The 136,600-nt window shown below is 43.5% G+C and overlaps 6 protein-coding genes across 15 annotated transcripts; 4 read left to right on the top strand and 2 right to left on the bottom strand.

Moving 5' to 3' along the window:
- The first annotated feature begins 10,166 nt into the window (after positions 1-10,166).
- Positions 10,167-18,135, top strand: STOM (stomatin). Of its 2 annotated transcripts, none has more exons than XM_082067551.1 (7): positions 10,167-10,326; positions 12,207-12,310; positions 13,047-13,119; positions 13,985-14,067; positions 15,327-15,530; positions 16,000-16,134; positions 16,800-18,135. In XM_082067551.1, exons 1-7 carry the CDS (start codon positions 10,278-10,280, stop codon positions 16,992-16,994), a joined length of 843 nt encoding a protein of 280 aa, XP_081923677.1. In that variant the 5' UTR covers positions 10,167-10,277; the 3' UTR covers positions 16,995-18,135. The 2 variants fall into 2 exon arrangements, with proteins under 2 accessions (XP_081923677.1, XP_081923676.1); XM_082067550.1 differs by lacking the exon at positions 10,167-10,326 and adding an exon at positions 10,653-10,813.
- A 405-nt stretch (positions 18,136-18,540) lies between these two features.
- On the bottom strand, positions 18,541-41,581 carry GSN (gelsolin). Of its 3 annotated transcripts, none has more exons than XM_082067549.1 (17): positions 41,448-41,581; positions 29,618-29,819; positions 28,545-28,699; positions 27,248-27,409; positions 26,868-27,017; positions 26,527-26,616; positions 25,474-25,606; positions 25,255-25,343; positions 24,236-24,451; positions 23,822-23,955; positions 22,934-23,024; positions 22,304-22,474; positions 21,208-21,382; positions 20,800-20,924; positions 20,205-20,282; positions 19,458-19,518; positions 18,541-19,027 (listed from the first exon to the last, which is right to left on the bottom strand). In XM_082067549.1, the coding sequence occupies exons 2-17, from the start codon at positions 29,808-29,810 to the stop codon at positions 18,858-18,860; spliced, it is 2,193 nt and encodes a 730-aa protein (XP_081923675.1). In that variant the 5' UTR covers positions 29,811-29,819; positions 41,448-41,581; the 3' UTR covers positions 18,541-18,857. The 3 variants fall into 3 exon arrangements, with proteins under 3 accessions (XP_081923675.1, XP_081923674.1, XP_081923673.1); XM_082067548.1 differs by lacking the exon at positions 41,448-41,581 and adding an exon at positions 40,856-40,914; XM_082067547.1 differs by lacking the exon at positions 41,448-41,581 and adding an exon at positions 31,036-31,259.
- A 6,341-nt stretch (positions 41,582-47,922) lies between these two features.
- On the top strand, positions 47,923-62,098 carry RAB14 (RAB14, member RAS oncogene family). Its single transcript, XM_082067552.1, has 8 exons — positions 47,923-48,177; positions 56,000-56,058; positions 57,404-57,457; positions 58,614-58,791; positions 59,639-59,705; positions 60,563-60,650; positions 60,963-60,993; positions 61,711-62,098. The coding sequence occupies exons 2-8, from the start codon at positions 56,007-56,009 to the stop codon at positions 61,886-61,888; spliced, it is 648 nt and encodes a 215-aa protein (XP_081923678.1). The 5' UTR covers positions 47,923-48,177; positions 56,000-56,006; the 3' UTR covers positions 61,889-62,098.
- Positions 62,099-64,012: 1,914 nt separating this feature from the next.
- On the bottom strand, positions 64,013-92,454 carry CNTRL (centriolin). 2 transcript variants are annotated; one of them, XM_082067933.1, is made up of 45 exons: positions 91,212-92,454; positions 89,567-89,822; positions 89,002-89,135; positions 88,534-88,664; positions 87,456-87,597; positions 86,840-87,026; positions 86,549-86,742; positions 85,643-85,699; positions 84,676-84,795; positions 84,070-84,295; positions 83,507-83,616; positions 82,954-83,148; positions 80,497-80,650; positions 80,070-80,290; positions 79,248-79,424; positions 78,785-78,919; positions 78,162-78,307; positions 77,663-77,843; positions 77,203-77,382; positions 76,707-76,886; positions 76,171-76,287; positions 75,626-75,770; positions 74,988-75,127; positions 74,326-74,512; positions 73,784-74,082; positions 73,235-73,443; positions 72,872-73,064; positions 72,371-72,501; positions 72,111-72,251; positions 71,870-71,996; positions 71,393-71,557; positions 70,977-71,136; positions 70,668-70,783; positions 69,959-70,176; positions 69,401-69,558; positions 69,089-69,162; positions 68,347-68,535; positions 67,607-67,832; positions 67,122-67,327; positions 66,691-66,831; positions 65,798-66,070; positions 65,627-65,692; positions 65,249-65,452; positions 64,911-65,018; positions 64,013-64,532 (listed from the first exon to the last, which is right to left on the bottom strand). In XM_082067933.1, the coding sequence occupies exons 2-44, from the start codon at positions 89,787-89,789 to the stop codon at positions 64,920-64,922; spliced, it is 7,077 nt and encodes a 2,358-aa protein (XP_081924059.1). In that variant the 5' UTR covers positions 89,790-89,822; positions 91,212-92,454; the 3' UTR covers positions 64,013-64,532; positions 64,911-64,919. The 2 variants fall into 2 exon arrangements, with proteins under 2 accessions (XP_081924059.1, XP_081924060.1); XM_082067934.1 differs by lacking the exon at positions 85,643-85,699 and having other exon boundaries at positions 91,212-92,453.
- C5 (complement C5) lies at positions 91,222-116,067 on the top strand (the record flags this gene model as incomplete). Its single annotated transcript, XM_082067645.1, has 41 exons — positions 91,222-91,298; positions 94,546-94,738; positions 95,031-95,193; positions 95,305-95,375; positions 95,979-96,070; positions 96,469-96,551; positions 96,948-97,038; positions 97,362-97,467; positions 98,009-98,135; positions 98,429-98,544; positions 98,744-98,944; positions 99,537-99,740; positions 100,206-100,415; positions 100,573-100,722; positions 102,017-102,146; positions 102,249-102,314; positions 102,871-103,071; positions 103,257-103,347; positions 103,735-103,811; positions 104,964-105,103; positions 105,704-105,922; positions 106,464-106,524; positions 106,875-106,964; positions 107,228-107,440; positions 107,585-107,660; positions 108,332-108,491; positions 108,749-108,844; positions 109,142-109,313; positions 109,861-110,066; positions 110,684-110,836; positions 111,204-111,266; positions 111,509-111,590; positions 112,246-112,297; positions 112,613-112,715; positions 112,882-112,956; positions 113,053-113,158; positions 114,094-114,180; positions 114,468-114,557; positions 115,087-115,170; positions 115,272-115,410; positions 115,693-116,067. 41 exons carry the CDS (start codon positions 91,222-91,224, stop codon positions 115,820-115,822), a joined length of 5,046 nt encoding a protein of 1,681 aa, XP_081923771.1. The 3' UTR covers positions 115,823-116,067.
- Positions 116,068-120,520: 4,453 nt separating this feature from the next.
- TRAF1 (TNF receptor associated factor 1) lies at positions 120,521-134,856 on the top strand. Of its 6 annotated transcripts, none has more exons than XM_082068055.1 (11): positions 120,521-120,723; positions 122,087-122,295; positions 123,968-124,052; positions 125,878-125,976; positions 127,193-127,354; positions 129,305-129,376; positions 129,506-129,571; positions 130,118-130,555; positions 131,056-131,233; positions 131,812-131,960; positions 133,108-134,856. In XM_082068055.1, the coding sequence occupies exons 2-11, from the start codon at positions 122,087-122,089 to the stop codon at positions 133,324-133,326; spliced, it is 1,677 nt and encodes a 558-aa protein (XP_081924181.1). In that variant the 5' UTR covers positions 120,521-120,723; the 3' UTR covers positions 133,327-134,856. The 6 variants fall into 6 exon arrangements, 3 of the variants coding, with proteins under 3 accessions (XP_081924181.1, XP_081924183.1, XP_081924182.1); XM_082068057.1 differs by lacking the exon at positions 120,521-120,723 and adding an exon at positions 120,798-121,102; XR_014185610.1 differs by lacking the exon at positions 120,521-120,723 and having other exon boundaries at positions 121,159-122,295; positions 133,108-133,671; positions 133,768-134,856.
- The last annotated feature ends 1,744 nt before the right edge of the window (positions 134,857-136,600 follow it).

Here is a 136,600-nt window from a genome sequence, read left to right as displayed (position 1 = left end):
CGTGCCCTTCTGTTTCCCACCTTCCCAAGCACGCTGAGTCCTGGAAGCACCCACAAGTGGGGACGGGTTGCAGTTAAAGGGTGAGAAGCCGCCCAGTGCTGCTTGCTCACAGCTGAGCCTTTCAGGATCAATCAGCATCATTTACTCAGCTTGTCAGTTCAAGGCCACAAACCCATCTGAAATTCCTCCTTGTGTTTCCCTCTGACTAAGCTGAGCCTCTGGACTAATTCCCTCTAGTCAGCAGATGAAAACCACACCTGAGCAGCAGATGGTGCATCTGCCTCCAGTGTAAGAGTTCAGAAGTGACCCATGTCAAGTGAGGCTTCTTAGCACTTGCAGACCAACGCTCTCACCAACAGACCTCTCCTCTCACACCGCATTTCCTATGAGAACAACTACAGAGCCACACGCAACAAGGTTTATCCAGACTCTTCATTTCTAGTTAAAATGTCAAGGAAAAGAATTTCATGAGGACGGTCAGAAGAACCAGCTTTTCAGAGCTCTTCGCTGTAACCAGGTTCAGTTCCACACAGTGGAACAAGGCTCTGGAGCCAATACACAAATTCCAGTCTCCACCTGGGCCTCTCCAATGACTTTGCTGAGGCACGTTAGTGCTTATCGCAGTGATTTGGCCACCTTTGTTAAAAGACTGGCATGAGGTTCATATTTATTTCAGGATTTTCTGAACAGGTACCTTATGAAAAAAAATCTCAGTCACTTCTAACTTGGATTGAATCCTTACAAATAAAAAGGCTTCTATCCTACTGCTTTTCTGCAGAGACACAAAACTCCTCAAAGGAACCATTTTATGCAACCGGTGATGGGATTAATTTGTCTTTGCAAGAGAAAGCGGCACTAAGCTGGGCTCAGTGGGAGAGGAACAGCAGAGCAGTGGCAGCGGGAGATCAGCAGGGAAGGAGTTAACGCAGAGGAGGATGAGGATGTCAACACTCCTTTCACCACCACAGACAAAGCGTGTGCTGAGCTGATTGATGCCTGGCGTGCAGGTACCTGCCAGCCACACAACCCAAGCTTACAGCCGACCTGGGGCTGAACAGCACCCGCTCACGTCCCAAAGGCACAGCGGGAACACTCAGCATCTTTAACACACAACTTACCACCACAGCTGACACCGGAGCCCCTGCACGCGTGCCAGGGAGACAACAGCTGTTCCTCAAAGCCCCCATGGTCAAGGTGCAGCAATTATACGAACACATGACTCCCTCAGCATCTGATCTGGGGTAACGGATGTTAATGCATTAAGCCCTTTTAACCAGGGTTATCTGAAGAAACCAGTTTCGGCACCAATGCTGGGTGGCACATTTTAATACTACCTTTTGTTTCCGTATAGAAGAGGCTTAAACTCCCTCTTGTGGGTAATTTGAAAAAATCCATTTTGTAACAGAAAGACCTCAGCAGAATTTGCAAGAAATCAACGTGTCTCTTTTCCCTTAGCATGTCCCCTGGCCCTTCCAAAGCAGGTTGTGCTGTCTCCGTTCTTGGAGGTTTTCAATTCCAGACAATTCGACTTCACAGCTGCCCCTGCTTTGAAGAGCAGGTTGGACAAGAAACCTCTTGAGGTGCTTTCTCAACCATGTATTATAGCCTATATTCTTATGGTCACACACAAAGGTGCAAGCATACTCCAAAGAGAACATAACAATTGCTACAGAAGAAGAAAAAGAAGTATGGAGGCATATTAGGAACTTCATACTAGTCTTTGTTTCATTAGTGCCAAATGCAGTTGACATCGTCATCTGTTGTTTGAGATTTTAGGCAAATTACTATAGGAAACATGGAAATGTACTCACTGTTCCAATTCCCAAAACAGATGAAGAGAAGCTAAGAACGAAACAGAAGTACAAATAAATACACAGGCTGGGGCTGAAACACACTGGCAGCAGCGTCTGAAGTATTAACTCAAGAGCTTCTTCTTGTATCTGTACCCCAAAGTAACCACAAACTGTAAGCTCCGGCATATGTTTTGCTAAATTACAATTTTGATTCACCCACAGCCTAATTCTTAAAATACCAGCATAGCTGCGAGCATCAATATTTACTTTCTAGAGATAAATAAAACAACACAGCTACATAATGTTTTACATCCACAAGCCTCAAAGCAGTTCAGCAAGTGCGAGGAGCACTAGAGATCCGCAGGGGTTACAACCGTGTGCTCAAAGTTACGAGTTCAGACTAGTGCGCTGGATCTTGGGCTTTGTTTTGAGCTCAAACCATCTAGAGAAAGTTCAGCCCAGCTGCTTTGGGTGCTACACAATGAAGGTTTTATGAGATGGCAGAGGTGGATACAGAAGATGGGCAAAACAGAATTTACCACTCACATTCAAAGCCTGTATATAAGAATAAACGCAAGAAATAAAACCAGCATTTGAGTCATTTCTTACAGTGAAGCTTTATAGCACCATAAACAAGATATCAAGGCCATGGCAGTCAAAATGCTATCCCAGTATAGCTATTCCCCTTTGCTGCACACATTTTTAACCAGAGTCAATGCTTGTCCTTGAATTGATGTTTTTAACAACCTGGCAGTCAGTTCAGCCGTGGGCAAAGGGCACTGTAAGCACACACTTAGAAATCCTGCAACGTGAACAAATAAAAGACGACGACATCCAAATCCCTCCAGATCATATCCCATTCATAAATTAAATACGGATCTCATCCTCTAAAGTTATTTAATATAATGTGGGATGATAATTATGTTGTTTCCTCTGGGCAGATGTAGGTTTTGCAGCTCCCTCACCTCGCTCTACCCCGCAGAGTTTCTACATTATGCTTCAACCTTCTGGTCAACTGCGTCCCCACTGTCAAACCTCCCATGGCACTTCAGTCGCCTAATTCAGCTCCAAGGAACGTGCACCTTCGTGGCACCTACATTCCTTCTTATAGGAAAGGACCTTATAGCCAACTTCTGATATCACCTGTTTGATTGCACATATGTGATACATCATCAGCAAAGCAAAAAATATCAGCCGCAAAATCTGAACTGGAAGATGTGTATCGAACACTGATATTGTGCATGTTAGGGGGAAAGAAACTCCTAAGGTAGTTTAAAGCACGTCCTCGTGTGCACGTTGCTTGGAGAGGCACAATGGCTCAAAGTCCATGTGGAATGTAGCTCATTTTAATGTTTTTCTGCAAACACAGTAGAAACAAACATTAAGCCTAATATCCCCACTAGCAGTGAGGTTCATTAGGTACAAGTTGCACCATTTCACTAAGAAAAATAATGCATTTCTCTGTGATATATGAAAGCAAATATCAGCTGGCTGCTCAGGTCTCTCTCCAGTTGTGTTGTAGCTCAAAAACTTGCAAACGGACATTTAAAACACATTTCAAAACTATTTGTGTCTGAGTATACATCTTGTTTACAAGAACAACCTGAAGCTGAGTAATAAAACTTGGAGAAACGTATTTTGTAGCGGAAACACTGGCACAACTTTAATTACTTCAACGTAACCAGCATCTCTGTGGACAGACTGTTCAGCCACTTCCAGTGTATTTTAAGCCTACATGAAAAACTCAAAGAAAAAAACCCATACAGCAAGAAATAGAAGCATAACCCCCTTCCAAACACCAGATGAGCTCAGCTGGAAAGCTTGAGACCCACTAAGAGACACTCGGAGCAGCGTCCACTCCTTAGATACAAGGCATCAAAACAGAACCACAATAGGTGGAATATCAGTAAGGGCCAAACAATTAGCAAATTAAAGTACTTTTGGTAGGAGTATGCAGTTTTCTGTGCACAGCCCAAATTAAGCTGGTCATGCACCATACTGTTAATGACATCACCATTCTGGTAGGTATATACAGATTAAAGTAAAAATACAACGGGATGTAACAACACATTGTCATCCAGAGAACTCAGCAGTATTTTGCAAATTTAATGCAACATCATGAAATAATTTCATCCACCACCAGGGCACATTGCGGCAGCTGCTTAGCAAATAGTAACAACACCTATGGTAAAATCACTACATGCGAGGGACACGAGGCACAAACTAGAATGGATTCAGAGGGCTCTGCTGCCCCTATTAGCCATATTCATTTAATATATCTCACTCACAAGATGTCAGGGATAGTTTTATGCTTCTGTTGTGATCCTTTTTAACTGTGGCTCTATACTGACCACCACTAAACACTTGTGGGTATTGAAATAACAGCAATAACCACAGCCTGTGGTGTTCCCTCGAGACTCCTTCTCAAACCCAGCCCTGCCCACTGTGTGGAAACCAATGGGAGTTAAATGCGAGGGAAGCGACCATAGACAGAAAACCTGCCACTTCTCAGGAACATCCGCAGTGCGGATTATACACCAAGTAATTGCTCCTAATTCATCTAGTTCAACTGAAAAAGAAAAATAAATGAGATACTAAAACAGCATTGAAGTCAGATTATTGTTTTATGTATATACCAAACTTCTCTCATGTTGTAAATGAAAAAAAGGATCTTGTTACGTCAAGTAAAATAATTAACAGTAATAATCTTTACAAAAGGCTTCCTGTTAAACAAGTTTCAAACTATGGCAAAAACCAAGCCAGATTGTACATAATGAATTCTAAGGCTGTGAACTGACCTATGTTGAGTAGGAAAGTGAAATCAAAGCGAATAAACGGCAGAAATAGCACAATGGCTTACGGGATCACGGATTTAATATCTGAGCAGCAGGTTTCCCTTAGGATACGATGAATAAATCACACAGTCTCGGCCTCACCATCATCGCCCTGCAGTCCGCACCATGGTATTTGTACAAAGGACGGTACAGAGCGTGCCCAGAGTCCGGGGCTGGAATAACAGCAGGGCAGAGATTTACCAGCCAAGGCGACTGGACAGAGCGGGGGAAGCAGAAACGTGGTGAGTCAGGACGGGAAATCGCAGGAGACGCGCACAGGACGTGCCCACGGCGTACGGCAAACCCAGAGCAAGAGGCCACGCTCTCTTATTCAGACCAGGCACAAGTAATTATTTCAACAACAGCAGCTGAACGGAAACACATACAAATGCGTTGACTGTTGAGCTGCAGCTTTTTACCAGTGATCAGTCCTAGAAATCACATCATTAAAGGCAATGATTAAGACAGAAATGTCATTTGACTTTCAGACAGCAGTTTTCATCCTGAAGCACTTCATTAGTTATCTTTCCAAAGATCACTTTGCAATACTGATTTAGCTGTATTTATCCTCTGTCTACCCAAACCAGCAAAAAAGAGGCAGATTTACTCTTTTTAGAATCTCATCAGATAAAACCTTAAACTAGTTTCCATAGAAACACATCGCGGGTCTCTCAGTCTCTCTATCAAAGCTGTTCATAAACTTTCAGCTTTACTTAATGCTAGATTTTCAAAAACACCAATTAACTCTTTCATTATTTAGTGACTTAGTGCTCTTCCAGTCTTTTGTGCTGATGTTAAATAAAGTACAGCCAGGTACAGCACGTGTGAATATGGAAAACAAGGAAAATAATTACCACCACATGCACTGTTTTGCAGCCTATTAACGCATCCAATACCACTCTACTGCCCCGACCCCAGCTCAGAGTCAATTTTGCCCTGAATAACAACTGCAGTAATACAAACATTTGTCCATATTTCCACAGAGTTTCATTTAGTTCTTTTATGAATCCAATATAGTTGAATCACTGCTGGAAATAGAATAGAAATACAATAGAAAATGTCCTCAGAGGCTTTGTTACTTTTGTCATCAGATGTAGATTATACTGTTTGTCCTGAAATGCTTTCATTGTCTTATACAGTTATTCTATTTTAAAACACAGAACTACTAAACACACAAATAGAGTGAAATGTGCTGCACTTTGCTATCTATTTTTTTCAGTAATATAATGTGTTATTCTACAACTAACTCTTTCAAGCGTGCCAGTGCCTGGAAATGCAGTTCTGCTCTTAAATTCCAGGGATGCAGTAGTTACGGGTGCTAAAACCTCCAGGCCATCTAAACGTGAGACAAACTCATCATTTGGGTGACATACTGCAGGAGGATTTCTCCCGAGAACGGGTTTCTTGAACAGTACAGTGACATTCCATTGCTGCTTTAAGGCACCTTAATGACTTTGACTTGTTCTAGTAAGTCAGCTTTTTTTTTGTATTACCTAAGGCATTTTCTGTTTTGTTAAACACAGATTTTCTCTTTTGCCAAACCCAGAGAAGCAAAGAAATCATTATATTGAAAAATCAAAACGAGCACTGCCTGGCCAGGTGTATTCTGGGTAAGAGCAGAAACGACAAGTAAAACCCTTGCGCACATGAGCAGCATATGAAATGGCAGAGGGAATGGGAAAACGGTTTCGCAAGAAACTGATCTGAGCGCACGGGGAAATTTGCAACTGTTAATCCCTTTATCTTTTTTTCTGATGGTTCCTTCTGGTCCCTGCGTCCCTGTCCCCACAGCGTCCCCCCAAAGGTGAGGAGCAGCAGATGGTCCCAACCCGGCCCAGCGCCACGCGGGGGATCTCGTGCTGCTCGCGGGTCACGAGAACTCAGCCTCCACCCCTCCAAACCGCTACATACACTTCAGAAAAAGCGAATTATTTCCCATTATTCTCTGTAAGGAAATATCATCAGCAAAAGATAGTTTAGATTGACTTTGATTTGTATTTGCGGACCCACATATCCCTTAACAGTATGTATAGGAGGATTTACAGGAGTTAGTTTTGTAGAGTGGAAACAACATAAATATAACGAACCTCCCAAGCAGAAAGATACTTTAAATAATGTATCTTGTAATGTGAGAGAAATTATTCTATTTACAGAAACCCGGTTTTAAAACATTCCTATTTTGGGATTATTGATTCCAACATACACATATTCTATTTCCACTGAAAACAAACAACCCCATGATACAAAAATAGGCAACTAAATGAAAGGCAGATTTTTGCAATGCGGGAAATGTTTGTTGCACGAGCATTCTGGTTTTGATTACTTCTCCATGTTGTAGGATATACTGATTCAAAGCAGTGTTTGAATCACTATGGATTATAACTTATTTCAAGAAAGGGTTTAAAGCAAAGGCTGAGGTGACAAAATGCAATATATGGAACACCTGGTTCAAACGAGCCTGTCATTGGGAGCAGCTGTGGTTAATCTCATGCTGACATCTAACGGCAGCTTTGAATACTGCTTGTGGGGTTTTTTTAACTTAAAAAGCCCCTACACACATTGATAAATAACATTTAGTAAATAAATCTAGTAATGGTAGACTATTTCCCTTTTGAGAGATAACAGAAAGCTGCAAACAAGGGAACAAGGCTGATACAGTCACACGAATGCCCTTTCCCATTCACTGCCTACCAGACACATCGGAACCCAAGGAAAGATTAAATAAACACAGGCTTTATTTACTACAGGGAAATACTGAGGAGTTACTGTTGACAACAGATTCCATATTTGAAATCAAACTGACTTATGTGAATAATAAAGGCAAAACCCAATGAAGTTTTTCTTTTCATAAGGCCTAGACATTATTCCATCTTCAAGTCCATTGTTTTGTAGCCACACTAAAATAAAACTCTTTAATTCCTTCATTTATTGAACAAAAGATGAGAAGACACTCAGACACAATTATTTAGTTAAAGTTACATTCTCCATTTTCCTCTTTCTATACTTAGCCTTTTAGTGCTTCAGGAGCCTCCACAGGCTGCGGAACATCTGATGGAACTAACTCAGATCCCTCGAGGCATCCGGTGTGTGGTAAACGACTTCTGAGTTACTACGACCACCTGTTGCTAATCCTAATGCTTTTCTTCAGTATTTATGGAAAAACTAAAATTGTATTAAATAACACCACTCAGTTGACAGGAAAGGAGAGGGAACATCATTTTCTAGCACTGACCCGTGCAGAGAACAGGAGAGGGCAGCAATAACCTACGGCAGCTTCACTGCAAACACCCAGAGACAGTCATTTAAATGGAATTAGGGCCTATCTAAGATTAAACAGAAGGCTTTCTCTTCTTTGAGCAGAATGCCAGCATGAATTTGTACCTAAGGACACAACGTTTTGCCGAGGTGTTGCAGCTTTGGATGAAGTAAGGCTGCCTTCTTCACGAAGGAGGAAGGTCTTGGTTGCATGCTTTTACTTTAATGACAGATCGAATGAATAGGCGCTTCCTCCTCTTTGCTGAAATAAAGTAAACTCATGCAGTACGTTTTTTTAACGCTCCATTCAGATTAATCTTAAAAGCACTTATTTTATTATTGGCACCAGCTTAGATTTTTCTAGTGCCAAATTTGCTACGGATGACAAGGTTTCATCAGAGCTTATCTACTCTATGGTTTCACAGAACCTGTGCCTCGCATTTCCAGCACATCCTTCCTCCCTTCCTAATCACGTTGAGACACTCTAAGCCGCCCGTTTGCCAGAAGACCCTAAGGCCAGCAAAAAAGAAAGATAAAACTGCAGACACTCAACTTCCTTATAATATTATGAGCTTCAATACTATATATTCTACTGTGTTCTGATCAAAATTGCACCGTGTGCTCTGACCAGTCAGCCGTCTGCATCACGGCAACCCCTGCTTCAACAAGATTAAAGCAGCATTACATGAGCAATTGGCTGTATAACATATGATCATCTCCATCCTTTGACCTCTTCCGTTAAGGGACGGGACTGCACACACATCTCTGTTCTGATCACGGTAACTAGGTTGTTTAGATTACTTTTGCAAGAGGTGAACTCACACAGAACTGTAGACAACACAACAAAATTATAGAGGTATTACTAATATCAGAACAGCAGGTGTCAGCACTCAGAAATGCATTAACAGCAACTGTCCACAAGCACGTAAGTAAAAATAAAGTATAGAAAGGAATGTTAAAAGGTTATAAACTCTCAAGCATCTTGAGACAGATTTATTCTTCATTCCCATGTACTTCTAATCCGATCTGAGATCAGCAGAGTGTGGTAGTGGGAGCTCATGCCAGCAACAGACAGCCTGTTTATTACGTGTCTCCCTCTCACAGGGAGGGAGCGTTGGTGGTTCACTGATTCTGTTCACACCCCTTGAAGGAACAGGACGGTTCAGCATTCGGTGCTCCCCGCACACACATTCCTCTCCATCACCACGCTGCCCAACCAAAATCCTTGCTCCGCGGGTACACAACGGAAAGCAAAATCCAGGCTACCTCCATGGAGGAGTCTAACCACAAAATTATCATACCAACACACATAATAAACCTCTATGTATTCTAGCAGTCTAATACCGCTTTTCATTCATAGGCTGCAATGTGTTTTACAAATAAGTGAGCAATTACACACTGTAGTACAGCAAAGCGATACGATAAATATCAGTTTGCATGTGCCACTCCCTGCCCATCAATTACCCACATCCCATAGGTGAGCAAAAGCTAAAGAACAGCCATGAACCACCTATAGCCCTCCTAACGCAGCCTGACACGAACTCAACCTTGGAACGTCTTTCAAGTGCGACATTTGTGACCCCTGGTGTGTTACGACCGAGTGTAACGATGTGTTTCTACACACACCTGTTTCTGTGCCATGAACCTTGTAGAGAAGCAGCAGAGCTCACAACGTTGGCGTCTTCAAAAAGGGATGAAAGCTCCAAACTCTTCACTGATGTCCTGCAACAGGTCAGCAAGGAAAGCAGCAATGAAACTCGGAGTGAAGTTTTGAAAAGCAATTTTTTCTTTAGCTTTATTGTAATTCCCTGCCCGTTTTGGACACATACTTCAGCATGATCACAGCATTAAATACGGCGTGTAACAGCACGCAATAACCACTCACATGGTTAATAGGCAAGTCTTATCAGTTTGAATACTACTTCTTATTTTTTTATTTCAGACCACACTTCACAAATTACCGACTAACAACTCTCCTCTGCGTGTGAAACCCCACGAGGCCAGGGCGCGTCTCCAACTCTCTCCGGTGCCCACTCACCTCAGCGCCCCGCTCCGCGCCGCCGCCGTCCTCCCGCTCCGGGCACCGCTCGGGCGGCCCCGCGCTGCTGCCTCCCGGGGCCGTCCGGCAGCTGCCGCCCGCCCCGTGGCCCCGCAGCCCCCTCGCCGAGGAGCGGGCGCGGCCGCCATGGCCGCCCCGTCCCGTCCCGTCCCGTCCCGTCCCGCTCCGGCCCCTCAGGTGCGAGACGCTGCGCGTGGAGAGCGCGGCGCGCGCAACCCCCGCGGCCCCGCCCTGTGCTCGCGGGGCGGGGCGGGGCGGGGCGCGGTAACGGGCGCGCGGGGTAACGGGCGCTCAGCGGCGGCTCCTGAGGGGAACGGCGGCAGAGACGCGGCGGCCATGGCGGATCACGAGGCGGGGGGCGCGACCAAGGCCCGGCGGGGGCAAGGTAACCGGGGAGGGGGCCGCCCTGGGGAGAGGGGCCACCCCGGGGGGCTCCCCGCGTGCTCCGAGTCCGGGGCGCTTTCCCGTCCCTCTCCCGCTTTCGGTTTTAACGACGACTTTGTTCAGTCGCTGAGGGGAGTTTGCGGACCCTTCGGTTCTCCGCTCGCGGTCCCCCCGCTGCCCGCGGTCCCGCCGGGGTGCCCGTTGGACGCTCCGCTCGCTGGCAGCAGCGCAGGGCGGCGCGGGGAGTTGGCCCCGGTTGCGTAACTTGGGGTTTTCTTCTTCTGGTGCGTTTCGTTTTCCTGTACGGTAACTCGGGTCACCGAGGGGAAAGCGAAAGGGACAATGATGAGCAGAGTCCACAGGAGGGGTCCCCGAGGTGCTGCGCCAGTAAATGAGAACGAGAAGAACTGCGGGACTGGTGTTTACACCGTTAGCGCTTTTCGTTTGTGCAGAGCGTTCCATAGGTGTGACTGGAGGAAGGAATGGAAGTCAGTTATGTTTCCTCAAGTTGGACAATGAAGCTATAGTTACTTTTTACTTCTTGGTATTGTTATTTTAGTGGGTTTTGGCCTTTCGGTTGGTAGGTGTGAGTGTAACCCGGGTCAGGAGGTTTTAGAGGTGATGCACTAAAATACCACAACCCTTTCCATCCCAGGAGCTGCAGTGTTCTCCTGTTACCCACGTTGTTCAGAAACGTACTACAGACAATCATTCTTCATTTTACATTTGCTGTTTGCAACTGGAGAAGGAAATGTATTTATAAGATGGCTTTATATACAAATGGGTTGGCTCGGTAATCTGAGTTGTTGTATAAATAACTGCAGATCCATTCGGGCCCCACGGTGAATGGCACATGCTGGTTCCTGTATCCTTGACAGGATCTGTGTTTCATTCTGTAAATATGTTGTTATTAATACCCAGCAGCGGTCACTCTGATGCTCCCCTTGGTGGGGCCCGGCAAGTGACACTCGATGTGTTACTGGGGTTGTTTCTTCTGTAGTTACCGTGTGATGTGTTGTTTCGGAGGCCAGTTATATTTGTCATAATAAAATATCTACAGAGTAAATGGCATTAGATGTAATTTAAATTATAGATGTAATAATTGTGGCTGTTTCCCATGTGAAATGCTTTCAGAAGCATCCGAAAAGGCATTTAGTTTAAATGGAAAGTAGTATTCCTTGTTATTCCTGATTGCTAATGAGCGAACAGTTCAGCCCCAGCAGTGGAGTAACACCCCTCACTCATTCTCAGCCCATCCTGGGTCTGACGGAGCAGCACGAAAGGCAGCTCTGTGTCTGGTGCCTCCTGCCCTGTGCTCAGCTCATCTCCCGGGTACGTGCTGGTGAAATCTGGCGGTTGTTGCGCGGCTGGGGACGGTCCCTTCCTCGCCCGGTCCCTGGAGCCTGGCACGTTTGGCAGGAGTTTGTTTGGTTGTGTAGCCCTGGCAGCAGCAGAGGAGCCGCGCTGAAGCGTGTCCCACACCGGCCCAGCCTCTGGCGCTAAGTGCTTATTATAAATTGTTAATACTGTTTGATGATCCAAGTGATAATGTCTTGCTAAAGTAACAGTGACTGTTCTAGTCAGCCTTAAAGGGATGCGAGGCAGATTCAATTAATTTTTTTTTAATATTCTTTCTCCTCATGGTTTATTTGTTAAAGAGGCGCATAATCCATCACAACCTGAGCAATCCGGGAAGGACAGCCTGTTGATGAGCTTATCCAAGTCCCATGAGTGAGATGTTCAGATAATTGCAATAAGAAAGCTCATTCCATACACTGTGCGCTTACTCAGCCTTGAAATTTTGCATTATTTGAGTTGTGACTTGGACCTTCACATTCAACAGGTTTCAAAAACCTGAGGACTTGTGCTCTTTTCTTGCAGATGGCGCTGATACTGGCCTTGGTGTGTGTGGGTGGATCCTGGTGATCACTTCACTTTTTTTCACTGTTCTTACATTTCCCATATCAATCTGGATGTGCATAAAGGTAAAACTGTTTACTGCTAAGCTGGATGAAAACTTGAAGCAATACGGATGCTTCCTAGTGGCTATTATTGCTCTCTATTTACTTGTTTTAAAAACAAATTAATCTAATTCTGTTCTTTCTTGAACTAGAGCAGACCCAACATTTCAGTGCATTAGTCTTCAAACTAAGAAAAATAGGTACTGTTACAGTATATAAACTAGTTTGGAAGATCAGGATAATTGCATGGATACGTAATTACTCCTGAAGGACTGTTTTGTTTTAAGGAGATCTCTCCCTAGATATGTTTGTGTATAAATATGAAGTATGTAAATATAAAGATAGAAGTATGTGCGTATCTGTGGCTGTATGTGGCAGATTCTTAGAGAGTGTGTCATCTGATCTCTTTGAGCTCGATATTTCGGTTTCCAGACCGGAGGAAAGATCTCCTGCTTCGTTTTGGCCAATATCCCACATCAGAATCGGAGCTGGTGGAACCTCAGGGTCACATACACTTAGTGTTGTGGTTGCCAGGATATTCCCAGTGGCCGCTCACTCTGCGCAGCTGACGTGCTGCTGCTTCCCCTGGTGATAGATGGTGCCACAGCCTGCAGAATATTTATCGTGGAATAGTGTCCTGATTGTTCCTTTTGCTGTTCGCTTTTTGATAATAAAGTTGAGGCGAAAATTCTCAAAAGCAGCCAGGATAGAAACGTGTGTTACAGTAGTTTGGAATTGATCATGCGGCTCTTTATTACAGATTATAAAGGAATATGAGCGAGCCATCATATTCAGACTTGGACGCATCTTAAAAGGGGGAGCAAAGGGACCAGGTATGTCCTGGGGAGCATTTTGGTATCTGTTCTACTTAAGTCATTGGCAAAATCATGGCTGTCTAGAGACGTTGCGTTAGACTGACAAGTGGGTTTCTCAAGAATTTTGTAACTTCCTGTAAGAGGACGTTACTTTATACGGAGGGGACAGTGAGGACATTCTCTGCGAGTCTTACCCAGGTCTGCTAAGTTAACGCACAGTCTGCAGGTGGGATCAAAAGCACAGAATGTGAAGGGAGGAGCAATGGCATCAAATGTGCCATCTTGAAAAAAAAGTCAGTGTGTCAGTTAAAACCTGGATGGTTTGAAAGCCTGGATGTTCTTCAAAAGAAATAGAAGCAACTAAATGATTTGATAGTTTTGAAAGTTTCCTGTGTACATATGAAGTTCTGATGAGAACTGAAAGAATCAGATGTTGCTCCAGCTGCTCAAAGGGACAGGAGGGGGCGATCGCTTCTCCTTTCATTTTCATCCAGGTTTTGCAAAACTTCCCCATTGCTGTAAAGCTGAAGAATCCCAGTGATCCAGCAGAACAGGAGGTTGATAGATTCTGTTTTCCACAGTTAGGGCCCACATGGAACTGTGGAACCAGTTTCCAAAAGTAACTTTTTGCAGTTCTGGGTATTTTTCCCAAATGTTAAAGTTTTCTGAACAAGTTAGACCTGAATAAACTGAAGTTTCTCGGCATACTCTTTTGAAAATCTTATCCTGGGTTGAAAGCCACTAAGGCACATGCTGCTGAGCCTGTTACAAAGAGGGCTGTGCAGACCTCCAACAGTGGCTGGATTTAACCTTACTTCAAAAGCAAGTTTCCTCTATTTTAATGACCCATTTTCACATCTTCTTGAATGGACTTTTTGCACAGGTTTGTTTTTTGTCCTGCCCTGCACAGACAGCTTCATCAAGGTTGATATGAGGACCATCTCTTTTGATATTCCTCCCCAAGAGGTGAGTTTACACTTGCCTTGGTACCTGCTGAAGTGTTTGCAGAATTGTTGCACTTTCTTTTTTTGCCTTTTCTTTTTCCTTTTCCCCTCTCAGTATCGGGTAGCGTGTAGTTTGAATGTAGGTCTCTTGTGCAGGTTCTGTGTACTGTAAGGAATGCATATATCCTTCAGTGATACCATTCAACAAGAGAAGATCCCTGAAAGAAAACCAAGTATGGTGCCCTCTAAGGAATAAATGAGAGAACTCAATACTGCCCGAGGGCCCGGGAGGGGTTTGGAATGCAGACTGCTGGGCTTCATGCAACTCTTTGGAAAACTGTTCCTGTGAAATCTGCAAGATTTCCCGAAGCAGCAGCGATCTTTCCTGTGCCAATTTGTATAGATGTATAAACTAGCGAAAATAATGGCATGAAATTATGATATTAAGGTAGCTGAACGAAAGAAAAAAAACCAACTAGCCCTCTGAAAGAAGTTAGTGAAGAATCACATGTTGATTTTTAACTGTATCCCTCGCGTATCTGGTGTATTTGGCGAGACAAAGGTGCGTGTTGCAGCCTGCCCGCTGCGTCTGTTTCCTGTCAGATTTGCTCGGTGGTTTATTGCTCATTGTTAGTTGTAGATTTAGACAAATGGCCACTGTCCTGCTGCACTGCAAAGGGTAATTGCTAGAAACCTCATCACTGGCGGGCAGAACACGCTGTAGCCGCTGGTGTGCCATTAGTGAAGCCATCGGTTGGACAGTTCTTCTTTAGGCTTGATTAAATTATGCTTGAGGATTTAGCTCGGCTTGGTTTCGGTAGGTAAAAGCAAAACTCCCTTTTTATTTATACAACATGGTTTCTGCGCGTGTGACTCATTCTTTGTTTATCTTGTGCTGTTATGAAAAACCTGCTAAAATAGGTAGTTTGGGGAGGACAGGGCAGGTAAATCTTGAAGGTGAAGTAACTCAGTGTCCCTCTCTTGTCAAATAACGTAACAGTAATTGTCTAACGTGGAACTAGGACACCTCATGATCACATGGCATATTTCAATCTCTTCTTAACTTTAAAACATAATTAATATTAATGCTTCTTCCCGGTGTACCCTCTTCTAAACCTTCACAAATATGTCTGCCTTTGCAAGTGCATCTTTTGGTGCATCTACAAGGTATTAAAGTTTCCCTGGAAAAAATAGGAGTTTGTCTAGTAAAACAAATATGTAATTATCGTTATATTCAATAAATACGTAGTTAATTTTTGTGTTTTCCCCATTTCTTTTTAGATCCTGACCAAGGACTCTGTGACGATTAACGTGGACGGAGTGGTTTATTACCGAGTTCAGAACGCCACCCTTGCTGTAGCAAATATCACCAACGCTGACTCAGCCACCCGGCTCCTAGCACAGACAACTCTGAGGAATGTTCTGGGGACCAAAAACCTTTCTCAGATTCTCTCTGATCGTGAAGAAATCGCACACAGCATGCAGGTATGAGCAACTGGAGCGATCCAGCAGAACATGGCTTTAGGCAGCAATCCAGGGATAACTTCCAGGTGTGGATTTATTTTACCTTCCCAAGTTGTGATTTGGAGCTTTAGGCAAAACCCTATCGAGAGCTATTTGGATGGCATCGTGTATGATAAAAATGAGGGACTAAAGCAATGAGGGACCAGTGGGGCTGGCAAGTGGGAATGAGGGATATGGGACAGAAGGGCTCCTCTGGAGCAGAGTGGCAATACAGAATTCCTATATTCATCAAGATTCTGGGTGGTTTTTTGGTTGTTGTTAGTTTACAACAGATATGCTTTTATATTAATCTAATAATAACATAAATACTGAAGTCCTTAGAATCCAGGAACTGTAAGATAATTCATTTGGGTTATTGGTAATTTTTCAAATTTAGACATTCGTTTGCAGCCAGGTAGGTGACTTAACTTAATTGTCCTGCCATATATAGGCCACGCTTGATGAGGCAACAGATGATTGGGGCATTAAGGTGGAACGTGTGGAGATCAAGGATGTGAAATTGCCTGTCCAGCTGCAGAGAGCGATGGCTGCAGAAGCAGAAGCTGCCCGGGAGGCGAGAGCCAAGGTAATAACATCAGCATGTGGCTTTGGATGTATCTTTCTTCTTTTACTTCACAAATAATTGAATGTGGTGATGTAGAGGATGAAGATTCTCAGCCGGTTGTGTAGTAGCAGAGAGGAGCGCAGGGCAGGGTTTGGGTGGATTTGTGTCTGGGTGCTTGCTCTATTTCATCTTGGATCACGCGGATGAGATTTCCTTCAAAAATGTAGAATCTCTATTTTTTTACCACACTCCAAAACTTAATCATAAACAGAACAATTTTGAGATTATTAGCTGGAGCTTGCAGTGAATTAGAAGCCAAACTTACTTCCAGCTTCTTCCTGCCTAGTCCAAATTCTAGGCAAGTCCGTTGTTTTCTGTTTGTTACCTCATATGAGAAATAAAACAGGTGTCATGTTAAGTTTTGTCACCCTTAAGCTGACGAGTGGTCAGTTCGGTCATATCTTATTCCCCTCTGAGGTTGGAGAAGGTGATGGTAAATATTGGAGTAAAAACGCTCAGGGGCAGTTAGAGCTGTTCTGTCCAGTACAGGGCAGGTGCGCGTTCCCCCTTAGCGCTCGGTGACAAGCGGTGTCTTTGGTATATGACTTAACGCTGAAGTCATCCTACAGATTCCTAGTTTATTACTGTGCCAGAACGAATTGAATTTCATTCATTTGCTTCCCCAGGTAATTGCAGCCGAGGGTGAAATGAATGCGTCCAGGGCCCTGAAGGAGGCATCCATGGTTATTACGGAGTCCCCTGCTGCTCTGCAGCTCCGTTACCTGCAGACCTTGACCACCATTGCTTCGGAGAAGAACTCCACCATCGTCTTCCCGTTGCCCATAAACATGCTGCAGGGCCTCGTGGATGCAAAGCGCTAGCGAGAGTGGGAGGAGTGGGCTGGGGTTTTTGCTACAGTGAATGCTTGCAGCACTGAATTCCCTGTGTGTTCTAGCTTATGGCCTTGTAATCAAAGTGGATTTAACGAGGAACCTCTTTTGTTACACTGAGTGTGCTACAAAGCTTATATGTAATGTTTGTGAATATGGACACTTTAAATATTGGAAATTGAAAACCTCTCAAAATGAGTACAGGGAGATTGTGGTCTTAAATAAGCAGGTATCCATGCTGGCCTGGACGGGACGCTCCCATTTTCAAATAGTGTATAAAAACATTTGTGGTGAAGATGAGATGATCCAACATCTGGAAAGAGAAGTGTTCCTTTTAACAGCTGGGTCTGTAGCCCTGCAAGGGAACCGAGCAGCCCCAACTGAGCTCTCTTGGGGCGCAGCTGCAGGTGATGCAGTCGGCAGATTGCTGTCATGGGGACTGCATCTCTGGTGTACGCAAGGAAAATAACAGATGTTGATACGGGAGCGAGAGTACTGTACTGGGTACCGCTGATAATCAGGCTTATAGTCTCTAAAATAGTCCCCCGTTCATGAGAAACAGTTGTTAGTGGAACTTCCATCTCTGTTCTGCCACACAGAAATCTCATAGTTGTGGACACAATGTGCTTGCAGTCAGCGATGGGCTGTTCTGTTGTTAATGATGTGTCTGTGTGGATTTATGCTTCTTTAAAGCACTGAAAAGTTGCTGGGTCTGCCTTTATCCGTCTCTAAAACCATTTGAAAAAGCCAAAGTACTGACTCCTGCATTTTATCCAGGTCTAAAACCTGTTCCTCTAGGAAGTAAGGCCCCTGTAATTAGTGGAGAGTGATGTTTAACAGAAGATGCTGTATTGTTTATGTATCAGCTCTAAAAAATTAGTGATCTACCTGTTGGTGCTGCCGTTTTATCACTAGCGAGCATAAAGTTCTTGTATCACCTTTCTGCTACGATCAGTTCTGTATCGAGGCGTATTACTTTGTCTCTCCCTGTGCCTCACGCGCCGTCTGTGCCCCTGGGGAACAGACACCCCAGCGCCGCTGGGGCTGCAGCCGCTCAGCGCCGCCACTCGGTGCCGCCTCTCTGCTCTGGACGTGTGGGTTTTGCCTCTGCGCCATAAAAGCCGTATAACCATCTGCCTCTGGTTGTCAGTGCTTCTGTTAACGTAAGCTGAGCTGGACTTTTTGCTGGGAGGGGGGTAGAAATATGGTTAACAGAGATGTAGTAATTCACATTACTTGAAGTGGGAAACAGTAACCGCACAGCTTGAGGCTGAGCCTTGGGGAAGGTGTTGCTGCTGTAGATGGGCACCCGGGGAGTTCTTGTTGACACCAGGAGCACTTTTTGCTCTCATCCTGAATAAAAACGTGCTGTTTACTCAGGAGTGACTTTCCAATAGAGTAGAATCCTGTTAATTTATCAGGGTATAAAATGCTCATAATTCTGCTGAGGAGAACACAAGACAATCCCAAAACCCCCAAATTAATGTCTGTAACCGTTTAGTAAGAAGTGCACATGCAAAAGATGGCCCAAAGACAGTTTAGTTTTCTAAGGTGTATTTGTTTCAAGCAAGTTCAAATGTGGGATCTACAGGTTCGGTTTAACGTTTTCTTCTTCATAACAAACCCATTGTTTCTGTTCTTCACATGTTCCATACAAGCTTTATTGTATTAAATATAATCAAAGCAAGGAGTAGGGTCAATGACTGGTCATGATTGTTTTCGGTAATTATTGCACAGCTAATTGGCTATTAACATCATTGCCTTGTTAACACGCGTCCTACAGGAGGAAGTAGCTCTTGAAGGCATTGAAGGCACTAAACTTGCTCCATTTGAGAACAAGAAAAACCTTGTTACTTAGACATCTACATCTGCCATTGCTCTCTGTAGAGGATCCACAGCCCAGTAGTCATCGTCCCAGCCCAGGAACCAGCCGGAGAAGGTTGGCGGCTCAAAGCCCTGCTTAACCACCGTGACCGGAGTCCTCTTATCGCGGCTGGCCGGATCCGTTTCAATGTACCGTTTAGCTGAAAATGCACAAGGAGACAGAAATCTCATGTGGTGCAAGAGCTGAAACAGCTCATTGTAGCTCAATGGATGCTCGAGATACAACTCAATTTAAACAGAAAACCACAAAATTTCACTCTGGTTTTGTCTACACCTGTTAGAAGACTGGCATGTGTTTGTAGAAACACAGTGGCAGCTTCAGCCATTTACCCACACCAGGGTAATTTTTCAGTGTCGGGGGTTGAGCACCGTGTGTCTGAACACGGCACCTCTTTATGCTGATCTTGGGGATGCTCCTTTTCTTGAGAGAGGTGACCTCTCTGACTCATCCCAACAGTGAATTTTATGCAGTGATTAAGGTTTGGTTCTCGGTATATTAAATAGCCTGCCTTATGATCAGATGGGGGAAAATAAGAAATGGTTAGTTCAGAGAGGAAAATGTGACATTACCCGATTTCAAAGCCTCAGTCTTTTCTTCTTCTTGGGCATCTTTCCCAATCCATACAAAGACCTAAAGATAAGAGAAGCGATATGAATTATGTCATAGAATTTCAGCAACAATCAATCTCTTTATGGAAGAAGATAAGTCTCAGTGAACAGAGCATGACACGGGACAACATATTCATGTTGGGATGCCTGCATTGCTGGCCTGTGTGACTAGAGCTATTGGTAGATAACAAGAGGCTTTTTAACTGCGTTTTATCTACATAAATGATAGATCCCTGAGCAAGTTATACACTAGCTTAACATCAGGAAAAAGCAGATCTTTGAACATTTTTGCATAAAACATACAAAATTAATCTCTTCAGTTGCCTTTTGGTTGATTTATGTGCAATCTGATACTGAAAAACAATATAAAATGTGTCGGTATCTTAAACTGCTGAATCCTAACAACGGTTCACAGGCCTCTCCAACCGGGATGAGGATGCTGCCCTTGAGAAGTTTACAGATTGGGGGAGCACGCGCAATCCAAAACCACCTGTTTTCTTCAGTCCTTAAACTAAGCAGAGCAGTAGGACACCAACTCTGTTGTAAAGTTCTGGGTTAAGTTCTCTTCTGTGTCACTAGTGAGGTGGTTTGTGCTCAGGCCTGAAGATAAATGGACTTTACACAAAACAACTTGTAATTTGGGTCTCAGTCCAGGGCCAATTAGTGTATATTCTTTGCTCCTCGCATCACTAAGTAAATGTGACATACCTGGTCCCATGTGTCAAGGAGCATAACATCATCTGTAGCGAGGTCGTCCTGAGTCAGATCTCCGGGAACTTCTTCAATCTGGAAAACATAAGGTTCAGATGAGCACATAGTTCAAACACCGTTTTACCTTTACAGGAGAAAGCCAGTTCGCACAGGCTCTAGTTTCACCTCTTGTCAGTGAGATACATGAAGAAAGACTTTGGCGTGGTACATGACTGTGCAACTTGGGCTACGTCACAAAAGTGTTGTTAGACCACAGGACACAAAAATCAGTCTCTGTCTCTGTAGAGAAACCATCTTTCACTCATGCCCAGGACTTGTAACGCTGCCTCTTGTTACTTGAAAGATTCATGAGGTAAAATTTGAGGAGTCCAAATGCGAGTTGTTAACCAGGGGAGGACCAGTTTGACACACAGTGCAAGAGAAACAGCTGCTGTCTCTGCAGAAAAACTCTGCTGATGCTTCTGGAGGCAATGCCGTGAAGGAAAGCAAAGTGTAACGGCCTCTTGGTTGGCTCAGAGCAGACTGGGACTGAGTTTCTCCCAGCTTTGCCAGATGGATGTTGAATTAATTGACTGTCTCCTTAGATACTCACCATGAAGCGGCCGCTCTTGTTGGAACATGCAAAAAGACGAGGGGGGTGAGCATCCATCTTCTTGTCCTTCAGCCGGGGAGAGGTACGGTAAGGAGCTTTTCCACCCAAAGCTGCCCAGAAATTAGCTGGAAAACAAAGGAAAAGATACCGATGCTTCAATTATTCACGGAAACCACAGTGGCAGCATGGTTGGGGTAGGACTCGAAGCACTCTTCTATGGCACAAAGTCCTAAAGGCCTACAGACATGAGTGAGCTGTTAAACATAAGGAAGATACTTTGGAGAAGCCCCTCTGTGCCAATGTCCACGTTTCCTTGTTCTGGGAGACAAAAGAAAATATCCGCGAAATAATTACTGCAAACGTGCAGCTACACAGAAACGATCATGGTCTCCACTGTGCCCCCCTCACCTGGCTCTCTGCCCTCAGCAACCTGCACGGGGCGAACTCCCAGTATCTTCAGCAGCTCTTGTGCTCCTGATTTCTCGGCATCGCTGGCTCCTTGGCCGACCCAAAGGTAAGCAGCGGAGGGAGTTTTCAGGACAAAGGCATCATTGGAGTTCAGCTGACTGGCAGCAGGATCCAGCTGAAAAGGAACAACACTGCCAGTGTCAGATTAACTGTTCTGTACACAGAGGCCATTATTTCAAAATAAAAATCAGTACCTATTGTTGAATAAACTGTAAAAAAGATACTCCACACAAGCATCTCAGGCTACAAAATATGTTATATATTCGCTTGTATCTGAGTCATGAGTTAGACCGAATCATGTGAGAAGAATAAATAGTTTCTGTGCATAATCTACAGATAATCTGACCTATGGCACGAAAGCTCCGAGCTGTCGTTGTGCCCGTCTGTATGGTTGTGACAGGAGATCTAAGGACTTCCTGCGGGAGTCATTGCAGAGCAGTATCCCTGCAGCTGAGGCTGATCAATCATTAACGGCATTTCCTCTGTGTCAACAAGGACGTGCCATCTTGAAGCTAAAGCCTTAGGAAGTTGCTGCAGATATTGAACAGTGCTCTTGCCTCCCCTGTAGGATTCAGTCTCCCTTTTGTTGTTGCACAGGGTCTTTTTTGTGCGCATTTTCTTTCAAAGGAGTGGGGCTCTTAACCTATGTCCTGGCACAAGTTCTATTTGCATACAGGGCATTCAGCACTTTCTGTCTTCAGCATTGTTGTCACACGGGCTCAGAACAAGTCACAACGGCCAGATCCTAAAGGTTTTCAACAGTTGGAAAAGCATCATAGTATACAGGATGCAACATCTAGTGGGGACTTCAGAGAAAATGGCTTTAATGTATTCAAGGTGATATTTATAAACTAATTAGAAAATAATGATTATCACTACTTATCCATGCGAAAAGAGGAATCACGTAATAGCTTGTGAGGTTTGCAAGGTGTGTTCCAGTTTACATCAGAAAGCTCATTTTGGCCCTTGTTCTGTTCCACCGGATCATGTTCCCATCGGTCTGTGCATCCCCCACAGCAGCTGAGTCTCCACGTACCTCCATGGCTCTGGTAGCTCCCGAGGTGCTGGATCTGACCTGGAACAGCCGCGTTTCTGCGGGTGCTGTCTGCCCTCCTTCCCTAGACGTTCCACCCTTGTAAACAATCAAGGGCTTTCCACCAAACATACTCATCAGATGAGGCGGCTCTTTTCCTTGCACCACTCGTTTCTAGAGAAAAAGAAACTTGCTGTCAGTTTTAGGCTCCTGCACAAGATATACCAGAAACAGCCTTTACAACCATCTTTCCAGATGGAATATTCATAGAGCACCCAACTGGTCACAGGAGCTCAGCTATTCCATCCCGCACAAAACCAGACCTGTGCTCTCACAATGTCCATTTTGTTTTACCTGGTGAGGGATCCCCTGGCACAGAGGTAACAAGTAACAGCCATAAAAAACCTCCTGTCTCATACAAGTCACTTGTAAAACTTTCCTGTGTAACAGCTGGAGTGTAGGTCAGGCACATGAGCCTCCATAACGCCTGCACTGTGTTGGAGGCTGCTGCTACGTGACTGGGTTTCTCCATTGCCAGCTGGTATCACATAACGTATGTATTTTATATATATATATAATTTACTCGCACAGTGCTGGTTTGTGCTGGTTGGGTGGCTGTGTTTGGGTTTTTACCTGCACAGGGCTGCCTCCCAGCTCCTCATCCAGCTGGACTGTGAGGAATGCAGAGGTTGCAATTTCATCCTGAGTCGAATCGGCTCCTTGCCTGAAAGACAAGGCAAAACTTGAGTTTTATTTTCAGCCCTTTCCCTAAAACCCACACACACACCTTACAGAGGTCAGAAAGAGGTAAGAAAAACCTCTGTTACCAAACCCCTGCAGCTTTTCATTCAACATGAAGCAGAAATTCATTATCCTGTGTTGTAACACAGTGATTACAGAGGGAGATAAGAAGAGTTTCTAGATAATAGGCACAGATTCTTTACTATCTTCATGCCTATCTCCCATTATCTTTCTAGCCGCTAGTTTAAAAACACGCCTGTGGTACTGTTCTCAGGAGCTACGCATGCAGCCCCCACGCAGGCTGCATCCTTTCTGCTTTCAGCTGGACGGCTTGTCCGTGCCCTCCGCTCGCTGACCCACAGGAACACGGGCGCTGTGAGACTGTCTGCTGGAAAACCCCGCAAGGGCACCGCCGGGCAACTGTAACAGTGAGACGCCACCAACCGAGGTGGCAGAGTGTCAAAAGTTAGTTACAGCCACCTCAAAAGATGGAGGAACTCTGTAAAAAGAACTAGAGCTTCATCCAAAGAAGGGAATGAGTACTAGTAGGGGAAAAAAAATACAAGCACAATAATTCCTCCCACTTTTCCACTTCAAATAAAACATTCCAGACCTCTGGTATTGTTTTGTTTGCAAGGGAAGGTCAGCCAGGGTGAAATGTTATCCCCCAAGGATCCTCTGTCAGTAGGAACCAGCAGTGATCCATTTTTGGAGAAGTGCACTCCCAGCCCCACGTAGCCCCACAGCATTTCCCAACCGGCATCAGGAAAAGGTTCTTACCAAGTGTAAATAATCTGTCCCTGTTTTCCAGCATGCTGGTAATTGTACAAGATAATATAGCTGTCCCCTCCATAGAACTGGCCATATGTTGAAGGATCCACTGGCACTTTCTCTGAGCCTTCTATTCTCCAAATCTAGAAAATGAGAGGAGCAGAAACATTCTGAGTTCAACGCGACAGCAGAATCAGCACTTTCCCCACAGAGCTCCTGCTCCATGTTCTTTCCCAGTTCAGCCTCCGGAGCTCGCGGTCCCGCAGCCCCACCTGCTGGGAACGCGCTGAGAGCTCAGCACTAACAAAACTGCAGCGCTGATGGCTCTCAGGCCTCTGTTTGTCTGGCTGCTCTTGCAGGAATGCCATCAAGCAGCAAAGAGAATTCTGGAAACCTTCCCAAAGGGACTCTGACACCGCTCACCTGTTTCCTGCCAGAGCCATCATCCTCCATGCCGTGCTGGGCAGCCATGGCCTTGGAGCTGTGCAGGGTGGCGGCATCGAAAGGCACCTTCTCGATCTTGGCAACGTGACCAGAAACGTAAGCCTGGCCCAGTCCTTCTGTCTGGTCCCTGTCCCGCCAGTTCTTGAAGAATTGCTTAAACAAAGGTGTCTCACCACTCTCCGGGAGAACTTGGACCTGAAACAAATGAGCCAGCTCAACAGGAGCAGCCGCGTCCCCATCCCTCGCGGCTCCAGCTCGGGCTGCTCCTTGCTCCAGGAGAGCCCTGGCTGCATCCGGACAGAACTGCCTGGTACGACTGAGATCACAGCTGCGCAGCGCTCGGTGCCGGGATGCGGTCGGTACTGAGAGCAACGGCAGGTCTCACCGACACCACAATCAGAGACACAGCGATCAGTAGCACCTCCAGGTATTACCACACCAGGCAGATCTTTTCCAGGAGAAAAGACACAGGACAAACTATCTGTTTGCTGCTTGTGACTACTAGTTTGAAGTGCTCTGCTTCTTTCAAGTCAGTGTTATACAATCTTTAAGCCTCTGTGTAACTATACCTAGAAAGTCCACACTACCCAACCAACAATACTGGTCTCAACATGCTGTGGGATGCAGAGTAAGTCTCAGGTGAGTTCTGAGAAAAGCTGAAGGGAAGCTAAGCCTTTAGAATCATCTCCCTAGGAACAAGAAGGGCAGGTTTATCTACACCTCTCTTTTTCACTCTTTGGAGAAGGTCATGGAAAAGGTAAAACTGTATCTGAGAGAAAGAAATATTAAATGTTAGTTGTCTTGGGGCAAATGCTACTGTAAGGAGAGTGTTAGTCCAGGAGCAACACTGTAGAAGAGCAGATCACCCAGAGCAGGAGCTACTTGACTGCTAGTGACAATCCACACGAGCTGTGCTCTGGGATTTTAGTGGCCTGTGTGGCTGAAAGGAACCCTGGATGCATCTGGGGATTGGCCATAAATGGGCTGCACATCCTTACCTGGGTATGTTTCGGATAACCCATCTTATCAATAAACTCAGAAGCTGTTTTCAGTGCTGCCTTCTTCTCTTCAGAGTTGGCACTCTTGCCTTTAATGAAAATAGACAGAAAAGAGGTCAGCTTTTAAAAAGTTCTGCACACCCAGGGAAGGAACTGTCTCAGCTACTTCAACCTTTGGAACAGGAGAAGGGCCCAGCCCCTCCTGCATCTCTGCGGTACCTTTCCAAACAAAGATCTTTCCGTCCGTGCCATGGTCCAGGATGAAGCAGTCATCTGTACCCAGGGCTGCCTGGGAGAAGGGGTTCTCATCTGCCACCAGTGACACTGCCATGTTCCCGGCCCCGTTGGAGACCTGTGATAACAGTGTGGAGATTAGATAAGGCATCATCTGTCCCCCTCCAGCTTCATGGCGACAGTCCAAAACTCAGGGAGTGGAAGGGAAATAAATTTGAATGCATTGGCTACTTCAGGCACTATTGTTTTTCAAACAGGATACCTTTGACACAGCAACAGTATGACAAAAACATAACACTCCTAAGATTTCAAGTGCATGTAGCAAACCAGATACTGCTGGGACCACAGAAAGATTGATCCAGAATGGTAAATATCCTTGGTGCACAAGCAGCCAAGAAATATCTTCTAAAGCAAACCAGCTACATTCAAGAACTGGAGGGAACAGTCTTGGTAACTGTGAACAGGCCTCCCTGTGGTTTAATAGTCTTGAGTTCCTGTACTTACTAATGGATAAAGATACACACTACAAACCATCTTGGCAGTTATTCACCACATCATCACCAGAGACTGCTGTAGAGAAGATTCCTCCCCAAAAGTCTTGGACATTCTTCTACACTTACACTAGCTGATGGCAAATGGTACTTTCATTGCTTCATCATGCTCACTGGATGTAGAAAGGGGTAGATCCTGGTTCTCAGGCTCACTATTTCTAGTTCTTTCCTGTCATCTTCCTAACACAACGCCTGACGACACAAAGGAAATTCCCTTTTATCTCCATTCGTTTCACTCTCTGCCTTTCCCTCAAAAATTTCTGGAAAGTCTCACTGCACTCAAAAGTGGTGATAAAGACAACAGAAAGTTTGTGGGTATGCAGTGTAAGCAACCAAGGTTCATAAATAAAACTTCATGAAAAGCTAAGAGCAGAGCGAGACAGAGCAGGGCTCAGCTCCTCTCTGCTATTCCAGCTCCAGCTGGTTGTGCAAACATCACTCCATTCTCCATGAGGTTATTCGTCAGTGTCCATCTGCTTCTTGTTACCTTATAGAGCTTAGCCAGTCTTCTGTTAGTGGTGTCAGTTTTGGTGTCATCGGAACCTCCTGGTGGCAAACTGGGCTTTGGTCCCAGGACCTGTGAGAGAGAGAAAAAACATGACCAGCTAATCCAAGAAGATCTCTGTTCTCCAGATGCTCCAACCACAAGAACAATTAGAAGAAACTTCTAGATCAACAACAGTGAAAATATACTCTGACGCCCCAGCGATGCAGAAGACCAAGTCTGCATTAAATTGAGTATTTATACCACTAAAACTCCATAGCTAATGACACACACAATACTGAGCCTTCCCACTCCAGCACAGACCAAAGGACAAAGAGAATAACCTGAAGCATTTCCTCCCGCTCTGCTCCTTCCTCCGAGACGTAGACCCTGGCGCGACCATTCCGCTCATTGTCCCGAATGCCCTTGGCCAGCACAGTGGCCTTCAGCCGTTCTTGGCGGTTGCTGTCGGAGCCACACCACTGATAGATGTTCTGCAGGAAAAGAGAACGAGCGCGCAGCAGTCAGAGCGGGACAACCCCCCCTCTAGACGAGCTGGCAGTGCGGCTGGGACTGGAAGACATTAGGCTGGCTAAACAGTGTTTCAGAATGCTCAACACCTGATATAGCTTCAACAGAATGGGGAAAAAACTCCTTATGTGAAATAATAAGACATTTCCAGCCCCTGAAAGTCTGCTAAACCTGTCTTTTACACGGTACTTACGCTGCCCAGGTCAAGGATGAAACAGTCCCCTGTGTTGAAGCTCTCCCAGGTCACAGGGACCTCCGTCGCTCGCACTGTTCTCCTGCCTTTGACCTGCAGAAGCCTCTGCACGGTCACTTCATTGGGAACCACGTGTTTGAAGCCAGAAGCCACACCACCAGCCTGAGGGAAAACAAGGGAACAACAATTCACGCTCGTGCTGCTGCTTCAGAAAAAATGAAAACCCTCCTGATTTGCTGTTGGTGAGTTTTTGTGCCTCACGGGAGCGGGGGTCAGCAGCAGCTTGCAGAGAGCGCTGGTTTGCCCAGGCTGGGCATTTGTATAGCATAAATCTATTGATACATCCCAGCTGGCCATTCCCACAGTGTCTAAGGGACACTGATATAATATAGTTGGAGATCTCAAAATTTGAATACGATCACCGTAAGTTGAGGTATTAATAGGATTTAATAGAACTAGTGGGGTGAAGAGCATATTTCCATATGTATTATATGTACTGCCTATTGGAAATTATCCCAACCTCAGGATTCACCTTCTCTGCAGATAATGAGATATTTGGAATCACTTATCAATGTAGAGAACAAGAACATGTCAGTTATCCTCAAAAGAAGCATAACCAAATTCAAATGAATGAAAATAACAACAAATGAGTGGGAAATAAGCAAAACAGAAAGACAAGGAAAGTCTCAAACATGAGGAAATGGAAACACTTTGCAAGCATTTGACCTGATATCTCTTTTCTTGTGCCACTGGATTCCTAACAAACATAACTGTTCTTGAGTTTATGTTTTTAGTTCTATACCACTTTGCTGCAATGGCACAGAAGAATAACTCCCACTACTATTCATCTACTTTACTGAAACGTTACATATGCTGAAGAGGTGGGCTAAGCACCGAAAAGGAGATCGGGAAGGTCAAACTCTGTTATATAAGTGCAGAGAAATTAAATCTACTGGGTAGGTGTTTTCCATTAGCTCAGATTGATGTTTCTTCAATTCATTCCAGACATCTTGGGACTGTTCTTTCCTCTGCTTCTCAAAGAAAAACAAAATCTCGATTCCTAAAATTTCCTGGGGCTTTGCTTGTGTATCACTAATTCAGCCAAAGCTCTCCCACTGGGATCTGCTGTTCTCTGCCCTGTCAGTTCCAACTCATTGAAAACATCTGGCTGAGGATGGTTTTTAAGCAACTGGAAAAAGGGCAATTCCCATTCTCCTGAGAACTGGGCAGTGGGCAGGACGCCATTGAGTGCAAACTTGATTCAGCCTGGTAGTATGAAGACCTAGTCATCACCTACCTTGTACTTGATGCCGGATTTGAAGTACCCCAGGAAAGTTGAGGACTCGTGGCCTTGCACCTCGCGATGCTGAACAGCCTTCCCGTGAAGGTAATCATCCATCTGGACGGTGAATATGGCAGCGGCCCCGCGCTCATCTTGAGAGCTTTCATCTCCTAAGAAATGAAAAGGCAACAACTTGGAGGGAATGCAGGGTTTCTGCCTCTAAACTGAACTGCACAAAAACACCGGGGAGAAAGCAGATTGCTGGGAAGTTTAGTTTTCAGGAAGGTCGGCAGAATAGCCACTTCCAAGCTTCGCTGCTAATGACTCCAAACAGCAGTACAAACTGTGTGTTTTTCTGGCAGGCTCACAACACCACCGTAACGGCTGCAGCCCCACTGCTCCAGAGCTGTCTCCTTGATGCCATCACTCACTTTGCTTTTGCCATTTCCCCCTGTGCTGGAAGGAAACTTGCTAAGCAGCAAACACACAGCCAGGGAATCTGCACGGACACATTATCAAGCCTTCTGAAGGCCGTAGATACCAGTGGGGCACCAGTTCCACACCAGTTTGCCCCTCTGGAGCAGTTTGGTGTGGAAAACCCACTGATAGATGGCAGATATGACAAGCCATCATGGAAGTATTTAACTATGTTTTAACTGTGATACTGTCAGAGAGCCTCGGTTTTGCAAGACATGGAGAAAGCCTTGCCACGTTACTCTGTGACATTTACTGCAGCAGGCCAGATCTGAACTTCAGGGGAAAATCCCACTGATTGAGTCAGGATAACAATCGACCTCTGTCCTTTCAAACAGAAAGAATTTCAGCTGCCCCTTTCATCTGAGATCTTGTCTTCTCCGTGAGCTCCTGAAGAACGGGGACTTATTCTGCCACCTCGATCAGAAAGCGGTATTTCTAGGTACAGAGGTAGCTGTACTCACTGTTGCAGAAACCGTTTCAAATATTTAAGGTAACACTATATGCACCCAAAACTGCAGTCCCGCTGTACTGCCTGTCCTGCTGATTCCTGCTGGGGGAGGCCCAGGGCTGCTCTGGGCTCCCAGTTCAGTGGGCGCTCCCAGCACACTCACCCAGCCAGAAGTGCAGGTCGTACTGGAGGTTCCCGCTCCGCTGCTTGATGGTGTTCAGCACCAGATAGGAATCTCCCGTGAAGAAGTCTCCATAGAGGTTTTTTGGCACTGGTACCAAATCAAATTTCTCAATCCTCCAGATCTGGAGTCCAGGTTCCTTCCCAGCCTTGGCAAACTCGGCGTGTTCCACCATGCTGACCGGCTGGGGGAGAGACAGAGGCTGGGGGTCAATACACACAGTATAAGGAAGCACACCATTGCATATACTGCATCTGATCTCTTAACTAGTGTTCCAGGCAACAAGTGGCAAGTTTCCTTTCTTCTGTTGCACTGAATTCTGAAGGAAAAGCAAAAAGTGGGGGAGGAACGCCTCTCAGTTATCACTGCTAATTTTCACTTCCAATCGACTCTGCTTCTTGGCTTATTCCTGATTCACTCTTTCTTAGACTCTCTTTTCTCTGTTACTCATTGACCTCTCCTGATTTTACTCTACATATTTTCTTTGCGAATTTATAGCTTTTCAATATGGCACATAAGTGAAAGACTAATCCACTTGTTGACTATCCTTTTCTATAAATGCTTCACAACATTCAAGACCGTAGGAAATAAACCTCCTTTTAACTACACATGTTGCACATCTTGCACAAACGTTACTTACAGTTTTCCTAAAACCTGTGTTATCTTATCCAGCTCTTTCTGAAAATGTTGTGAATAGCATCAAAGTGTTAGAAAATTAACAGGCTTCTTATATCTCTTCTATTCTGACGTTACTTCTGTGTAACTGTTCCCTTATAGGAATTACAGTGATACACACAAAATCCTGTCCCAAGGACATTGCAATTTGGGTTTAATACGTGTATTGTCATACTAATGCAATGTATTAACAATATGCAATCCATTCTTTCTAAAAAAACATAATGAACACTTTTCTGTAACAATAGTACAAAATCATTCACTTGGATAATACTGAAATAAAACATTTCTGTCACATTGGCAAAGGAAGTTTGTCCATATATTACAGCATGCCTTTGAGTGCTATCAGATAACAGCGAAGGAAAAATTAAAATGTTACATTAGAAGCATCCAGTATTTTGACAAAGAAGACAGTTCACAGTAGATGATGGACGGAAGTACAATGCACTCAGCTTTCAAGGCAGAAATACAGAATGTTACAAACTAGAAAGCAAAATAGCAGGTTAGCTACCAAAGTGATTCCTAAACTGAAATCAGATCTCAAACAAAGACGGCAAGCAAGGAATTTTAACATTATTATTCCAGTCAGCCTGACTTAGTTTCTCCCAAACTCCCACTACAAAATTGCACAAACTCCTTAGAAAGAGTTAAAAGAGAGTGTGACTCTTATAAGTAATTGAAAAACTGAGGTTTTTCAGTGCTTAATTGTGATGTTAATCACTTACCACAGCTGAAAGCACAACAGCTGCTGTGACAACATATCCGAGCCCTGCAGCAGACATGGAGCTGACACCGTCCAGCCGCAGAGCCATTGTGCAAAAAAGGGCGAGAAAAATACAACCGAGGGCCTGTTTGCCCATTTCTACCAGCAAACGGCTTCTCCTTCCCCCGCGGAAGCTGCAGGGAGTCCCGGCTGCTCCGGCTCCTCTGCTGCCGGTGAAGATGAACCGCCCGGGCCAACCTTTTATCAGGGACAAACACCCACCCCCTCCGATATACAGGGGCGGAACAGGCTTGTGCAAACAGAGCTCTTGGAAGTCTGAAAGATTCCTTCAGCCTTTGACAGACCCTTAATCCCAGCAGGCAATAAATCAGGACAATATGCTATCCATTACAGCCCACGGCGGAACCGCGTTCCAACCAGCCAAGTATCTACTCACAAGGCCAATAAGAAAGGAAGAAATTAAGAAAGATCAGCAGCAGAGGCAACATCTTGTCAGCTGAAAACTGCAAATAAATGGGGAGTTGATGAGACGCAGAGGACCAGCAAGGCTGTTTCCCTCATCAGAACACGGCTGCTCTGTTGTCCAAGCTGATGCATTTTGTTTGGAAATGTCACCTCGGGAAACTCTGATTTAGTTAACGTGGCTTTGAAAATTTCCCTGGAAATTGTGAAGCTGAAATAGATAATAAAAACAATGTCTGAGCCTCGCTGGTGTTTCTGATCTCTGTGGAGGAAGTTCAGAGTGTCAGAGGCCTGAGACTCAGTGAAACAAATGTTGGAGCGGACGCCGAGGAAGGCGGCTGGGAAAGGTCTGTGCAGCTGCACCGTACCCAGCCAGGGCTGGGTTGCATAACGTTAGAAAAAGATGCATCCCTCCAAATGGAAAAATACTGGGGACTTTTTATTAATAAATACCTGTTTAGTGCCACGCTTTGCCCAGCTTCCCAGTCTGAGAGCGAAAAGACCTGTGATAATCTTTGTTAGCATCCTGCTTTAGAGTATATTCTAATCTGCAGATATGCGCTCATAAGCATATACGATGTTTTGCAAAAACAATTGAGTTGGTCTTGTAATTAACTTGGCATTTTATAAGTTTTACCCTCAGTCCAAACTTGCATTGCCAATTAGTCGCAAAATGTAAACACAGGCAAAAGAGGGAAAGAGCTCCAATGAATCAATTGTGTATTATAGTGTTCTTTGGTAAAAATTAATCAGAAGCATGTCAGAAGGGAATAAGTGTAACATTCTCCAACAGCTGGTATGGTTTATCACTGCTGTCAGCAAATGTTGCGTTGCTAAATCAAACCACAGCAGTGTGTGCTCTGGATGTTTGATTTGCCAGATGAGATTCCCGGGATCCTGCCGAAAAGGATGTCCTGCTGGAAACATGGGAAAACAGCACATTTCAAGCTGATGTTAATAAAACTGTCCAGTTAGTCAGAAAGGGTGCGAGGCAGAGCCAACATCTTATGCAAAGGAAAGTTATTTAAGGAAAACAAGGAAAGGGCTTGGAATACAGGATTTCGGTGCAGATGGATCCTCTAATCGACACTTGGCTGCGCAGTGATAAAAACAAGAACTTAGAAAAGAAGTCCAACGGCTTGAGCAAACAGTGGAAGACAACAACTTCTTATGGTATCCAGATGTGCAGTTAACACGATCACTACAGGCCTAGCAGAGAACGCCATACGATGGGGCCTGGCCTGTAGAAACAATGCCAGGGCGATGCTCCTGTTTACGCCCCTGTCCCGCTGCGCATCGTCTCCGGGCTCCCAGCACCTCTGCTCCGGGACTCAGCACTCCTGCTATCCAACCCAAAACACTTTTCTTATTCCTACCCTGCAACTCGTAATAAACAGTTCTCTTCGCCTCTCTCCCTAAGTACTTCCATTTGTGCTCGTTATGTGAGAGACCCAGAGGTCTGATTGCTAAATTAACAATATCCTGATTTAAAAGAGACACTGTTTGTAGGGGTGAGGAGGCTTATTTTCCTTTTTCTCACAATGCATCAGAGAGGTAACTCCATCGCCCTCACATTTTAAAAACCACTGTTCACTAGTTTACTCTCCTTGCAGCTTTTATTCACTAAGTGCCTACTTACAAGAGCAAAATGAGCGTAACTTTTATTTTTTTGAGGTACAGTGAATTTGTGGCAGTTCACTCATGTATAGACCCCCAAACACGGCCAGGCCGGACCTGCCCGGGGCCCAGCAGCAGGTGGCTGCTCTCACCGGCAGCTCCAGCCTCCAGCTCAGGGTTCAGTCCATTTGTCTGAACTTGCTGCATAAACAAAGCCCACACAGGAGGCTCTGCAGCCAACATAATATTACACCACACAGTATCTAAAACACCTGCTGCTTACTTCTGGAACAATTTCTGCATTGCTAGATGGCAAGGGCTGTGGGTTTTTTTCATGGATAATACTTACAGAGCATCAAAACAGCTTGCAAATTGACTGAAATTCAAAAATATGGATAGAACAGTAAATCTTAGCGGAGTCAGTATGCACACAACATTCACGCTGCAAAAATGCTTCTTGTGCAGCAATCCTTATCATACCTTGGAGGCAAACAGTTGCATTTCCACCCAGCTGATTCTCTCTTTCCTTCTATTTATTTGCCGAAAATTGCCTGGAGAATATGGACTGCACCAAATAAATAATAATACAGTTCATCAGGGAAATTAGGACTCTGTTGTCTGACATCATTCCAGACCTTCTATATCAAGCAGCAGCAGAAGTCAATCACCATCGCACTTCTGCTGCAACAACAGGAAAACCGTAGGACACCGTGTTTTGCAAGCGGCAAAGCTGCGATTCCTACCAGAATGATCGATCCCAACGAAATCAACAGGTTGTACTTGCACCAGTAAAGCAAGAGCTGCCTCCTCCAGAGCAGTGTGAAATAACGCTGCTGAAGAGATCAAACATACCACAAAGCAAGTTATTTCCTTGTTTCAAATTTCGCTATTTCTATACTTCTAAGAGAACCTGCACTTTCTGACTACCCACACAGCCTTTTCTTTTTCTTCTGATTCTTCGCAGACTCATAACAACTCGATGAATTTACAAAGATTGTGAGTGAACTCTTCAGAATCGTCCAAGTTCCGACAATAAAAAGCTCAAGATACGATGGTGCATAAAGAGAAGACGACAGTTCAGCCCAAGATTAACAGCTGATGACAGTGAACAGAAATAGTATTCCTTATAGCCTTTTGCCAAAACAGTATATGTTATGAGTAACTCTTCAATAAACCACTGAAAATAAATCTAGTAGGACTTGAGTTTGTTGCCAAGGTGATAGGCATTGAAAAATACTTAAAATAATAGATTAGATAGATCAGTTTCCAGTCTCCAGACAGCCCTAAATTCACATACACATAAAACTAAAAACAAGCTCTTTCCTTCCAGCCCTCGAAGCAGCCAGTAAACAAAGCTGACTTGGGACCAGAGCAGATTGCCATGGAAGAGCCGCCTCCTCCTGCCCCAGCCATGGCGACTCCATCACCCAGTTCAGTTCTCTCCGAGGAGCAGCACAGTTAATGGCATCACCAGCAGCTGCATCTTAACAGACACAGGCAGCCGCAAATCCGAAACTGTCAAACTGGCATCGGCCCTTCAATTAAAATACGCATCCGATTCCAGACGAACTCAGATCAACAGTCCTGGACACAAAGTACAACATTATCTGTACAACTGGCAAGCAGGTTTTTGCATTCATAAGTTAAAATTCCTACTAAACCACTTTAGCAAATTGGAACACCCAGATGAGTATTGTTCACTTTTTCCAGCTGTTTGTTTGCATTATGAGTCATGTCAGCTCTATTTTGGTCTCTCCACCTTTTGAATATGATCCACTTAGTAAACACAGAGGGTTCAGCCCAAAGCACCAGGGCTGAAAACTTCAACACAAAAGCTTGAGCTTCATCTCAGCTGCAGTGATGCAAATGGGGAAGATTATTACTTACATGGGAGAATATTTTGGAGGATATCCAGATCTCCCATCTGAAACACACCCAGAGAAAATCAGCTGATACAATCAAGTGTTTAAAGGCCCTACCTTAGCAGCATACGTGCGAGCTGAATCATACACCTAAATACACACAGCATAGATAAGTATGGATCAGCAGAAACCACCGACTGCTGTCATTGAGTCATGAGCAAAATGAAGCCTGAATTATACTCAAACACAAATCATTGTTCAGTGCTGAAAACATCTTAAAGGGGTGCTTATGTAACCTGTAAGACATAACCCAGTACATTAAAACCCGACTGCGTCCCCATATTCTGTCCCATAGGGAGATGTGGTGGTGACAGCCAGAACGCAGGATGGAGGCAGTGAGGACATGCCTGTGGTCAGCCGGGGAAATGACACAGATGTTCTTCCTCCTGTCACCAGGTGCTGTCTGTGTGCAGGGGAAATGATCTGCAACTTTGTACAAACCCTTTTTCCCCCGAGAACTAGCCAATACATTCCTCTGTAGTACAGGAGCCTGTTCAATCCATTATCCATAATCCAAAGAAGAACAGAGTAATATATTATTCCTGGAGAAGAAGGGCTGGAAAGCAGAAGAGATGGTCTAAACCGAGTCCAAAAAGAAAGCATGAAACATGGCCTTGCACCGCAAGTGCAGCATCAGACAGGCACCCAGGCGAACGGACCTACAATGAGCCATTGCTACATGTACAACAAGGGTAAGTATGTGCAAATATTAGGGTTGAGTATACAAGATTTGTGAGTAAAAAGCACACAGATGAAATTTTGTCTTCTGCCACGCTGGGCCGAGTCCCACACAAGCCCGTTGCTGGGCTGGCTGTGCTGCAGCACGAGCTGGGGAGGCTGCGCTCTGAGCTCCTCCCACACCAGCTCCATAAAGAATTCATCCCTCCCGCTCAAAAACCTCCACAACTCAGAATTAACAGAAATTAGTTCACTTAATATACATTCAAAACTGAAGTGCTTCTTCTAGACCAGAGCCAATGATCAGAACGCAGGACACCCCTGAGGGTTCCAGCCCCTCTAGGTTTTTTGGTTCTTGGACTTACCTGCTGCCAGGCAAATCAGACAGAGCTACCGCTGCGATCTCCTGTCCTGCCCAGCACACACCAGTGCAGGCAGCGTCTGCACGGCTCCACTGCCCTCCTGCTCAGGAATACTGGGAGGAGACAGGACGCAAACACCCACTTCTGGTTAGATCAATGTGGAGACATGCCGAGTTATTAGAGTTCCCCTTTCCGTTTTGCTATCAGCTCTCCTACCGCACACAGGTGTGGCCTCTGCATTAGGCTCTGGCTTGAGTAGGCAGAACTTCTCACCAAGGCTATTTCTGGGCTCGGCAGCAGGAGTGTCTGGCGCTGGGCACAGCCACGAGAGGGCAATGCTATAAACAGACCTGCCAAAATACTCCCTGCTTCCTCACAGTGCTCGCGGCTCTCCCTCTGGTGATTAACAGAGTGGTTTTATTGTATTTTTAGCAGGATTCAGGCTTCAGTGTTGAGGAACCACAAGCATTCTGAAAGCAGGCAGCCTGGAAGAAGGGAAAGTCCTCATGGTGACAGCTCTCATCGCAGCAGCCCCATCCATCCTGAAAGGTCCCGGGATGATTCATTTCCTCCAGTGTTTTAAAGACGCTGTTTTGAATTGTAGCTGTATTTTTACTGTGTGTGGAAACATTCAGTAAATAACATATGTTTAAGTTTTGCTTTTGGATGGCATCCCACGGACTGACTAGCTCCTAACACAGACAAACAGTTGTTTCTCCCTCTCCCAACGGTGCTGGGACATCAGCTGAGATCAGCTCCAGCTCTTCAGGTTCGCAGTGGGAGGTAAATGAGGGACAAAAGGGGAGAAGAGGAAGGGAAAGACCAAAACCTCAACCTGTAGTCGGAAAAGAATGCTTTGAAATGGGTAAAAGGAAAAAAATAATCTTCAGAGTCCATACCATCTAACTCTTCTACCCAGTCACCATCACATCCCAAATTTTGATCTAAAAAACCTGATAACCCGGTTTGTGTATCCTAACTGAGGATGCAGTTACTCACCAAGTCCCAGTCCACCTCAAAGTGTGGAAAAACAAATAGCCAAACTAAAATAAAGGTGATTCTCCAGAGGGAAGTGTGAATGGGCAGAAACCCCCAGAATATGAACCAAATGAGCCATTGGAGTGTCAGCGGCACCACCGCACTCCTCAGCGACCAGCACGGCTACTCCAGGCTGGCATTTTCAGGTTGCCAAGCACTGCAAAGCACCCCAGGAAAAAGCTGTAGAGCTCTATTTAACTCCACTAATGTCAGAGCTCTATTTAACCTTGCAAATGCATCATCAGTGGATAATCAGAGATAAATACCTGGCAATCCTGCTGAGAGTCTAAAGCTTACTCTTAAATGCTGCTGCTTCCTCCCCTAAACTTTCTGGCCAGGTTTTCCTTCACCGAGCAGGTGTGAAGTACTGAAAATTCCCATCTTAGGAACACTGTCTGATCTGATTTCACCTGTGCTGGGATTTACCAGTGACATTACCAAGCAGCTCTTTTCCAGTGCCCTGGATACACACCTGGATCAGCAAATTACATACCCCGAGCAACTTTGTGCCATGGTGGATGTAGCAGGACCTGTGCTTATGCAAGAGAAGCACTTGCTGCTACGCTCAGGCAAGCAGCAGCGAAGCTGTATCTGGAGGGTATGAACACATCACCAAAAAAAAGCATCACCTAGCAGGGTGCCAAACAGCTAATGAGAGCCTGATGAATCTGCTCTGGCAATCAATGTAATTTTGCTATCAGGGAGCTGGAGACTGTAGGATGTAGTGTAAATATTGGACATTTGCCAACATCCGTGACTTCTTGGGAAGCCGAGATGAGGAAGAAGCATATCCCCTGAAACCCAGGCCTGGTGCGTATGAAGCGTGCCCAGACACTCCTACAGTCGGTTCAGTTACTTTCATTCTCCTTCCTTAAAAAGAAAAAAATCTGAATTTAACCTTCAGTTCAGGAAATCCCTATTCATGACAGTTCTTGACTGCTGAAAGTCACAAGGATAGACCTAAGAAAAACTGCCCACGCATTATTGCATTCTCTTCCTTTATCTAAACATCGGCAGTGAGCTGCGGTCAGACACCGATGTACCAGTGTGACAGGTTCCCTGCTCCTGCGCCCCGAGCGCTCTCCCACTGTGTTGCTTTTCATACTATCATTGTTTTGTGGAGCTTCCTGCAGAAAAATACTTCACAAACCACCAAACCCCGGCTCTAGGCGCAATAGCTGTGCACTATCCCCACCTAGGGAGCTTGTGTCCAATACGGGAAAAGCAGTCCCAGCATGGCTTGTAGCTGAGAACTCCAGCAAGTTTATTGCTTTTATGGGAAAATAATTAATCATCCAGTACATTTCTTTCCAATTCCCTTAGTCTTCTTAGTGTCTGAAGTGATTAATTAATGATTAAGAGACTGAAAAGACAAGGACTCGAACTAATGCTGTGAGAAGCAGAACAAATCATGACAGAGGTACACAAAGCAATAAGCTGCACCAAAAAAAAAAGAAGAAAAATTGAGATTTTCTTCTTAATGTAAAACCGCAGTGACCTTTGAAAGCCACTGAACAAGACATCTTTTGAGTCTTGAGTCTAAAAGGATTCAAAAGGGATTACAAGTGGACATATAAAATAACAATATATACAATTTTCTCTCCAGTTTAAATTTTTAGAAGGGATATCATATACCTGGTTTGGAGAATCAGACAACCACTAATCAACAGAAATAACACATAACTTGTTACTGGCAAACTGCAATATCAGAATTTTCATGAAAAGCATTTGAGAGCAACCAGGCAGAGCCGTATTCAGAACTCAGTTATTCACATGGCAATTTCTAAATGCTATGAAAGCAAACAAAAAAACAAGAGCAGCTGCTTCTTCCTATCCACTAGTTAGTTATTGTGCCCAAGCTACTTTGTATCTGTGTTTAACCATGTTCTGCTTTACTGCAACCAACCTGCAACTTGAGCACTTCAAAAAACAAAACCAAAAACCCCTTTATTTTGGTCACAGGATTCCCAAGCAAAAAACTGGGAAGTGTCTGGTTTGTGAAGCTGCACATTCCTGTCCAGCATCCTCTTTCCCACACATGCTACTCGGTAGCAACCCTAATGTCTGCGACTGGAGTTAAAATGGAAAGCTTGTATTTGTAAAGCAAGTTGAAAGCTTATATAAATCCCGAGTAGTAAAATACGTCACAGTGCTATTTTAAGAATGGTTTAGTTCCCACCAGGATGCTGTAAAACACCCAAACTACAACAAAATGTTATTTTATCTAAACTTGGGATTGGGGAAAACATCGGCTCAGTATAAGGCACTGAAAACAGCTGCTGCTCCTTGTCCTGCAGAAAGGCTCTTACCTGTTCCACAGAAGCAGCATCTGGTGACACTGCTGACCACACCACAAACACAGCAAGGGGCTGAAGCACTCACAAAAGTATATATATATATATATATAAGTATCTACAAAAACAGCCCTGTAAGGGAACATGCCAGGCAGGCAGTGTTTCAGCCGGAGCTGGCAGCAATCCCCCTCGGTAACTTTATCAGAACCATGAAACTGGATTGTGGAACGCTATCGCACATCCCTGCTTTGGTGGTGAAAGGAACAAATTCACAAACAAGTTGGATTTGTGCCTGTAAAATCAAAGCTGGAGCTAGCAGTAGCATTTTTGCTTTGTCACCGTTTAGATATTCAGAAGCAGCCAAAGACTGATGGCTGGTTCCATTTCCCCAGTGTTTTCCCCCCAGCGCTGGAATTTCATCCAGCTGGAGAAAGCCAGAAGACATTCTCCTCTGTACAACGCAGGTACTCAGCTCTCACTAAAACCAACTGTCATCTAAACACTCAGATAACCACTGAAAAATCCCTCCCTGTATGGAAACACTCAACTTTTAAGAAGTTCACCATCCACCTATGTCACCCATGAGGTATAACTGCAATTCTTGCCCTGTCCTCATGCTGAATTCTAGTGAAATCGCCAGAGATGGACTTCTCACCACTCCAGAAAGCCAGTCCTGCAACAGGGTTCATCAATGGCACAGATAAGCTGATGCTGACACCCACGGCTGGTGCATAAGTGCAGAGGACAGCATTCTCGTTATCTGCTCCAGACGTGAACAGCCGAGTCCCCTCCAGAGCCTGAAACCGCAGCAGAGCCTAAAACCACAGCAGAGCCTAAAACCACAGCAGAGCCTAAAACTGCATCTCGCAGGTTGGGATGGGCAGACAGGGAGGCGGCGATGCCAGCAGCAGCCACCCTGATGAACAGATATTGAACGGGGCTGCCTGCTGCTTCCCTCTGCTAGTGCTATGGGTTAATCTCAGATCTCTCACCTCTCTGTAGCCCGGGCTACAGAATAAACTATCTCATGAACAAGATGAGAGAAACCAGCTGAAACAGCAAAGGTTGTGTGACACCTGTGGGTCCCTTCTGACTCAGGACATTCAATGATTCTATTTCACTTCGTTTGCCCAAAGGGATGTTACACGGTATCCTGTAAAATAGCCGGAGAAACCTGAAGGATGAGAGGAACCCCCACCCCACTTGACTCGGGAGCGGGACACGCCAGCCCAGCCATGCCGTACCCCAGCAGAGGGAGTTTCTTTGCTGATAAACTTGCATCATGCAGAAAGCTGGTAGTGGAAAATGGAAATTGTAATGATCAGTAAGAAAAATAAGAGACTTAAGGGGAAATAATGCTAGTATCATCCTTGTTAGCAAAGTCGGATTTTTTACATCCCAAAGCAAAAAACATTCAAAGCAGTTTTATTCAAAGAGGATCTACTTACTAATGAGGCCTCCTTGAAACAAGTCATCCCCATAACTTTTTTTTTTTTAAACACTCTTCCTAGGAAACATTTTAAATACGTTTTAAGTGTCTACATTTTTTGAATTTCTATTCAAATAGAGCTTTCAAACATTCTTCCCCCAGGCAAAGAACAAAACAAACAAAACTCCCATTGTTCCCATCCAGTCAGAGACTTTGCACTGTTTCACTATTTCGCCCTAATTCGGGAGGGAATGGGGGCTGCCCAGGCGCCGCTCCCCCGGGTGACCCCCGGCCCAGCCCAGCCGCTCTCCGGGGTCTCGGCCCGTCCTTCCCGGGGTCTGTCACTGTCTGTCACTGTCAGCCAGCCGAGCGCGGTGACTGTCACACGGGGACACCGCGCAGCCCGAGGCGTTGGTGCCGCGGGGAACGCCCCGCGCCGGGCCCCGCCGCCCTCCGCCGAGGGGCTGACAGCCCCGGGGCCACGGCCGCCCCCGCCGGACCCCCCGCCCCGCATCTCGCGGCTTTTCCCGCAGCCCGGGCAGCCGGAGGGGTGGCGGGGACGGGACTCCCCCTCCCGGCCCCCCAGCCCGGCGCGGGACGCGCAGCCCTACCTGTGCTGGCGCTCGCAGGACAGAAGCAGCTGCCGGGAGCGGGGCCGGGCAGGGCTGGGCAGGGCAGGGCCGGGCGGGACCGGGCGGGACCGGGCAGCCCCGGGGGCGGCTCCCGCCGCCACAGCCCCGCCGCCCGCCGCCACAGCCCCGCCGCCCGCCGCCACAGCCCCGCCGCCCGCCGCCACAGCCCCGCCGCCCGCCGCCAGGGGGCGCGGCTGCCGGTAGCGGCCGGCGGGGCCCGGGCCGGGGCCGGGGCCGGGGCCTGTGGCGGAGAAGCCCGAGGCGGTGCCGGTCCCGCCCGTGACGTCCCCAGCGCCCAGGCCCGAGAGCCACCATCTTGTTACACGCGCGTTGTCTCAGCCCGGCCCGAGCTGTGCCCACTGCGGGCTCCAGCCCCAGCGGTTGTTCCTTCGCTCCCGTTCTCGCCCACAGCAGACAGGCGGTGAGGGGGTGACATGGCCCGTCCCGGGGCCCGGCCGAGGGAACGGGCACCGGCAAAGGTGGGGAAGCTCGGTGCCCCCAGCCCGCTGCTCATCCTCCTCACGCTGGCCGCGCAGGCCTCCCCTGCTCTCCCCAGGGAACATGGCGCGTCGAGCCCACCGAACAGTGTCCCTCCGTTTCGGTGCCGCGCGAGGCTCCGCGGCGGTGGCCGTACGGGAGGCGGCGGTGCCGGAGACTTGATTCTCCACCCAAAAGTGGGCGATGGAACAGGAGATGAGGGCACAGTAAGCACTGCGAGGCCGTGGCTCCCACACAGCCGTGTCTGTGGCGTTTGGGTTGTAAGCGCACGGGGTCGATGCCTCTTCGCAGGGCGACACAGTTTGTCTCTGAACTGGGCCCACAGCTTCTCCCCAACTCATCCTTCTCCACGTTTCTTTCATACCTTTAACATACCTTAACTTGTGTAAAGATATGCTGAGGTTCATTCTGCTCTCCGGTTGTTAGTAGTTTTTCCTGGCTTTATCCCCATCTCATGAAATATATTCAAGTCAAGACATGGACTTTATGGCTCGTGTACTTGGTATAGATCACACAAAGCAGATTCATTCCTCCCATGGTTCTGCTGAAGATCTAGAAAGGAATGTGATCCTTAGAATCAATTTACTGCTAATCATTTTTTGTGAAACATTGTATACGGTAACACATCTGAGAGCTAGTAATATATTTTCAACGTTACTCAGAAATTTCTACCTTCCTGCATTTTTATGTAGATACTACAAGTGAGTTGTGGTAAATCTGAGACAGGCAAGCAGGCCACAGACGGCTGTTGTTTTTCATTCTCTCTCTACATCATGTAATCAGAGAACTGTTGTGTTCTTGAGAGACGCACTGTACCGAGACAGTGCCGCCCCGGCCTGGCTCTCTACAAAAACATTTCTATGCCGCCAACAATGCCTTCAGTGGCTGCTGGAATTGCCTGGAAATGTAACAATGACATGGTTAATGATAGAAGCCAATGGTCAATATTTCTCCTCTGTCATCCATGTAACTGGAGAAGATTGCTGTTAGCCTTTTGTTTTATGTGAACATTATTTTACAGAATATTTTAGAAGGGCTAGAAACTATCTGCTGCTTTTATTCTGCCATCTGGTAGAACTGTGCATAGCCAGGGCACTAGTAAGACTTTCATTAAACCAGGAACACACATTACAAAGAGGTATTAACACTGTTACAAAATGGATTCTGTTTTCATAAATTATTGACTTGATGTTCTGCATCATGTTCGTATCGAGCAAAGGTAAACACATTATAATGCATAATATGAATTGCACTCATAATCACTACACAGCAAAACAGAAAAAATATTTAACTGTCAGACAAATATGTTTAATATAAATCATTATTCTTGTTCTATTAATGAACATTATTCATGTTCTTTTCTTGTTTTGTTCCAGATGATTGACTCACACATTCTTTCACCACTTTTAAGATTTGGTCTATGGTGTGTTGTCATATCAACCAGAAAAAACACACAACTTGCATGTCTTTGAAAGGCTGATGCGGGTATTTTGCAGAGAGTTCTATTGCTGGAACAATTTCTTTTTGGTGCTAAGATATAAGCTACTCGCTACATGACACATACAAGCTTGAACGCAGTGTAGGGGATTAAGCTAAAGAAGTGAATCGGACAGCAGAGTTCAAGTGTGATCTCCAGAATAAGTCCAATAAAGCCAATGCAGCTCAGCTGTATCTTTGGTCAGGGTAACAGGAGTCCTGCTGAGCGCTGACCCTGCCAACCGGAGCCGTCCCTGTATGTCATTGAAGGCTGTGCTCAGAGTGATTGCTGAGAGGCAGGCAGGGGTGTTCAATTTGTTCTGCCATCCCCTGCCTTCAGGGAAACGGAACATAGCAGAGAGAGCCCAGCTGATCTGCGCCTACTGACACCACAATTACTGTCGGCCCAAACTTTCTTATATTATTAATAAGTTGAACCTGAAGATTTGAGATTGTATAAGTGCCAGTGAAAACATGATCTTGGGCTACCTATTTTACAACAGATGAAGAAACTTAAGAAAAAGATAAAGAAGGAACTAAAAAACCAATTGGCCACAAAGCCATTTCTACAGATACCACAAAACTGAAATGGTAAGACACGAAAGGAGAACCTGGCAACTTAAAATACAAAAGACCAATTAGTCACTTCAGACCAATCCAGTGTTACGTGATCATTTATCACAGAAGTCTGTTTCAAAATAGTTCCTGAAATGTCCCATGCTTCTTCTTTCTGTGTTTGCCTACATAAACTTGAACAAAGAAAAAAGAAGTTGGGTTTCAGAGGAAGAAGACAGACAAACCAAGACTGTACAGACATACCTTACTTTAAGTTCCATTTGACTGACTCTGTGATGTGACAGTTTAAATGGTGACAGTCTGGTCATGGTTGCTGTTGGGTAACGGATTTTCCTGAGTGTTGCTAATTGCTGCTTTGCAGTGGATCAGTTCTACTATCACCAGGTTTCTGCTGCGCTGTACGAAGTCCCATTTCCTGTAGGATAAGCAAACTTGTGTTAGCAATAGCAATATTGGGAACCCGCATTACAACTTCACAGCAGCTGTTGTGACTGCAAATAAGGAACTGGTGACTAATTGTTTGCCATTTGCTTTTACTCCCGGTTGCGGAGCATGTGTGCTATGTGCAGCGTTGCCTCAGCTTTCCCTGCGCACAGGAGGTGGAAGGGCGGCTTCCTCAGTGATTGCAAATGTGGGGTTTGATGTTGTTTTCTGCATTTCTGTGGTGCCGTCACCTCTTCATATTTTCAGATGCTGATGTGTGTGTGAAAATTTCTGGGTTGCAACGGAAAGACAAATGCCAGCTGGTTTACTGGAGCCTTGCTGTCTGTCCGCGCGTGCGCAGGAATTGCACGTCTGTGGATCCATGAAGTAACTGAGAAAATTAACCACTTCACAGGGGCATGACAAGATCTTTATAATGAAGTTTCTCAAGCTTCTTGTGTGAATAGTGCTATAGATGTTTCTGATTTTTTTTTCATTTTTTTGGGTGAAAATCTGTTTTAATAAGGAAACTAAAGATGAACTGAGATACAGTGATTTCTGTAAAGCAACGGCTCCCCCAAAGTGGGAGCGTAGCCGTGGTTTGAACAGGGACTCAGGACTCAGAAAACCCGGCTCCTATTTCTGTATTTTTGTGTATTTGTGTCTTAGGGCCGGGCCCACAATCACATTCATCTTCAGTCCTTGTATTTGTAGCATGGGGATTCAAATGCTTCCCTTCATAGGAATGTTGTGAGGGTTAATTTAATCATTATTTTAAAAATATTTTACAAGGATGCGTTCTAAAACAAGGAAGCAGATATTATAGATTATTGTATGTAATTTATTTGAAAAGAACAGAATCCTCAAACCTTCTATCAACTGTATTACCTCTGAGTCTTTACTTTTCCTGAGGTTTGTGGTAAAAAAGAGATCCCAGAGCAATTCTCATGTGACCAGAAAAGTTGGATGCTGTTCTCTCTTCAGAGACTTCAGAAAGAGACACGTAGAAAAGGCTTTTCAAGAGCAGGCTGCATTGACCCAGCAGAAATCCACAAAGAAGGGTGGGACAAGGGGCAGGATTCCATCTCTAGCAGTTTGGTATTGTTACCAATTTAGTGGGTTTTAATTACTGTTGTTAGGTTCTGTCCAGATGTTCAGAATGAATAGGTTGAAGTCAGCGTTTTCTCAATAACTGTTGTTGAAAAACTGCTGCAGGCTTTCAAGCGTTTGCAAGAATAAAAGAATCAAAGAAGAAATATAGATGCCATTACTCCGGCTTCTGGCTTGCTCACATCTTTTGTGCACTTTATAGGAATGTTTGATAAAAGCATACAAAATTATTCAAAACCAGAACCTTTAAAGCAAATCCATATTGACTTTTACCTCATCTGACAGATGAAGACAGTTTTATGTAAAATATGTTTGAGTAGATCACAGAAATATGAGTTTCAGATTAACTCAAGTTGGCTGCTGACACCATTTGCAGGCTGCAAAGGCCTTTCCAGGGCATCGTAGAACGGTGATGATCACTTGGCATTGGTTCCGTCCTGTAAAAACAGGGAAGCTAAACCCGCTTGACTAACTTAACCAGGCCTGAACCACAAAGAGAAAAGCACCCCTGGATTTTTGTGTGATATTTTCACAATTTTGAATATTAACGCCTGTTAAGCAAATGTTACAGTGTCTGTGTTAATAATAGTTGGGGAAATACCAAGTGCTTGAAGGAAATGTGTATTTTAAAGACAGTAAACTAGACTGTAACTGGGTCAAAATAGTCAGATCATTTTCCGTTTAAAGACTCCCTCTTGTGGAAATCATTCTTACTGATTCGGTTTGACCTATTTTTCTAGTAAAAGTCATTCCATATAAGGCATCGCAAACCTTTAAACCGGTTCTGTTGTGCGGCATTAGCTGTTTAGAAGTTAGGACCCTGACAATAACAGACAGTAGTTGTACAACTGTAGTAGATTGCTAGATTTTATCTTTCTACTGGGTCCTTGTTTTTTTTGTTATTCAGAGATTTATTTAGTTATTATGTAGATGTATAAAAGGTTTTTCATCTGTTCTTTTCACCCTGTGTCAGAGGCTTCTGCCTGGGTGATGTGGAGCATCCAGTGCCTCCCTGGTAGGGGTTGAGTAATGATCAGGGGGTGGGTGATTAATGGGAAGCAATCACTGCAGAAAGCAGAGGATTCCCGGGCCATTGCTACGCTGAGAAAATGGAATTAGTAATGTCATGCTAATGGAGATGGAAAATGCCCTTTCTGGAAAGAGGTTTCCACAGGAATGTTAATATTAGCAGCATGCTGCCATATGGGAAGGAGTGCTTTGAGTCTTGGACACTGACACACGACAGAATTTGATGCTTTCTATAATGTGTGGGACCAAAATGAAACCCTTGTTGGCCTCTAGCACTCTGTTAGGAGAGGAAATCACATTATTTAGGCTCAATGTCTAATATGTATTTGGGCAGGAAGAACCATTAGCTCTTTTCAGTCACACTTAAGCCCTAATCAGCTCTCAGTTCTAAAATAAGTAGAATCCCTGCACTTGCTTTAATTGAAGCTCTTTGCTTTTGCGGCACTAAAGCTGACGAAGCATCTTGTTCCTTCTCCAGAGCATAAATCATCCGCTGGAGAGACGCCGTGCGGCTGCCCTCTGGCAGCTCTGCTGGGCATTGCTCTTCACATGGAGACGGAAATACCTTTAACAGGTCTGTAGGCCCTACAGCTTTCAAAACAAAAACCTCAAACCAAAGCAAAAAACTATCTCAAGGGAGTTTTGGTTAAATACAATGTAAAGCTGAAAATCTGAATATTAATCTGGAATACCAGGGGTTTAGATTTTGAATGTCCGGACTTATTAACTGTTTCTGTAATTTCTGTGTTTGCGTGAGGGAAGTTTGGATGTTGAGCTGAGGATCCGGTGAGTTTGTTGGGAAGGAAACGCGGGGAATCCGTGAGGGAGCCGCGTCTGTAGGGGTTCTGAGGCAAACATGGGGGTAATCCTTCTAGACAGCGTGTCAAATACCTTGGAGTCTTTGTATTTGCACTTAGTAATACTTTGTATTTACACATTAGTGTTCTCGGTTCTAGAGATTAACTAAAAGTAGAAATTGGAAGATAATTGTACCGATTCGGAGGCAGCTACAGCGGTGACTAACGAGGCGGGAACGCGGAAGGCCAAGGGGCGGGAGGATTTGCTGGCGAGCTGCAGTTTCCAGGCAGGATCACTCACTTTTCCACCACGGAGAGCTGGCAATCCGGCACTCCCCTCAGCGCTACGGCGATCGCTGCCGGTGTCCCCGCCCCGGGCCGCCCTGACGCGCCCGCACCCGCCGAGGAGGCGCCGCCTGAGGGGGACGCGCCCGCCCCGCTGCTTTCCCGCCCCGCCCGCGCGGCCCCGCCCCGCACGCCGGCGTGGAGGGCGGGGCGGCGCCGGCGCGTGGCGTCCGCCATTGGTTCCGGCGCAGCCTCTCGCGCCCACCTTTGTGCAGCCGCGGCGCCCGTCGAGAGTGGGCGGGGAAACCCCGTGCGAGGGGCGCCGCCATCTTGGCTGAGGGGGGTGATGGGGGCGCAGTGGAGCCAGCGGAGCCGAGCCTGAGGGAGCAGCGGGGACAGGCGGACACCGGCCCGGCCGTCGCCCAGCCCGAAGCAGAGCGCTGCAGTGCCCGCAGGGGGGACCGGGCTGCCGCCGACAGAGCCACGCTGCACAGCCACCCGCTCCCCGAGCCCAGGTACGGCGGAGCCGGGGAGGGGCGGCCCCCGCTCGGCCGGGCCTGCAGCACCAGGCCCCGCTGCCCGGCTGCGGCGGGATCGCCTCGCCGGCGGGCACGGACACGGGCCCGTCCGCCCCTTGGGCCCGGGGGGCGACACTTCCTCCTGCTGCCGCCCGGAGCCGGGCCTGGTTGGGGCCGCGCTGCCGGCGGTGGGTGGTGCGGGCTGGGCCCGGCCTCGGCCCGGCCTCCGCGGCTCCGGCGGCCGCAGGAAGGGGCCGGGGCCGCTGGCGCGGCAGGGCCGGGGGGGCGAGGCTGCCGGGCAGGAGCGGGGCCGCTGCTGCGCTGGTTGTCGCCACCGCCTCCCGTTCCGCCCCTGCACCACACACCCGTGTGGAACTCGCCACCATCCAGTGCTTGTGCTCATGTCATATATATATGTGTATATATATCCCCTATTAATTGTTGCAGTTGCACGTAGGGTGTTTCCTGTATGCGTGTGTTACGCTGTGTATGTGTTCCATGTGCAGTGTTGTCTGTGCTGTGGATTCTGAAGTTGACCTGTGCTGTCATGAACTTGGACTGAAAAACAGCTCTTAGGAGGATGGAGGGGAACGGCACTTCCTAGTCGGGAAAGCAACAAAAATATTATAGACTTGTTCTTTGTTTTGTCAGTGCTTATTCAGGCTAGACAGAAGAATGAAGTCCTGCTCTTTCACCTAGTTGTCTGTTGCCTGTTTGCAGTAAACTCTTAAGGTTTCTCTGACATCTGTGGATAGCTGTGTCTTGAGTTAAAGCTGTACTGAATTATCCTTGCTGTAAAGCCAGGAAAAGGTGTCTGTGTGCATTGGGGTCTCTCTGGCAGATGGTTCAGTTGCTCTGGAGGTTACTTGATGTGGACTTCGCTTTCTCGGCCTCTGAAACAGAGTGGATCTGTGTTGAATGATATATATTCACAGAGGTAAAAGTGCCCCATTGTGAGCAAGATCTACTCAGGTTGTCTATATCCTAAATAATTTCAAACCCCAAGTCAGAAGTGTAACTTTTCCAGCAGCCAGATGTTATTGTGTGGAATGCCCTGGGTTTGGGATTCGTACCTGTCGTGGTTTGGATGGGGAGCCACTGGTGCTTGGACACTGCTCGGGAATGGGAAGAAAATATCAGCCCTGGGGGACTTAATAACTAATAATCACAGTTTAATATGGATTAAAAAGGAAATTACTAGCTTTCTTGTAGGGGTTTGAAAATGTCATAAATCTGAGTGGAAAGAAGCAGCTCCTATTTTCTTTTTCCATTTTACGAATATATGTATATTAATAAAAAGCTCTTGTGAAGGACAGCAGTTTGAAAACAAACCTGTTATACTGGAGATACCTAGATTTAAAATGTAAATTGATCTTTTAAAATTACTTGCTTACTCCTGTGCATCTGCTGGAACCTGCTTATGATTGTTTCTCATTTTGCTCCATCTTTTTGCAACAGAGGAGGTAGACCTTACTTCATTTTGTTCTGAAGTGTGTTTGTGACTCTTTGTTTTCCAAGGTGATGACTCCAGACAGTAACATGTTGTTCTGGTTTGATAGGCTGACAAAAAAACTCTTCTGGTTTCTGTATATACTTCCCCTAAACTAATCTGGTGTCTCTGGAGCTTGGTTTTCCTGCAATGAACACAGATGTGCCACAGGTTAAACTCTTCTGTAGGAAGAGGACAATAGGATAAATGAGGGTACGCCAATAGATGAAGAACTATGGCTGAGAGAAAGGCCGCTGGAGCTGTGAGTGCTGAGGGCAGGTATGGGTGTTTGGCGCAGGGTGGGGTCGGTGAGAGACGAGGGGTGTGCCTGGAAATGCAGGAAGTTTAGGAAACAAAATGGAGGAACTTGATGGAGCAGGATGTGAAACCATCGAAGGGATAACGCGTGCAACATGTGTGCGACTGGGTGAAGATAATATGATCCAGGCTTGATTTAAAAATAGATGAAGTCAAAGTTCTCATCTAGGAAGAGAAGTGAAGGCCTGTGAAGTCTTTTGAAATACTAGATCTCAGGCTGAGTGAAGGTGTTTTACATGGTTAAAGTGTACAGCAAATGCATTTTTTCAAGAACAGCTTGAAACAGGGCTCTGCACAGCTGAGCCTTGTTAGTCTGAGCCCAGTGGCATGCAGGCCTTGTGTGCCTTCAGAGGATGAATAAGTGGACAAGGAAATGCCAAGTGAGCTTCAGCAGCGGATCATAAGGAGCTTGCTGGGTTGCTGTCTGATCAGAGATCAGTTCTGCCAAATTTACTATCGTGTGCTAATCAGATGCTTTAATGAAATCCAAGTGGGGAAGGCTGGAGGGGGAGTGGGGAACTGGGCAGCAACAGGTCATGTTGTCAGGTGTGAAGGAGAGAGTGCTGGGCTGGTAACCGACTGCTCAGGAGACACCTCAGGATGGGGCTCAACAAAAGACTGTTCACAAACAAACCAAACAACCCAGGGAGGCCGTGGGACCACAATCTTACAGAGGGTGAGATGTTTATGTATTTAGTGTACTTGGTGTGTGGAAGTTGTAGAACTACAATGAAATTTAATTGTAATAGACATCATAGCTTGGTATGGATAACAGACTTGAGGGAAATTACCACTTGGGTATATTAATTGATAACAAAATTGTTATCACCTTCTGGTATGGTGTGGTTTTTACAGAAGGCCACAACTGAAGCAATTGCAGGCGGTATTTCTAGCAGCCTTCTAAAGTAAGGTACCAGTTAGACTGTGGTGTTTTGTGTGCTTGACAAAAGTCTTCATTGGGGAATAGTGCAATTACAGATAGAAACAATTCTACCTCTCTCCAGTTCTTCCCCTCCTTATTTATCTCTTCTCAGTGTTCACTGTTGATTAATATCTAAGTAAATATGCAGGGAAGAGAAGGAAGATGATGCCTTGGGAAAGAGGGTAACTACCTATTCATTTTGTGTCGAGATTTAGAAGCTGTTCTAAATAATAGTAGTTATTGCTTGTGTACAGTTCCCCTTGTACACAACTAATATTTTCTTCCAAATGAAAAAACTAACAGCTCTTAGAAAGATGTTTCAGTTAATGCAAGGAATGAGATGATACTACCTTTTATAAAAGGGAGCTGGACTTCAACTGTGAGACCCTTGCCTGTTGCATAGCCTTGAGGAATGGCCCAAAGAACACTTGGATGGCAGATGAGGTTCCAAGTGCCTCTTGCTCCAGTCTAACTAAACTGTGGTCTGCTGGCTGCAGAGTGGTATGTTTTTGAGGAGAACCTGTGCTAATTAGGCAGTCCTGAGTTTGGAGCTGGTAGCTATCTGCAGAGGTGGGTTTGCCACTTGGTGGTATTAACCACTGCAGGGTCTAATAAAACCTGTGCAGGCAAGTTCTAGTCTCTTCTACCAGCATACCTGCTTATGCTGAGCATGAGGCTGGGAAATTACTCAATGCAAATGATATCCAGTGAGGAGTTAAAATTTATGATGTCCTTGAGTTGAGCTAGAAGGAACTGCATGGGTCTCGCGAAAGCTTGTAGGGATATGACATTTACAGTTGTTGTTCTGATAAAGAATGTTACGGCAGTGTGCCTGGAACAACCTTATCTTGGTTTGTACAGATGTGTGCTGATACTCAAAGCTCCAGTGGGATGTCAGAATCCCTGTGTAGTGCTTGGTGATGAGAGGAGGAAATGTAGGTGCCACTAGGATCCCATTAGGGTTATCTCTAACTCTTAATAAAAAAAGGCCTCTAAAGGAGAAGTTGCTACATGGAATATGGATTGTGGGGACACTGTTCACTGTAACAGTTCTAGTCCTAAGTGTAGTACAGAAATTGATTGTCCAGGCTTTGAAACTAGTAGAAATCTGCATATAGTGAAGTATGATCCTCTGCTTAGTTGCCATCCTGAAATAATGCTCTGAACTCTGGGGCTGTGTTACCTCTGACAGGGCAGCCCAGACTTGTTCCAAGTTGGCAGACTTTCCCGGAAGAAGGATGGCAGGTCGACCAAGTTCCAGACTAAGCTGCTTTTACTTTATTTAACAGTAAATTCATGGTTGGTTAACTTGGATGTCCTACTGTCTAATGGCAGCAGTGGCTGGAGGTAAGTTGCATGTACCTGCGTGCAACTTTCTCAGTGCTGCAGTTCTGGCCTCCCTGTTCTCCCAAGAGCAAAGTCCCACCCCCCAATACTGGGATTATGAAGATTAATGTGTCAGGAGCAGAGCGCTGTGAAGTGGAGGTAGAACTCCAGATTCTACAGATGGCTGATGTTGTCAACGTATATTAACCCCTTGCGCTAACATGTAGCTCATAGTTTTGCATTTGCTGAATCTTGTGTGCTATTCCTGTCTAGACTTCCTTCTTTCAGCTGAAGTAAATGCTGAGATGTAAGTTTTCTAAGGCTGAAATCTCAATATGGCTTCTGTGTTGAGTTTGCATTTATTTTTCCCCTTCAGCACAGAGCACTTCTGGAATATCGGTTTTATTCCAAGATCCCAGTACAGTTTGGATCCCTGCTTATCCTTATCTGAATGTTTAAAGGTTTGTTATTTCCGTGGTAATTTTTTTATTTAAGAAGTCATCTGTTCTCCAGAAAATATTCCTGACCTTTCGTAATAATTTGGAGTATTTCAGAATCTTTTCTGTAACATGACCCTTGGAATAAATGTAATACCAAAGTGCAGCTTTATTTTTTTCAGTGTTTAAACTTAATATCTGTGTTTCTGCAAGCTTTCAGTGTATATGTCTGTCAGACACAGTAACTTCTTCAGCAACTCTCTGGAACTTGAGAAAAGGTCTAGACTCATCGTATGGGGCAGTTTCTCCATTGGTGTTGCTGTTAATAATCTGTTTCTTCAGGCTGTGTCCTGTGGAGTGTCTCGTGACTGCTTTAAGGGCCTAATGTCACTGTAAGTTTTAACAGTGAGATGTGGCTTGAAGTTAGTCCTCCCTTCCCACCCATTTCTTAACAGACGATGTTGTCAGGCTCAGATATCTGGTTTTCTAACTCTCACTTTGAAGCGGGAGCTGGTTTTGATGCACATGTTCCAAAGCAGTGACAGTTTCTTTTCTATCAAAACAGCATAGTTAGACTTCTCTAGTTAAAGAGTATAATGAAAAGTGACATATCTTAGCAAGCAAAAGGTCTGTCGAATAAACAGATGTATATTTAGCAGTAAAGACTCTAGAGACTCACTTCAAATTCAGTTTGTGATATAGCCTGTACAGAGTTCCTACTTTGTCTTTTTTTAAAGTAGGCTTCCTCCACCTTCCAGTGATGCCGGTTACAAGTCTGGATAGCAGGACATGTTCCCCTCACTTGTTAGACGCAGCAGTGTTGTAAAGTCATGTGCTCAGAAATGTGAGACTTCTGTGAGTGTGAGTACTAATTAATAGCATTCCTTAGGCAGCTGGTGGTGTGAAGGGAGAGGGCTCCCCTGGCTTTCTGCAGGACAACTTTCAGAGCTGCGGGAGTGCTTCCCTATCTCGGAGCTTACAACGATGAATTTTTTTAAAAACAGTCTAAGTTACTAGATCCTGCCATCCCCAGAATGCACCTTAGATCTTTCAAAGTAGATGCATATTAGTGCTGTTGGTGTCTTCACCTTTACTGTGGCTGTAGCACCCACCTGTTTTCTGTGGAAAATAGTACAGTTCATGCTATTCTCCTGAAGTATTTGTGTATGAATTGACCTTTCCAAGCTTTTGTTTTTTACACTTAAGTACCTCATACTCCTCCAGTTTAACCTTGTCAGCTATCAAACTGTGTTGAGTGGTGAACACAGTCCTCCAGCTGGGAAAGCAAGTGGCAAGTGTCCTCTAAGAAGAAGTGGATTGGATCAGAAGATGCTCAGTTTGAATGTTACTGCTATTGGGATGCACTGGAAAAGAGGAACAACATAATGCATGGAAATGTGTTCAGAAAATTGCAAGTATTGGATGTTTCCACAGTGACACATTAATTTCGAACTCTGTATGGAGCAGTTACTTGTCTTTGTTTGCTGGCGTTGAATGAAAATAATCCGTGCACGTATTGAAGCTGATACTACAGCTCTGGAATCTTCCACTTCCAGGAAATAAGGCAGTAAAGTTGCTGGCTTGTGTGGTAAGGGGCAGCACATTTCCAGTTGTGGATATGAATTCTTACAGCGGTAAGCGGTCTGTCCACTGGGCCGTTATTTGCCAGAGACTGACGAGCCACAGGTGGTGTGTGACGGCTGCAAGAGATTTCCCTCTGCTACGGTGGAAGAGTTTCCTCTCAGATTTTATTGATTGAAATTATCGTTCTTGGAACCTGTGCAGCACTTAGTGTGGAATTCTGTCTTGCCAACACATCCAAGAATTACTGTCCGAAAGTTTTTGTTTACTATCTTGGATTAAACTTTGTTTAATAGAACAGTGTGTGTGTGTGTATATATAGGACTTAGCGTAGATGTTTTGCATACTGCTTGGGACAGAAGGACTTGAGTGTGCACATCACAAGCCACGCGTGAAGGAGAGGCGAGGTGCACAGCAGCGACTGGCACATGGTAAACCCTCCATCACTGCCTGCTGGAGTCGTTCCCTCCAAGGTCTAGATAAGAGTGTTTGCTTTAAACCTCTGCCGTGTAAAGCGGAGGCTGTTGGCTCTACACTGTGAATGGGATTTGTTGTGTCACCTTGTTCTTATGACTACAGTTCACTCTTAAGGACTAATTGTGGTTAAGGAAACAACACTTGCTTTTGAAAAAGTTACAGACTTGTCAGCTTTCTTGCATTTTTATCTGTACAGTACTGGTTTAGTTCGTCATGTGGATGACACATGACTGGATGAAAATCTTCCTAGGCTAAAGTGGTGTTCTTCGTGAGAAGTCCCATGTTTTTCTAATGGCTGGCTGGCTGCCATGTAGGAGCAGGAAAGGAAATGGTGAATTCCTAGGACAAATTTTCCATTTGCTTATCTGATGACATTATATCTAATGTAACGGAAGACTTGGGACAAAAGCAGGCTTTTTCCATCCTTGATGTTAACTGGCAATATCTGGCCAGCATAGATGTGTAATCCTTGTTAACTGATGTATTATATTAGTTAGCTAGTACTCCTTGCAGGCTTACACAGCTGAAGCCGGTTCCAATTCCTACATCTAGGAAAGCTTAAGAAAACTCTGCAACATTGGAAGTACCTACCCCAATCTGATTTTGACCATGACTTCAAAAAGAGAAATGGTGAAGCCTTGCTGTAATGCTGCTATGCTGACAAAGCCACCGGGATGTTAACTAACTTCCTGAACATCTGATTTGTGGCTTGTACCACTTTCCTGATGTGGACATGTAGCAGTCCAGACCCCCGTTGATGCTACTACAGCATTTTTTTAGGTAATTCTTAGCAGTTTGATGCAAGCTGCACTGTTTCCTTTGTTGCTGTTGCAAGTCTCAGAAGTGTGAGGTTCCAATCTGCTGGTTTTGTTAAACCTCTTCAGATTTTTATTTTCAGTTATGTATCAGCTGTTTGGTTTGTGAATGCTGGTCCACTCTGTGACTCTGTAAAAGCTACTGGAAGTTTTAACAGCTTTAAGTCTTTTTGGATGAGATTGAATGAGTATCAATACTACACAGAACGTGTTTCTACTAAGAAGCCTTACTGATGGGTTCAGAGCAAATGATGTGAGAGTTTTGTTCAATGTCTCTGGCACAAATTCAGTGACTGTGGGGGAGCACAGAGAAATCTCCACTGTGAACGAAAGGGTAGCTGGGGGACGAGGAAGGGGAAACGGGGTTTGTTTGCTTGTAGGAATTAAATTGGATTAATTGGGTTGAGTTTGGTGACGAAGCAGCAGTTCTGATATGTTCTGTTTTTTGTTTTAGTGCCACAATGGCAACCGCACCTTACAACTATTCCTACATCTTTAAGTACATCATTATTGGTAAGTACCATGGGGCACGTACCTGTTTGTGGCAATGTGTGTGTGCATGACAGCCCCTCCAAGCCAGGGGCTGCCCTGGGTGCTGCTTGCTCCATACTGGGGATTCTCTGGGGAGTTCTGTGTCCAGCCTCAGTCCCTCGCACAGCTCCACACTTGCTCTAAATCTTTAGCAGCTGACAATATAAAGGCAAATGCCTTTTGTGCCGACAGAATTGGAGCCGTGTGATCTGTGGCGAGTGAACTGGGAGTGAGGACGAGTACCAGTGCCTGGGCTGAGTTCACTTTATTGATGAGTTACTGTTGAAAATGACTGTTCTTGTTCAACAATACTGAAGTATGTGTGTCATCTTTCCTGGTACAACCACAATATTTAGCCCTCTGCATAGCACTAGGAAAAAAAGGGCGTTCTAAAAACATCTATGTGGTCCCTTTCTCCCTAAATCGAGTTCATATTAGAGAAATTGCAAAATCCATTGGAAATGGGAAAACCGTTAATGGAATCGCCACAACTGGGATGTTGCGTTAATTCAGTTTTGCTATATAGCGCTTTGACAGCCTCTGCGTCATTAGTCTCAAAGGTTTTAGAATCTATGTTGAAGACACAAGTACTATAATAATTGGAATCCATTGCTTTAGACGTGCTTATAAACCTCTGTCAGGCTATAATTTTGTGTTTAGATGTTGCTTTTAGCTGCAGCTTCCTTGGCTGTTTAGAGTCAGGGACTTGATTGCATTTATTACTCCTGGAAGAACTGGTCTTGCTGTTAGTTGTTTAATTCTTAATGATCTTGTGTAGGTGTAAGTGATCTGCAATCTTATTGTAATGGTTTGTAAGTCAGGCTGCTGTGACAGTCTTGGCTTGTGGAAAAGCTGGTTCCTAAAAGATCTTGCTATTTCTCACTGTTGGCATTGTGTAAGTGGATCAGTGGAAGTGAAGCAATTTCTTAGCGTGTTCTGGTTGGTTGTCAGTGGGTTTGATGTCCTTACCCCTTATTGCAAGTAAAACAGGACCAGGGCAAACACTCTAAAGGTGTATTTTACATTTCACTTTCTTACAGGTCTGCTTCTCATAACCTTGTGAAATACAGTTGTAAAATCAGTAACACAGATTAACTTCTCTTTTGAGTTTTCCGCTCCACCCTTGCTTGCAACCCTGTGCCTGTTACCAAAACTATAGTACAAAAGTTGCTAAATTTAAAGGCTGTAGTCAGGTATAGAATATTGCCCATTAGACCTGAGAAAGGAGTGACTGCCTGTCTCTGTACCACTTACTGTGTGGGATGAAGAAAATGTGCTTGTTGCAGCCATGATGTGGTGTCAGCCTTAACTGTTCTTTCTGTAACAGGGGACATGGGTGTAGGAAAGTCCTGTTTGCTTCATCAGTTTACAGAAAAGAAGTGTGAGTATTTCAATTACAATATTTATTCTAACTGGTACGCTTCATCTCTCTTTCCTGCCTTTTTGCTTCTGTCACGCATGAGCTTGATGTGGTGTCTCCATCTGTGTGGGTTTGAATTGTGCTTGGTCACATTTTTGTTTGGACTCCTGCAGATGTAGAAACAAAACGTTGATGTAGCAATGGCAAAACTGCCGCTTCAGTCCTACCTGTGATGAGTGGGGAGACCGTCTGTTTTCACAGCTTTTCTAGGGCGTTTCGATGTGTGACAAAGTGAAATTTCTTGTCTGAAAGTTGCATGGTTTCAGTATTGGTGTAGCTTGAACACAAGCAGCTGGAGTTTTTTAGTGCTTTTAAGCACTTCAAGCAGAAGAAAGGATTCCTTTTTCTTTGGCTCTGTTTGCAGACGTAAGCAGCGCTGCCATTCTCTGCAGCCGCTGTAACTCCTGACGCTTGGGCTGCCCTGTATCATGAGCTTTAAGTCTCACTGCAATCCATCTCAACTGTAACAATTTCGCATGGATGCTACCTTGACTAATTAAGAATTACCTTCAATTCTTCTTACTGTGTTGCACTGGAGGTTGCAGCAGCTATTATGTGCATGACTTCCCATGGAGCTCAAGCTCAGTGGATAAGTCTGCAGGTATTTATTACACAAAGCTGGTCTTTACCATGTCTGCTCCAGATGTGGCAATAAGTGGGTAGGAGCTACAGTTTTGTTTTCTAGTAGAAATAGAATTTTTTAATGTTGCTTTTAATTAAAATCCAGTATCAGCCAATTGTTTCAAAGCTACTTCACAAATGGTCCAAGTCTTGCTGAGGATGTGTCTTGTTCTCAGTCTGTCAGCATTAAGCCAAAGCAGCACAACCGAACAAACTAACAGGGCAAACTAACATGGTCTTTTTCAAATATGAGTTTATTATACCTAGAAAGATGCTGGTTTGGTTTTGATTTCCTGTGTTTATAGCTACTTATGAACCGGGTGTTTTCCTTTTGGACAGCCGTGCTCTTCTCTGGCTGAAACAACTGTAGCTGAAGAATGCTTTCTTAGAGACTGAAAGTCTAGTAAAGAACTGAAAACTGGTGATAGTCGAATCTTTGTAGCCAGGAGACCTCGTCCTAGAAAGGTTTCATCTTTGCTTTTGTTTTTCATGACAGTTATGGCAGACTGTCCCCACACAATTGGTGTTGAATTTGGCACAAGAATAATTGAAGTTAGCGGCCAAAAAATTAAACTACAGATTTGGGATACAGCGGGACAAGAGAGATTCAGGGCTGTCACACGAAGCTACTACAGAGGAGCAGCGGGAGCTCTCATGGTCTACGACATCACCAGGTGGGTGCAGGTGACGGGGCGGCTCACGTCGCAGCTCCCTGTGCTTTGCTCGGCCTTTACGTGCCCTCCTCTGTCCCCTTGACTGAGATTCAATGAGCTCTGTCTCTGGCTGGGTGGGTTTGTATCCTGTTGTGTGATGCTTATCACGCTTCTTTGTCTAAATACTTCAAGTATTGGAAGAGCTGAAAATGAAGCACGAGGAATTATGCAAGCTGCTTTTCTCGGAAAACCGAGGCTTTTGCTGTTCCAGGCCTTGACTGCCTGTGTTAAAGTTGTTTAGAGAACTGGCTTTGCCCTTAAAATCTGCTCATCAGTACATGGATTCTTCCTCTGCTGGGAGACATACTTTGCTTTTGCATATCTCCAGTCTTCCTCTGCGGATGTTCTTCATGTTCTTTAAGCACCTCTCTTTTTTTCTTTTTCCTACCTATATAGATATATATCCTGTTTGCTTTAATCTTGAGTCACATATAGACAATCTTATGTCCTGTTTGTTACTGAACTGCTGTTGTGCTGTCCAGTGTTCTGTATTTGACAGGAAATCCTTTAATGTGTTCTAAACAAAACAGTAGAAATATTATCCTTGTCAAGACAGTAAAGCCACCACATACTAGAGGTGTGAACTGGTCTGGCTTCCTACCTGTGGTGTGAGAATTGCTCTCAGGATCTGAAGTTGACTTGTTGAAGCCTTGGGCTGAGTATAAAGATGTTGCTGTGTTGTATTTCTTGAGGTTGGGGAGAGGAAGAGGGGTGACGGGTGTCAGTGTGTTCAGTGGCTGTGACTGTGCTGTTGGCACTTATTTTAAAAACTACCATGGCTAAAACTGTACTCGCTTGATTTTTGCAGAAGAAGTACGTATAATCACTTAAGCAGCTGGCTGACAGATGCAAGGAACCTCACCAATCCAAATACTGTAAGTTGGACTTTATTTGGCTTGAAAGTGCGGTCGCTTGTCTCTGAGGAGGAGGTGGAAGGGTCGGCCGAGGCGTCTGCAGGGGTAGCGCTGTTCTCTCTCACAAGCTGTTTTCTCAGCTGCTCACCTCTGATGTCCTGATGGCCCATTTTGTGTCACCCCAGTGACTCTGTCCCCGTGCTGGAACGGGAGCACAAGCGCAGGCTCCTGTGCGGGAGAGCAGACGCTTCTTGTAAAGCCTTGTTGTGCTGCTCACCTTCCAGGGGCCTTTTTCAGCACTGGGAGACAAAATTGTGATTAACTCTGGCCAGACCTTAACTTTTGGCATTACTACTTGTTTTGTGGTAGTAATGAGGTGAATGTTGACCCATCCTAGACTGGAAAATAACTTGGATTTCCAGCAAAAGCTGAGCAGCTCTTCTGGAGGGGTGGGGAAGGAGGTTTGCCTGTGTCTCTGACCGCAGAGCTGTTGTCTTTCAGTCTTTTCTGAAGGCCCCTAAAATACTTTAGCACCATGGGAAGACTCTTTGCTGTGATGAAAGAAATCTTAAAGATTCTGGCTGGATTAGCAGATGATTAAGCAAATACAAGAAGTGGTTCTGAATACGACTTTGGTGAATAAAGCGTAGAACTGCTGCTCTGTAGGACCTCGTCTCGCGAGAACAGCCTAAAGCATCGGAAGGGGACGGCTGGAGATGCTGATCCCGGCTTTACAGAGGGGGCGCTGAAGATGCATGGGTTTTGTAGTTAAACTTTTCTGCTTATTTCCTTTTTATTTTCCTCTTATTAATAACGAGAGTAGTAGTGAAAAAGATAATGGGCTTTTTCCCAGACTAATTTTCTTTCTTCTGAACTAGGTGATAATCCTCATAGGAAACAAAGCAGATCTGGAAGCACAGAGGGATGTTACATATGAAGAAGCCAAACAATTTGCTGAAGAAAATGGTGTGTTGTTTCTCTTGAACTGTTACATTTCCTACAAGATAGTTACATTAAAATGCATCCTCAGCATTGATAGCTACAAGCTTACACTTCCGAAGTAATGTAATTGTAGGTACAGACTTCTGCTGTGCCTCAGTCTGGCTTAACTGCGCTTAGTTCTAGAAATCAACTTGTGTATCGATGCCTTCACTTAGTCATAAAATAGTGTTTACTACTAAAATAGTGCCTTGCATGTAATCTGAAGGTGATAATGTGGCTGACGTGGCTGTTTGAAGTGCATCGTGCATTGACTGTTAAACCTCTGTTTCTGAACAGGTTTATTGTTCCTTGAAGCAAGTGCAAAAACGTAAGTTACTTTGTCTAGAGTAATGATTCAGGTGTGATGTGTTCGAGGGGAATGTGTTGCTTGTGACTAAGTACAGCCACAGGGTTGGATAAAAAACCCCACACCATGGCTTTTGAGTTCTCTTGGAGGGTATTTATAGTGGTTCCAATCCTGCCAGCTTTGACCTGAGGATGACTTTGAAATGTAGCGAGGTCTAATTTCTGGCAAAGACTTTTTGAATGAATTCCAATGAACCAATTTGGTTTTTAGACGTCACTTGAGCGTCGAGCGTGTGGGCGAGCGCGGGTCCCAGTTGGTGTGTTGTGTGGGCTGTTGGGAGCTGTCGGCCAGGGCTGCGCTGAGCGGGATGGCTGTGCCGGCGGGGACCCTGCCCCAGCACCGCGCTCGGACTGACGGCAGCTCCTCTGTGTTTTAGCCTCTTTCAAAACCGCTCTGTGCGTGTAGCTCAATGTCTTCGCTTATTTTTGCTACTCTTGGTTTTGCGTGTTTTGTATTCCTGGCTAGTCCTCAGGGGTTTGCTGAGCAGGGAGCGAGTTGCCGTGTCAAAGGCTTCCCAAGGACAGGTCATCACACTGACGTGTCTTAAGTTCTTCTGGTGTGGAGGAGCAGGGGGCAGTGACCGCGTTGCCTTGGCGGGCTGTCCCAGCCGCGCAGGGTGTCCGGGCAGCCGCCTCCGCTGCCCCGTGCCCTGAGTAACTCCTGCCGCTCTCTTCCCAGCGGAGAGAACGTTGAGGACGCCTTCCTGGAGGCCGCCAAGAAAATCTACCAGAACATCCAAGACGGCAGCCTGGATCTGAACGCGGCGGAGTCGGGCGTACAGCACAAACCCTCAGCTCCGCAGGGGGGGCGGCTAACCAGCGAACCCCAGCCCCAGAGAGAAGGCTGCGGCTGCTAGTGACCTCTGTTCCACGGCTCCATTTCCGACCTTTCACCTCTGTCTGCTGGAGGCGGCGCTTTTGGCTGCTTCCCTGTCTTCTGTACATCTTCTTGGGTTTAATTAAAACTCTGAGACAAGTTTAACACAGTACTAAACTGCTAAACAACTTTAGATGTAATCAGGTTATCAAAGGCAAGTAGAGTAATAAAACCTCTCCTGCATGGTAAATCTAGAAGTTTTTTTTTTTCCTTGATTGTCCTTGTGATAGTGTCACAGATACATAATTGAAACTGAGCACTGACGCTGGACTCATGATTTTACACTTTCGCAGGGCTTTGTCTTGTACGGTTTAATTTTATGGTTCTTTGGCCTTTCTTCCCCACCTCTGACTGTTTAGAGCTGTCCATAGTACGGGATAAGTTTTTGCTGTGAAATGATTTCCGATGGTAGCGAGGGGCTCTGTAACATTGTGCTTTTGTTGAAGGAATTCCCTGTGGTGTGTGGTGGGGTCGGGGGGGCTGGCGCAGGACGTACAACTGACGCAGGGAAACAATCCATTCCTTCTTGTGCTCATAGCTTTACGTCATTTTTTCGCCACTTTTATCCTTTACATTTGTTAACAGAACGTAAATATGTATAAAATTTGAAGGAACTGAGCTAACAGTTAAATACATCCTGTGTATATGATTTTAATGAAGAAAATGATTACTGGCATTAGAACAGTATGTGAGAAAGCCCCAGTTGTACAGTGTGAGCCGCGGTTCACTGACACCGGCCCCGCTCCTGGAGCGGCTGCCGTGCTGGGGAATTAACACTAGCGGAGGGTCCGTCTCATCTCGCACCGTGCTGGACCGATGCCGTTTGATTAACCTGTTCTGTGCAATCAGCAGTGTGCTAACCCGCTTCTCTCTTCGGTGAGCGTTTTGCGTTATTGGGCTTCATCACCCGCCTCGTGCCGTATACAAAGGCTGGTGCTCCTGCACATCTTGCGCTTTTATACCTTGTGGGATGGTCGGAGGCTGAACCGGACAGTCGAACGAGGCGCATGCTCTCTAGGGATTTTTAACTCCTGTTGTATTTTTTAACAGTCCCATGTGAAGGTTTGAGACGGGCTTTTTCATCAAGCCCTCGAGTACACCCTTCATGGGTGACACAGCCTGTTGTGTGAAGGGGACACTTTGGGTGGTGGTTGCGCGTGTGGGTGTCACTGAACCACCAGGGGCTTGTGGTGGTGTCGGGCAGGAATGTGTGTGTGGTGCTGCTGGACCTCACCCCAGCTTCACTTAAAACATCACTGTGGGGTAAGAAGGGCAGGGGTAGGTGCTTCACCACGGTCAGATGTCCCACTTGAGTCTTAGTGCAGCGTTGAAAATACAAAGTAGTCTTAAAATCCCTCTCTAGACACTAAAACTATACCATGTTCAGACTTGTAAGTAAACAGTGGTACCAGAGTATTGTACAGTCAATGTTAAATAAAAGCCAAAACTGGAATGTGCAGACAATAGGATTTGGGTAACTTGTGCACTGTCCCTTTGTTTTGTCTGGTTAGTCCTTTTTTTAAACTAATATTCTTAAGTAGATGGGTATGTTTGAGATCTGCAGCTCATGCATCCTGCTTAAACCGAGGCTGCACCACGAGGGCTTTGCCCAGGGACCAGGACCTGCTGCCGCGCGCCGTCGCTGCCCCGTGACCACAGCTTGTTGAGGTGCAATACCTGTACTCCAGTAACTCACAGTAGGTCTCCTTGTTTCTGTCACAGAAAGGGTTTGTTTGGACTGCTGTACTCCTCATTTGATGTAACAATGCTATTAATCTAAATATTTGTAAATAAAGTACCTGTATCTAGATAAACTGCAGTGGCTTGTGCTGTTTGTTCTGGAGAGAAAACTTCTCACTAAAGTGCTGCAAGAGGAACGTGAGCACAGCCCAAGATGATGCAAGAATTCCATGCAGTGATGGTGTTTGTGCTTCGACTGCTCATGTTTAACCTTTCAGATGGGCCTTAAGTGGTAAAAACATCACAAAGTGTTTTTTCCACTAATTAGAGCAGTTTGCTTGGAACTGCCACGTACTTCGGGAACAAACGCCAAATAAGAACAACCCACCACAAACAAACCAGCCCCCCATGGACCACGGCAAGCATCGGTCAGGGAAGTTTATTTTAAGGAAATACTCCAAAATAATTATATTTAAAACATCCATGCATTTGCCAACAGGTAAACGGACAACTCTGGCCTTGGTCCAAGTTTTCTTTAGAGTGGAAATGGACAAACACCTCCACTGACACAGGAGTTGTTCTGGACACATTGCAATCCACATTTAAAATAGTTTTTTTAAAAAAAACTTATATACATAAAGCTCAGTTGTTCAGTCCTACACAAGTTTCACAGTACCAGGGGGCCAAGGCCCTTTCGGAAAAGGCTTCTGTAAATCCTGAGGTAGAGGCTGGGAAGGTGGGAACTGACGGCCCACGGCCGAGGGGCCGTGCATGCAGGGCCTCAGGGAAGGGGTTCAGCCCCACGGGAAGGGGTTCAGCCCCACGGGAAGGGGTTCGGCTGCTGTACCGTGCAGGCGGCGTTTCCAGCTGACATCTCTGCGCTGGCACCGGCCCGGAGCAGCTGTAGCTGTGCTCGAAGCTTTTCTTCCAACGTATGGCGGCTCCTGAAGTGAAGTATTTTTAACTTAAATCATGGCAAAAGAAGAATCAGGCACCAGGCCAGTACTGTAACCAGCTGTAACTGGAATTCAGATGCAAGGCTCTATGTACATTTATTAAAAACAGACAATACTGAAAGATGAAAGATGGTGGGGGCTTAACATTTATCAACATGGTGGCAACTTCTCCCCATCACAGGAGAGTTTACAGGCAGCTCTCACCAACAACGAGTTTGAAAATACCCAAAGAGCCAAACCAGGATGAGACAGCAGGACCCCAACCCCAGGAGCCCCCCCGGGAAGGGACAACAGCCCCTGGGCAAGCGCCCCCACACGCCACCCCCTCCAGGCCTAAGGCTGAGCTGGGCTGAGGTCGGGTCTCACCTCTGGGCTTCACTGAGAAACTCCTCGTGAGCAGGAATGCGGCGTCGGAGCCACCACGGAACAACCTGCGGGGCGGCTGGGGAAGCGCACGAGTCTTGTCAGAGCGGCCTAGGAAAAATAATACAAGAAACCCACAGTAAAAGTATCAGCTTTTGGCAAAACCCCCTTTTCAGAGCAGTTTGCTGCCGCTGGAGTAACCAGGTGGCCAGCGCGGTGACTCGGACCTGCAGCAAACCCCCGCGGTGCCTCCGGCGTGGTGAGTGCATGGCTCAGACTGACAACTCAACATCATTAACAACCACCCCAACCCAGACTTCCTGTACCCGGCAGAGCAGTACCTGTGGTTCTGTTGAATTCAAGGCATCGTGAAGAGAGACCAGACTTGAGCTTTGGGGCAGAACGGGTGAAGCTGAAGCGGCGCTGCTGACCAGCTGGTCGAGCGCGTCCAGCCGGCGCTGCAGGCTGTGCAGGCTGCCCTGCGTCTGCCGCTTCCCTCGCAGCAGCACGTCCACCTGCTTGGACAAGACCTGCCGGAGCTGCGCCTGCGCGCAGCGGGAGCCCCGTCAGACCCAGCCCGTGCAGCTTTCAAGACTGTTTATAAAGCCTGATAACTTCACAGTCAGGCCCTCAGGGATGTGACCTTGACCCGGGTGGGTCACGCTCCTTTTCAAAGGGACCCGAGGGACACACTAGTGTGACAGGGGGAGATGCGTCACCTTCAGCCGATCTTCCTGATGCTGCAGTTTTTCTCGGAGAGCCTCTCCACGCCACTGCTCATCCTCCTGGAAACAAAAGCACATTCAAGAACGGAGCGTTAGAGTTAAGGGACCAACGCCGACATGCTCGGCTGTAGCGCGAGGAGTAGCTGCTGTTTGAAAGCGTTTTACCATTGAGAAGACTTTAGAAAAATTCAGCTTTTCTTCCACTGGGAGGAACCTTTTGTCAGCAGCAGCAAACAGCCCCGTCCCCTCCGGGTCAGCAGGTTCGCCCTGCAGACTGCCCTCTGCTTCACAACAGGCTTCCAGATCTTCCAGTGGGTCCAGAGAAGATGGGCTTGAAGATCTAAAGCCCTTCCTAATTTCATCTTCAACCTGCAGTTTAAGTAACGTTGCTGTGCTCTCCGTTTCCCTTTGTCTCTTTTCCAGGTCTTCAGTTTTAACCTACATCAGAGAACAGTCTCACTATTTTGCTGTCACGTTACAAATGCGTCAATCAGAGGGATTCCCCTGTGGAACTGAACAAGGGTTATTTCTGAAGTGTTGACTCTTTGACTATCGCAATCAGGAATCACAAAACCGCTGGGCAGATGCAGCCCTAATTCTGACAGTAACGTGGCCTGTGAAGCCCCAGGATGGTAACAGAGGCACTTACAGTTACCAGGACACCACTTGGTAAATTAAACCTGCTTGTTTAAGAGGTTGATCCATCTGAGCTGGCCTAAGCAGCGCCTGCTGTGCTCCACATGGTTGTTCCGCTCTGCCCCAACCACCCAGCGCTGCTCGGAGCCGGGCAGCCCTGCACGGACAACTCGCACGGCGCCGCTGGCTGGAGCCGCTGCATTCATTTTTAAACCAGGATTACTGAGCTGCTTGATCTGCCGATTGTTACCAAAGCTTAACATCTCCCAGCTTTGGGAAAGTAAAATCACACAGCAGTTTTAAGCAGGTCTATTTCTAACTGCAATACCGCGCACTGGAGGAGATTCAGAACCAAAACAATATCAGCCTGTGTGGAGGACGAAGCTTCCCCCGCAGCGCCCCGAGCGCGCCCCGCGCCGTACCGGGCCCTGCAGACCCGCGCAGTCCCGCTGCATCTGCCCCAGGCCCCGGCTGAGGCGCCGGGCTCGTTCGCGGTTGTCGTGTGCTACTTGTTCCACCGTTGCTCCATCACTCTGCAAACAGGCGTTTTCATGCTTTTGCTCCTAAGAAAATGCAAGATTTGCTTTTTACTGTGAGCGCCCACTGCAGCAAAACCAACCGAGAACCCACATAACACCAATTCTTCAAGTTAAAAGGCAGAAACAGCGTTAAATAGGAGTAACTAGAGCTGTTCTGCAGCACACACTGGAAATACCAGAGTCTGGTTGCCGCGAGCTCAGTCCGGCCATGAAGTTAATGCATTAATTTGTTCCCCCTACAATAAAACTGGCTGTCCTGGCACTTTGCTCTTTAACCCAAATCCGCAACCACTCTCCACTCAGCCAGGACTTACGTGAAGTTCTCTTTCAAGCTGCATCTTTTGCATTTTCATTGCTTCTTTCAGCCTCAAGATCTGTTTTTCTGCTCTTTTCCTCTCGGTCACCATCTGGTCCTGGACACGGTTGAGCTCAGACCTGGACTCTCCCAGCTCTTTTTGCAGAGACTCGATTTCTCTGGTTTTCTGTTGTAATTGCAATTCTTTTTCTGAGAGCTGCTGTTCTGTAATTAACATTTTTAAAAAACAAACCTGATTAGCAGAAACTTGAGTATCTCAGCATATTAGGTGTATTTCAAACATTAATCTGCTGAGTGATGGTTTGTAACGGCACTGGCACGAGGCGACAGGGGACGGACACCAGTTGACTTCAGCAAGTCAATGTAGGGTTTGAGAGTCAACCCCTGTGCTGCTTTAGAAACCAAGCGAGATTAACAGAATTTGTTGGCTTCATTACTTAGAACACACAGACGGCAGCAATTTCTTAGTGCAATGAATCTTACTGCTTTTTCGGATGGTTTCTTCAAGCGCCGCGCGTCGGGATTCCTCCTTTTCCAGCCTCCTGAGCTTCTCCTCCCCCTGCCTCCCTTTGGCCATCACCTGCTCCAGCTTCTTCTGTTGATCCGCCAGTTCCTTTTCCAACAGCATTTTCTGATCTTCTGCTTTCGCGGTGCACTCTTCCAGTTTTTTTCCTTCACGCTCTGAATTTTGCTTGAGGCGATGAAGAATCTGCCAAAAAATGCACCACTTGAAGCTTTAACTACTACCAACTAGATGAGAGCAGATACCATCTCCACAAGACATTTCAGAAGACAAAGCAGCATGAACTGGAAAGAACCGCAGTCTGATACTCCCTGCTGCCAAAAACCTTAGCAATTTTTCTTGCCTCTTTTATTTTCAGTGCAGCTCCCTCAGTTTTTCTTTCGGTTCACGCTTTGTTGAGATGCTCAGCCAACCCAAATTCATTTTACTACAAGCTCCAGCACTGCGCCTCGTGCTGATCTTACAGCAGTTTCACTCCCGGTTGGTGTAAATTCCCCTGCCAGGAAGGGACAGCCCGTCCTTTGGGCTCACACGCTAGTTTTCACTAAACTAGAATTGAATATCGAAGCTTTTTATTTACTGCTATTCCTCAAAAATGAGGCGTCACGTTTCTTAAAGCTCCGCTATGGTATTTATAAACTAGCACCCAGAGCTTTCTGGCCCGCGCTGTTTCCGCGGGCGGGTGGAAGGGGCTCGTTACCGCCTCCTGCGTGGCCACTTCTGCCGCCTTCTCCTCCAGCTCCTTCTGCAGCTGCTGCAGTTGGTTCTCCCTCTGTTTCTGTCTCTCTTGGCAATCCTTCCGTTTCCTTAGGCACTCCAGGATATCTTCTTTCAGAGCCGCCTGCTCTCTAAGCAACTCGTCTTGATGCCTCGTAGTATTTTTCAAGTCCTACAATATAAACCAAAAGCGACATAACCAGCTGGTCAGATTAACAGCGCTCTGAGATGTTTGTACTTGCAAAACCACGGCGGATCAGCCCTCGTCGCACTAAACACCTTCCACTGAAACCAGCCCTGAGGGAACTCACACAACAGGAACCACCGGGCACAAAGCTACAAGATGCTGCTTTGCTGCCATTCGTGTTTTAAACAAACAAAACCAAAAACTATCTCTTCTTTCTTAAAAAAAATAAAACAGCGTGATTTTGCCTCCATATCTGGTTTTCTAGAAAAAAAGATAAATTCAAAATCAAGCAAAAAATTTAATAAAGACACAAAACGAACCAAACAACTTAAAGTGAAACCCCAAACGAGAGTCTCATTCGTTAGGTACCCAGTGCCGCCCATGGGACTCCAACTCAGCAAAACGAGGCCCCAAACGAGCCCTTGTTCAACAGGGGCTCATTCAGGGCCCGATGACAAACAGGATGGACCCTCGGGTGGGAGAAGCGACTCCCGTCTGTCGCTGTGCGGAAATCAGCGCAGAGCTCACCAGAACCCACCTGCTGGACCAGCTGAAGCTGCTGCCTGGAATCGTGTAATTCTCCTTTCAGAGCTTCGAGTTCTTCCTTTTTTTCTAGAAAAAATATTTGGCAATCAGCAACTTGAAATACCAATGCAAATAAACTTTTCAGAAATTAGTGAACAACCAAAAAACAAGCTTCTAAAATTTCTTTTTGACATGTTAAATACTTTCTGCCTGTAGATATTTGAGCATGTTAGGTATTTAATATCATACAGTACAGTTAGAGGGTCTCTTTTAACATGGTTTCTCTTAAAATGCATTATAGCTTAAAAGCAAACTGCATCCTTACCCTGCAGATCCCTCTGTGCCACAGCCATGTCCCCACTCAGTGATTTTTTCTGTTTGTTCAGTAGTTCCACCTCCTGCTGCAGATTTTTAACATCCAGCTCCATCCGTTCCACACTGGCCAATGCAGTTCTGCTGCTGTCCGCAGTAGCATTTAGGTCTCTATAAAATGCAAATACATGTTCTTGGATTGCTGGAAGCACTTGGTGAGGACTCTCAGAACCAGCTGCATGTCACAAGTTCTCTCAGCTCCAGGAGATGCCACAGCAGCCGCGGGAGCAGGACAACCAGCCTTCACACCTAACGGTTTGCTTTCCATAACATTTCTCATTGCATTGCTGAGATACAACAAATGCTGTTGCATTCACCATCTCCAGTGCTGAATATTTTCCCTGAGTCTGCTTAGATATGCTTGAAATAAAACCTCCACGGGATATAAGAAACAGCATATTCTGTATAACTGGCCACCTCAAAGTTACAGCTACATTTTTAAGTGTGATAAACAGACACTCAAGGCGCTCCCATCACTTCTGATCTTTGCAGAAAATAGATTCTGCCCCACCTTCTGGATTGTGACAACTTCTTTTCCAAACTCTGACAATCTCCTTCGAGCTTTTCCTTTTCTTTATTCAAAGAGTCAATGTTACTTTGCAGGGCGCGCATTCGAGACACCAGATGTTGGTTCTCCTGACGGTCTTTCTCCAGCAGCTGTTCCTGCCAGTCTACTTCTCCTTGCTGGCACTGAAATAACCTCTGAATGTTCTCCAATTTTAACTTCTCCTACAGAAGAAGGGATTGTGAGCAACATATCTATATGGTCAAGAAGCAGAACAAGTTGTTAACATCTTTAGCTGCAGCAGTTTCATTCACATGCTGACTGGAGTGCCCTCTGTAACTACCGCGTTACAACAGCAAGAACTGCTTTGTGCACCAGATAAATGTGTGTTTATGACAAATACGAGCACGAGGACTGGAAGACACAGGTGCAATTCTTCATTCCATCATAGTTTAATCATTATTTTACCACCATTCATAAATGGCCACGTTAAGGGCTGCAAGATGCTCGGGTGATATAGGAAGGTGACCACTTTACATGTGGTACCAAGGATATCGACGAGTCCCTCCTTGTCCACATCCTCCACAAAAAGAGTACAGAGAGGGGAGGTAAATGCTGCTAAAAGCAAGCAGCAGGTAGATCTGCTTCTGTGTCAGATCTCCTGGAAACACAGAACACGCATTTACTTACTTAGTAGCTTACTAGAAGCACTTACTTCCAGAATTGCAGCCTGAGTCTTTTGGAGCTCGTTGACCTTTTGGTCATGTTGTAGTTTCAAACCTTGAAGTTCATTATTTTCAAGCTCCAGCATTTCCAGAACATGTTTCAGTTCTAGTGAGATGAAAGAAATCCAAGGTTATTACAGGGGTGAACCACGAGAATCGCAGAGAACTCTTCCCCGCAGCCATTCACAGTATTTGAAAAGGAGGGAGGATCAGAACGCCGCAGTGATGTACCATTAATTGCTCAGTGTATATTTCTTTCCAATCCACAACAAACACAGCCTAGTGAGCCAGGGCCATACCTGTCTTGTGCTTGGTAATCTGCCCAAGGATTCCCTGAAGGTTCTCCTCCTCTTTTCCAATATCCTCCTTTATGAGCGTAAGCTGGGCTCTTTTCTCAGTCATCTGCACATCCAGTTTTTTCCTCTCAACAAGAAGCTCTTCCACAAGTAGTTTTATCTCCTGTGGAAATGCATCAGCGGTACAAGGAATGCCATTATTTGCCATTTTAAATAAAGCTTTTCTTTAAATATACATTCTAAATACTTATAAAATTTTAAGAGTCTGTCAGTGTTCTGGCCAATTCAATTCAGTGGCTTTGGGGAGGTCACAGAAAGCAAAAACCGATTTTGTGGAAACTTTACGGGATGTTTTTGATACTTCATTCTTTTGCTGTTCTTCCGAGATACAATGAATTGAAAGCTCATTTGGAAGTTACCCTCATTTGGCGTAGTTTTTCATTTACTTCAGTCTCTCCATCTTGAAGAGCTTCTTTGAGGTCACCTCTCTTTTGAGCAATAGAGTCGTGAAGGACATGGAGCTCCTCTCTTCTTTGCTTTAACTGCTCCTCCAGAAACAAGAGCTCTTGTTGCTGAGCGCGGATCTACAACGTGCAAGTTTAACACAACAAGCACCTGAAGGTTATTTTTGCAGCTACACACATGCAGGACACTGTTCCCTGCCAGAGAGATCTACCTGAACTGCAAAATGCATAAGGATCCCATCAGATAAATAAACATCACGTGCTAAACCTGGATAATAAAGCCAATACCGAAGACTCAGTTCTGATCTGGACAGTGCAGTCCTGTAGGATTAACTTCAGACAAGACAGTTCAGAACCTAAGACTCTTCCCAGCTTTCAGTTATATCAAAACCAACAGCACTGATAGTCCAGAGTTGATAAGATAAGCCTTACCTGATCTTTTAATCCTTCCAGTTCAGTTTTCTTGCCTTGAAGAAGGTTTTCAGCTTCTCTGAGGACCTGGAGGTGATGTTCTTCATTACCTTCTGCAACTTTAACATCTCCTTGAAGCTTCTGAAGACTGACATGGAGAATAAAAACATGATTCAGAAGAAACAAGAATCCCTTAGGCAGTAACTTATTGGAAAAGAACATCTTTATCTATTAGAGTTTATGGTAAATTACAAATACTTACCTTTCAGTTAGCATTTCTATCTTCTGGTTTAATGACTGGAACTCGGAGTCTCTTGCAGCCACCATTTGGTTCATTTCCTTCAAAATACCTTCTTGTTCCCTCTTACGCTGTTCTAAATCCCTTGTATCTGCCTGCAATAACCTAAAGAAGCATTTATGCCTTTCATATTAACATTTTAACAGCTCTCCCTCTTCAGAAGCATTATCTTGATATTTGAAAGAATCTTGTTCTGCTCCTCAGCCCAAGACTCGCGCGTGTACCTTAACTGCTGCTCTGCTTTCACCAGCTTAACGGCCGTTTCCCGAGCCCTTCGCTCCAGCTCCTCTGCCTCTGTTTCAGCACGGCACAAATGCTGTTTGGCATGATTGTACTTTTGAATAGTGTCTTTAGCCTAGAGCAAAAATTGAAGATTATTGAGGCAATACATTCCCATCTCATGCTTTCCACATCCCTAAGCTGCAGGTTAGCTGTCAAAATCAACTCCTAGCTCCGGTATTCCACCTGAGCTCTCTCCCTTTGTGTATCATGAAGTTGAACCTTTTCCCCTCTCTTGTCCTCCTCTTCAGCAAGGATTGAAACATTTTCTTTTAGCCCAGGTTATCCCACGACTAATTTTCAAACAGAAGCATTTTAAGAGGCTTCAAGTTATCCAAATGAAAATAAACTGATGACACAAACAAAGATCCTCTGCTTGCAACAACCTTAATGCAACATGTAAATCCCTCTGCACTTGGAGGGATGGCTTTCCTTGCTTTCCTCACCTTCCCGCGGGTGCTCTCGAGCTCTGCTCCGGCCTCGGCCAGCAGCCTGTCTGCCTCCCGCAGCTCCGCTCGCCGCTTCGCCAGAGTCTGTTCCATACATTCGATTTCATCGGCAACATCTTCATGATGTTTAAGAGACTTTTCTAACTGCAGTTCTGCAATCAGGTTGTCAGTATACCCTTCAATGAAGTCCCTGAAAGGTCAGGAGCAAAGACATGGAATTAAAATACAAACTGCAAGGAGCTTCTTGAAGTTCTAGTCCATTTACCTTAATTGTAAATAAGCCCAAATTGACTTTTGTTGGGAAAAATTTCAGGTATTTCCACTTGCTTACTTCAAATGCATCTAGTGCAATATTCTTACTTGCGTTTGTTATGTTTTTGAGCTGCTCTTTGTAGCTCTGCTACTTCACGTTCCAACTCTTCTCTTTCACACAGAAGTTCATCAATGGTTTGATGCAATTTTTCCACCTCCTTTTTGCTTTTGTGCTCAGCTGCCTCTGACTGTTTATCTTTGTATTTCCGAGACTTTAAATAATACACAGTGTCTTCCAGCCTTGAGACTTCACTCTCCTATATACACGAAACAGAACAACAACAAGACCTGTTTCGTGTTTCAGTCCTCCTGAGACACAGGAACAGCTACAGACAGAAAAACCGGACAATCAGCACTGGAGACTGAGCGTTCTGATCAGCAAGCTCTATCAGATCCAGAACCTTTCTAGCAGAGACTCCTTTAAAAACCAACCAACCAACACCTGGACTAATCTAATCTGTGAAAATGAGGGTTTGGGTTTTTTTTTTTGCATTTTTGCTTGATTTTATTTTAGAAAGCATATGTTAAAAGATGCTCCTACTCCATTCACACTCAGTTCCCTACGGTGAAAGCTGCTGTTGCCAGCTCTGGCCGTACCAAGTGGTGATGCTCGGGCACGTTGCAGTGCAGGACGCCCATGGGGACCAGCGGGACGGCGAATGTTGGGGGCAGAGGCCCGTAGAGCAGCGCGGCTCCTGCGGGAGCGGGGCCGGAGACAACAGATCCAGGAGCAACCGAAGCAGCAGGAGGAGGCCCATAAACCACCGTTCCCTGAGGCGCAGGGGCACCGTCTGGCAGGGCCGTGTAAATAACAGTACCGGGGGGTGGCACAAAGGGAGGGTCTTGGGGAACATGAGTTTCTTCATTTCCTTCATTATCTTCTTTCGCTCTTTTATCTTCACAAAAAAAAAAAAAAGGTTACTTTAAATCACTTTTCCAGTAAAAGATATTGTTCAAATGGACATTTTAAATTTATGCAAGGTACAAAACTGTCAGACGTGCTGCTTAAGCTGAATAATGAGTTCAACAGTAAAACATTTATAATTTGTTCATGCACATAAAAAAATTCCCTATGAACCCTAAAGCAAGTCCCTCTTTAGGATGCTCCTAAACATTCAGAGACCATGAGGCTGACTTACCTTTCCCAGAGTTTGGTTTGTACATCCTATTTCTGAGCGGGGAGTAAACCCAGCACCCTCCGGGCTGGGGCAGGTGCCCCGTCCCGCGCGGCCCATCCTGCCCGCAGCCTCTTTGGGGCAGGGCCGTGCCGGAACACAGCAAACAAACCCCAGAATCCTTGGTGCTGCGGGAAGCAGGAGTTGAAGCCTAAAGAAAAAAAGAACACGCATTAACCTAGAAATAACAAATCGTGTAAAACTGATGATTTGTTGCAGACGTGCTAAGCACTGCTTTTCCAAGAGCAGGTTGTACAAGCTCTGCCTTCTCTTACTTCCAACCATGATGCGTCTTTAAAGAGAACACTAAAAATATTTAAACAGTATTTCTCTTAATCTCAGGCAAATGCTGTTTTGCAAAAAATGTTTGTCTGCAATGTCCCCTTTTAAACTTTAGCCAAATGAATTCACAATATGGTATTTTGAACAGCTGTCTCAGAATTTTACGTGTACTAGAATCCTACACAGGAACAGGGTTTATCAGGGAACATTTGTGTGTGTTGTTTCACTATTACTCTCATACACCAGCCGATATTTCTTCTTCAGTTCCTCCTAGACCCAGCAAGTTTATCATGGACTTTCCCATATCAAATGACTTTCCACATAATAGGATTTTTATTTCTGACCTGTGATGGTGGCATGTAATACCAGTATCCCCTTCTCTTCAACGGATCCGCCATGCTGGTGATGTAATCGTTCTGGTATGATAGCACATTTTTGAGAGCTGCAATTTCGTCTTGTAAGTTATCAATTTCATCTTTGTTACCTGAAAATTAATCACCATTTAAAAGGCATAAGGCAAATAATTAAGTCATAAATCCTCCATTAAGCATTAAAGTAACTGATGCTTATTATTCCTTATATCCAGGTCTCTGACAATGTTGTAGAGCAGTATAAATGGAATGCACAACACAATTACTGTTTTCTAAGTAGTTGTTAACACAAAGTGATGAAAACGAACAGACTGTTATTCTGATTTTCCAACTGAGGCGGAACTTCACTAACTTTCCAGAGGTCAGGGAGCACATCAGCCTCGATGTCCTAGAGCCACTGCGGGCCCTGAGGCCACTGAAGCACAGCGACTTGGGGACTCAATGTGTCCTGCATAGAACTGTGCAGGAAAGTATCCTAAACAGTTTATTCTCCTAGAATAAACTTCCTGTGCTCTGAACGGCTTCTCAGATCAAACAGCGACAAATGTGGAAAAGTGAAGTCTTCTGTGTCCATGCTTACCCACAAGAAACAGAGAGAGAAGAGAAATTACCTGTACCGACATTATCCAACAACCATCTTAAGCGTCCAATTTCTGCTTTCTGTTGCTCCATAGCTTCTTTTAATTTATCAATTTCAAACTTCTGAGAGCTTGATGCAGCAGTCTTCTCACCAGCTTTCTCCATTTCATGCTGAAACTGTGAGTTTAAATCAAAGCAAGGCACTTCAGTTGAAATTATATTGTGATAAAATGTTTTCAAACATGCCCATCCATCCCTACGAAAATGTTCCTTCAGCAAAACACATGCACCACTGTGATGCAACACAATTGTTCTTCACAACCCCTTGTATGACCAAGGCTCACATAAAGGTATTTAAGTGAACAGGGGATAGTTTTCCTTCCAAGTCCTCACTGGAGTTAGTGAGGGGTTTATTTTGTTCTTTGGCAAATGTCAGCAAAGCAAAGAACATCGTGACTTGGGAAAACGGGCGGGACAGACACCGCTAAACATGGCATTTTCAGAAACTCACAGAACCAATATATCCAAGTGTTCTATCCTGCTCATACAATACAGAGCAAACAGCACAGGAACCTACTTGTTCTTCCTTCTCTTTGAGGAGTTGTTGCAACAATTCTATTTCCGCTTCTGCTCTGGTGAGATCCCGAGCTGCTCGAGCTGCCTCCGCACAGAATTCTTCGGCTTCCTCGATCTCCTGAAATCGAAATTTGAGTTTGAGCTTTAGTTTGCAGGAATACTTCACAAGCTTGCAGATGTCTCAAGCAGCTTTGTGAAAAGCTGACTAATAAGAAGCATCAGCACTTGTCTGTTACAGGATTCCAGAAACTAGAAAAGCTTATGTAAAATAACGTTTCTCCTTTAACTTTACAGTATTTCTAGAGATGTTATATGTTGCCAAAAATGGTTCCTAGTTTTAAAAACACAAAGCGTAAGAACTTCCATGCTCCATTCTTTTGCTTTTCTATCTTATTGCATTATCTACTGTTTGACTTTCAGTTAGTAAGAGGCTAAACTTGCCTCTCCCTCACCTTCTAACACCAGGACCGTTCCCATTCTGATGGCACTAGAAAGCACTACTTATATACAAGCAATTAATGATCAACGCTGATTTACCTCAGCTCGCTCCTCATTAATTCTGAGAACAGTCCCATGAAGAGCCTTCAGCTGATTTTTAGCAATGGAGAGCTCTGCGGCTGCCAGTTTATCTGAAGTGACGATTGCCCTCTTTAATTCCTTCAGTTCTTTATCCAGACTGACAAATTGCATTTGTGCCCTGGCATCTTCCGTCTTTTTCTGAAACCAGGAAAACAAAAGGTTTTGTAAGTTTTGAGTAAAAAGCAGCATGGAAGAAAGGCTCTCTCTTGGTATGACTTTTGGCCTTCATGCATACCTCATTTTCTATTTTATGCACAGAAGCAGCAGGAAAACAAAAAACAAACTCTAAAGCAAGGACAACCAATAAAAGTTAAGAAAAATGAAGATGGTATATTTAATCTCTTTGTTCCTTCATGTATTCAATCTGTCTTAGAAAGCAAAATAATTCAGAAGTTTCTGCATCTTCTTTCTGTGAGCAAACAGAGTGCACAGGCTTGTCCTCACTCATTCCTACCCTTTTCTCTAAATCCTCCAGTTGAGCAAGAATATTCTCCTTTTCTTCATCTGCCTCTTGGAGCTGTTGCTCAGCAAGGCCCTGAATTTCTTCCATGCTCTTTATTTTTTCACGTAAATGCTGAATTTCATTCTCCAACTGATGGACCTTGTTCTTATTCTGCCTGTTTTCAGCTTTAACCTAGAAGTGAAATAAGTTAGAATGAGCAGCCAGAAATATCTAGTTTTTCAACACAAAGCCACCCTATTTCAATTATTTATAGAACAGAAATAACTTTTTGGGAAGTGCAGTTACCAGCATACTTTGTACCAGAAAATAAAGGAAAAAGAACTGCTTTGCCACTGGAACTATTACATTTTAAAGTGCTCCGTTTATTCTGGTAGCAGTATGGATAGTGAGCTGTCGAGGAGGTTACTGGCTGAAATTGTCTTACTCTCATTTCTGTTGTTTCGATACGTGCCTGTCTGTATTTCTCCTGTAGTTCTTCCAGCTTTTCCTGCTGGGATCCCATTTCTTCCTGTAATTGTCTCTGTCTAGCCCATGCTTTCTCTTTTTCCCTCTGAGCATCAGCAAGCATGTTATTCAATTCCTTCTGCAGATTTGCAAGGCTTTTCCCTAAAACATCACCTGAATTCTGACATCTGAAAGAGAAACAATCCAGGTTCCTAGACAGAAAACAGTGATTGTGATACCAGATACCGAAATAACGAAGCCTAATACAATAGTGCAAGTTTTAGACATCCAGTGTAAATGAAATCAGGTGCAGCACCGAATGTCCTTTCCCTCAGTAATGCAATTCCTGGGCTGAGGTGATGCTCTCAACAACCACAGGGTGCTGAAGCTCAGGTCCGAACTGCTCCAGGCTGCACTCAGTGGGATGCAGCACACGCACCTGGTTGCTCTCATGTATTTACATGGATTTGCACAAATCTAACAGTCTGTACTTTTATTTTACTTACTGAATCTCTCCAGCTCCTGTGTGAAGCTGTTGCTTGAGTTCATTTATACGAGCTAAGACTTCCTCGGGATGAATTAAGTTCCCAACCGCATGGTTTAGCTGATTCTGAAGATCTTTAAGCTGTTGTTTCAGGAGATTATTGTCTCCCTAAAAAAGACAACAACAAAAACACACGCGCACAACCATAAGCAAACAAATGCACCAATGATAAAAGCGAGAATTTTTAATTCCTAGATCTGTTTTAGGGTTTTGATTGATGGTGGTTTTGGTTTTTTTCTGTTTTTTAAAATAAAGAGTCCAAGCATTTTTATCAGTGTGGTCCGAACCAGTATCAACAACAAAACAAGGAACCCCAAACAATCTTTGCCTTTCAGTTTCCTTTATGTTGAAAAGTATTTAAATGCCAGTTCAGAAATGAAGGGCGTTTCTTTGCCAGCCGTATTTTGAACATGTTGAACCCAGTATATCACTCTTGCCTTCCTAAAGCCCTTCAGTAGCTTTAGGAAGACAAACACTTGGTTTCTAGTCAGTAAAGATGAGGCACTGATCTGTGACACTGTATTTAAGCAGAGGTGTTTCTGTACCGCTTACCAGTTAACTTCTTAAAGGCAACAAAGGCTTCACCTGCAATTGTTTGAACTGAGAAAGGAGCTTATAGTTCTGTTGTTCCTTCTCTTCTGCTAGTTGTGCTTTGGTCAGAGCGTTCTCTAAGGCTTGCCTTTCTTTTTCAAGTTCAGCTTGCAGGGCTGACAGTTCCATCTACAAACACAGAAAACCTTCAAATCAATATGCCCGACCACAACCTGTCACCCAAATACACAGCAGCTGTAGTTCTTAAAACTATAACAATATGGCAACATTTCCAAAACAACTTCAACAAAACCCCAACCATCCTAAATCAACCCATCACCATATATACATAACAGGTGCATTTCCTAAAATATCATCATGATGACTTGTACTGTAAATTCTAACCTAGACTTAGCACACCTAAACCAGCAATTATTTGCAGGTCATCACTGGAGGAAAGCTTGGTTGTCCTTTGGGGGTTATGATCCCTCTGGCACTGTAAGAGCTCTGTTCTTACCTGGCTAAGTTGTTTCAGTCTTTCCAATTCTTCTTTTTGCTGCTTGGCTTCCATGTCTCTGTCTCTTAGCTGGGCTTCCAGTTCAGCCTCATAGGCACTGATGTTCCCTTGCGCATCTCTAAGCGTTTCATTTATTTCTTGCTGCTCTTGCAGTGCACCTTGTAGCATTGTAATTTCCTGGAATTTTACATTTATTTTAGAAATATGCACACAGGAGAGCCAGAATTTCTTAAGAGTACATCGCCTCTCTTCCTCTGTTACTCTGGAACTCAGCATCGATGTGAGAGCAAACAGATCAAAGAAGAGACATTAACCCTAATCACCAACTATTAAAACTTTCAGCTAGGCGGCACTACTACAAAGCCAGGCCAGTGATGCTGCTGTAACAAAAACCTATGCTCAAATGAGAACAATGTAGCTTGAAGTGATACATATTTGTCCCTGCTGTTAAGATTTACATAAAACCTACCAGGTAACTGGCTGATAGGACAGACAAGAATAATAACACGCCCATGCTCGGCTACCCTCCCATTTTCACTAACACAATTCACTGTGATGTCGACTGCGAATCCATTTTTAGTAATGGCTGAAAGGTAAAGCCTGTGTCTCTGAAACATCTCCCATAACGTACAGATTTACTGTACGTCTCTTGCAACTGCTTTGAAAAGCCAAATTCTGTTCTTAATGGGCGTGGGCACATCTCAGTGAAGTTACCATATAAAAACATTGTGCTTTGCTATTCACAACTGGGTCATTTGCCTCTTTTTTAAAGTTTATTCCTAGGTATCTGAATTGGGGAAGAAGTACAGTATTAAGCCTTACTTTTCTCATATTTTCTGCATCCATGGCAACTACTTCCAGGTTGTTTCTTTCCTCCTCTAGATCTGCCAATCTTTGTAGCAAAGACTCTTTATCCTTCCGCAACGCCTTACATTCATCGCTGGCCTGTTTTGCCTGACACTTAACACTTCCCAGGTATTCTTGTAATCCAAGGATAATACTTTCTAAATCCCTTTTCAGTGCTTCATTTGTTGCTATTTGACCTGTGGAAATGCAAAAAGTGAGATAGTTAAGTAAACACACTTGTTTACAAACCAAAGAAAAAGTCTCCTAGATCAGTTAAGAATAGTTTTTCAACCTTTTTCTACACATTCTGTGCTTCATTTAAGCAAAGACAAACAAAACTGAACCCTCAATTCAACTGTCACGTCATCCTAAACACAAGAAAGACAGTAAAATAAAAGCTTACCATCAGTGAGCTGTTGCTCCAAGTCCTTGATTTCCTCAGTTTCCTTGGCAATCCTAGAGAGCATTTCGTCCAGGCGACTCTCGAGCTGTTTGTAATGTTTGTTCATGACATCAAACTGCTGTTCTTTACTTGCTTTTTGACCTTTCATGTGAGCCTGTAAATTGGCAGCGGGGAAGGTAAAGTGGGACAACATGCATACAGATTTTAACAGTCCAGTCGATATTTTAGCTCAGTTCTGCAATGTCTTACAACTGGCAGTAAAAGTCACAAGTGCAGCTTATGTTTTGATGTTTGGTGGTGGTTGGTTTGGGTTTTTTTCCTCATTACTGCTCCACAAAAAACGCCAGATAGGCAAACAATCTGTGTAATCTCCCCCTTGCCCTGGCATGATGAATAAAGCCTGCATTTATAAATTATTACTCATGGCTACCACCTTTCTTCCTGCCTTTACTTTTCGCTATACTCATTTCCTCTTTCAGTCAAGAACAAACATGATTTTCTCCAGCAGCTTTAGACATGTCATCCTGCGTTGCCTTCACAGCAGATGATGCTTTAGAACATGCCAGGTCACTGCCCAAAGGAAAATACTCCAACGAACCAGCAAGTCAGGCCAACTTTATAGCAAAGATTTATATTTCTGGGAAATACAACGTAGCCACAGATTTGGTCAGGATTTCATTCATTCAGTATGAATGTAGCCGATTGTTTCAGCCGTACACAAAACTAGGTTATCAACACAATGCAGCGCTATCTGTTCCCCACTTGTATGAAATGACTCACAAACAGCTCAAGCACCACAGAACTTAGAAAACCTCAGCATTACACTGCTGGTAGACAGCACCTTTTTCTTACTACTCAAAAAAATTTAAAAAGCGAGCTAGCAGTAGAAATTTTAAATACAAGTTCTCTGAAAAATCACTGCTAAAGTTGCTTCCATACCAAGAGCCAGGGGTACAAACCAGCTTTCTGGATTTTTAACAGATTAAACCGGAAGTTATTTTTCGCATTCACATTAGTGGAATTCAACTCGTCCCCCTGTTAACGACAAACTACCGCTCGGCTTTGAACGGCGACATTTCAACAAGTGGAGCCCGAGCAGAGGTGCTGCTGCTGAGTCATTTCGCTGCAGCTGCCGAACGTCCCCAGAGCGTGGTTGGAAAAGCCAAACACTTACAGCTCTGCCTTTGTCTCCTCTTCCTGCGGTATCGTGAGCGACCCGCCCCACCCCTGATGGAGAATTCACGCGAGGACAGACCCGACAGCCCCGCACACACGGCACTTAAGCGGAGTTTCCCATCTCAGGCTCCCGGCCCCGGCGGCTCCAGCGGCCCCGCAGCCCCGAGGGGGCCGGGCCGGCGCTCCCGCCGCTCCCGCCCCGCAGCGCCAAGCGGGGAAGCGATGGGCGGCCGGGCCCGCGGCTTTGGGAGCCCGCCCGGAACCGCCACGGCCCTGCCGGGGTTACAGCTGGGAAAACAACCGCATTTTTTAAAAGTGTCTGCAGCGCTCAGCTGAAAACGGCGGCCAAGCAGAAAAGCATCAAGCTGGTCTGAAAAGCTTTCATTTAAAAATATATATGCTTTTTAAAAACGCTATGTAAAGAGTGATTCAATTTCAGTTGGATTTCAAATGTCAATAAACACTTGTTGTACTCTCACCAGTTAACAACTCAGAAATCAAAGGTCTTGCTTCTCTGGAGATCAAAAAACCAAGACTATCAAGCCAGAGCTGGAGCTCTTCTTGGGGCTTTGCCCCAGCCCTGCAAGATGTAACTCCGAGACCTTTTCAAATCTATCAGCAATGACAGGACTGTATATGACAGCAGAGAAAGGGCATTAGTCCCCACTAAAAAGCCAGTATGCATCTTTGCAGGATTAGAATGATTTGTTGAAAATTGATTCTAGTTTCAGGATGCTTGATTACTTCAGAAAGCCAAGGCTGCTGCTGCCTTCAGCCGTCTGCAGTCCACAGGCTGCAATATTCATGAGCTGTCACCACTTCAGCCAGGTCAGCTGCAGCTGCCACCCCAGACAGTTTTTCTTGCAAGAATACCCTGACAAAGCAGGACTTCAGCGATGTGCCTATGGCAGTTACACAGACCTTTAAAAAACCTGAAGGCCAGATTCTACACACAGATGCAACATGGATTTCTTACACAGAAGTCGTCTCAGAGGCTCTGCACAGCATGTTTTCGCAAAGCGTAAAGATCTAGTACTTAACATGCTGTACGGAAACAGTCCTGAAAATCAGTTGCCCAAGGGTTTTACCCAAGTTGTTGTTTAAAAATTGTGAGGAGTTGTAGGTTTTTGAAATTATAGCAGCTAAAGAAATTGATAAATAGCAAAAGAATATATAGTTCACAAAATAGGCACAGTAATCTGTTAACACAGCCTTTACTAGTAGTTCTCAGTACATGAATATATGCGCTACATAAAAACTTGAGATTTCAGTTTTACTTACATGTCTTGGATCTTTAGGATTTATAGAAGCAAGAGAATTCTGCAAGTCTTCAAGCTCTTTCTGCTTTTTCCCTATTTCTCTTTTCTGTTTCTCCATTTGCTTTTCCAGGTCTAAAACCTCCTTGCGTAGCTGATGCAGGATTCCTATCTTTTCACTCAGCTGCTGTTCAAGAGCTTCCTTGTTGGCCTGTGAAATCTGGAGACAGAATTAGGACGTTGGGTAAAACAGTTTGATTGGAAATAAACAGCTGATCAAGAACATTTTAAGAAGTTAAATAAGACTGCTAGTGTTGCATAACAGGTTGCCTAAAAATCGTCTATGCATTATTTTGAATCTTCTTTACTTTCTTAAGAAAACAAAAAACCCTCATCTCTACCATCATCCTCAAGTGTTTTCAGACAATACTTCAAAAGTCTCCTGTATAATTCCTTCTGCAGTCCTAAGAAGACTATCCAGAATGTCTCTTTTTCCCCCTCCCACAATTACAACTTCTTAAGTTAAAATATGGAAGATCCTGGTCCCTTGCTATTCACGTAGCAAGCTCTTGATGTACCTTTTTCTGAGCCAGAGCATCCTCCAGTTGTTGCAGTTCCCCTGTTACTTTCAAAACTTGTTGCTCTGCATTTCCTATTGCACTTTGCAGGTCTTCTAATCTCCTTTGTGCTGCAGACGAAAACAAAACAACCCCACAAAATACATTATAATATTCTGTATAACATCAATACACATATTTTCTGTTAACACATTAATCAGAATGCATTCTCCTAAAAGTTATAATCAAAGCTAATATATTCTGTTTTCTCAAACAGTATTTCATGTTTTTTTAATGAGTCTTATAAAATTAAATTAATGCATCAAGTATGAAGACTCCATAGCCTTCTCTTTTCAATAACATTTAATCCTTTCATCCTGTTACCTTAAAATAATAGCAAACAGGAGTTCTAACAGTATTGACCCAAATTGCATCAAGGACAGTGTTTAGAAATTACAGCACTTACAGCCTTTAACGCACTATTGCTATTCTTACCTTAAATACACATCAAGTATTTAATCAGTGGAATAAGCCACATTGATATACATTTTTTAATTTTTATTTGATAAAATTTAAGGCTTTACCTGAATGAATCTTTTTTTCTTTACCCTCTAGTAGTTCATCTAGAGCTTGTAGCTGCAGTTGCAGCTGGGGTTTCCTGCAGAAATCATCTTCATCCCGTTGCATTTTCCCAATCTCCATCTGCTGAGCTTTGTTAGCTATGTAGCCTTCTCCTATAAACATATTTCTTTTATACCTGGCCTTACCAATGTAGGGGCTTTCACCAGGTACATTATCGAGCTCAACATCCTGAAATGGATGAAGCAAAATGTCTTTGTATCTCCCTCAAAACTACACTTGCAGTCAACTCATAAGATACATTTAATAAGCATGGAAAAGAAAACCAATTTGAAATTACAAAAATTAGAAGAAAACAGTCTACACCTCATGTGTTTGGCCTTGAGCACTCTTGTTATTTTATAATGGAATTAATGAACAAACCAAATTGGAGTATGATCAGTTTGTTGCAAATGGGTAATGCAAGCGGATGCTTAACTGGAGGAATTTTAGACATCGTAGTAATATAGATTATACTTAGTCCATTAACATTGTTGCACTTAAACTTCACTCAAGCGTAACCTAAAAAAATTGTTCAGTAATGAAAAGATCCATTATTTCAAAATTATTACCTCCGATGGAAAATAATTTAACGGCTCAAATTTTGCATCGATCTTATAAAATGCCAGCTCCTGCTCCAATTCATACTGCTTCTGGCAAGCTCGAGTCAGCTCTACTGTCTTCTGCTTCAACTAATAAACCAGGAAACAAATTAAGTAGCATTAATTCAAGTGTCATTATTCTCACACACACTTAATTCAGCAGAGAGCACTGCAAAGACATTAGCTTTGAAACAAAGTTCACAGCAGAAAAAGTTAAGATGGTGTATTTTGGATCAAGAATATCACAAAGTGCAACTTATTACAAGATACAACATGACTAAGAGTAGACAAGAACTCCACAATTAATGTAACACAAATGATCACATGAAAGGCCTGTTAAGTCTACATACAAAGATTTGAAAGTAAATTTGTCACTAGCTTAGGATAAGAAGTAATTTGGGTATAATCCTTTAGCAAAATCTGCACCAAATAGCAAATGATTTTACTGCTACTAATGAGCAGTTAGAAATATTAACACTGTAAAAGAAACAACACATCTCAAGTGTATAGAGCCTGTGCATTTCATTTTAGCTTAAACTTGACCTAGCTAGGTTTTGAGTTTCTTTTTAAATAACAGTCCATCATGTGATTTCTTTTTAAATCAACTTTTCACGCTCAATACCTGAGGGAGAACATGCAGCAAAACTCCAACAGACAGTGGAAAGCAGGACTAATGGAGGAAAAGAAACAGAACAGACTGGAATAAAGGAAAGGCTTAAAGAAAGATTTTGAAACTGATACATGTCATGCAAAAATTAAATGCGTTTCAGAGAAAATTAAAAAAAAAAACAAAACAACAAGAAAATTATATTCACTGTGGGTTTTGGATACAAAGTCTCACTGGAACACTTTGTACAAATGTTCCTACTTCAGTAAACATGCAAATAAATCCTAGAAATAAAAATAACCATGCAACCCAGGAGCACAGCGGGGCTACCTTTAGTGAGGAATAAAGGCTCTGCGGAAAGGGAACTGTGACAAACCCATACACCAGCTGAAGGAAGAGAGAAGCGAGCAAAGTCGGTCATCCAACGGGTAAGAGGGGGTTAAGCTGTAAAATATATGCTGCTAAATGTCACTATACTGAAAAGTACATTTCAGAAGTAGGCTGCTGGTTAGTGTCTGTGTTCACAGAAGAAACAGCTATAGAAATATTAGCTACAGAGATTCTGAAGGATAAAGCAGCTGTAGAAATATTAGCTACAGAGATTCTGAAGGAGAAAATTTTAAAGGACAAGTCTAACAAGCAAGTTTCCATCAGGTCATTCACAACTGAGCACTCCGGAGTCAACAGGAATTCTCTTGCGTTTTATACCTACCAATGAAAGACACTTGTCAAACTTCAGATTTTAGCATGATGTGAATAAAGGACACGTAAACTAATGGACATTACCCAAAATAATAATCAAGGGGTATCACTGATGGGCAACTTGTATGCACATCTTGGTTTGTAAAAGCATCTTTTCCCTTATTGCAGCAGCACTTTAAAGACTGAACACAGAAGATTCAGTACATCAGCAATTTAGCAGCTAGGGGATACTTCAGCTGTCATCAACCGACAACATTTTAAACAAACAAGACAAAACTATCAGAGACAAACAAATAAGTTACTATGAACTATAAATTACAAGTGCAATACTGATGGCTGGTTCAATATACTTATATTTTGTACAGAATGAATATTGAAGAACTGGTCAAGGAATCACTGCCTAAAAGCTGAAGTGCTTAAGTTTTGCTTCTTAATTTTAAACATAAATCTCCAGCCATGTGAACTCTCACGCTGACAGCTCTGTCTCTAATAAAACTATTCCAAATATTTACTTACTGCAAGTGATTATCTTACCAATTCATTTTTTGTGTCCAGGTCCCTTTGTATATCTTTGTAGCTTTGCTTCTGTTGCAAAGTCTTTGCTTTTAATGATTTGTTCACCTCATCTTGATGGCGAAGTTGCTCAAGCACTTTGGACTGGTTAAGTTTAAGGTTCTCCAGCTCCTTTACTGTGTTTTCCAACTCTCTTTCTAATTTTTCTATCTCTTCTGAAAAACAAAGTAACAGAAACACTCAAATAGAAATCTTTTCCATCTAAACTTAAATGTGGCATCATTCGCTATAGTTCTAATATATCACAATTACCTAAATTGAACCTCTCTAGAGCTTCCTGCCTGTCGCGGTTCGTCACTGGCCGTCCATCCAAGTTCTCCAGTGCTCGCAGGTGGAAGATGGTGTACAAGCGGTAGTGAGGCAGACTCGCAACCGGATTATCCGCAAGGAACAGAGAAGTCAGCTCTTGTAGAGGCTTTAGTTTAGCTATATCATGGAGCTAAATCAAAGATAAATGCAACAATGACTAGACATCCTTCCAAGCACAATTAAACCCCCATTACTTAAGTTCTGATTGTATACAATGTTTTACGTTTGGTCCATCTCAAAGGGTCTAGTAACGTTTATGCTAAAATGGAATCTCTAAACACCTATCAAGAACAACAGGAAGAGCTTTTTCCAATATGTGGCAGATAAAACTAGTGATTTCACTTCACAAATATTCTTTTGTAGCTGCAAAACATGGAAATTAGCCTAGGTTTCCAAAAACTTGCACTTTCCTGAACAACATTGTGTAGGTTTATGTTTTGAATACCTGGCACAAAACGGGGGGGTTTCTGCTAAACAGCTTTATTAGGCTCACAAAAGACTTTGTGGAAGGACACTCAGCAATTATTCAGAGTTAAGTCCGTCAGTGTCAATCACTTACTGATGATACTTGATTCTGTTTCAAGTTAAGGATGCGCAGGGATCTCAGTTTCTTCCCTACCCACACAGGAATATGCTCAATCTCATTCCCTGCAAGGTTCAGCTTTTGTAGATTCCGCAGATGTTCTATACCTTCAATTTTACTGAAAATAAGAAGAAAAACATAACTTACAATGAACCATAGCAACTCTACAGTGTAATTGAGGCATTACGGATAAACTACAGCAAAATCTGTCTCAAATAGCTATCATTGAAGGTATTAGCAAAAACCATTGTTTACTGCCATGGATTCACTATCCAAATTAAATTACACCAGCTTACTTCCAAGTATTACATTCAGAAAAATTTGAGTAGGAACCAACTGTATATAACTAAAGTCTGAAAGCATGGGGCAGTAGCTAAAAGCTACTCTGACTTCTTCAATTTCTGTTGAGAGAGGAAGTTTTGCGAACACAATGTGTAGAAATGACGGCATCTATTGCTAACTTGTCTACTGAAACCGCAGCTTCTCTCCTGCAAGGTCAGTCTCACGGCAAGATCATAATTCAGTAACAGAAAAATTAAAGGAAACCAAGAATTTTGCTATTACCTGAACCATTACCCTTCGACACTTTTATACCACTCAGAAAAGATCCCACACTCTCCAAGCAGTGAAAGTGAAAAAGCTATTAATATTTAGTGAGTTTAGGGCCTGCCTGATCAAGCCCATTCAGCTTCCTCTCCTAAAAGAAAATTTGTTGTATTACCCATAATAATATGCAGTAAAAGTTTAATTACATTTTTAATGGGCTTAATTGGATTATTGTACCCTCTTCATTATGGCATCTGGAAACTTGCGTTTCTGGCTTGGTTTCCCAGAAAACAAGCTCAACTGCAGCCACAGTTCGCTAACAGCATCTCCCAGAACTAATTCTCCTTGTGTTACCCAAGAGCTGATGCTTTTTAAGAAGATCTCACCTCTTAGTCTTGATATACAACTGATGGGAAATTCACCTTAACGAGAGAACCCACTTATACATTAAGAGAATGTCAACTCTACTGTATCTGCGCTTACCAGACCATCAGGGTTTCTAACTTACCTGATTTTGTTGCAAGACAAATTGAGTTCACGCAACTTCATCAGTTTATCCAACTTCTCAATCTTCTCTATCTGGTTGTTACTAAGATTTAGTGTCTCTAGTTTAGAGCACTTTTCCAAGTTTTCTATGTACTGAAGAACAGAGAATTAAACCCTTAGCATTGCAGATTTTTTTAAATACAAGGCAAAAAAACCCAATCAAAACACCACCACCAAAACACAGCAGAGTCCAAAAGCTACAAAATTACAAAAATGGAACTTCATTCTAACTGATTCATTTTTTTTTATTTTGCACAAGTGTCCGCTGACAAGTTTTTTGGGGGTTGTTTAGTTGGTTTTTTAAACAGAAGCTGCTTGTAGAATGAGGCTAACAGAATATAGCTGTTGACATCCACTTTAAAATACACCTTTACTAACAAAACTAATTATTTTTACTTCATTTAATTACCAGTTATTTTCAATAACTTACCTTAAATTTCTTGTCCGCATCCTTTGGGGAAGAAAGATTCAGTGAGCTTATAAATGCCAAATTTTCTTGTTTTGACAGACCTTTTATAAAGGGTTCAGTAATGTACCTAACTCCTGCACTAACACCATTTTCATCTGAAACGAAACAGAGAGACTGTCTTCAGTAGTGAAAGAATTAGTGATTTTTATATTAAGTCTTTTACTTCACACCGAATACTGGGAAAATATTGAAAATTATTCCCCCTGATGGGGGAGGAGAAGAACCAGCACAGCACAAGCACTGACAGGAAATGACATGTGAGAGTAAGTGGGTATAAACCTTTTGAAAAAGCCACAGTGTGCGTCTCTCTTCGCCAGCCTTCCCCCCAGCATGCAGTATAAGAAGTAAAAGTCTCATTATTCTACTCAGCTTTCATTACTATCATTTCCACATTTGAGTGCCAAGAGATGAAAGCAAATTTCTCAGGGTTCTTTCCAACAGATCATACATCTTTAATCATCCAGTTCACAGAGCACTGGCTTGCTAGACTTTTACTATGTACTTTTATACCAGCAGTTATTGATACCTTTATGAAACGTATCCTCAAAAGCAGCTTCGATGTTTTCTGCTGTAATATCAAGCTGTTGGCGCCTCCGCTCTGTGCTTTTGCAAGCAGATGGAGATGTCTGTTGGCTGAGAGGAGACGGTGACCTCGTACTTGAACTGCCAGGAGACATTGGACTAGGTGTCCGAGAAGCCGGTATCTGTGGTTTTCTACATAATGCTTTTCTTACTGAGCCTTTCTTCATTGCCAAAAATACAGAAAATCATTTGACAAACATCTGGAAGAATGGAAATAAACATCAGTCAGGAAAAAAGGCTAAATCTCAGTGGTTTGCGTGCCAACAAAATCGTCTTTTTAGCATAAGAAAAAATTTCCAGCAATGATCTGGTGCCCCAAACCCCTACATCTAAGCCAATTATCCAAAGGGTGACAGCTTCCAGTTTTCATGAGCTAACGCATATTTGGAGGAGCAGTGTACAGCTGATCATTTACACCATTCCAGAGCACAGCACCAGGAACCGGCTGAACTGCTTTCTGGTTTCCAGCTCACTTCAGCAACTGTCCCGCAATTTACAGCTTACACAGACTCTGTCAGGTCTGGAGATGCTCCCAACTCAGACCAACCCAGCTGGCACAGGACAGAAAGAGAGGACTAGGATCCCAATTGTTTCTTACCAAAGCTAGAAAATCATCCAATTTGCAGCTAGAAGAGCAAATACAAGCAAAAAAAGGCAACAGAGGAAAAAAATTACCAGTCTAGCACTAGCATTCCATCAGTGTTCCCTTTCTGCAAACAAGTTATTCTGTGACTGCCTGGGAAATTCCAGAATATGTTAACAGAAACTTCCCCCCCGCGACAAACACATTTCCCTGGGGTAAGTGTACGAGCATCATGTGCATGTTCTGCACATTAAAGTCCTTGTAGGAACTGTCTTCAAGGGACACGCTTTTACAAAAACCAAGTTAAAAAAAAAAAAAAAAAAAGAACATTTTAGGACATTCCAGAAGATAAATATATGCTTTTAGGGAGCTTCGAGCTATATGAGGGATTACATTGTGTCTTGAGTTGATTTTCTTCATTAAAATCGATTTTTTTCCCCAAAAAGAGAGCGCCACTCTCTTCTGCCCAACACGTGCAGGCACAACTCATTCGAGGCCAGGAACCCGAGTCTGGAAGGGGCAGGAAGATAGTGGTGAGCTAATGAAAAGCTATTTTGGGGAAGTTTCGTCACATTTAAAGAGAGCAGCTGGGCATTTTAACGGGCTTCCTTGAGAACACATTGTGGTTTTGCACTGAACCCCCCCCCCACACCCCTCAGGTTGGAGCGGGGGGGAGCGCCGGGCGGACCTGCCCAGGGGGAGCCCCGAGCCCGGCGGGGAGCACACGGGCAGCGGGGCCGTCCCTCCCTCCCGCCTCCCGTTAACGGCCGCGCACCCGCCGCAGCTCCATCCGCCACCGCCGAACCACCGGCCGCTCCCGCCCGCCCCTGACAGGACCGCGAACCCGGCTGAGCTCCCTCCGCGGAGCCGGGTGCGGGGCAGCTCCGCGCCCCAGCCCGCAGCGAGGAGAGGTACCCCGGAGAGTGCCCCGGGAACCCCGGTACGCGCTGAACGGGGATCCCGGTCCCGCCGAGGGCGGTTCCCCTCAGGCCGCCGCTTTGATTACCTGCGTTGACATGGTAACGCCGTTTCACCGCTTCCCGCCCGCCGGGGCAGTGGCGGGCAGGGCGGCCTCTGGGCGACTCCGATCAAGGTACCGGCTCCCAACGCACCCCACTCCCGCCTCCCTTCCTCCGCCGACCGCTCGTCGTCTCCACCAGTCGCCAGGCCTGAGGTGCTGCGGTTCCTTTAAGAGCCCGGCGTGAGGAGCCGAGACGACGCCATTTTGTCTGGGTGTTGGTCGGCGACGGGTGAACGGCCCCGGGGAAGGGGCGGGGCGGGCCCTCGCGGAGCCACGCCCCTTTCCCGCCCGTGATGGCGCCCGCAGCGCGTGCGCTGCCGCTTCCCGCCGGTAGTGGCCGCTTCACCTCAGCGGCGTCCTCGGCTGCGAGAGGGAAGATTCTGAGAGAGTTTCTTCTAAATAAAGCCCAAATCACTGTATAAATATCAAGTCTGCTCTGGTAATAGCTGGGTTTGGTTGCTTTGTTGTTTTTTTGTCCGTGCTTTATGTATCTGTTTATATCTCATATTAGTCTGTCAGTGTAAAATGGGTTTTACTCTGGAGCATTCTATGTCGCTTTGGAAATACGTACTACATTGAATCATGATAACGTGGTAGGCCTCAATTGCTGCCATTTTCACAGGAGTGTTGAAATAAATCTCACGTAAAGTTTTGGGTGGTGTTTGGAATCTGTATAAATAGCTGTGAAATGTAGGGCCTTGTTTGGCATTAGTGGTAGATATTTGGGCATTAGTTTTAATAATATTAAGCAACTTACATTACGTGTACATTATTATATAGATTTCATCCTATATATTGTTGCTTCCCTTGTAAGCTTATTGTGTATGTTGAGAAGCGCATGTTTGCCTTCTTGTAATTTAATTTCCTATTGATCAGAAATAGTTTTGTAAATGTCTTTCCCGTAAACGTTGACTACTGTATTTGTTTAAACTTGCACAACTTCAGTTTAACTTTTCACAAACTCATTTGCTGAGGTCCTGTGCTCAGATATCAGACATGCCAAGGTTTTGTCTCTAATGCTTTTTTTTGCAAATGCTGTGTAAAATAGTACATCTTGAGATGTGCTCTTATATTTTCATATTGCAGTTTTATTTGTAATGGAAGTGCTCAGAAAGTTGGCATAACCAGGAATACAAGTGGCTAAAAGAAATTTGCAAGTGAAGGCTTATTAAAACAAAAAAAAATCTGGTCTAACCATATCAGCACATTATGTTTGATAGAATTTAAATGCTTTTTTTCCCCTTCAAATGGAAATTTAAAATGACTTGGGTTTAAATAAAAAATATTTTCTGAAGGACAAACAATCTGATTTTTGTTGGGTGTTTTTTTGCCACCTCTGAAAATGATATTTTTAATGTAGCTATCAGAGGGAGAGACTGATACAGGATTGCTCTGAACAGATTAAAAAATTGAAATTTTGAATTTAAAAATTCCTAAGTTTAGCTGTTGTGGCTTCCCGGGGGCAATAATGTTTTAGTAGAAGATGATCTGCAATTAATAATTAACTGTGAGTGGAGCATGTTGGTGGTGTTTCTGCTCACCAACAGCAGAAGCCAAACACAGTTTAATCCAGAATTGTTAGCATTTATGGTTTGCTGTTTGTTGTCATAGACACTATGACTATTTTAATGTGTTTTTTTGTTTTTCTGTTTTCTGGAACAACTTTTGGCCAAGAGAAAACGTAAGTAAAGCAAATATAGAATTTACCGGAAATATTATTTGATTCTTGCCTGCTATTTTAGGTAAATAGATACAGTTTCAGTAGAACCAATACAAAAGGTGCTGTCCAAACTGATGTGTTTTCACAAGCAAAATTCTCACTGGTCTGTGTGGGACTAATGCTAGAAAAATGGCTGATGCTTCTGGAATTACTGTATTTGCTGCCACAGAATGAGATTTTCTGCATTGCCTGAAGACAGATACTTTCCTACAGTCTGATGAAAGCTCTTACTTAAATGTTTATTTACAGTTGTAGTTGGTGGTGCTTTTTTGATTCTTATATCTGTTAATAATGGTGTATAGAAAGCAGCCAACCTAAGTGCTTTTGGCATTTCAGAAAAAGAAGGGCACATATATCAAGTGTTTTGTTCAATGGCAAGTATTTTAGCTACATTATGTGGCCGGGTACTAAAGCCTGGCTTGTACTTTTGTGGAGCGATGCATACTTTAGTTTATAAAGTGCTGAAGAAATTAGAGTATTCCTGAACAAATTTGTTCACGTTAGGCTTTACTGTAAGTTGCCCCATTCATTGCAGTAAGAACTGGTGGGGAAACAACACAAGTGTGCTGTTTGGGGGGTTAGTGTTTTGGGGTTTAATTTGGCAAAAGGAATAATTATTTCCATGTAAATAACCTGTTTTAGTAGACCAGCTTTTGTGTCTGCAAAATCAAATCCATAAGCATTACCTAACCTGTTCACAGAATCACAGAATGTCAGGGATTGGAAGGGACCAGGAAAGCTCATCCAGTCCAGCCCCCCGCCGGAGCAGGAACACCCAGATGAGGTTACACAGGAAGGTGTCCAGGCGGGTTGGAATGTCTCCAGAGTAGGAGACTCCACAACCTCCCTGGGCAGCCTGTTCCAGTGTCTGTCACCCTTACTGAGAAGAACCTCTTGTGTTCCAGTTTGAACCCATTACCCCTTGTCCTATCATTGGTTGTCACCGAGAAGAGCCTGGCTCCATCCTCCTGACACTCACCCTTTCTATATCTGTAAACATTAATGAGGTCACCCCTCAGTCTCCTCTTGTCCAGCTCCAGAGCCCCAGCTTCCTCAGCCTTTCCTCACACGGGAGATGCTCTAATCCCCCCATCATCTTTGTTGCCCTGCACTGGACTCTCTCCAGCAGTTCCCTGTCCTTATGGAAACTGAGGGGCCCAGAGCTGGACACAATATTCCAGATGTGGTCTCACCAGGGCAGAGTAGAAGGGAAGGAGAACCTCTCTGGACCTGCTAAACACCCCCTTTCTAATACATCCCAGGTACCATTGGCTTCCTGGCCACAAGGGCCCAGTGCTGGCTCATGGTCATCCTGCTGTCCCCAGGACCCCCAGGTCCCTTTCCCCTACACTGCTCTCCAACAGGTCATTCCCCAACTTATACTGGAACCTGGGGTTGTTCCTACTGTTATTTGGTAATGTTACATTACAGTTTTCATAAAAATTATAATGACTGGGGCTCTGTTGTTTTTAACTAGTGTCTTTGAGTAACTTTACCTGATTATCTTGTTTGCTCTAACAGTGAATTACAAATGGAAGTAAGAAGTCCAAAAGAAGTGTAGTTACATTGCCCTTTTATTGTTTTATATTTCATATGCAGGTATGTTCTTACAGCACCAAAGATCTTCCGAGCTGGGGCATCTGAGAAAGTCGTAGTTCAGGCTTTTGGTTTTGAGAAGGAATTTCCAGTCAATATTGCCATAAAAAGCTTTCCAGATAAGATTACTGTTTATTCTTCTGGTCATATTTCTTTAACTCCAGCCAACAAATTCCAGGATGCTGCAACTTTAACAGTAAGGAATTCAGGCTTTACTTGCAGTGTTTTTATTGTCACATTTGCTATTTGAGTTCTGGACGTATACAAAATGCAAGATTTCAAAATATCTGTTTGTAGCTTAATACTCCAGACTGTCATCTATGATGTAAGCAAGAATAAGCCCTTGTGGGTGTTGATGTTTTTATTTAATAATAATTAACAAAAGAACACTAATTGCTATTCAGATAATCTTTTCAACAAAAAATACTGTAGAGAAAAATACTTGAAAAATATTTTAATATTATTTTAAAATCTTTAATCTTCCCCAGCTTCAACCAACAGATTTACCAAGAACAGAGGATTCAGTCAATTACGTGTATTTGGAAGCTGTTTCTCCACATTTTACAAGACTAAAAAAAATTCCTGTTTCCTATGAGAACGGGTTTCTTTTTATTCATACAGACAAACCAATTTATACTCCTGATCAGTCAGGTAAATAATGCTCATTTCTCTTGGCTGTTACTTACTTTTTAAAGTCTGTTGACATTGCCAAGGAATTGGGATTTAAATGTCATTTGAGATTTATTGTAACAATTTTTACAGTGAAAGTCAGAGTTTACTCTCTGAATGAAGAACTGCAGCCAGCTCGGCGTGAAACTGTCCTAACCTTTGTGGTAAGTTATCATTGATTCCATTATTATTCTTCTGTATATCACAAAAACAATAAATGTAGTTGGAGAGTAAATCAGCATTGCAATCAATATTTAACAAAACTGTTAGATATGTTTGCAGGTAGCCAGACATCTTTAAAAAGATCTAAAAATGACTTTTGCTTTTTAAGTCCAGATCTGAAGTTGTTACAGAATGGAAGATAAAAATAATGTGGATTATCTTTAACATCTGAGGAAAGGATTTTTGAGGGAATTTTAATAATATGATTTTCATACTGTTGTTTATTTCATTGAAGATATAAAATAATCAGTGTCTATCATACTGTATTTTTTAGCCTTTAATAATAGGGTTGGTATTACAGTAACTTTCTGCAATTTTGAGCATTGTGTAGTAACAGCCATTAATTGTAAGGACCACAATAAAATGTTCTATCGGAATGTTGGTTCGAGTTGTTTCTAAATTGATTGTGTTCTCTTGCTGTGAAATGAGCAGAAGTCTTAGAAAAATACGTTATGGGCAGGTTTCCACTGAAATCACTGAATGGAGGTTTTCCTTTTGATGAGAATGATCTGTAGCTGCTGACTCTTTCCTGTTATGATTTAAAGGATCCTGAAGGAGTAAAAGTGGATATTGTAGAAGAAGAAGATTTCACTGGAATAGTTTCTTTTCCTGACTTCAAGATTCCTCCTAATCCTAAGTAGATTTATTTATTGCTTTTTGAGAATTATTAACATAATATTGCCTTTTCTTAGACTGCTAGATTGTCTTTTGCCTTTTTTTTAATTTAAGTGCAAGATACTGCATTTGCAGACTACAAAATGTGTCTCTGCTTGTAACTATACAACAAAAATAGTTATTGTATAAATAATGGCATATTCTTTTCCAGTTTATTTCAGTGCTTTAAAATAACTTTCAATAATTATTAAAGTATCAAAGCAGAATCTTCTCAAAGTAGGCATTGGACTTGTGCAAAAACTGGGTGCAGAATTTTTCTCTCTACATAATTATTAACATGAAATATTGTTAAGTAGTAATACTAATTTTTGTCTTTGACATTAATTTTTATCTTTAAAAATGTTTGTTGCCATTTTGTAGGTATGGAATTTGGAAGATTGAAGCCAAGTATAAGAAGAATTTCGTAACCTCAGCTGTTGCAAAATTTGAGGTTAAGGAATATGGTAAGTTGTGCCTGTACTGTGAACCTTTATTTTTATATATTTTTTTCAGTGAAATCACAGAATCACAGAATGTGAGGGATTGGAAGGGATCTTGAAAGCTCATCCAGTCCAGTCCCCCCACTGGAGCAGGAACACCCAGATGAGGTTACACAGGAAGGTGTCCAGGAGGGTTTGGATGTCTCCAGAGTAGGAGACTCCTGCAGATAACTTAGGGCTTTAGGACTTGTGCTTCGTTGTGCACCAGCTGACAGCTGTGTTTTGGGGCTATAATACTGTAAATCAAATCACTCTAAACCAACATGATTCTTTGTTATACAGAGGTGTCTTTCTGGGTACCCGTGGCTTAGTGTACAAAACCACGTCTAAGTGGCTTTTTCTTTTCTACTCAATTTTCAGCAATGCCAAGCTTTTCCATCGCCATAGAGCCAGAAAGTAACTTTATTAGTTCTGATAAGTTTGAGAACTTCAGGATTGTTGTGAAAGCCAGGTAAGGAAATTTGGCTTTAGTTTCTACATGTGTGTGTACCTCTTCTTCTTTTAACTGAAGAGTGATTCTCCCATGTCCAGAAGTTTACTCTTTTACTTCCTCAAGAGGCCCTATTATCAGAATCCTTTCTGCTCTGTAAGACAACTAAGTGACCCTTTTTAGAACTCTTACAAAGTGATGATTTTTCAACAGAAGTGTTTAAAACTGCACAGACATTTGTTTTCTATCTCTTGCCTAGGAAATTACTTTTCTTCAAAAACAAATGCTTTGTTGCAGCCATTAAAGTAATCTGAAAAGTATTTATATTGTTGTTTTGTTCTCAGCTATTTTTATAACAAAAGGCTTCCAAGTGCTGATGTTTTTCTTCGTTTTGGAATAATAGAAGAAAGTGAAAAAAGGATGATGCCTCGTGCAATGCATGTAACTAGGGTAAGAAGAAACAAGCCTAGTTTGTATAGATTTCATATGCTGAGTTCAGAACTGATCCAATTCCAATAAAGCTTTCCTGTTAAATTTTATGAGAATGGGCTCCAACTCCTAGTTCGCATTGACAGCTATTCAGTGTCAGCTTTTCCTACGTAATCCTACCACTGGGGTCATAGAAATGCACTTTAAAATGAAACTCAGAGGCAGCATCTGAGACAGAATGTAATTTCAGTCTGGCCTTTTTGATGTAGTCACTGAAGAATTTTAAAAGGCATTATCGTTCGTCATTTAGTGAAGATATCTTGGTGTTATTGCTTCCTCTTGTTGGGCCTGCATGCAGACTTTGCAATATGTGCTATTGGTTGATTAATTATCAGCAATTTCAGGGAATAAAGAATTCTTCATTAAAACATCTCCACCTTTGATTTCCTCTGAAAATGGACAATGGACAGAAACCTGTTGAATATAGGATTTATGTATAGTGCATCTATATAGTATTTCTAAATTATTGACTATTAAATAATGACTTGTATTTCTTCTTCAGATTGAAAATGGAGTTGCTGCGATCAATTTTAACAGTAAGCAAGCAGTGAGTTTTATAGGGTTTCAAAGTCTGGAAGAATTGGATGGGTCATATTTATATATTGTGGCATCAGTGTTGGAGTCTGAGGGTAAGTAGCTTTTTATTTTTTTTTTTTTAACATATCTGCAAATGTAAACAGAGAGAGTCGAGGTCTTCTTCCAAGAACTTACAAGGAAGAATAGTCCATCTGTCCTTGTGAAAGTGCTTTGGGGTTAAACCTTTTTTCTTTCTGGCTGTTTGTTTGCACAACAGTGCTAGGAGGTGACTCTTTAGATGCAAGGGCTTCACTATAACAGACAGATTGTGCTGATCTTTGAAGGCAAGTAGAGAAAACACAGGTTCTAGGATGTGATTATTAAAAGGGGCATCATATTTTGTCAGGTGGCCTCAGTGGTGAAGCAGAATTTGCTGGAGTCAGGTTTGCTGTATCTCCTTATAAATTGAGTTTGATTGCTACTCCTCTCTTTGTGAAGCCTGGGCTCCCATTCTTCATTAAGGTTAGTTAACATAAGCAGTATCATTGCACATTACAACATAAAACCCAACCTTCAAAAGCCTTATCATTTTTTCTGTGTACTACTGTAGGTCTTAACTTGCTTTTAATGTCCATTGTCCGTTCACACGGACAGCTTGGAAGTTTTATCCTTGAAAAATATCTCCATTTGTATAGGAAATGTTCTCTACTGTGATGAACAGGTGCAGGTGAAAGATACAGGAGATCACTTTGTTGGAAATGTCCCTATAACCATCTCTGCAAAATCGGTCGGTGAACAAACAGATGAGACCGAGCTGATATCGGAGCATTCGGAGTCTAGGAGAAGAAAAACAAGTATGAATGATGGAACTGCTTTGTTTGTTGTTAATATCCCATCTGACTGCAAAATATTGGAATTTCAAGTGAGTTAAATTGTTCCATTAATTTATTTCTTCAAGAGTTTAATCCTGTACTTTCATGACTGTACAATACTGCTGGGAAGATTTTACACTCCAGAGTTAATAGTCTATGAACTTAGAGACTGTTACAAATAATCACTTATGAAATGTAAGTGCTATAATGAAACACTACTTCTCTATTAAGTTCTATATTAGATTATTCTGAAACAAAATATCCTAATTTGTCACATTTCTTTCATAATAATTATTAACTAAAACGCTAAATGAATTGTGTGAAAACAAATCTCTCAGAGAGCTTCCCTGACTGTGTAGGGAGGCATATCATTATCCTTTTCTTCTCTGTTTATTTATGTAAGTGCTTCTACACCACCATTTTAGAAGCAACTTGATACTTATAGATCTTTTTATTAAAGAAAATGTAGAAATCTTGAGTCGAATTTTGTTTTATGAATCTCTCCGAATAATATGTTACAGAATGCTTTTAATACTGTTTTCTTAAGTATAATTCTGTACTTAACTATTTAGTAGCCAGGAGACGCAGTTTTTTGTTTCCTCCTTTACTAACAAAAATTTCAGTCATTTATTATCTTTTCAGGTGAAAACTGCAGATCCACATCTCTCAGATGAAAACCAAGCAAGTAAAACCTATGAAGCGAAAGCTTATTCCTCCTTAAGTCAGAGTTATCTATATATTGACTGGGCTTCAAACTACAAAATACTAGAAGTAGGAGATTTCGTAAATATCAATGTATATCCACACAGTCGGTATATTCATAAAATACATCACTACAGCTATTTGGTAAGTAACAGATGTTTCTACACAAAATACTGGATTGTGATTTAATGTATGCTCCTAGCTGAAAAACCTCAACAATCAAGAATTATCCTCAGCATATAGAATACATGCAGCTCCAACAACTATTCCTTCCACATACCATCTGTCAGACTTACAGTAAAAAAATCAGTAATAGGCTCATGTTTGAATGATATATTAAGTCTCCATTGTTTTGAATTCTCATCTGACATAGACTGGGATTAAGAACAAGTAGTGCTAGTCAGGAGCTGGAATAGAGAGGAAGATGCACAGAGACAAAACTTCCTTTGAGGTGGTGAGGGACAGAGCGACCTTCCCTTGAACTACACCCACTGGTCCCAAGTGCATTTGTGTTGGATTGTATCAAAACGCAAGTAATTATTACATATAAGAAACACATTAAATCTAAAAAGTTACTTTTTTAAATTCTCCATCATTTTCCTCTTATAGATCACATCAAAAGGGAAGATAGTAAGCTTTGGAACTCAGAAGAGAATGGAGGATTTGGAATATGAACATCTAACTTTTCAGATAACCCAAGAAATGGTTCCTTCAGCGCGTCTTATTGTTTATTACATAGTCATGGGAGAAGAAGCTGCTGAGTTAGTAGCTGATTCGATATGGCTGAATGTGGAACAGAAGTGTGGGAATAGTCTTGATGTGAGTAGCAAGCTAAGTGCTAAAATTTGTGGGTGTGCATTCATTTTATGGTCAGATTTCAGCTTGGAATTACACGTGTTCTTTAGCACTTCCTCGACTTATTGAAGCGTCTGCTTCATGAGCTTTTAAATAACCAATATTTCTTTTCAATTTATAGATTAGGCTGCAGTCAAGCAAAGAGATACTGAAACCAGGAGAAGCCATATCACTTGACATGAAAACAGAATTCAGTTCCTTTGTTGCTTTGTCATCTATTGACAAGGCTGTTTATGGAGTCACAGCAAGCGGAAAGAGAGCAATGGAAAAAGTTAAGTAGCAGCCACAAAAGAAAAAACAAGTTGCTATTTTGTTCATGTTCGTATTCAGGTAGCTGTTATGTGTCATGCATTAAGTAAGCCTGATCTGGATGACCGGGTAGTGAGGTGGACTGCGAACTGGCTGAAGGGAAGAAGCCAGAGAGTTGTGGTCAATGCGATGGAGTCCAGTTGAGGCCTGTATCTAGTGCAGTGCCTCAGGGGTCAGGACTGGGGCCTGTATTATTCAATATATTCATCAATGATTTGGACGAGGGAATAGAGTGACTGTCAGCAAGTTTGCTGATGACACCAAGCTGGGAAGAGTGGCTGACACACCAGAAGGCTGTGCTGCCATCCAGAGACCTGGACAGGCTGGTGAGTTAGGCAGGGAAAGATTTAATGAAATAGAACAAGAGAAAGTGTAGAGTCTTGTATCTGGGTAGGAACAATCCGAGGTTCCAGTATAAATTGGCAAATGAGCTATTAGAGAGCAGTGTAGGGGAAAGGGACCTGGGGGTCCTGGGGACAGCAGGATGACCATGAGCCAGCACTGGGCCCTTGTGGCCAGGAAGGCCAATGGTGCCTGGGGTGTATTAGAAAGGGGGTGTTTAGCAGGTCCAGAGAGGTTCTCCTTCCCCTCTGCTCTGCCCTGGGGAGACCACACCTGGAATATTGTGTCCAGTTGTGGCCCCTCAGTTCCAGCAGGACAGGGAACTGCTGGAGAGAGCCCAGCACAGGGCAACAAAGATGCTGAAGAGAGCGGAGCATCTCCCGTGTGAGGAAAGGCTGAGGAAGCTGGGGCTCTGGAGCTGGACAAGAGGAGACTGAGGGGTGACCTCATTAATGTTTACAGATATAGAAAGGGTGAGTGTCAGGAGGATGGAGCCAGGCTCTTCTCGGTGACAACCAATGATAGGACAAGGGGTAATGAGTTCAAACTGGATCACAAAAAGTTCCACTTAAATTTGAGAAGAAACTTCTTCTCAGTGAGGGTGGCAGAGCCTGGCCCAGGCTGCCCAGGGGGGTTGTGGAGTCTCCTTCTCTGCAGACATTCAAACCCGCCTGGACACCTTCCTGTGTAACCTCATCTGCGTGTTCCTGCTCCGACGGGGGAATTGCACTGGATGAGCTTTCCAGGTCCCTTCCCTTCCAATCCCTGACATTCTGTGATTCTGTGAAGCCTGAAGATAGGCAGTAGAGTGATTCATCTTCCAGACTGAACTGGCACTTCTCCAAGTGTAACTTTCTCATTCATCATTTAATACTCCACATCTTAGTTACCTACTGATGTGGTTTTTTCCTCAGATAATGCTACATTTGGAAAAAAGTGACCTTGGGTGCGGTGCTGGAGGAGGACGGAACAACATTGATGTATTCCGAATGGCTGGGCTTACATTCTTAACTAATGCAAATGCTGATGATTCAAACGAAGCAGGTATATTCCTTTGTTTTGATTTTATGGAATTATTTTAAAGTGGGCTATGCTATTACAAAAAAAGCTCATGTCTTCTGTACTTACTTATTTGTTTTTGAACAGGTGAAACTTGCAATGAAGTTTTAAGAACCAAACGATCTGACTTCAAGGAAAGGATACTCAAAGAAGGTGTTAAAAAAATTTAAAAGTATATAATTAAGAAAAAATAGTCCATTAGAAATCAAGAATCTGAGTGTTTGCTTACTACTTTTAATTATTGTCGTTAACTTAATGTAGTGGAGAGAGACTGACAAATATGGAAGATGATTTTGGAGAGGACCCTATTTAAAAAGCCTCTTAGCCACATGCTGAATTTGAAGTCAACCAGATTTAAATATGTATTGAAAATACAGTATATGTCTAAGATCCTTTCTTTTTCTGAAGAGACATAGGCTGAAAACTCACAATGCTGCCATATCGCAGTGATCAAGCCTGTCAGAAGAACCTTTGACTGTTAAAATGTAATAAAACTCCTCTTATCTAATTTATATTGTTAATTCAGAATAGCAGTGATGAAATGTGTGTCACTAGCTTTTGAATAATGACAAGTTTATATTCATCCTCAAATCTGTACCTTCGCTGAAATTCTGCAGGTTTTAAAAATACATTCAGTATAATGAGTTGAGACACATTTGAAAATAAAAATTTCATCTCAAGGAAGGGAATTATTTTATTATTATTTCAGCATCCAAATACGCGCATCCAGAAGTTCGCAAATGCTGCATGGCTGGAGTGAAAGCGTATCCAGTCAGTGAGACTTGCAGTGATAGAGCTCGACGGATTCGGAGTAACGAAAAGTGCATTTCTGCATTCACAGATTGCTGTGAATTTGCAAACAGGCTGCGGGAGGAAGAGCCCAATAAACTTCTAATATTGGCGAGAATGCGTAAGTATGAGAGCTTGAACTCCGCAGTGGACGTGTGGTGAAACACTTCGAGCAGAACATGGGGCAACTGAGCAGAACACAGTATCACAAAAGAGAATGATTTTGAAGAGTTTCATGGAAGGCCATTGGCAGGTGGTTTGTTGTTAGCTTGGTTGCTTTATACTTGTTTTATTTATGTTCTTCAGATTTTGAGTCTGTCCTGGAACTGGATGAAGCAGAAGTTCGCAGCTACTTCCCTGAAAGCTGGTTATGGGAAGTTCACCAAGTTTCTCCAAGGTACTACTTGTCTCAAATCTGTTACCAACATTCAACTTAGTCATCAGTTTTGTAGAATGTAAATGCTAAAATTGAGGTACGTTGTGTAGCCTTAGTTGTACCCAGGATTCCCTCTAAAACACAGTCTTATACGGACAAACTATTCCTGCCACGTTTTCTTCCATGCAGGATCTGCTGTCTGCTGCCCAGATTGTTGAGTCACTTTTTCTTTCACTTTTGACCTTGTTAAATACCAGTTTTTGTAAAGGCGGCTAAAACCGTGTCTTACCAAGTCTCTCTTAGATACAGGAGTAGCTCTGGGCACATACTGCCTTTGTGCTGATGAGCTGTTGGTGTTAACAGATGGCTTTTGATAACATATACATGTATTAATGCTTCCAAACACAGGTCAAAGACTCTGTCCATCACCTTGCCTGATTCTCTCACTACCTGGGAAGTACAAGGTGTTGGCATTTCTGATAAAGGTGGGTACTGCAACCTAATTAGATCGTAGCTAAAGAATTAGGGAGCTTTTCCATCTGGATTTTGCAGAACCTCTCATTGCAGTATGTTATAAAATGTTAAAATGCTGGTTGATAAGCAGGAAAAGAAAGTGGCAAAGTACCTATTTTGGGAAAAAGGAAATAACTTCGTTTTTTGTTATTAATGTGACTGGGAAGACAAAGTCTATTTTGTGTTCAACAGTGGCCCATAATAAATGACTAAGAAGAATGTAAGAACAAGCAGTGAGTGACTCTTCCCTGGCACAACTTTCCAGTGTCCTGCTATCACACAATCACAGAATGTTAGGGATTGGAAGGGACCTCAAAAGATCATCCAGTCTCCCATTTCCCAAGACTTGGCAAAGATGATGGAGAGCAGCCCAGCAATGACCTCAGCCAGCTCCCTCAGCACCCGCGGGTGCATCCCATCCAGACCCATGGATTTATGGATGTCCAGATTGCCCAACTGCTCCCTAACCCATCTCATCAACACAGGCAAACTCCTCCATTGTCCTGCCTTCCTCTGGGGCCTCAGCGGTACGAGATCCTCAGGACAGCCCTGGCAGAGCAGACAGAGACAAAGACGACATTCAGTAACTCTGCCTTCTCTGTATCTTCTGTCACCAGGGCACCCACCTCGTTCATCAGTGGGCCTACATTGCCTCTGGTGTTAGTTTTATCTGCCATGTATTGGAAAAAGCTCTTCCTGTTGTCCTTGACCCCTCTCACCAGGTTTAATTCTAAGGAGGCCTTAGCTTTCCTAATTGCCTCCCTACACCCTCTGACAACAGCCTGATATTCTCCCCAAGTGGCCAGCCCCTCCTTCCATGATCTAGAAACTCTCCTCTTCCACTTGAGCATACCCAGCAGTCCCTGTGTAATCAATAGCTCAGGGACCCAATGAAAGGAAGAAACAAATTTTCCCGTAGTGCTAACAGAAGAACAGTAGGAGAAAGCAACTTGGAACAGGATGCAAAAGCTTGCTCACTTTTAAAAAAGCTTGGACAATTTGAAAATATGTATTGGAAAATGACACAGCATCAGTAAAGGTGGCAAGTATGGGAAGACTTTTTTGAACTTGTTCATCAGATGGGTGGATCAGATAATCTGCTTTTATGTTTTTTATTTTCATAGGTATATGTGTTGCTGCGCCACTTGAAGTGCCAGTTGTAAAAGATATCTTCCTGAGCGTTTATGTTCCTTATTCTGTGGTGCGAGGAGAACAAATTGAATTAAAAGGATCAGTTTATAACCACAGAGATTCTCCAATTAAGGTAATTTGTGGTCTTAGTGACTTCTACATTTCCCCTGGGAGTATCCAGGATCTGATCCTTGGATCAGATTTCTCCATCCTTCAGCTGGTGTTAGATATGATCTACATAACCGTTTAACAATGAAATCCAGTCATTAATTTTTTCATTTCCAGCCATTCCACTGATTACAGTGTTGTTGTGCTCTTGCAGCTTTGCCTCATGAAAGTTAAAATACAATTTTTCTATTCTAGTTGTTTGGACACAGTGTCAAAAAGCGGTGGGGCTTTTTGAATGACCTGCTCCAGAGCTCACGGGTTACATTGTCCAGGGATTGACTAGAAAAAGGTCTATTTTTCAAGCAATACATTCAGAAGTGCAAAATTATGGTTGAAAAAAATTGAGTACAGTATGCAAAGGTGTGTGTATGAAGCCCAGTATAGGTGTTGCTAATGTTAGTGTGTCTCTAGTGCAAGTAATTCCCAAGTTCGTAACACTTGGTTATTGTAAACAGCAAAGTAGGATTACAGTGTAGAATGCTCGTAGTATTTCAGTGGCTTTAGTATTTCTCTGGTGTTGTACCTGTCATGGAGGTGAAACATATAAAATCCTTCCACATTGCAGTTCTGTGTTAAAATAGCAGCTGGAAATGGAATCTGTGCTTTTGGTTCTGCAACTGCTGGACTGAGGATGCGCAGTTGTAATCTTAAGAATCTCGATGGCGGTTCTTCGGCCCCGGTTACATTCAGAATACTTCCGCTGGAATTAGGCCTTCACACGATCAACTTCACATTGCTGACAGACAGGAGCAGTGAAATTGTAGTTAAAACGCTACGCGTAATGGTAAGAAAAAAAAATCAGAATGTTTGGAATGTTCTTGACTTTCATATTGATTCAGCAAAAAAATATATTAAATCAATATATAAATATTGATTTGGTTTAATATTGTCAGAGTCCAAAATATTGTGTGATATCCTTGAATTCACTGAGGTGTATGCAGTGGAAAAATGCATGACTGAGTATTTGAGTAAGCACATTTTATATCTTGCATATAAGAATTGTCATAAAGATATGGATAGATTATAACTTAGTAAGCACGGAGAATACTGTATTGTAAGTTACTTGGTTCGGATTTTCAACTGCTTAAGCATACTTTATTGAAAGACCTTTTTATTGTCATTTTATACTTTCCTAGGCTTTTGCTTAAATCTTTTGTTAAATATTCTTAAGAATTTTGGGAGACAGATGACAGTATGTAGAACAGTTAAGTAACAATCAACTGCAGAGGAAGTAGAAGGCAGAAATACTATGGTTGTTTCAGCTAATAAATTTCCTTAAGCAAAAGTATTTTCATATTCTACTTCTTTCCTCTTAATCATTTCAGCCAGAAGGTGTTAAGAAAGAGCTGCATGCAGGTTTCACTTTGGATCCACAGGGTGTTTATGGTAAGAGAATTGTCACATGTCTACTTGGTTTATTTTTTCAGCTGCTTTATTAATGAAATTAGAGCATATTCTCATTTAACCAGAGATGAATCTGAAAGTTTAGGTTGAGATCAGACTCCTTTTTCTCAACCAAAAAGGCGAAAGAAAGATCGAAGTGTGTGCATCTGTTCTTTTTCAAAGGCTGATATAGTGTGCATGTGCATTTGGGCATATTTCTAGTTTTCACGTTATCACAAGTATTTTTGCAGCTGACTTCTCAGATAGTTGCAACCTTTAGATCTGGCTATTGCATCTGAATCATCTATTGATTTAGATTGTGCAGTATGAAATATATACATTTTCATTTGCAGGTTCAATCAAGAGACGACAAGAATTTCGATACAAAATCCCACTAAATCTGGTCCCCAAAACAAAAATTGATAGAAGTGTCAGTGTAAAAGGTAAATTGAATTGAAACTTCTAGTCTACTGCATGTGTACTTTCTGTATATTTCTCTTTCTCCTGTTTCATATTCCTTTGTTTAAATTTGTCTCATTTTATTCCTAGGTTCTCCCTTTGAGAAGAGGCTTTGCAAATCACCTTTTTGTGTAGAATTTTGTGTAGAACTCCTATAGAATGATTACTTATAAGTATCAGATTCTGCCCTTGGATTGACTTTCATCATCTCTCATTTAAATAACTTTCGTTTTTTTGATTTCCACAGGGCATCTTATGGGTGAAGCAATTGCCACAGTCCTCAGTCCCAGCGGTCTGGGTGTTCTCACTGCTCTGCCCAAGGGCAGCGCGGAGGCCGAGCTCATAAGCATTGCCCCGGTGTTTTATGTGTTCCACTACTTGGAAGAGTCAAATAACTGGCATTTACTGGGTCCTGAAACCTTAACTTCAAGAACTCGACTGAGGCGGAAGATGAAAGAAGGTAGAAAAATATTACTGCTTCTCTTGCTTCAGAGTTGTAGAGGGGCAGAGACTTTGCTGAATGAGAAGGATATCTGAATGAAAAAATACAATTTTAATAGAAATCTGGTTTTGTAACTTATTTCCTGCCTAATATTTTCCTTAGGAATTGTAAGCATCTTGTCATTTAGAAATTCCGACTTCTCATATAGCATGTGGAAGAATGGGCAAGCTAGCACATGGTGAGTTAAAAAGATCTTTTGATTAGAACGGATGGAAAAGGCTTGTTTCACTCCTTTGCTTTCACATTATAACTAATTTTTGAAGGGTGATACTTTCTAGTAAGTACGAGACGTGAGCTTGATAGTAGATTTAAATGGTGCTTACAACTTAGAGAATATCTTTTGATTGCTTGTTTTCACTTGCCAAATCATACCCTGAAACATGAGAGCAGCCTCACAATCACAGGCCCTGGTTGTGGTGGGGGATTTTAACTTCCCTGATATTTGTTGGAAGGACAACTCAGCCGGCAGCCACAGTCTAGGAGGTTCCTCCAGTGCCTTGACAAGAACTTTCTGATGCAAAGGGTGGAGGAGCCGACTAGAAGAGGGGCATTGCTGGACCTCATCCTCACTAACGAGGAGGGGCTGGTTGAAGCGGTAAAGGTTGAGGGCTGCCTTTCAAGGTCCCTTCCAATCCCTAACATTCTGGGATTCTCTAATCATGATTTAAAATTCAGTAAGCATTGCCCATTTGTTAACATAAATTCAAGATTCATCTGCAATATTTGTTTGAGCTTTGGGAATGTGTAAAATACCTAAATCATAAATAATGCAAATTTGTGCCTAGCATGTAGCAATGTAGCAGTATCTGCTAATCAAAACCAATATGTTTTGTTTGATTTCCTTGGCAGGTTGACAGCTTTTGCTTTAAGGATTCTTGGACAAGTTAATCAATACATAAATCTTGATCAAATTTCTATTTGTAACTCACTTCTGTGGTTGATAGAAAACTGTCAAATGCCGGATGGGTCATTCAGTGAATTTTCAGATTACCAACCAGTGAAACTACAGGTATGAAAACCAAGCCAAAAATGTATGTCGGTTGATTTTACAGTATAATAGTCCTGACTTGCCAATAACCTTATATAATCTTGTCTCTTGTTACAAATGAGCTATTATCTTCAAAAGAGTCAACATATTTTCAGTTTAAACAAAACTGATATTTCTTACAGGAATTTCTGTTTCCTCACCTAAACTGTAAAAAGTTCAATATATTTAAATTAACTGTCGTTTCTATTTTTTTTATATTTACATATTTTATTTTGTAGGGTACATTACCTAGAGAAGCTAAAGAAAAATCTTTGTATCTCACAGCATTTTCTCTCATTGGAATTGAAAAGTCAATTCAAATATGTCCTACTCAGGTAAGTAATATTTTAAATTCTGCCAGCAGTCGTGTTTTCTAATTCTAATTTCTTTCATTTTCTTCAGCATTTCTTCAAAGAAATCAAGAAGCTTTTTAAATTTCAAAGATTAAGATTTATTTGCTTTGTTAGTCTTTGTTTTTCAAAATCAGTAAAAGAACAATAATGAAATTCTGGATCACTTCATCATAAGATATATTGTAGAAGATACTGTGTGTACCTATATTGTCTGGACAGAAGTTGTTTCTTTAACTAGAAGTCCAAGAGGTGTAAGCTGTATCCTGCTCATCCTTTCAGAAAATCCATGATGCTAAAAATAAAGCAGGAGATTATTTGATGAAAAACGTGCGGTCTGCTCAAAGCCCCTTTACTATGGCAATCACTTCGTATGCTCTGGCTCTCGTGGATTTGAACCATCTCTCCGCACGAGCGGCGTTCTCTGCACTGAAGAAAGAAGCGTCTGTCATAGGTATCATTACATTCTCTGACAGTCTGTACTGTAGTTGACTCTCAGGCTGTTTTTGTAGTATTTTTAAATTCTCTAAAGTGATGGTGCTACTTGGAGAGTGAATTTCGCTTTTCCTTGCTTTGACATAAGTGAATTTTCAGTCCTGAGTGGCCTGGTATTTTCGCTAGACTGAATCCTGCTTTCAGCTTTTCAACCGTGCAGTTTCCTGAGCAGGATGCAAGTCAGCGAAGCGTCTGTCACTCCCCATCGTCTCAGTTTGTTCTATCTATCGGCTTCCCTTCTGCGCAATGTCCGTGGTGGATTGCATTTGTCTGCCTCCTCATCCCTGTGACGTGTCCGCTCTCTTCATTGGCTCACAGTGGGATTTTTCACAGTATCTGCAAGTGCTCTCACTTTTGTTCTGTTGGGTTACTAGTGTAAGAGAAGCGTATCTTCATCCTCTGTTAAATCCTGAGCGAGTCCCCACTTTTTTCGTTGACCTTCACCTTGTGTATTCTGGAGAGCTGTCACTGTTTCAATCCCAAACCTTCATTTTATGCTTATGTAGGTGATCCTCCTATCTATCGTTTTTGGAAAAATACTTTCAAAACGCCAGACCAACACACTCCCAGCCCTGTTACTGCACAAATGGTTGAAACTACAGCATATGCCTTGCTTACTACTCTGCTAAGAGGGGACGCAAACTATGCCAAACCAATCATCAAATGGTTGTCTGAAGAGCAAAGATATGGTGGAGGATTTTATTCAACTCAGGTAAGCTTTGAAATTTTTTGTTCTCATTCTTCAAGAACCAAAATCTGAGACACCTTAAGAGGGCAATATAGTGAGAAGACCACATTGACATCCCTATCTGTGGGGTCATCATCAAATGACTGTTGCTATGATGTTCTCTGGCATATACAACTTCTTTTCATGAAGTCTGTTATAAACAGAAATTTGCAAGCTGATTCCGCTGACTTCAGATCTGCTGAATAAAAATAATCATAGGAGGAAAACTGTTTTCCCAAGTTTTTTGTAGAATGGAATATTTCATTTCATGACATGATGTTAGTTCTTGATTTCCACAAAAATGGAATGCAGCATAAGAAGGTATGCAGTTTTCATTGTAAAAACTGTGTTAGTGTGCGTGAACAGACTAAAAGTCAAGTGAAAGTTGCCAGATTTCTGATACATTATCAACTAGTCAGTGAATATAGTGTTTAATATGTTATCAGCACATTAAGTGTTCTGCTGAGACGATGCTAAGCTGTTTAGCTAGAAATGGTTACCATTGTAATCATGGTTAAGCGGCAGAAAATAAATCACTTTGTAATACATTTTTGTTTCTTTTTCATTTCTGGAATCTATTCTTTGTTGTTGATTTCTGGCAGGACACAATTAATGCCCTTGAGGCCTTGACTGAATATTCCCTTCTTGTCAAACGGCTTAGCTTGGACATGAGTGTTAAGGTAGCGTACAAAAACCATGGAAACCTTCAGCTGTTCAAACTGACAGAAGATAACTTCGTGGGAAGAACTTTAACGGTGAGTGAATAGCATCACTTTTGAAAAGTAAAAGCAGAATTCTTAGCAACTTGTTAAATAGTTATTTGAACTTTGAAATTACTACTAAAGGAGCTTTTTCTTTCAGTAAATTGGTAGTAGTCTGGTTTAGTAAATGTTGAAGGATTTTACTTACCTGCTAAATTTAATGCATTTGAACAGTCATTTAAATTTAGTGTCTCTGCTTGTTCCTGTGAAGTTTTTTTTTTGTAGTATCTGTTTGTAGCATCAGACCTTAACATGTGTTTGAAATGTAGAAAGGACAAGCAGATACTCTCACCTGAATTGTTGCTGATAGTGCTGTCTTTGTCATTAACTTACAAGTTTTTGTTTAATATCAATCCTTTAGGTACCTTTGGGTGATGACATATATGTAAGCACTGGAAGCAGCACTGGCATAGCTACAGTAAATGTAAGCATGCAACCATTTTTTTAAATGGAGTCTCTAACGTGGCTCAATTCTCTGTTATCCTGGTGTTTACTCATAGTTTATCATTTATTTACCCTGCTGTGCACCCATCAAAACTAATCATGATGTACAGGCTTGTTTTTACTGCTCTGATGTTCTCCATATTACGAGTTTTCACAGTTTTATGGCAGCTTTGAGGATTGCTTACTGCTTCTGTTTGATCTAATTCATTTGTACATGTGTAGGTGAAGACAGTATATAACACAATTGGTACATCAGAAGAGTCATGTAACTTCGAACTGAAGATTGTTCCAAAGAGAGCTGATGGTAAAGGGTTAATACAGTTTTAAATATTACTACTCAGGTCGGTGCAAAGGAGGGAGTAAAAAAAAAAACCTTACTGCATTTAACGAAGCGTTTCTTGTAAAGAACGGAACTGTAGTAACTTCTTCACTTTCTAAATGCAAAACTGGAAAAGAAATTGCTAGAAACCTTTTTAGCCCTTTGTGAAAATATTATGGTTTTGTGAATAGAATCAATTTTTAATGTATTTCTCTTAGGTGCATTTTTACTCATTTGTGGAAGAGTTTTTGCAGTTGGGGGAGTGAGGAATACAAACTTCTAGCAGAAGAAAGAAATACAATGATGGGTGGAGGGGGGTTTGCAGTGAGTACAAGGTACTAAGAATTCGAGTCCAGTTACAACAGGTATATAGCCACATTCTGAGCTTTTGCCATGGAGTAATTTTAATAACATAAGTACACTATAAAGTACATCAAGCATTAAAGCTGTGATTTCACCTGAATTATAAGTGAAGTTCAATGTTACTTGTTTGTGGCTAGACAATGAGTTCCTATAAAAATAGCCACCAAAACAATTTAAGGAATTATCTTTCAATTATGAAAATGCTGTATGAGAATTCTGGATTGCTGCTTCTGGAGAATTAGAAAATGACTTATTTGACTCTACTTGATCTGAAAAGGTTACAGAAAAGAAGACGGTGAGCCCCTGGGGCGCTTAGAGGCTTGTGCAAAGTAAGTACAGCCGATGGGGTTGTGCTGGTTGGTATGTGTGTGAACGGAATTAGAGACAAAAGTCATGACGTCTTTGGGAGGGTGTTTTTCTTTAATTAATATATGGGTTCTCCTGGAACACAACTATTAAGAAAAGCGTCTTTCTGCATGATGTTGGCATAAATCTGAAATGATTCATCTGAACTATTTTGCATCACTATGGGTTTACTGTGGCCTAAATGTTAGTAGATTTTACCTTAGTTTTCTTCTGGGATCACACTTGAAGATTTATTTTTAATTGCAGCTATGTTTAATATTATTTTAAATCTGTCTTAGGTACAGGCCCGGCGTGGGGGAGCCGCAGTCAGGGTCTGCTCATGCCGTGATGGACATAGGATTGGTCAGTGGATTGGAAGCAAATACAGAAGATTTATCTACTGTAAGTATTACAGAACTTCTTTACTTTGGTTTTGACAGAACTATAATATCTACTGTTCTTCGTCTTTTTCTGTTACTGATTACAAAACCTGCAAGACCATCCAAAAATGTTTAACTTGTACAAAAGATTTTTCTCTGTTGTTTGTTTTTTTCTGTTTCCCCTGCAGCTTGCAAGTGGAGTTGATCAGTTGATAGCAGATTATGAGATAAAAGACGGGCATGTTATTCTGCAGATAGACTCTGTATGTTACCCTTTTCATAACTGTAAGCACTACTTTAACTCTTTGGAATAGTTTTGTTTCCTTTATTGCTTGTTAACTCATGTGTCTTTCAAATAGGTGCCAGCGAATAATTTTCTCTGTGTTGAGTTCCGAATAAGTGAGCTTTTCCAGGTTGGAATGCTGAATCCTGCCACGTTCACTGTGTATGAATATCATGCACCAGGTATGTGTTCACAGAATCACAGAATGTCAGGGGTTGGAAGGGACCTCAAAAGCTCATCCAGTCCAACGCCCGCGGAGCAGGAACACCCAGATGAGGTTACACAGGAAGGTGTCCAGGCGGGTTGGAATGTCTGCAGAGAAGGAGACTTCACAACCCCCCTGGGGAGCCTGGGCCAGGCTCTGGCACCCTCACTGAGAAGAAGTTTCTTCTCAAATTTAAGTGGAACCTTTTGTGTTCCAGTTTGAACCCATTACCCCTTGTCCTGTCATTGGTTGTCACCAAGAAGAGCCTGGCTCCATCCTCCTGACACTCACCCTTTATATATCTGTAAACATGAATGAGGTCATCTTCTGTCACCATGGCACCCACCTCGTTCATCAGTGGCCTGCATTGCCTCTGGTGGTAGTTTTATCTGCCACGTATTGGAAAAAGCTCTTCCTGTTGTCCTTGACCCCTCTCACCAGGTTTAATTCTAAGGAGGCCTTAGCTTTCCTAGTTGCCTCCCTACACCCTCTGACAACAGCCTGATATTCTCCCCAAGTGGCCAGCCCCTCCTTCCATGATCTAGAAACTCTCCTCTTCCACTTGAGCACACCCAGCAGTTCCCTGTTGAACCACGCAGGTCTCCTGGCTCCCTTCCTTGACTTCCTATGTGTCAGGATGCTCTGATCTTGTGAAGAGAAAATCACTTGAGCCCCAGACTCTTTTACCATCCGTCCCAAGGCCTTGAAATCTTTTTTCATTCCATGACTTCAAATTCAAGCTTGTCTTTTAACTCTTCATTCCTCCTTAAAAACTACATTTTTCCTTCTTCCACAGCTTTTTAATCCTTGTTATTTTAAGCTCGGGTAACTTTTGACTCGCAAAGTTTTGATGCTGATTTCTTGGACTTTGATTTTCTACATGTATTTATTATTTCTTTTTGGATCTTCTAGATAAAAGGTGCACTATGTTTTATAACCCCTATGGAAATGAAAAACTTGTGAGATTGTGTGAAGGAGATGAATGCAAATGCATGGAAGGTAAACTTTTTTAAAGGTGTTTTCCCATTTCGCTGGGTGTGAGAAGGTAGTGTAGTGCTTTGGACAAAACCACACTAAACACAAGGGAGAAATCCTCATAAGAACACAGCAGTTATCCTCTCCAAATTTTACACTTAAAAAAATAATAAAAATGTGTGCAGTATGATCATGGATGTCTGACTGGGTTAAGTTCATGTGATTGAGGATGCTATTTTTATTTTAAATATGTTTGATTTGACGATGTGATGACATTATCTTAACGCTGGCTTTTTTCTTTCTCAATGTAGCCGAGTGCAGTAAAGTACAAGAGAGACTGGATCGGTCACTAACTGCTGACACCAGGAGAGAAGCTGCGTGCCAGAGTGATATTGCATACGGTAATATTTGAGTTGTCATTTCACATGCTCTAACTGAAATGTTTACTTGTTTACTACTGCTGCAAAACATTCTGTTCCAATTAGGTCTTTAGTGATTAAAATTCAGCAGGTTTGACAGTGACATATGGTATATGAAGGTGACATTGGAGCAGAGAAGAGAGAGAGCTGCCTGTACCCTCTGCTGAATCAGCCACATAACAGGGTTAGTGCACCAGGGAGCCTGACCTGATGAGTTCTGCTAATGAGCACTGTGTGTCTCTTCCTTGGCACAATTCTAATGGGATTCTGTGCCTTTGGGGTCAGAGGAAGTTGGGGGGCATCAGATGAGAGCAGGGGTAGAGCTTCTGTAGAGCACAGGTAGAATTTGTTACTATTTCTTAGCTTGACGGTGTACAGCTACCCCCATCATTTTCCCAGAAATTACTGTTGTAAAGAGACATTATATTCTCCATCTGAGCATCTGTAAGAGATTTATTATGTGTTGCAGCAACAAGCAATAACAAAAAGTTTGGTTTGTGTTGTTTTACAGTTTATAAAGTGAACATCTTATCTCGCAGCGAAGAAGGTTATTTTGTCAAGTATTCTGCAACTCTTCTGGATCTCTATAAAAGAGGTGAGTGTCCTGTTGATCCCTTGGCTGTGTTTTCTGTCTAATATATGAATTACTAGAAATTCTCTTTGTGAAATTTTCCAATTCTTGACGTTCTACTTCAGGGCAGGCTTTTGCTCAAAAAAATAATGAAGTAACCTTTGTTAAAAAGAAAACCTGTACAGATGTTGAATTGAGCCCAGGAGAGCAGTATTTGATCATGGGAAAAGAAGCCTTGAAGATAAGCATTGGTTACAATTTCAAGTAAGTAACTGACCATGAGAATACGTATAGAATTAATCTTAGTGTGTGCTGAGAAGTGACAAGTGTTTGTATGTAATAATTCATATGTAATATATAATTGATTGAATTTTTAAAGTATTAATTCAACCAGTATTTACACAATGTGTTTTCAGATGTGTACATTTAAAGCAGGATTGTGAACACAAAGCAAGCAATTTCATATTGTGTTGGAGTTTTTCTTCTGTTTTCTGTTTTTCTCCCCAAATCTTAGCAGCAAATGATCATTTTCTGTTGTCCTCTTAGGTTCCAGTACCCTTTGGACTCCAGCACTTGGATCGAGTGGTGGCCTTCAAATACAGCATGTGCATTTTGTCAGGAGTTTTTAAATACAATGGAAGATTTTACTGAAGATCTCATGATCAGTGGCTGTTGATTTACTTGTGGAATTTTAAAATTAAAACTATAGATCAAATCTCATTAAAAAATGTTTAGTAATTCTTTTCTGAACTTAAGATTCATTTATATTATTAGTTCATCTTGAAAAATGGTCTTTTCTTGTACTCCACAGCAATATTCTTGTAACATAGTAATGTTCAAGGTATGGTTTTTAAGCTTGGATTTAGGACAAAAACCTTACTGCAGCCCTACTTCTTTTATAGTGACTATTTTAAATGTTTGGTTTCCAATTTTGTTGTATAAATATATGAATTTATGATGTTAAAAAGCAGTCATGAAGACCTTAACTATACCTGGTGGCATCTCAGTTATGAATATTTCTTACAGTATATGAAAGAATGGACACAGCTCTTGAAACACTCTGAGTTTTCCACTGTGACAGAAACAGCAGAGGGAGCAAGAGAACATCATTTTCATATAGGTCCTGCATAGGATCCTCCTCCCCCCAAAATATTTTAAAAGACATTTTTCAGAAGTTCAGCTACTGAAAATGCCGTATTCATTTCCTAGTGGATGGAAAAATATGTGTTTTCCTGTGTAGTGCCATAATGGTAATTTCAGGTAATTTCTTCATATCACCCAAATTATTTGTCAAAGAAATTCACCTGCCAGGCGGTAACTGCCCCACCGTCTCTGTGATTCTTGGCCAAATTTTCTTCATTTTGGTCAATCAGATTCATCTAAGGTAAGTCATAGTTAACATCTAGAAGGACAATGTAAGAAATTCTATTTAATATATTTCAGTTTAGATGTCATTAATTTCCAAGGAAATTACTCTGTTATAGCCGTATCCCTTGTTGCGAGATGAGGAGAGGGAAATGCCACGGGATTGATTTTAGAACCTACTGCCACACTGACCTTAGTGACTTGTAGTCGGAGAGTTCTCAGGGACTAAGCTACTCACAGGAGTAATCCCAGCAAAAATGGAAACTCTTGGAGTAATCACTGCTTAGATGACTCATCTGTCTTGTGAAATGCAAATTATTTCCCAACACATTCAGTACTTCTGTGCTTGCTGGGGATTCTGGACATCAGAAAGGTCCTTTTAGATCTGAATTGTACACAGTGTTTTTCTGTTCCTTGGTTGTTTATATACGTGGTGTGCAAGTCTCCAAATGTTCCAGGCTTTTAATCACCCACTAATAGCTTTAGTGGTTCCAGAAAAACAGGCACTCGACCGCTGCGCTGTTGTAGTCACTCTGGATGTGGGGTCCCTGCTCTGCCCAGAGAGCTCTGTATTAGCCCAAATTCATTCTCATGTCTCCTACAACAGAGGTGACCGGCCCCATCTACCGATCCTGGGCCGTGGATAAACAGGATTCTTATTATTTATTGACATAACAGCGCATCACAGTCAACCTGGCGTCCAGAGTGAACTGCAGAGTTGTGCCTAGTGATGGGCACGGCTCATCTCTGAGGCAGGACCCGCTAAAGTCAACTAAATTAATTCAGTCATGATACTTGTGTTCCTTTTTAATATATTTCCCAGATTAGCCACAACTTCTTTTGTTATGATGGTACACTCAGAATCTGAAATCATCTGGAAACAGAGAAATATTCACTTCAACACAGTGAGTGTTTTGTTCGGTGTATTTGGGCAATGTAAAGCCAGAATGTCACACCATTTTCTATCTTTGTGTAGCAATGAAAATGCTCAATGGAGGCCCAGCCACTCTCGTGAGTCAGCGGGTGGGATCCTGCACGGGTGGAACAATCCCAAATCCTACCAAATCCTACCAGATTATCTTTGGAGTCAGTATTATTTTGTGATTTCAAAAGCCCCTCTGCCAGTTTGGTGTTCAGCACCACGAGCCGTTTCGCTGCCCCTGCCTACAGACGCTCATTTTCAGCCTCTAAATGTTCGTGTTTGTGCACGTCTCCTGCAAAATGTGTTCTTAATCTCCCGCTGGATTCTTACATCAGAACACACTGAAATTTGGCATGGCCGTCAGTTATTTTCCAGTAAAAAAACACCTTTTAGGAGTTACATATGCTTTCAATTTTTAAGATATTTAATAATATTTTCACCTCTAATTCGGAGAAATAGCTGGGTTTGGCTCTTTCATTCTCCTGGGAACGGAGTCTGGTGTTGCCAATTGCTGGGTCATTACAAAATTCCATTCCTTGTGTTAAATTTGGCTTTTCAAGTTCTGAATGAACTTGGAATTTGGATCCATGTTTAAGCGGCAACTGATTTCCTGGAAAACGCTAAACTGAATTAGACACCACAACTGTCGTAAAAAGAATGTTCAAATTTCAAAAACAATAGCAGAGACATCTTGAGTAAAGATTGTTGTGTTCAACCCTTTCTACCCCAAGAAATATTTGTGACACACAGGTGGTTATTCATAAAATAGTTCTATTTACCCATGTTCATAGCCAGAAGTCATGAAATGCAGATTATTCCTAAAGTGCCACAGTTCAGACTGTATTTCCTTTATTGGCAAACTGGGTTTCTTGCCCACAAAATACAGGCACAGGTAGACATTGTCAGTGGTGTTGTGGAAATTATTCAGATTTATGAACCATGCTGAAAAATACTACTGGAAAGATAAGCCCTGTGCTATTAGTCACTCTACAACAGCACTGAATTATTGTCTCGGTGAAGAGAGATGCAAGTTAGCGCAGTCAGTCTCTTTCTGTTTCTATCACGTGTAGAAGATCATCTTCTAACCGTCTCCTCTTTTGCTCTGATTAGCAAAATTAATAACTCCTCAAAGGCTTAGTGGAGATTTACCATAGCCTTCAATCTCCCCTCAATTCTTGTCATTAATGAGAATTAATGAAGACATTATTAAAGAAAACTGTTTTCTGTTTCCACTAATTACTCCTACTCAAATATGCTGAGTTTTCTAATACTTGTACAGGTTTCCATAGCACGCTGTACAAGTGACCAGAGCTATCGACAGAATATCCATATTTTGCCAGCTGTTTTATAGTCAAAAGATGTTGGATCTTGTTTTCTCGTGTCCCACCCAGAGCTCCGAGTGTGTTGGCAGGCGGCCCGGCGGGCACAGCTCCCGTTCCCAGAGTTCTCTCCAAGGCATTAAGAGTGGAAATAAGCAGCTAAGAATTTTCCAGTTTAGTTCAGGCTCTGTGCGGTATGTAGCGTCCATTTGATGGGTGGGTTCTTTTCTGATAAATGCTGAAGAGGTGCCCCAGAACACCTATTATTTGTGGGGCAAGAAAATAAAAATCACCAGGAAGCTGAGGATAATACTGTGTTACAGACATTGTGACCTGGAAAAAGTCTTGAGGCAGAGCACAGATGAACATAAAAACATTGATTCCTGATGTCTCTTTGAGGATCGCAGTCCAACTTTTCTGGAATTGGGAAACTTTCCATCTCCTGTAATACGAGTTGGGCTGGGACCTCAGGACATCACCATAACAAAGCAGAACAACTGGTAGGAGGCGCAGGCAGATGTAACAAAATCACTTTAAAAGATTTTATTGTAGACAAGAGATTGAATTGCGGCAGAGCTGTCAAGTTTGCTGAGGATAACGATGTCTCAAATTTCATGATTCTTCTACTTTTTGTTTTAATCTTGACGATGAATTGATGAAACCTCACCACTAATGTGCTGTGCTCCTATTTCACAGGTCACTTAAGTCGGAAAATAAGTGATAACATGGAAGGTAAAGAACTACTTAAAATCAGAGCTACAAACAGGCAGGAATTTGGACTTGGAGCTCAAGTTCCTAGAGGTACAGCAGCCCCTGGAGACTGGATCTGCTTTTATTAACAAATTTTCCTTCCTGCGTTTTACCAATTTTTCAGGGTTTCCTAGAACACGTGGACATTTCCAGATAATTTATACTAACTGAGAAGTGTGTTTTCATAGAATGAGACATGCCTGTCTCAAGCATCTCTCTGAACTGAGGTTCTCAGCCCTGGAAATACTGTTTGCACTTCTTAAGAAAGTTTCTTTTCCCTGGGTTTCCCTTACACACTATGACTACAGTCCTTAAAACACTTATAATCTGAGCCTAAATTCCATTTGTAAATGTGTTAAGAAATCTGTTTCATTAAAGTCTCAAGCCTTTGGATCATTTAAAAAATATAATATTAAAATATATCCCTTTATGAGCTTTTTTCCTTGGATGCAAAACACTGATTAATCACCTTAAATAGTGCCACAGAGCCCTGCGATGGTGAGCGTTGGTGGAATAGCTCTACAGCAAAAAGCTTCACATGTTAATCTCTCTCTGAGCCACATCCTGTTTTTGGTTAACTGATCTCATAGCGGGGAAATTCAGCAGAGGAAATATCTCTGCTTTGGAAAGTACCAAAAACTTAGCTGTAGTTTCTTTGTGTAATTCAGCACCTTTTAAGACAGAGGTAGGTGTAATAACTCTCGAGAAGTGTCAAAGCAAAAGCGGAGGAGCCAACTGGCGACCCAGAAAGGAGGCACAGAGATGCCCCTTCATCAGGAACAGACCCCGACCCCTTGCTGTAACACCGGCCTTTCTGAGATTATTCATTTACACCTCTTTATGTTCTGAGAGTTTAAAAAGCCACATCCAGAAATATGTTTAAATCTTTTTCAGAAACTAACTCGCATCCTGGTAGAAACCGCCTGTGCCAGGTTAACTCACCGTGAGTTTTAACAGCCCTAATCGCAAAGCAATGAAAGCAGAAGTTCCAGGCCGTCCCTCACCCGCCCGGCCCGGGCTGCTCCCCTCGGCCCGGGGCTCCGGGCTCCCGCTCCTCCCGGCCTGAGCGAGGCAGCAGTCGCCGAAATTCAGCCGAGCCGCCCGGCTGCGTTTCCTCTGCCGCCGGGAACGCCGGCGCGGCCGCTCCGCTCCGCGCCCCGCGGCCGGGCCCGCCCCGCGCCCTCCCCGCAGGGCTGCACCGCCTCCGGGCGGAGGGCTCAGGTAAGGGGAGCGGGAGGGAGGGGGAGCGGGCCCGCGGCCTGGGCGCCTCCCGGCCCCGCGGGGGTACCCCGGGCGCACCGCCCGGCCCCGAGCTGTCCAGCGACACCGGCCCCGGGGATGCGGCTGGAGCGTCAGCCGAGCCAGGGCCCCCGGAGCAGCTCCCCGCCCCGGGTTTGCCGGGGGTTACGGGTGTGAAAGCCCCGGGGGGTGGCTGGAGGGCCCCCGAGCCGCTGGGCTGTGCCGGCACAGCGGGCGGGTTCCAGCGGGGGAGCGTCTGCCCCGGCCGCCCCGGTACCGACCCGCGGTGCCCCCGGTACCAAACCGCGGTGCCCCCGGCACCGACCCGCGGTGCCCCTGGCGCAGATTCGGCGACTCGCGGGTGCGCGTTTAGTGCTGCCGGGTTTGATTTGTGGTTCCCGGCAGGTTGCTAAAGTCCACATCAAATGCCTGGAGAAGCCAAGTGGATTGTCTAAGCCAGGCAACAGCAAATGGGTGTTTTAAACGCGGGGATGCCCTGTTACTGCATGGCAACCACGCTGTCTGTGCCTGGCCTCGCTTCGTTTTTCTAGAGACTTGTTAGTGTTCTTTTTGATTGTGTGTCAGTACTGTTGGGGGAAAAAACAGATTTAAAAGGCACTGTTATGTTCAAACTGCACCAGGTGCCTGCGTGAAAACCTTTCTTGAACTTTCTGGGAGACACCAGAGTCAGTTGCGGTTCTGTTTCCAAAAATATTCAACTGCGCAGCTCTTCTTACCCCAAACGGTATTGAACATGCGTGGCCCCTTGGCACGCGTGGCTCGAGGTCTGTCTGCTTGGAGCACAAGCACTAAGCTTTTTGTGGACTTGAGATTTCCATTTCACCACTAGTTTTATGACTTCAGGAAAGACACTGTAAACACATCGGTTGTTACATCTATAAAGTGTAATCATGAATTTTGGCTGCTGGGAACTGAAGGTAGTTGGGGATTTACTCTACAGGAAATAATTCTGCGTGATGTGGACTGATGGGATTGTAGCTGTAAGGTGATGACAACACTTACTTCATCTTTCTACAAGCTAAAAAACTCTGGAAAGAAAACCCCAAGGCTTCATTTTAATATATTGTCCATTTTCATGTTGTGTTTGAGGGAAATTTTAAATCTGTATGGTAATTTCCTGCTGGTACCTAGTCAAACCCCACTGTGACATTTAGTCACACATGTCAGCTACAAGCTCAGTTGAACAGATCACTCAATCACTGCACAGGTTTGGAGCTGCTTCTGGACCTTGATGCCTGATATACTTTCTCATATCAAAGGGACTGTGTGTCTGCTTGTTTGAGCACCTTTTTTTTCCCTTATCTCTGACAGTAGTTTATTTCAGATGGCTGAGAAAACAACCAGAGGCCCACAGGATGTCCCCAGCTCTTCTCCTGATGAAAACGAATTTCCTTCTGGATATCCCAGTAACATTTGTGAGGATGCGCCTGACCAGAAGTACCTGTGCAGCAACTGCAACAACGTGCTGAAGAAAGCCCTGCAGACGCTCTGCGGGCACCGGTACTGCTCGGCGTGCCTCTCCTGGATCGTACGGTAGGTCCCCGCTGCAGAGGGTCCCACCGCGGGGCACCGGCTGGGGCTGCACCTGCCGCTCTGCTGGGTGGTGGGTCCGTGGGTACCTGGCCCATGGGTGGTTTACTGTCTGGGAGTATTTACCTGCGATGCATTGCAGGCTGCTCTCTACCTCCTTGTTTCCAGTGTGGAAGTCTGCGGGCTGGGGAAGGGTTAGGGTTACTGGGCGTGACAGATGTCTGCTTTTCTACCTGTAAGTGTGACATAATGACTCAGATTTAACCTTGTAGAACTAGCACAAGGCTGACTTAATGCTTCCATGGGACTTCACAGTCCTTTGATAAGTGATGTTATAGGATTTTAATAAATGTTATCTTAGAGTTTTATTTTTAGGAACTCAGCTGGGTTGCTCCACGTTAAGGTGCTGCAGCCATTAGTGACAAACATGACACTCGTTGTCCTGGAGAACCCAAAAACCAGGGGCTGGGTGGGGATTCGCTTTGGTTGGTTAGCTGCCTCTGTCCTGCTTTTTCTTTCCACAATTCCGCCTTGACCCAGAACCTTTGGAAAAGTCTGTGTCAGCCCCGCAGGAGAGAGGTGACACTGCAGAACAGTTCCAGGAACACCAGCTGACTTGGGCTTTGATGTGTTGGAAAAGAGCAGCTGTCGAGATTCAGCCCTGGGCTGTAGCGGTGGCTGCGTCGGTCGAAAGGCTGTTACTGCGCTTCCTGTGGATGTTCTTCATAAACCAGCTTGTGTGCGCCAGGCCTTGCAGTCCCAGCTCTGATCAGTGTGGGGCACCTGAAAAGCTGAGGCAATGCCCTGGCCACGCGTGGTCTGAAGATTAATGTATAATAATGTTAAATGTGTTGAAAAGAATGTATTTGACCAACTTGCATAAATTCACTACAGTAAATCTATAGCAAAGCCCCTTAATGAAGCAGCATAAATCATGAATTCAGGAAACTGTCAGCAGAACACAACCAGAATTGTTTTATCTTCCTGCTCGAGTCTTACAGCACAAGTGGAAAACTGGCTCAAACAAGCTAATTAGTGCAGTGTGAAATCAGTTATGCGCTGGTCGGATGGATGCTTTGCTGATGAGCGTCTCACTCTGTGTTAGTTCATTATTTGCCTGGATGCTGAACAGCACTGGGGATGAAATACATCCCTAGGAAAGGTTTATTTTTCACTTTTCCTATATAAAACTCTATGCTAAATATTTTGAGAGCAGATCAGAACCCTTTTTAGATGCAGTAGAGTATTAACTCTCTAGAACTCAATTCTGCACTGTTCCACTATGTCTTTTTAATCTTAAGTCTATATTTTGATCTTGGGAAAATGGGAATTCTCTGTTTTAAAATACTTTCGAATTACCTTTCCTACGTGGTGTTCTTGTGTAATTCATGGTAAAATAAGTTTCCATCTTTATTATTTTTTATGATCCAGGCTACTCTTATTTTGCTGAAATACAGATAAGATTGATGGCCCTAGTCCTAGTCTTGAGGAATAGAACAGCAGGATTTTTTTACAGCAGTATGTTCAAGAATCGGCCCTTTAATGAACAGGGACTATGGTTTCTGAGTGGAAATTCCAATTTTAGTGGTTTTATTTGTGTCAGTGTCTATACAAAGACCTCCTAAATTACAGCATGCCGGCTGATTGTTATTTCATTCTCCTTTCCTTTTGCCAGAAACAATAAAAATGCAATTTGCCAGAAATGTAAGGAGGAAGATAGCAGCACATTGAGTGAGGGAAGCCTGCTGGCAGAAGAACGGGTAAGTTGTAGTTTACAGTTCATTCATTTATCATTTGCGGCTCTTTGGGCTACTCCATAGTCATCACTGGACTACGGTTTAGGAGGGAAAAATATAAAATGCAAGAGCAGCTGATAGTTACATGTTTAACTTATGCTTTAGTCATTTGGATTTCCCACAGTTTTTGATTTAAAGCCTTAGGACTTTCCAGATCTGTCAGCTTCTGCAACATAAAATCCCACACTCTTCAACATAATTCACTTTGTATTGTCTCAAAGTAACCAGTGCTTTCCTACTTGTAATAATATGTCTTAGCTGTTACTAACTATCCTTAGTAAGTATCCTAGTGGATTTTCCAATCTCAGGGTTCTCTGTACCCTTCAAATGTGTTACCAAAGGTACGGGTGGAGCATCCCAAAGACAAAAACCTGGAGTGTTGGCTGCTGAGTCGCCTAGAAAGTGTTTTGACAGAAGTGTATCTGGAGGAAACAGTGGAAAACATAGAGCTGAACATAATAACTGATAAAAACGATGCACTAATAAACATTTCATCTGTAATTTAACAGTGCAGATCTCATTTGTTGGTGTGTGATTCTCCAGGCAGATCACTGCACTGATCTGTATGCTGAATACAAACTGGGCCGCAGGGCTCAGTCCCAGCTCGGCTCCTTCCCTCCTTTCTGGTTACATACCAAGAGACGCATGTTCTGTCTAAATCTGTTAGGGAAATGGAAACCCAACAGCAACTGGCAATAAGGTAAAAGGCAAAGTTTAGGAAGCAGCTGCAACAAAATAATGAATCTGCAGTTAATACTGAACTTGGTGATATCTCAGAAAAACTCCCAATTCTGCACTAAATTTCCCAGTCACAGAATTTCATGCAACACGTAACCACAAACAGGTCCAGATAACCCTCATGAGTTCCGTGTGGAATGTCAGCTGTCGGAAAGCTTTGGGATGTCTCTGCTGAGGGATCTCAGTGCGTCTGCTGGGACTTTCTGCCCAATCTGCGGGGGGGTTGTTGTGAACAGGGCCCCGCTCTGCATAGATCAGCTTACAACAAACATCCAGGGTTTATAAACAACACAAACAATGAAGATCACTTAGCGGCTTGATTCTTTATATCTATTCCTGATAATCTCTGCTTTACCTTTGCCGTGGTTTTGCTTAATGTTTATTTTCTATGCTGTTTATGTGCACCTATTTTGATTGTGCAAAACGCAACAAAGTGTGTAGCATTTCATAATTTACATAATAATTGCACAATTCTTCATGGTTAACATAATAAAACAATCTACCTAGTACAAAAAACCCCCACTCGCATATGGTTTGCATTTCTTTAGTGCACAGTGCCATGCTAAATGGAAACAGCCACGGTCTCAGAAATGTACTCACACTGCAGAACAGGCTCACGTCCTCTCAGCAGCACGTTTAGGAGGTGTTAATGGCCCCAATAATGAAATGCATTAATTAAGAGTGGCACATGGCAGCACCCTATAGTTCGGGTCCTGTCAGCACATTTGTCGCATGTGATGTATTTCAGGCTTCTGTGAAAAGAAACTTAAAATAATAACTGTAGTCGGCCAGGCGTATTTTCAGTAAATTTATATCACATCAAATAGTTTCTTTTTGAACCATATGAGAAATATTATTTCTCTACTACACCAAGATTAACTCGTTGGCTTAGAGAGTCTTATGGCAGTACGGTTGGGTTTTGTTGGGATTTTTAAATAAGGGATTTAGCAAGATCTGAAATTTTGACACAGTCACCTTATTCCTATGTCAAAACCACATGCTGGGGTATTTTCTGACCAGTGGGTTTTTCCTTATTGTGTTTACTTCCCAGGCTTTTGGTGATGCTGCCATTAATAAAGAGATTTCTGAGCTCAAGGTCCGCTGTGTGACGCTGGGATGCAGCTGGTCTGGGATCATGAAAAATTTCGAAGTACGTTTAAAGGCAGTTTATTTAAATTAACCAAGAGAATATCTAAAAACATGCCATTAACTTTAGCAGGACTTCGACCAAATCCAAACCATCCCGAATGCTTATGAAATTAAAGTTGCACAAATTCATATCAACTATGACACTTTTTTTCCAGTGAGTTTACATATTTATTTAAATGCAAGGATGCTACAAGCAGCTTTTGACAGACCAGAATACTTCAGTCTCCAGGACATTGTTATGGGCAACATCCTTAGTATGTGTTCATCAGAGAAATTATTTCCTCCTGCATAATTACTCCTATTGATTGAATGTGTCCATCATTCTTTTCAGACTGATGTGAAATGCCCCAGGTACAATATTTAGATGGGTGAGATTTGTAGCTCTGCCATGCCAATTAGAATAATGAAAATCTGCAGATCATTCTGATACTAAAGCAGCTTTATTTTGGTGTCTTTCTGCATTTATAGCAGGGAGTCTGCTGCGTACCTTGTCTGCTGTGCATCTGATAAGCATCTGAGATACTGCTGCATTTCTTCGCTAATTTTGCATGAATTTTCTATTTGAGTTAATTCCTCTTTAAGGAAAACCCTCCCCAGTTTGCGCAGCTTCGCAGTGGTGGGAACTGCAGCCCCTCTCAGCAGGAACACCTGGCAAAACTGATTTGAGAGTTGGGCGTGTGATTGCGATTGGCATTTCAGAGCCCGCTCCGCGGGGACGGCGTCTCCTCCAAAACTAAATCCCTGTGACACGGGGCCGCCAGGACCCGCCGTGAGAGAGGGACAAGTTGTTATTGAAATACCGTGTTTCTAAGAAAATGAAAGCAGACCTGTTGGATGCAGTTGTGAAAGAAGTGACGCTGATGTTTTGCCTTGTTGAGGGCTAGGGATTCTTGAAGACAAGGAAAAAAGCTGGGACGAGGATCATGTTGTTTTCAAACAAAAGCAGAAGAGAAAGACAGTTCAAGGGAGACCTCATCTTTGAATTTATCAAAAGGTGTTTGTTGTTTTTTGGGGATTTTTAAAGTTAAGAATTAACAAAAAAGCCCCAGGAAAGTTGGTGAATTTTTCACCAGTAATCTCGGTAACGTTGTGGAGTGGGACTTTACCCAAGCTGAGAAGAAACGCAAAGCAAAGATCGGGGCTGGCAGAATGGAGACTGTTCATAACTCAATGTCTACCTGCAGTTTACATTTTGGTTCGTAACTTTTGACTTCCAGGAGCATCAGAGCTTGTGTGAATACGCTTTAATCCCTTGTCACACTGGCTGTGGGCACATGGTGATGAGAAGGAAGCTTGCAGACCATTTGGAAAATGGATGTGTTAATAATGTGACGATGTGTCAGAAGTGTAAGCGGAGCTTGTCCAGTAGTGAGTACCAAGTAAGACCATTTCTCTGTTTCAAATCAGATCTTTATATTAATGGCACGAATAATCCATCACAACATTTGTGATAGATTGCATCTGGAGAATATTTAATTGTCCTGAGTTTGCTAATTTTTCCATGCATGTGTTGGAGCTGTGTTTGATGGTACAACAGAAATAAATACCCGTGTGCTCAGCCAGGGCCCATGTTTCAGCTTCTGCCTAAGAGTGTGTATCTCAAAAACGTAGCCTGAGGTAGGAGGGAACAGCTTTGCATGTTGTAACTCACAGATTTATGCCTTTCCAAATACTGAGCTGTGAGATTTACTCAGCATGGAAGTAACAGTCCCTCTGGGGTAAGAATAAAGCCCTCTCACTAAAACTTGCTTCTAGGGAAGCTTTTGCATGTGCTCTTTGTATCTGAGTAACTCTCACAGAGAGAGAATATCTGCACCCGGACACATTTTACCAGAGCTACATCCAGTGGATGTTTCCGAGAGATTGTAAATACCAGAAGGTGGCAACACTTAATCCCTTTTAACCTTTGTGCAGGCTGGGGGCAAAACCTGAGCCGCGTTGTTCCCCAGCACCTGCTCTTTGCAGATCCACCTCGCCCGGCTCGTTTCCCTGCAAGGACGAACTCTTCTCCTCCCACTCATTCCAGTTAGCTATCAGCTAATTAATTTTTTGCTGAGGAAACCATGGCAACCAAGCAGGGGCTTGGCCTTAAGATGTTGATTTTTCTCTGCCTGCCTTCATTAGTTAGTTTTGGGCGCTACTCTCACTCTCTCCATCTTACCTAATCAGTTATTGGTCTTGTGATTTTTGTATTTCCATATTTTAAAGAAACCTCTCACCCTCAAGAAATCAGCAACCTGAGGGAGTCGAATAGCGGAAAGGAAGAGAAGAAAGGCACGCTTTGTGTGCTAGCTGAGATGTAGAATATTAAAGAATGAGGTAGAGAGTGAGAAAATCCTGTGGCTGTGTTTCTGAGGATGGAAAGAGAAACCTCAGGACTCTGCAGGGGAGACCTGAAGGTTCCTGCAATGGCTTTATCCAAAAAGTTCTAGGCAGCTATCATGCAAAGGTGTTTATAGAGATTAAAACCAGCCCACTGAACAGTATGAGTTGAAAGCCGACAGTTGCTGTGTTAAATACACATATTACAGTTGTGTGAAGCAGTGGCAGGATTACTTTACCCTCTCGGAGCCAGAAATGGCAGGAAGTCTCATGTTAGCAGTAAATGCATTTTGCATTAGCACATCATGATGGAAAATTTGGATTTGAGCCTTCAAAATGTTAATAAGCAGGATGCAAGAAGGGCCTGCATGTTGAGCAAACTATATGAAGTCAGTGCAAAAAGAGTTTATATTTGGGTTTCCTGTATATTTTCTTTCTGTTCTGTAACCCACCTGCATTTTTATGTGTGTGTACACACATGTGTGTGTCTGTGTGCACATCACTATGGCTTGAACTGGGCAAGACTGGTCCATCGCCAAGCTAGGATCGGATTTCCCAGCGTGACCTTGCAAAGGGTCTGTAAGTAGTTTCCAAAAGCTCTGGGCCCCACAAGTGAAAGATCACGCTTTGTACTTTCACTTAACAGGTCTGTATTTTACATATATATATGATATTATATATACTTATATCTGGAGATCTGTCCCTGAACGCGCCTGCCAGGCTGAGAAGAAGCGCGATGAGCTGAGAGGCTCAGCTTGAGGCACCTCTGAGCCTGCAGGTGGTTGTACAGGGGACAGCAGCGCCCGCTTGCAGCAGACGTGCTTTAGTCCCCAATGTCTGAATGTTATTTCCCCTAAAAAGAAACCAGAGAACTCTACAGCCTGTTGCGTTGCTGTCAAATGGGAACAGCATTCCCCAAAACAGGCCTTGTTTCAAAGACTCCTGAATAAATATGCTCAATTATTTTAATAAGGTACTGAATTATTTTCTTCTTGTTTTAATGACAGGAACATTCGTGTGAAGGCAATTTATGTAAAGAACAAAACCATGTGCAAACAGAGATGCCACCAAAGGAAAAGGTAGGGAACAGATGAGTGAATGCAATACAGCTTTTGTGTGCGTGGTGCTCTCACTGTGGCGCCCACTTGGCTTTTGGCGCCTTCAGTTGGTATTTGATTATTTTCTTTCCTTTTTTTTTTTTTTAACAGAACCACTCTACACCCTTAACGAACAAGGATGGATGTCGTTTTTCTGAAGTCGGCTGCTCGTTTAGGGTGAGTGGCCCAGCTGCCTTCAGGAAGGGCTCACAGGGTGCACAGCTCCGCTCGGTGCTTTGGGCGAGCCAGCCGTTGTGTTCCCGATTTAAATACTTCTGTAAGAAAAGAGAGAAGTTCTGCCCGCTTTGAACAGCCCAGCAGTGATGTTGGAACTGCCCTGGTCACACAGCGTGTGCAGTTCAGCCTGTGATACTCTATCCTGCACTCTGCATTTGCTTCAGATAAAAATAGATGTTTATTACCATTCTGCTGTTTCATCAGATACGCTGTTCTACGCTGTTTTGGATATTCCCTTCAAGGCAATGCCTCTTAAAACACTATCAGGTCTTCCATGCGTTTTAGTTGGCAGATGCCTTACCTTTTGTGCATGGCATGTGTACTAAATACTGGCTTATTTGAGAATCTTGCTGGGACTGCCTGGCATCCTGTTCAATCAAAAAATTGTAGAAAATGGTTTTGTTTTCTGTAGAATGTTGCTTGACTTGCCCCCAGGCCAGTTATGGGAGTTGTACGGAGGGGATTGACAGTGTCTTCTTCTTACAGGGAAGCAAAGAGAAGATGAAAGACCATGAAAAAACTGCAGTTGGGCCCCACATGCTGCTTCTGCTGCAGCACATAAAGCAGCTGCAGACAAGCTTGTGCTCTGCTGCCAAAGCTGCAAACGGCTTCGTCCCACAGCCAGGGCTGAACGGGAATGGTGCAGGAAAGAGCATCCCTGACCTGCCGATCCCAGTGGGGCTGGAACTCGGCGGGGATCTGGAGGAAGACTGTTTCCCTGGGCCTTCTGTTTCTGAGGACGAATCTGTTCTCCAACAGCTTGTGAAGGAGAAAGTGATTTCTGAGCTAGAAAACAAGCTGCACGTGTTTGAGAACATCGTGTCCGTGCTCAATAAAGAGGTGGAGACCTCTAATTTGGAAATCACAGCCTTTCGGAGACAGAGTGAACTCGATCAAAATATAATACGAGGTCTTGAGCTGAAGGTAAATAATTGTGACAGGCATTGCCTCTGTGCTTGTTCTACACGTAGCAAATATTTACACATATCGGAGAGAGGTGGTATAGAGACCAGGACAGGGGTGGGCACAGCAGTTTGAACTGTGAAGTGTTAAGTTCTGGACACATCTGCAGGATCCTTTTGTTATTTGGTATGAATTTTCAAATGGAGATCTCTAATATTTGGTATCTAAATCCCTCTTCAGGTATTTAGATTTTCCTGAGAGTTTTGAGTGTTCAGAATTTGCCATGGCCAGACTGTGAGCAAGCAAGACAGTTGTTTAATGGATGGATCCTCTTAAATCAGCATTATCCCTGGAGGACCAAACAACCATCTATCGAATTATTTGTCTTATGAGTTGATATGTAACTGTCACTTTAAAAGAGGAGACTCCCCAGAACATGGGGTTTCTGGAGCAATTCTGCTGATGCTCAGCACAACAGCCTGGAGAGGGGGGTTGGCTGAGAACGGATTTGTTTTCTCTAGATCGCAGAGCTGCACCGGTGCCTGACGCAGAAGGACACAGGCCTGAGCAACCTTCACAAGAGCCTCCTGTTCTCCGAGCAAGCTTCCTACGATGGGGTCTTTCTGTGGAAAATAACAGATGTTGGCAGGAAGTTACAAGACTCTGTGACTGGAAGAGCAGTCAGTTTGTATTCACCAGGTAACACACGGGGCGTATACGTGTGTTAGCAAACCCCAGTCCTTTAGAAAACACACGCATTTCTCTAGAATGATGCTTGTTTCTGCTTATGTGGCCAGGAGGTCCTTTAGGAGAGCTCCTCGAGCTAAGATGCTGTTTATAGGGTGACCTCATGCTTTCCTGCCTGTAATTCAGGGCAGCTGTGATGCGCTCCTCTGCTGAGTTGTCTTCTTTTCTGGGCTTTCATTTGCACTTCGCCCTCCACTGCAGCTCCTTGCACTGATATCTGCTGGATCCGTCTCGTCTAACCCGCAGCGTGGTGCCTGTGGCATCATCTGCAGCACTTACCTCCCATGGGAGAAGTAATTTGATTAGGTAGAATATGCTCGTGTGGCTAATAACAGTTAATTTTCACCGAGGCACGAGGCGCTTGAGGATTCCAAGCGCTAGATTTTCATTGCTTCTAATCGCCGGGGTGTATTGAGTTGTCTGTTCTCATCTCTGTGATAACAAAACACGTCATACACTGTCTTTTCACGTACACTCATCAAGATGTTTTTTCAAAGGAAGCTTTACTAATGAGGAGTTCTGATTTTCAGCTTTTTACACGGCAAAGTACGGCTACAAGGTCTGTCTGCGGGTGTATCTGAACGGGGACGGGACCGGCAAAGGGACCCACGTGTCCCTGTTCTTTGTTGTCATGAAAGGAGACTACGATGCTCTGCTGCCGTGGCCGTTCAGACACAAGGTAAGAAGGGCGGCGCTTTTGTACCCGATCCAGCATCAACCCGCGGCTTCTGCTGGTGAACACAAGGGGACGTTTTCTCTTGAGTTTAGTGCAAGTTGGAGCGTTTCCCCATTTTCCTCTCTGATGGCTATTAGCCGTATTCAACCTTAGGTCATAATTTGCCTCTGAACGGAGTGATGCACACACAGGGAAAGCTGCTCCTACGGGGGTTCCATACGTGGCCTTGCGGGATTTTCAAGCACCAGAATGCTGGTGTTTGACGTTTCCCAACCTGTGTCCACCTGGGCTAAAGCCAGAGACACACTTTTTCCTGGCTCTTGCTATATGCAGATAATATCAATCGATGAGGGAATGATGACTTGGTGCCTGAAGCACAGGCGTTAGAAACGCGAGGTTCCACTTCTACTTAAAACACGCCATAGATGTCTTATGGGATCCTGATCTCAGTTTTCCTCATTTTAAAAGTGCAATTGGACAATGGCAACAGTGGTTAGAAAAGCAGTGAGAATGTGCACAAGGTGCTGGTCTCTGCTCTAGCACTTGCTTTCCTGGTAATAATTCTGAGAGCCTTTCATATAAACAGCCTTACTAGCATTTAGCGGCCAAAAGAAAATAGAAATCAAAGTTCTAAGTCCTCACTGTATTAAAAAATTATGACATAGAGTTTGTGTTTCAAGCGAAAGAACAGGGAGTTTATAAAAGGGGTAATGAGGTGGGGAGATTCTATACTAATATTTAGGTTGTGTCTTGTACATATTTGCGTACAGGCAGTGAGCTGTTTGTTTTGATTCCAAACCACAATAACAAAATTAATGTGATGACTGTAACCAAACTTGGGGTTTGTATAAGTTGTCAAGAGAGAGAGGAAAAAAGTCTTTACACTGTGCAGTTCTCTACTAAGCAATGATTCCTTACTTTGCTTTATTTAATTTGATTTCCTTGGTGGCAAAGTTTTAAATACTTCATCTGGGAACTGTTCCAATTGCCCTCGTTCACCTTGCAGGTTGCAAAACACCAATTATATTTTGTATTTAATTACTGATAGAGCATGCAGCTGCTTTTGCAGCACATTTGCACTTCTGTCTCTGATATTTTCTGGTTTGTTTCTCAGTTCAGTAACTCCTCATTCTCACATTCTGTTTTTCAGGTTACATTCATGTTGCTTGACCAAAATAACAGGGAACATATTATTGATGCGTTTCGCCCAGACTTGACTTCTGCTTCATTCCAGAGACCCGTGAACGACATGAACGTTGCGAGCGGCTGCCCCCTGTTCCTCCCTCTGGCCAAACTGCAGTCGCCTAAATACGCCTATGTGAAAGAAGACACGCTTTTCCTTAAATGCATTATAGAAACAAACCAGTAAATCCCGCAATGTGGGTGTCTGGAAGTCGCCTACCGAATTTCATTAGTTTACAAGAAAAAAACCCCATCAGCTTGAGACCTTGTATTCGTTCTCGTGCGCACACAAAACCCAGAGCCCGAGCTCCCGAATCGACCTCATCAGCTGAAGACCCTGCTTGAGTTTGTGCTGCTGAGCGTGCCCAGGTCTGCCCAGAGCCCCCGAGTGCCTCTTGCCAATGAGATTTGGGATTATTTCATCAACACCCGCCTGGTTTGGCTGGGGGTGACAGCAGGAACAAGGGCAGATTCACCTCCCAAGACACCCATCGGGTGTCTCTGTCTGTGCTTATTGATGACCCTGAAATCTGTGAGTTGTGGGTCACATTTGCAGCTTGAATTCCTTATACCAGATGATTTATTTCTTGCTATTTATTTTAGACCTGTATTTATGTGCTCTGTAAAGAGACGTCGTGTTGCGTCAGCAGTCAGTGACCAGATTACACTGTGCCTTGGGAAATGACCTCTTGTACTTGCGAAGGAGTCGTTTGGCCTTCCTGACCCCTCAGGAGCTTTGTTTTCAAGTGTTCCGTCACTTCTTGAACCTTCTAGGCAAGTGACTTATTGGAAAGTATTGATTTTTTTCCTTGCTTGATTCTTTTTCCGTGCTCTGATGGTTAAGTCTTGTCGCTAAAATAGAAGTAGCTACTAGACATGTTTTGTTTTGTGTTTTATTTGTTTGGTTTGTGTTTTTTTTTAATAGGGGTAAGGAATTAATTTTTATTCTTTTTTATAAGCAAGTCAAGCTTGGCAACGTCTGGATGTGTGCGAAGTCCAAATGTTACACCTTATCCCCAAAAAGCAGCAAGCAAAAAGCACAGCCCTAGCAGCTGTGTCAGAATCGGTGGAGCTGAGCTGGGTTTTGGTGCCGCAGTTTCTGTCCAGCTCCTGTGCCCGGGACCGCGAGAACCAGCTGTGCATTTATGACTGAAAGGCCGTTCTGCATTCACTTGATTCATTTTTCCTTTGCACTATTTCCCAATGGAAAACAGGAGGAACAGACGATATCGCGCCCGCTGCCTGAGTAGCGGGAGGAGAAGCTGTTTGTCCACTTGCATTTTGGAACCCGTGGGAGCCACCGGTGCCCAGCAGAGCTGCTGAGCTGCCGTGTGCTATGTCTGCTGCCACACGGACAGACCTCGCACAGCTCCCATTTCTATCTTGACAGCACCCTTTAAAATAATTCGTTGTGATGAAGTATCAAATTTCAAAACAAAAATCACCGCGTAAGCAAATATCCGTCAAAGCTTGTTCGTGAAGGAACTCGATATTCTTGGTCTCTCTGTCTTTTTCTCTCTTCCATGTTTAAAATGTTCTTTCAGGGACAGAAAGCTGTTTTTGCAGTAATGTGCCAAACCCTGTAACCACACTGGAGTAATATGCCTAAAAATATGATGCTTTTCATGGCCATGTAATGTTGACAAGTGCTGTATTTATTACAATTATTCATATTTTCTTATGATTTTATTTATTTCCTAAGTAAAGCTCGCTAACTTAAAAATAAGGTTTGTGTGTTATTTTCACTGTAAAATAGGGAATTGAGCAACTTGGCGACACGATGATAGCGGCTTCTTGGAGAAACACCGGGCAGAGCTGCAAAACTCACTTATTTCTACAAGGGCAGCACCAAGGGGGTTCCCCCCCACGGGTTCCAGCTGAACCCGCTGTCACTTCGTTGTGCAAAATCCTTTTCCACGCAGAGCCGTTATGTCTTAAATATAATTAGGAGGATTTTCCTTGTGTGTGGGAGACAGAGAAGGTGACGGAACATGAGTAAAACCCTGCGTGGGTGAGCGCCGGGGAAAGAGAGAAAGTGTGTGGGAGAGAAGATGTGAATGTGTGCGAGAGAATATTGATGTGTATGTGTCTGCATCAAGGGAAGCAAAAATACAACGTGTGCAGGTCGGGAGACACATCGAGCAGAGGGAACGACCTGACGCCTCCGGGCCTTTCTTAGTTTGTATTTTGTTTTTTGGGGGGTGTATTTTCTGAGCCGCGCTCAGGAGCTGCAGACGTGTACATAACATCCCTGGGTCAAAATTATGGAAGGGCTCCATTTAATATCAACCTTGCACAGCTGCAAGAGCACTTACAAGCTCTTCGTATGCAACTGCATAGAAGCACGCAAAGAAAGTTTATAAAAAGTGGATTAAATTCATATTAAATAAACAATAAAAAGACAATGCTCTTTGTTTCAGCTGAACGTCAGATTTGAGGACTCTGGTTCTAATTCCAACCATACCTTGGTTGGAACTTGCCCTTCGGTAGCTCCCTTTTCTCCTTCCAAACACGGGGCTCCGGGAACAGGCTCCGGATCCTCATCTCGCAGACCTTCAGTCACAAAACCCTCTTGATAAGGGAACAGCTGATGCTGAAATGGGAGCCAGATCAGGAGTGCTCTAAAACAGCAACTCACTTCTGTTGTGGAAACGAGCAGCTGAAGTGAGTTTTTGTTTTTGGTTTGGACCAAATCAAATGATGCAGGAAAATCAAAGAGTTTCAGCGAGCTAAGTCAGGACTGGTTGATCCGTGTTTAATGTCAAGGTTGGCAAAGAGTCATAGTGCTTCTGGAGCTACGATGGTCTGAAATAATCAAGGACAAGGTTTGTAGGGAAAGAACATTTTTTTAAATTAACTAATAAAGCTGAGAAAAACTCAGGTGAAGTTTTAGGCTTATAAACCCTTCTTTGGGACAGAAAAAGAACTCATAACCTCACATACACTTGCTTTAGGCTTAACTCGGTTGTGTTGATCAGTCAGATGGTCTCAGATGAAAGGTTGTGGAGACCCACCGAGCAGAGGGAAGCGTTGGCTGGGAGACACATAATGATGTCAACACCCTCAAGCTACTTTGGTTGCAGCGACTTTTATTGGCGTGGATGCATCATGTTTTACCAGCTCAATCTCCAAATAGAAACGGCACTTGTGAGTTGTCCTGAGCGGCGCAGGAGCTGTGCCGGGTCTGTGCTGCAGCCAGCGCCAGCGCCGGCCCTTCTGCAGATCCCATCTCCAGGCCTGCAGCTCACAGCCGGCTTCGTGTTTGGGTTTCCATTCAGTATTCCTCGGCTCCGGTTTCCAAGACTACAGGCCAACATACAACCCCTCCTCCCACTCTTGTTTTCAAAGAAAGAAAAACACTCTGAAAAGAAGCTGCCCGATTCCTGGGCAGTTTTCAAAGCGGGAAGAAAGGCAGCGCCGGGAGCCGTGCGCCGCGGGCTCCGCTCCGGCCAGGGCGCCCG

Source organism: Streptopelia decaocto (assembly GCF_964273445.1).
Source record: "Streptopelia decaocto genome assembly, chromosome: 17".
Taxonomy (NCBI): domain Eukaryota; kingdom Metazoa; phylum Chordata; class Aves; order Columbiformes; family Columbidae; genus Streptopelia; species Streptopelia decaocto.
This window is presented reverse-complemented; position numbering and strand designations above follow the sequence as displayed.

What these genes read in the sequence shown, in the direction of transcription:
- STOM (XM_082067550.1), top strand. Translation starts at nt 10,717, where the DNA reads ATGAGAACGAGAAGAACTGCGGGACTGGTGTTTACACCGTTAGCGCTT. An exon ending in AGGGGGAGCAAAGGGACCAG is followed by an intron (nt 13,120 to 13,984) that starts GTATGTCCTGGG and finishes CTTTTTGCACAG; the next exon opens with GTTTGTTTTTTGTCCTGCCC. An exon ending in CCCGGGAGGCGAGAGCCAAG is followed by an intron (nt 16,135 to 16,799) that starts GTAATAACATCA and finishes TTGCTTCCCCAG; the next exon opens with GTAATTGCAGCCGAGGGTGA.
- GSN (XM_082067547.1), bottom strand. Translation starts at nt 31,170, where the DNA reads ATGGGCAAACAGGCCCTCGGTTGTATTTTTCTCGCCCTTTTTTGCACA. An exon ending in GAGCTACCAGAGCCATGGAG is followed by an intron (nt 21,383 to 22,303) that starts GTACGTGGAGAC and finishes GTTCCTTTTCAG; the next exon opens with CTGGATCCTGCTGCCAGTCA. An exon ending in GACTGAGGCTTTGAAATCGG is followed by an intron (nt 19,028 to 19,457) that starts GTAATGTCACAT and finishes GTGCATTTTCAG; the next exon opens with CTAAACGGTACATTGAAACG.
- RAB14 (XM_082067552.1), top strand. Translation starts at nt 56,007, where the DNA reads ATGGCAACCGCACCTTACAACTATTCCTACATCTTTAAGTACATCATT. An exon ending in ACCTCACCAATCCAAATACT is followed by an intron (nt 59,706 to 60,562) that starts GTAAGTTGGACT and finishes CTTCTGAACTAG; the next exon opens with GTGATAATCCTCATAGGAAA. An exon ending in ACAATTTGCTGAAGAAAATG is followed by an intron (nt 60,651 to 60,962) that starts GTGTGTTGTTTC and finishes GTTTCTGAACAG; the next exon opens with GTTTATTGTTCCTTGAAGCA.
- CNTRL (XM_082067933.1), bottom strand. Translation starts at nt 89,789, where the DNA reads ATGAAGAAAGGCTCAGTAAGAAAAGCATTATGTAGAAAACCACAGATA. An exon ending in ATGCGGACAAGAAATTTAAG is followed by an intron (nt 88,665 to 89,001) that starts GTAAGTTATTGA and finishes TCTGTTCTTCAG; the next exon opens with TACATAGAAAACTTGGAAAA. An exon ending in ATGCTCTGGCTCAGAAAAAG is followed by an intron (nt 83,149 to 83,506) that starts GTACATCAAGAG and finishes TTCTGTCTCCAG; the next exon opens with ATTTCACAGGCCAACAAGGA.
- TRAF1 (XM_082068055.1), top strand. Translation starts at nt 122,087, where the DNA reads ATGGCTGAGAAAACAACCAGAGGCCCACAGGATGTCCCCAGCTCTTCT. An exon ending in GGATCATGAAAAATTTCGAA is followed by an intron (nt 125,977 to 127,192) that starts GTACGTTTAAAG and finishes TTTGACTTCCAG; the next exon opens with GAGCATCAGAGCTTGTGTGA. An exon ending in AGTCAGTTTGTATTCACCAG is followed by an intron (nt 131,234 to 131,811) that starts GTAACACACGGG and finishes TCTGATTTTCAG; the next exon opens with CTTTTTACACGGCAAAGTAC.